Here is a 134,138-nt window from a genome sequence, read left to right as displayed (position 1 = left end):
TCATATTATACCAATTTTACAGTCTATGCACTGGCTACCTATTAAGTTCTGTGTCAGTTACAAATTATCATTACTTACCTAATGTATAAGACCCTAAATGGTTTAGCTCCTGCGTACCTAACTAGACTTCTACCATGTTACAATCCATCACGCTCCCTAAGGTCACAAAACACTCGACTTTTGGTAGTTCCTAAGATAGCAAAGTCCACTAAAGGAGGTAGGGCTTTTTCACATTTGGCTCCCAAACTCTGGAATAGCCTTCCTGATAATGTTCGGGGTTCAGACACAGTCTATCTGTTTAAATCTAGATTAAAAACGCATCTCTTTCGCTAAGCATGAATAATGTATCTTAAATTGTGAGTGTAGTAGCATCTGATCAAATGCGCATTTTTATTCATTAGATTGGGTTAAAGTAATTAATTTTACTTTGTTGGATCAGCAGCTATGCTAATAATGTCTCTATTTGTTTCTATGTTTTGCCTGTCTCTATTTGTTTCTATGTTTTGTTATGCAACTACGATTTACACAAGCTCCAGTCTGCATCCAGAACACCTGAGAAGAGATGATGCTGACCCCTCAGAGGACCCCAGATGATGCTTACCCTGAATAAACAAACAGAACTAACAAATATTGCTACAAGTGTGACTGCATCATATAATAATTATAAATTATTAATAATATTAATAATGTTCATCATCTGGCTGACTACGTCTTGACCACAACATTATTTTGCGTAGACTAGAACACTTTGTTGGCATTAATGGAAGTGCATTAGCATGGTTTAAATCATATATATACGACCGCCATCAATTCGTAGCAGTGAATGAAGAGGTATCATATTGATCACAAGTACAGTATGGAGTACCTCAAGGCTCAGTACTAGGACCATTACTCTTCACGCTTTACATGTTACCCTTGGGAGATATCATCAGGAAACATGGTGTTAGCTTTCACTGTTATGCTGATGATACTCAGCTCTATATTTCTTTGCGGCCCGCCAAAACACACCAATTTGAAAAACTAATGTAATGCATAGTCGATATAAAAAACTGGACGACACTTAATTTTCTACTGCTGAAAAAAAAACTAAAACAGAGGTGTTAATTATAGCCCCTAAAAAGTCTGCATGTAATAACCTAGAACACTGTCTAAGACTCGATGACTGCTCTGTCAATTCTTCGTCATCAGTAAGGAACCTAGGTGTGCTATTAGATAGCAATCTTTCATTAGAAAGCCACGTTTCTAGCATTTGTAAAACTGCATTTTTCCATCTCAAAAATATACCTAAATTACGGCCTATGCTCTCAATGTCAAATGCAGAAATGTTAATCCATGCATTTATGACCTCAAGGTTAGATTATTTTAATACTTTATTGGGTGGTTGTTCTGCATGCTTAGTAAAAAAACTACAGTTAGTCCAAAATGCAGCAGCAAGAGTTCTTACTAGAACCAGGAAGTAGGACCATATTAGCCCGGTCCTGTCAACACTGCACTTGCTACCTATCAAACATCGTATTGATTTTAAAATATTGCTTATTACTTATAAAGCCCTGAATGGTTTAGCACCTCAGTATTTGAATGAGCTCTTGTTACATTATAATTCTCCACGTCTGCTGCGTTCTCAAAACTCAAAACAATTTGAAAATACCTAAAATATCCAAATCAACTCCAGGCAGCAGATCCTTTTCCTATTTGGTGCCTAAACTCTGGAATAACCTACCTAACATTGTTCGGGAGGCAGACACACTCTTACAGTTTAAATCTAGATTAAAGACCCATCTCTTTAACCTGGCTTACACATAACACACTAATGTGCTTCTAATATCCAAATCCGTTAAAGGATTTTTAGGCTGCATTAATTAGGTAAACCGGAACCAGGAACACTTCCCATAACCCCTGATGTACTTGCTACATAATTAGAAGAATGGCATTACGCTAATATTAGTCTGTTTCTCTATTATTCTGAGGTCACCATAGCCACCAGATCCAGCCACCTGTATCCAAGTCAGAGGGTAATTGTAGTCACCTGGATCCAGTATGTATCCAGATCAGATGGTAGATCAGCACCTAGAAAGGACCTATACAGCACTGAACGACAGTGGAGACCAGCACAAATAGAGCCCCAGATACAGATCCCCTTTAAAGACCTTGTCTAAGACGACCACCAGGACAAGACCACAGTTCAATTCATTTCAATTCAAGTTTATTTGTATAGCGCTTTTTAACATACAAATCGTTACACAGCAACTTTGCAGAAAATTATGTTTCTACAATATTTAGTAATAGCTTATAAGTGGTGAATGTCAGTTTGTGCACGTATGACAGGATTTTTAGAAAAATTAATACAAGACGTATTCAGCCAGACGATGAACATTATTAATATTATTAATAATTTATAATTATTATATGATGCAGTCACACTTGTAGCAATATGTGTTAGTTCTGTTTGTTGATTCAGGGTTAGCATCATCTGGGGTCATCTGAGGGGTCAGCATCATCTCTTCTCAGGTGTTCTGGATCCAGACTGGAGCTTGTGTAAATAGAGATCATTAGCATAGCTGCTGATCCAATAAAGTAAAATTAATTAGATTAACCCAAGCTAAAGAATAATTAATGCACATTTGATCAGATGCAACTACACTCACAATTTAAGATACATGATTTGAATGCTTTGCGAAAGAGATGCGTTTTTTAAACAGAGAGATTGTGTCTGAACCCCGAACATTATCAGGAAGGCTATTTCAGAGTTTGGGAGCCAAATGTGAAAAAGCTTTACCTCCTTTAGTGGACTTTGCTATCCTAGGAACTACCAAAAGTCCAGTGTTTTGTGACCTTAGGGAGCGTGATCGATTGTAAAGTGGTAGAAGGCTAGTTAGGTATGCAGGAGCTAAACCATTTAGGACCTTATAGGTAAGTAATGATAATTTGTAACTGATATGGAACTTATTAGGTAACCAGTGCAGAGACTGTAAAATTGGGGTAATATGATCACATTTTCTTGACCTGGTTAGGACTCTAGCTGCTACATTTTGGACTAATTGTAGCTTGTTTATTGAAGAAGCAGGACAGCCACCTAGAAGTGCATTAAAATACTCCAGTCTAGAGGTCATAAATGCATGAACTAGATTCTGAGTAGTGTTTTTTGGTCCAATAATTAATATCTCTGTCTTATCCGAATTTAATTGGAGAAAATTATTTGTCATCCAATCTTTTACATTTTTAACACACTCTGTTAGCTTAGATAATTGAGAAGTTTCATCTGGTCTCGTTGAGATACATAGCTGAGTATCATCAGCATAACAGTGGAAGATAATTCTGTATTTTCTAATAATATTACCAAGGGGCAACATGTATATTGAAAACAGAAGGAAACCTAGGACCAAGGCTATTGCAGCCTTGATCTGATGCAAGAAGCAGGTCATTTGTAATTTTAACAAGTGCAGTTTCTGTGCTATGTTGGGGCCTGAAACCTGACTGAAATTCTTCATACAGATAATTTTTGTGCAGGAAGGTGCTTAATTGAGCAGACACTTTTTCAAAAATTTTAGACATAAATGGAAGATTTGAAACAGGCCTATAATTTGCTAGTTCACTAGGATCTAGTTTTGGTTTCTTAATAAGAGGCTTAAGAACCGCCAGCTTGAATGGTTTTGGGACGTGACCTAAAGATAACGACGAGTTAATGATATTGAGAAGCGGTTCTTCGGCTACAGGTAACAACTCTTTCAGTAATTTAGTGGGTACAGGATCTAATAAACATGTTGTTGGTTTAGATACATAGATAAGTTTATTTAGCTCTTCCTGTCCTATATTTGTAAAGCACTGCAGTTTATCTTTGGGTGCGATGGATGAAACTGAAGTGTTATATGCTGTAGAATCTACATTTGCTATTGTATTTCTAATGTCAAGCAGGGTACATCAAAACTATTATCTGTGATCATTTCATTTACAATAACTGCTTTGGGTGTGAGTGATCTAATATTTATGAGCACAAACTTTAAAGATTGTTTTTGTTCATTTACTTTACATGTTTTTGGTTTAATCAAGATAAGATTTTTAAATTAAATTTATATTTTGACCTCACTATTCGGGGAACAGACACAGTCTTAATAGATTTTACAGTGCAAGTACTTTTATCATTTAAGCGGGTGGAACAAAAGTCATCATAATAGTTATTTGAGAATTGTCTTTCTAGTCACATGTGTCGTGAAGAGAGAGGACTCAAATGCAGAGGATAAGTGAGTTTATTTGGTATAACCGTGATTCCAAAAATAATCCAATGTGTGATGACACACACATGAACAAAAACCAAGTGTAACAACTCCAGAGCTGTCCGTACAGTAACCTGCGGACACAGGCTGTGGAGACCACCACTGGTGCAATGCCCAACGGGACATGGAAAAAATAGACAGAGGATCTCGGGCACGCGGCTAACAAAAAAACGCCTCGTCTAGACGTCCAGAGCAACACAGTGGAAAACAGGTAAGGAAACAGACATGCAGTAAAGTCACAAAGACAACACAAAATCTACTGACAACAAGAGACAGACACAGCAGGGAATATAAGGGAAAATCGGAACAAGCGACATGTGAGGGCAATCAGCTTGTGATCTGCACACACCAGCGCCGATGTACCAGTGCTGATTGCCCAGGTCATGAGCTGCAGACAATGACAGAACACAGACAACAGGGAAGCAGATGAAGCACCCTGAACCATGACAGTACCACCTCCCCCTCAGGGACTCCTCCTGGCGTCCCCGGAGGACTCACCATGATGCCGATGGAATTGGTCAATGAGAGCGCGATCCAGAATGTCACGAGCCAGAATCCAGCATCTCTCCCCTGGACCATAGCCCTCCCAGGCTACCAGGTATTGATAACCTCTACCCCTCCATCTCACATCAAGGAGCCACCATACCGTATAAGCAGGAGACCCCTCAATGAGCCTAGGAGGCTGAAGGACAGTGGTCTGGGGCTGAAGGGGGAAGCGAATGATGGGCTTTATCTTGGAGACATGAAACACCGGGCGGATATTCTTAAACTGGAGGGTTAAACTGAGTTGAACCGACACCGGACTGAGCACTTTAGAGATGGCAAACGGTCCAATAAATTTGGGTCCCAGTTTACCTGAGGGGAGTCTGAGAGGAATGACCATGGAGGACAACCAGACCTTCTGACTGCACATGTAAAGTGGTGACTTAGCACAGTGATGGTCCGCTGACACCTTGTTCCTGTCACCAGTTCAAGTGAGAGCCTCTCTGGCAATCCTCTACATACGGAGGCATCTCTGAATAAACGAGTGCGCAGATGGAACAGCGGCATCAGATTCTTGGGAGGGGAATAAGGGTGGCTGTTAGCCTAAACAGCACTGGAAGGGAGACAAACCCGTAGATGAGACCAGGAGGGAGTTATGAGCATACTCCACCATAGTTAATCTGGAACTTAACTTTCTGCGGACGCCACACAACGCAAGACTCTCTCCAGATCCTGGTTAGCACACTCAGCCTGACCGTTTGTCTGCGGGTGATACCCAGAGGAAAGACTCGCAGTCGCCCCCAGCTATCGACAGAACTCTGCCCAAAACTTAGACACAAATTGGGGACCCCTGTCAGAAACCACGTTCACCGGGAGGCCATGAATACTGAAAACTTGATCCAGAACAATAGTCGCTGTCTCCCTCGCTAAGGGAAATTTGGGGAGGGGAATAAAATGTGCGGCCTTCGAGAACCTGTCCACCACAGTAAGGACTACCGTGTTGCCGCTAGACAGAGGTAGGCCTGTGACGAAGTCCATAGCTATGTGTGACCAGGGTCTCGAAGGGACAGGCAGCCGCTGGAGTAACCCTGCTGGGGGTCGATTGGAGCCCTTCCCCACAGCACAAACAGGACATGCCGACACGAACTGACAAACGTCACACACCATGGAAGGCCACCAGAAGCGTTACTTGATTAAACTACTACGAGTCGCTCCTGGGTGGCAAGTTAGTACGGACGAGTGACCCCACTGTAGGATGTTAGGTGTACGTAGGTGACCATTGCTACTACCCGATCGGGGGGCAGAATAGTCCGGTGAAGGATGGATTTTGGTTCAGCCTCAAAGATCCGCGAAAGTGCGTCAGGCTTACAATTCTTGGACCCCGGACGGTAGGAGATGTTAAAATTTAACCAACTGAAGAATAGTGCCCAGCGAGCCTGTTGGGAATTCAGACGTTTAGCGGTGCAAGTATATTCTAAGTTCTTACGATCGGTCCAAACTAAAAAAGGGACCTCCGCGCCCTCTAACCAGTGATGCCACTCCTCCATCGCTAACTTAACAGCCAGTAACTCCCTATTTCCGATGTCGTAATTCCATTCCGAGGGGGTTAAACGATGAGAAAAAAATGCTCAGGGATGTACTCTGTCACCCGAAGGTGACCTCTGAGACAAAACTGCCCCTGCTCCCACCTCTGACGCATCCACCTCCACAACGAACTGACAAGACGGATCGGGAGTTACAAGAATGGGAGCCGAAATAAAGTGACTTTTTAAATTAGAGAATGCAGCCTGAGCCTACGATGACCAACAGAAATGTCTACGAGTGGAGGTGAGATCTGTCAGAGGAGAGGCGACCTGGCTAAAATTCCGAATGAACCGCCTGTAAAAATTGGCAAACCCCAGAAATTGCTGGACAGCTCTACGACTATCTTGGGTGGGCCAATCAGCAACTGCTTTTACCTTGGCAGGGTCCATTTGGATTCCTTCGGGTGAAAGAATAAATCCCAGGTACGAAACTGACCATGCGTGAAACTCGCACTTCTCCACCTAGGCGAATAAACGATTCTCAAGCAGCCACTGGAGTACTCACCTGACGTGTTGGACATGGTCGCGCTCGTTCTGGGAGAAGATCAGGATGTCATCAAGATAAAAAAATACAAACCGGTTTGACCATATCTCTAAGCACGTCATTGACGAGTGCCTGGAAGACTGCCGGGGAGTTAGAAAGTACAAAGGGCATGACCAAAACAGAATTAAGAGTCCAGTCAATGTGTGGGTTATGCTTGGCTAACCATGTGTGTCCTAACACTAATGGAGCGGAGGGAGAATGAATGAGTTGAAAACGAATCTCATCAGCATGGTTTCTCGAGAGGGTGAGAGTGATAAACCTGGTGGAGTGTGTAATACTAGTGAGATGGGTGCCGCACAGAGTCCTGGCTGAAATGGGCTCGGCCAGGGGAACAGATGGAACACCTAATCGGGCAGCCAGCTCATTGTCCATAAATAACCCTCTGCTCCAGAATCAATTAAAGCGGACACCTGATGAATAGTCTTATTAAATTATAATGAAGCCTGGAGGATGGAACGACCACCAATGTATTAGTGAAGCTCACCATACACCCCTCCTTGGACGAAAAACGCCGCCCCTTCACTGGACACGATGCCCACATGCCCTGCCCCCCCACAGTAAAGACACAGACTGTGAGTGAAATGATGGCGCCTCTCTGTGATCTTCAGCAGGGCTCTCCAGATCTGCATGGGCTCCTCCTTAGGCATGACGAGATGCTGAGAAGCAGCATCACCCGCCGCTCCAGCGACCAGGTCGGAGAAGAGCTCACGAGAGACCATGCCCCTCCGATGCCGGGACCGGAGAGCAACCCAGATGGCGAGGTTGACTAAGCCGTCGAGGCTGGGAGGCAGTTCGAGAGAATATATATCATCCTTGATGTAGACAGCCAACCCGTGGAGAAAGTGAACCCACTGCGCTTTAGCATTCCAACCGCATGTTGCGGCGAGAGTGCGCAACTGAGAGTGCGTAACTCCATGGAGTAATCCGACACCAACCGACCTCCCTGTTGCAGCAAATATAACGCCCGCGCCACCTCTGTCCCAAGTGCGTAGCGATCGAACACCTTGCGGAGCTCCTCCAAAAACTACTTAAATGAGCTGCAACACTGATGTTCATTGTCCCACATGGCTGTTCCCCATTCTCTCGCTTGTCCGACTAAAAGCGTGATGGTGGATGCCCCCTTAGATCACTCCGTGGGAAAACAGGAGGGCTGGAGTGAAAAAATCAGTGAACATTGTGACAGATATGAACGGCATGAGTTGGGCTCACCAGAGTAAGGAGCATGTGGATTGAGACGAGGTTCTGCATGACGGGAAGCCACAGCCTCTGGTTCAGATAGAGGTTGTACAACAGGAGTTGCGGGAGGAATAATCTGAAGCAGATCAAGCCGTTCAGTGAGCTGGGTCAGTTGCAGTGACAGCTCCGAAAACACGAGACTTGAAGCAGTGATCTCCTCCTGCTGTCTACCCAGCAGCGTGCCTTGCTGTCTGAAGATTCGGAGGACATCGATCTCCTCCGCTGAGTTCATAATGGTCAGTAGATTCTGTCAGGGCGTTAAGAGAGAGGACTCAAACGCAGAGGATAAGTGAAACAGTTTATTTGGTATAACTGTTGATGATTCCAGCGCAGCTCTCCGCTCTCTCAGCTGGGCCTGCCTCACCGCCAGGTTGCGAATCTGCTTCTCCATGGCCTTGAGCTCCACCGAATGCAGCTCGAACGTGTCCTCATCTGAAATCAAAGGTGGACATTCATCCGCCATTAAAGCAAGTAACAGTGAGTACAGCAGTGGTAATGTGTGTGAATAGAGTATTAGCAATGTAAGCAATGTTTAGCAACAACCACGCTCACTGATGCTAATGGGCTATAAGCTAATAGCGGACCCAGGAGATCTAAATAAAACTAGTGATAAAGAGGCGCTCTGATTGTTTTTTGTTGTAGAATACAATAGATGATATATTCACACATTATATAAACGGAAATGATGGTGTATAAAATAGATTTTTAAGATAAAAATAGGCGATAAAAAATATATAGTCACGGAGCTCAAACACAGTAGAGACGCCAACAATCACAGGAAAAATTATTCTTCTGCACTGCACTCATTCATCTGACTTTGCTGCAGCCTGGAATTGAATTGCTGGTTTCATCTGGTCAGAAGAGAACTGGCCCCCCAACTGAGCCTGGTTTCTCCCAAGGTTTTTTCTCCATTCTGTCACAGATGGAGTTTTGGTTCCTTGCCGATGTCGCCTCTGGCTTGCTTAGTTGAGGTCACTTCATTTACAGCGATATCGTTGACTTGATTGCAAATGATCGCACAGGACACTATTTAAACTGAACTGAGATGATGACATCACTGAATGATGAACTGCCTTTAACTGTCATTTTGCATTATTGACACACTGTTTTCTTAATTAACGTTGTTCAGTTGCTTTGACGCAATGCATTTTGTTTAAAGGGCTTTATAAATAAAGGTGACTTCACTTGACCTGACATTGTTAAAAAGGCCCAATAAAGGTTGTACTTTCTTCGGCAGCTGAGGAAGTTTAACCTGCCACAGGAGCTGCTGAAACAGTTCTACTCAGCCATCATTGAGTCTGTCCTGTGCACTTCACTAACTGTCTGGTTTGGTTCAGCTACAAAATCAGAGATGAGGAGACTACAGAGAATAGTTTGGACTGTTAAAAGGATTATTGGTGCTCCCCAGCCCACTCTTAAAGAACTGTATACATTGTGTGAGGAAAAGGGCTCCGAAAATCACTCTGGATCCCTTACATCCAAGTTATCCCCTTTTTGAACTTTTGCCATTTGGCCGGTGCTTCAGAGTCACAAATACCAGGACAGCCAGGTACAAGAACAGTTCCTTCCCTCAGGCAATCTACTTCATGAACAGTTAAATGTTCCCCACTTATGCAATAAAAATGTGCAATATCCTTACATTTATTTGTTAGCATCCTCCATTTATCCTATAGCACAACTGCCCATACAATTTATTTATTTTTCGATTTATTTTGCAATATTTTTCTCAAAGGTTGCTTTCTCCTGCTTTAGCCTTTTGAGAAATAGCTCTTGTACATCCCTGTGTATGTTTGTTTTAAAACATTTGCAAAGGTTTTCTCTCCATTCTTTGACTTTACCTGCCCCCATTGAACCCAAGAATCCTCAGTACAGCCTGTCCCTGGAAATTCAACTTCATCAAGGCAGCACTTCGGACATACATGATCCATGCATGCTTTGTTTTATGGTTCACACACAACCATATTTATTAACTCTAATAAGAGGTTGTGTTCAACAGCACTATCTTGGCAAATTTGTTAACCAGCAGCATAACATTCTCATGTTCCACACATGCACATGTATCTCTATCCATGGTCTTTGGCTCTGTGATAAAAAGCATCCTATGGATAACTGTCTTTAAGACATGGAGAGATGCTGTTCCACAAATGAAAAATGTTTTAGGACACATGGGTCTAACATCAAGAACAATGCAGCAATGGCAGACATATAAAAGTTAGTTTAGTGTATACATTTATGACAGAGCCTTTGAAGGTTAAGTGCAGAGCTGTATATGAATTTACATAATCACTTGAGAGGACAAGTACCACTAAAACATCAACAACGTCTGCCTGGTTCAACAAAGAAACTCCATAGAGGAGAAAAGAGGCGTCAATAAAGTAGTAGGATCTAATTTGTAGCAACATTTGTGTGTGCTTAAATATTTGTGTTGTATTTTAGATAAATGGATGACATAAACACATCTGTACTTTAATTAGTTTCATCATACTGTCTTCAGTCTCCATTGTCACACAATCTTTCAGAAATCATTCTAATATGTTGATTTGCTGCTCTGTTATCACTGTTGAAAAAAGCTGTGCCATGATATACTACTATTCAAATGTTTGGTGTATGTGTGTGTTTAATAGAATTTGAATTAAAATGATAAAATGTGTAAGTAAAATCATTTAGAATGTTACTAAAGGTTATTTCTTTTTCTATTCATCAAATAATCCAAATAATAAAAAAAACACCAGTACAATCTACCACAGTAATATTTCTACAAAATATTAGGCACCAAAACTATTTTAGCATTGATAATAATAAGAACCATCATTAAAAACACTAATAATAATTGAGAAGCAAATTATATTTAAAACTGTAATGAATAATTAAAATTAAAAAAAGGTTAATAAAATGTTAATTACATTTTAGGAAATTATAAATAAAATGTTAAAAAGTTATATAATGTTTAAAAACAATAAAACATGAAATAAGTTAAATAATATTCAACACAAGTACATATGGTAAACTCTATTTATGGTAAACTTCTATTTATTACATATGGTAAACTCTAAACAACTTTAGACACTATGAACAATATGCATTAAAATATATACTTTTTTTCTTTTTCTGCATTTCCTTTTAAACCTCACTTCTTTTGTAACAGTTTCAGTCTGTGGGCTTTACACCCTGCCTCTTTACTGGCTGTGTCCCATTGCACTCGTTTTGAACTGCGAAGTGAATGCCGCTGCAGTTTTCCTGTATGGTCTCTAGGGCATGGATTCAGGATTAGCACCTTTGCCTTTGGTCTGAGAGTGGGTTGCCCAACATAATTCTGCCTCTGCTTTGCCTGACCTGCTGTGCTCTCTGGTAGATTGTACTGGTGTTGCTCCGCTGGTTGTTCTGGCTGAGTCCGTAGACGCTTGGCAACCAGGGAAGTCTCAGGGACTTCAGGGAGGGTCTGAGGCAGTTGGATGCCCTGAAGCAGCACATATCTTTTCACCAAACCATCTGTAGTCATTTCCAGTCCTGCTCCTTCCTGGACTGTCAGCACACTTTTTGGATTGCTTGTCACTTAAAGTGCGGTTATGAGTATATCAGATGACCACTTCCCACCTCACTTATTTAAGGCCACCAGTCAAGGACCTTTCCTTCAGGAACACTTCTGAAAGGAAGGCTGCTTCAAGATTTTAGTCACTCAATCAAACTAGCTTTCGGATGTGCATGACAGATACTCCAATTTGAAATGAGCCAAAATACCAGCATGTATGATCCTGTGTTTCTGGTTTTGCATACTCTTTCAGCCTTCCAGTTCATCGAACAGTACATTGAACATAGGAAACAGTTCCAACTCAGACTGAAAATGAGCCAGTGATTTTTATGTTGAAACAAGTACTTGAATAAAAGGACAAAATGAACTATTTTATGATTTCTCATTGCTTATGTAAAAGTTGAGCTGATGAAGACATTTATTTACTTTGTATGATTTAAACATTCACATTTCACATAATTATTTGGCGCGTTAAGTTATTGTGTGGTAGCATAAATGAACTAGAGAACGGAACCAGTTCATTAAAACAAATGCAGAAAATAATCTTATTCCCCACTGCCTAAGACTATGGTTTAAGTAATAATGCTGTAAATAATGTTCGGTTTCTTGCATAGACTGATTGTTTTGCTTCATCACTCCTCAATTTATCATCAAGAGCCACAGTTATATATTTTTTGTTCCTTGATTTCCTTTTTTATCCTCAAAAAAAAATGCAACCACTACTTGCTTTAACCTGTTAGCCAGAACCTCCCATTAAGGGACTCAAAGCTGAAAGTGGCTTACCTAACTTTAAATTGTAACAGTTTCTTACTTCAGTGTTACACACATCATTTTGATGTCTTTGGAAAGACCCTTTTTATGAACCAGATTTGATAATGCTCAAAAATATTCGATTCAATTCAATTAAATTCAAGTTTATTTGTATAGCGCTTTTTACAATACAAATCGTTACAAAGCAACTTTACAGAAAATTATTTTTCTACAATATTTAGTAGTAGCTTATAAGTGGTGACTGTCAGTTTGTGCATGTTTGACAGGATTTTTAGAAAAATTAATACAAGACGTAGTCAGCCAGATGATGAACATTATTAATATTATTCATTAATAATTATTATATAATGCAGTCACACTTGTAGCAATATTTGTTAGTTCTGTTTGTTGATTCAGGGTTAGCATCATCTGAGGTCCTCTGATGGTCAGCATCATCTCTTCTCAGGTGTGCTGGGTCCAGACTGGAGCTTGTGTAAATCCTAGTTACCACGGGATGTAAATCTCATCGCAAAACATAGAAACAAAATAGAGACATCATTAGCATAGCTGCTGATCCAACAAAGTAAAATTTGTTTAACCCAAGCTAATGAATAATAATGCACATTTGATCAGATGCAACTACACTCACAATTTGAGAAATACATTTATTTGAATGCTTGGCGAAAGAGATGCGTTTTTAATCAGAGAGAGTGTGTCTTAACCCCCGAACATTATCAGGAAGGCTATTCCAGAGTTTGGGAGCCAAATGTGAGAAAGCCCTACCTCCTTTAGTGGACTTTGCTATCCTAAGAACTACCAAAAGTCCAGCGTTTTGTGACCTTAGGGAGCGTGATGGATTGTAACGTGGTAGAAGGCTAGTTAGGTACGCAGAAGCTAAACCATTTAGGGCTTTATAGGTAGTTTATTTAAGTTTATTTAGTTCTTCCTGTCCTATGGTTGTAAAGCACTGCAGTTTATCTTTGGGTGCGATGGATGAAACTGAAGTGTTAGACGCCATAGAATCTACATTCACTATTGTATTCCTAATGTTATCTATTTTATCAGTGAAGAAATTCATAAAGTCATTACTAATAAACGCTGGTGGCTAAATAAAAACCTTGGATTGTTTTGGTTATTTTCTATGAGTTTGTGTATATGCTCTGCCCTAGCAGTTTTTAGAGCCTGTCTATAGCTGGACATACTGTTTTTACATGCGATTCTAAAAACGTCCAAGTTAGTTTTTCTCCATTTGCGTTCAAGACTACGAGTTACTTTCCTGAGAGAGTGAGTATATGTTATACCATGGTACAGTATGTTTTTCTCTAACTTTTTTCAATTTGATCGGGGCAACAGCTTCTAATGTATTAGAGAAAATAGTGCCCATGTTGTCAGTAATTTCGTCTAATTCATGTGTATTTTTGGGTACAAATAGCAGTTGAGATAGATCAGGCAGGTTATTTGCGAATCTTTCTTTGGTGACTGGAACAAAAGTTCTGCCCAGACGATAACGCTGAGACAAATAGTTAATATCAGTGATATGCAACATGCACGATACAAGGAAATGGTCTGTAATATCATCACTTTGAGGTACAATATCTATAGCAGTAAGATCGAATCCATGAGATATAATTAAATCTAGTGTATGATTAAAACGATGAATGGGCCCAACATTTTGCTTGACTCCAAAAAAGTTTATTAGGTCAGTAAACTCAAGTCCTAATGCATCATTTGTATTATCAACGTGAATATTAAAATCTCCCATGATTAGTGCCTTGTCAACTGTAACTAGAAGGTCTGAGAGGAAATCTGCAAATTCTTTTAGGAATTCTGTATACGGCCCTGGTGGTCTATACACAGTAGCCAAAGCAAGAGATACATTAGAATTCTTTTGCATGTCTGACAGAGTAACATTTAGCAGAAGTATTTCAAAAGAGTTAAACCTGTATCCTGTTTTCTGGGTAACATTGAGAATATCACTATATATTGTTGCAACACTTCCGCCACTGACGGGGCTCATGCTTATAACAGTAGTTTGGTGGAGTAGACTCATTTAGACCAACATAATCATTTGGTTTTAGCCAGATTTCAGTTATTGCTTCGTTGGACTAAACGTGCTCCATGAGATGTTGTTCAGTGGACCCCTTCCCTTTCTAACAAACCGGGATTTACAGCTGTGGATGTGTTTGTGACTCATTATTACGACGAATCTGGTATGTACTGCTTAAAAAAATCTAGCAAATACAGTCTTTATAAGCTTTCCATTGAAAAATAGCAATCTGTTGTCGATGCTTTAGGCTTAGATCTTTATAATGATATATAGTTTGTCAAGATTAAATTTGTCCCATTTCATTTAATCTATTCGTAAACATTGACACGTGCGAGTTGAAGGGTGTTAAGAACGTTAGGCGTCGGGGTGAAGGCTAACAGGTTAAACGAAAAAAAAAAAGGACCACAGTAGATCTTGAGTTTAAAATCTTCTGTTCTGTTCTACTAATGAAAACAGTCACCTACATCTTGGATGGGCCAAGAGTAAGTACATTACAAGCTAATTTTAATTTAGGGTGAACTATTCCTTTAATGTATTCTTCCCTGTTGAATTAGAAACACAGAACAAAGGTGTGTCCTCTCAAACTGTGTTCAATAATGGCTGTTCATATTCAATCTCCAAACTTTTCAGTGTTTTCTATCTTGACAAAAAAGACTGACTAATGTAAGTATGAATCCAAAGAACTCGGATTCACTTGGAGAACCAACCGATTCTCTCCACCAAGAGCTTGCATGACACACAGTCATACTTGTTTATCTTGGACGAACTCACAGAGACTGTAACATCCTATATTAGTTTTTGTGAGGATATATTCATTCCTACCAGAACTTAGTTAACATTCAGCAATGATAAGCCATGGTTTACAGCCAAATTCAGACATCTTCGTCAGGACAAAGAGGCTTTCTAGAGAAATGAACAATCAGGCCAGGAACACACTGATTAAAGAGGTTAGAGTGGCTAAAAGGAACTAAGCTAAAAAGTTGGAAGATCAGTTCCCTTTCAAGGGAGTATCGAACCACGTCCTCTAGGGGGCGCTATGGGGAACACCTCATCGTGACCTGTGTGTGAAGCATACATTGAAAAAACACCAACAAATTGGCCGGCGACAGCCTCTGAAGTCACTACCGACGTGACTATGAACAGGCACTGGTAGAACACGTCATTCTCTTCTTCGTCTCTACTGAGTGTCCTGTTTAAAGCGTGCAGTTCTCTGAAAGAACTGGTAAGAGTGATCTTTCTCTGTCTATCATGGCAACTACTAGCAAGCGTTTAGACAATGTGTGCACCCGTGTCTGCGTTATTTGACACCTGATGACACACACAATCTTTGCGTCATTTGTTTGGGTGAAGAGCATACACGCAATGTCTTTGAGGAGGCAATCTGCGTGCATTGTGAGCGTTTTTTCAATGAAAATGCTCCGCTCTCATTCATCTCTTTTTCAGAGAAAAAAAAGGCTGGTGGTTATGTGTCTGCTAATAAACTGAGTTTCCTTTGCAGTGCTCAGTTACAGTGTTTACTAAACACTCATCAGTACAGCCATCCAACTTCATGTTCTGCTATTTGGTAACTTAGATCACTGGTTTCTGCGGGAGCCTCCTTGATCATCAGGCCTGGCACAGCACTGTATAGAATTTCATGGATGTCTGTCCAAGTCACCCTGAGGGGTCTCCTGGCTGCTTAGTTGTGCTGTTGCATCCGCTCTCTTCTTCAGGCAGCCGGTATGCGGAACCCCACCAACATCGACAAGCTGGTGGAGGCCATCAAGCTGGCGGAGGCCACCCAACACCTGGAGGTTGGGGAGTGAGCGCTGCCTTTTCCCCGAAGGGTGGTCCAGGAGCCTTGGCCTTAGTGCGATCCCTCACCCGGAGCAGAGTCTCGCGGGCTCTGGTCCAGGTGCGGAGACACCTCTGGACATACGCATGAGCGGAGGGGACCGTGACTTCAGATTCCAGACTGGGAAAAACTGGTGGCTGGTACCCTAAATTTGGATATAAATTGTGATCCCCTGTCAGAAACCACATCTACCAGGAGGCCATGAAGCCGAAAGACATGATCTAGGACAGTGACCGCTGTCTCCTTGGCTGTCAGTAATTTGGAATGAAATGTGCCGCCTTCGAGAACTGGTCCACTATGGTCAAAACGACCATCATGCCATTAGAGGGCGGGAGGGCAGTAACACAATCTAGTGCGATGTGGGACCAGGGTCTCGAAGGGAGAGACAGCGGTGGAAGGAGCCCATCAGGAGGTCGATTAGATGACTTACCACTGGCGCACACTGAGCAAGCCAAAACAAAATCGTGGACGTCACGAGCCATAAGTGGCCAGCAGAATCGTTGTTTAACTAACCCATTAGTACGACTTATCCCTGAATGACAAGCAATGTTAGAGCAGTGACCCCACTGAATGACTTCGGACCTTAACTCCTCCGGCACAAATAAATGATTCGGTGGACAACCGGGCGGAGGCGTTACCCCTTCTAAGGCCGTCTTGACCTTCGACTCGACCTCCCATACGAGTGCTGAGACCACTGCTCTCTCAGGTAAAATACACTCGGGAGTCACAGGGCGGGCAGAGGGATCAAAAAGATGTGATAAAGAATCGGGTTCGACATTTTTGGAACCCGGCGGTACGATAGAGTAAAATCTAAGCGATCGAAAAAAGGGCCCACCAAGCCTGCCTGGAATTGAGTCTTTTGGCAGTTCTAATGTACTCTAAATTCTTATGATTGTTCCAAACAATGAAAGGTACCCCTGAGCCTTCCAACCAGTGATGCCACTCCTCTAAAGCTAATTTGACGGCCAACAATTCTCTGTTACCAACGTCATAATTGCGTTCAGCAGGAGATAAACGATGGGAGAAAAACGCGCAAGGATGTACCTTATTGTCCGAGGCAGCACGTTGGGACAACACTGTTCCTACCCCTACCTCTGATGCGTTGACCCCCACCACGAACTGCCGTGTGGGGTCAGGGGCACAAGGATGGGAGCCTTAACGAAGTGGCTTTTGAGGTTAGTGAACACAGTCTCAGCTGCGTCCAACAACCTGAACGGAGTACTGGGAGAGGTCAAGGCCATCAGAGGTGAGGCTAGTTGGCTGAAATTGCGAATAAAACCCCGATAGAAATTGGCGAACCCCAGAAACCGCTGTAGGGCCTTACGGGAATCTGGAGATGGCCAATCTATCACAGCCTTAACCTTATCAGGGTCCATACGTATTCCATCGGACGAGGAGATATACCCTAGGAAGGGAACAGACTGTGCATGGAATACACATTTGTCCACCTTGACAAAAAGCCCATTCTCAAGTAATCTCTGGAGCACTCGTCTGGCATGTTGAACGTGTTCCTGGAGAGATGAAGAAAAAATCAGTATGTCATCCAGGTTAACATATATAAACTGATCTACCATATCTCTCAACACTTCATTAACGAGTGCTTGGAAAACCCCTGGCAAGTTGTGAATACAGATGCTCCCTGTAACCTCCCAAAAGCTGAAGACATAACATAACTGGCAATGGATAGGGGTTCTTTATCGTAATGTTGTTCAGCTCTCTGTAGTCAATACAAGGTTGCAGAGAGCCATCCTTCTTACCCACAAAAAAGAATCCCGCCCCCGCTGGAGAAGAGGAAGGGTGGATAAACCTAGATACCAAGGAATCAGAAATGTATTTCTCCATGGCCTCCCTCTCTGGAATAGAAAGAGAGTAAAGTTTGCCTTTAGGCAGAGACTTACCTGGCACTAAATCTATAGCACAGTAGTAGGGACGATGCAGAGGAAGAGAAGCAGCACGGGACTAACTGAACACCTCCTTTAGGTCCAGATACTCTGCGGGCACATTTGATAATACCATGTTTCCTTCTGAAAGACAGAGACAGGGACAACAGGACAAGCAGAAACCAGACAAGACTCATGACAGCTTTCACTCCACAATGTGACAGTGTTGGAACCCCAATCCACTTGTGGATTATATTTAATTAACCAGGGGTGACCTAAGACAATGGGAGCTACGGGGGAGTCCATGAGAAAAAAGGATATGGTTTCGCAATGATTGCCTGATGTGAGCAGAGTGATGGGTTCAGTATAGTGGGTGACGTTGAGGCAGTTCCTGGCGGTGACATAAATGGGAAGAGACACAGGCAGGACAGGAATGTTCAGGTGACATGCAAAGAGTGAGTCGATGAAATTACCTTCGGCTCCAGAGTCCAGAAGGGCGTGACAGTCGAGAGTGTGATTCTCCCAACGCAGTTTCACCGGAAGGAGAGTCGATGATGTAGTTGAGGACTTCCCAGCGGAGATCCCACCCGATAGTAGCCTCATTTTTACTCCCGAGCTGGCTCTTTTACCGGGCAGGAATAGATGGAATGTCCTGAGCCTCCGCAGTATAAACATAGTTCTTGGGACCTCTGCCGCTCTCTCTCCCTCCGGGACAGCCGAGCTCTACCCACCTGCATGGGTGTGGTTTTCCCACACCGCCGTCCCCGACAGGGCGGCTTTGCCAGATAGTAGAGTCAAGATGAACGCAACCTTCGACTCCTCGATGGCAAAGGTGCGGGGCTGTAAGGCAAAGTGCATGGAACACTTATTAAGGAAAGTCTTGCAGAAGGTTGGCTCACCGGAATAATTCTCTGGTGCCGGAAGTCACGGCTCTGGCCGGAAGTGATCCTGGAGGGTCTCCTGGGGGACGGGCGGCACAGGCGGTGCGATGGGCACAGTGGGAGAGGTGAGCTGGTGGATCTGCTGGGTGAGCTCGGACACCTGTGCCACCAGCGCTTGGATAGCGCGTCCGGTGTTTGCGATGCACTCCTGCTGCTGATCCATATGATTGACGCTGTGGTGGATAAAGTCAGACAAGGAGGTAGTGCTCGCTGCTTCCATGGTGGTGAGAGCGTTCTGTGATGACTGGGTGAAGGAGAAGATGGAAACAAGTGCGAGTATGAACAAGGTTTAATGAAGACAAAAACAAAACAAACTAGAACACAAACAACGCTGGGAAGACGATAATCCAAGATGGTGGAAGGTGGTGAGTTATCCAGATGGTGGTGGTGAGTTGGCAGCAGGAGAGGATGGCACAGGAACTGCGGGGAATCGAGCCGAAGGTAAGTGGTGATGCTTGTGATGGTTGCGATGAGTGGATGAGGTTCCAGGGGAAGACACAGACATCCAGATGCATAACAACACTAAAGCAAAGCACAGTTACCGAAATGACTCGTTAAAAAATGGAGATTCATTCATAAATGAAACAACGCTGAGTTTGAATGGAAATGTGCAGCAGCTCAGTTGTGATTTTTTTTTTTACTATTTTAGTTGACAAAATAGAACAAAATCAGGCAATAATATTATAGTCAGACAATATAAGACAAGTAACTTAAAGGCATAGTTCACCCAAAAATTATGTCATTAATAACTAATAACCTCATGTCGTTCCAATCCTGTGAGACCTCTGTTTATCTTCAGAACACAGTTTAAGATATTTTAGATTAAGTCCGAGAGCTCTAAGTCCTTCCATTGAAACTGTGCGTATGGTATACTGTCCATGTCCATAAAGGTAAGAAAAACATCATCAAAGTAGTTTGTGTGACATCATAGGGTCAGTTAGAATATTTTGAAGCATCGAAAATACTTAAAATGACTTAAGCTGTTAACTTTTTGTAATGTGGCTGAAACTACCTCTGAGTTAAAACAAACCAATATCCCAGAGTAATTCATTTACTCAAACAGTGCACTGACTGAACTGCTGTGAAGAGAGAACTGAAGATGAACACAGAGCTGAGCCAGATAACGAACTAAAGATTGATTCATTCTCGAGACTGCTGAATAAAATCGTAGTTTTTGCTATTTTTGGACCAAAATGTATTTTCGATGATTCAGAAAATTCAAACTGACCTTCTGATGTCACATGGACAACTTTGAAGATGTTTTTATTACCTTTATGGACATGGACAGTATACCGTACACACATTTTCAATGGAGGGACAGAAAGCTCTCGGACTAAATCTAAAATATCTTAAACTGTGTTCCGAAAATGAACTGAGGTCTTATGGGTTTGGAACGACATAAGGGTGAGTCATTAATGACATAATTTTATTATTTGGGTGAACTAACCCTTTAAAACATGGATGTCAAATAACTTTTTAAAACTAAATGCAGACAAAACTGAAATATTTTTGGTTGGCCGTAAATCACAGAGCTCTTCCCAGCATTATTTCTTCATAGATATTTATGGTCCAGATTAGCTCCTCAACAACTGTGCAGAATTTGGGGGTGTTTTTGACTATTTGTTATGCTTTGATTCACATATTGGTTAGACTGTTAAATCATACTTTTACCAATTGCAGAATATTATTCGTATACATCCCTCACTTAATTTAGGAGATATTTAAACTATTATACATGCTTTTATAACCTCCAGAATGGATTGCATTGCCTCCAAATGGTATAAAACTCTGCTGCTTGAGCCCTTACGTTTAACAAAAAAATCTGCACACAATACTCTCATCCTTCACCAACTTTACTGGCATCTTGTGGCCAAATGTATTCAGTTCAAACTCTTAGTTTTTGTTAATAAGGCCTGTCAAGACCGATTACTGACCCTGCATGCCCACAGAAATTGTTTCATGGCTGCAGTCAGTCTGTGAAATTACCTTCTTGATGCAACATGGGTGTGAGTATCGCCTCTTTCCAGAGCATACAAACTGGTACATCTGCAGTGGGCCACAAAAAAATTCAGGTGGACACTGAATTAGTAGGCTACAGTGCTTTACACAGATGAGTTCTGCATGAACCTCCCAAACAGGCGTTGCCCTGGGGAGAGACATTTGTCACAAAATGTTGTACAGCATGAACATTTTGGCAGATCATTGCTCATGGTTTGGGGAGGTCGGTGCGGTGCACTCTGGTGTTCCTCAGGGATCAATTTTGGGCCCTTTATTTTTTAGTATTTACATTTTTCCACTTGGCCAACTTTTCAGAACACTTGGTCCAGTCCAATTTTCTCTGTCTAAACAGTCAGTTATGCTTATTGGTTCACCTCACCAGTTGCACAAAACGGAGCCTGTAACCTTAAGTGTGGATGGCTCTTCTTTACAGTTTCAAACTAAACAACAAAAAAAAATCTGGGGGTGATATTGGACACCAACTTACCATTTGTTCGGCATGTTTGTAATACAGTCAAAGCATCTTTTTTCATCTCAGAAACATAGGTAAATTACATCCCATATTGACTTTTTCTGTGGATTAAATGTTAATCAACACTTTTTTCTTCTTTTGCATTTTGATTATTGTAATTGACAGAAGTTACAAAAGCTACCCTAAGTAAATAACAGTTGGTACAAAATTCAGCTGCAAGAATTCTGATTAAGACCAGTGCAAGGGAGCACATCACACTTATCTTGGAAAAATTGCTCTGGCTTCCTGTTAGTTTTCATTTTGATTTTAAAATTCTCATGCTCACTTATAAGACCTTGAATAATTTGGCATCTCAATATTTGTCAGAGCTTTCAACACCCAACACCCTACATCCCTACATGTGTTCATACACTCTTCTGAAGCTGGTCTTTTAACGGTTCATACAACTCTGCTAAAAACTATGGGTGATCAGGCTTCTTCATTGGCTCCCAAATTGTGGAATTCCTTGCCCTCTGAGATTAGGAATGCACAATCCCTTAGTGTTTTTAAATAATCCCTTGAAGTTTACTTTTTAGGTTAGCTTTTATGTGATTCATTTGTCTTTTATTATAAAGGTTTGTAGTCTTTTGTTAGATTTTTTTACTTCCTGTACTTTTCACTTATTGTATTTAAACTTCATATTTTTATATGTATGTAAAGCACTTTAAGATGCGACTTTTAAAGGGGTCATAAGATGTTGCTAAAAATAGCTTTATTTGGTGTATTTGGTGTCATGAAGTGTGGTTATGTGGTTTAAAGTTATAAAAAACATTATTTTTCACATAAAGTACATCATTGTTGCTCCTCTATGCCCCGCGTTTCTGAAACACATCAATTTCAACAAAGCTTATCTTTTATAAAGAATATCTCTTTGGATTTGAGACTTTAGCTTTTGCAACTTTACAGATCTTCTTTATGCACCAAGATCTTGTAACACTCCAAAGAGAAAGGCAAGATTTGAAATTTCATCATATGACCCCTAATTATTATTATCTCGATGGGTGGACAGAGTTTGTCATCATCAAAAATGGCAGCCTGACAGGCCAGATTTGTTCTAATGGATGACAACGCACACCCACAACGAGCAAGACAGAATTATTGGAGGAGGAGGGCATCTCAAGGATGGAGTTGCCAGCTCAGTCACCCAACAGAAGTACTGAAAAACCAATCGTTTTTGGTGCACTTTTGTATTCACGAATGTGTGATAAGCCAATAACATTACAATAACATGTGATCAATAACATTGATTAATAGCAGACTTACATGTTATATATTAATTTTGAACAATACCCTTGTCTTAGATGAAGAAGAGATGGCCACAATACTAATATTTAAAATCCATCAGGGAAAGGGATCATTTGTTGCTTTAGTATTTGTAGAACATAAAGATGACCAAATAAATTTGGTTTATTTAACAGCTGTGGTGAAGGTTATGGCATATATCTTGGACTACCCTTCCATCTGGCATTCCTCCATTCCATACAGTAGCCTAATCAGCTTCATTTTCAGAAGGTGCGATGGTGAGAACGTGTGTGTAATCAATGCATCCAACCACACTGGAAATCCTAAAGGAAATTCTAATTATAAGGTTACAAAGAGGTCCCAAAAAGATGTTATCAAGTGAACGCCATTTAAAAATGGTAACTTTCAAATAAATATGCATGTGTATATGACAAAATAAATTTAATTAAATTAAATCCTCTCCTGACGTAAATGTAACGCACTGCAAATTAATGCCGCCTCCTCATCTTATGGATCCCTTATAAAAAATAACAAATAAAAAAAAGACATGCCATTTATGTCACATTTACCGTGTCTGCATGATGAAAATGAAAGTTGTCCAGTGAGAAAAATAATATTGTTTCTATTTTCATTAAGATGATTTTTCTTACCCCCCTTGCAATTAATTTTACTTGTTTACCCCAGGAAACAAGACTAAATATCGTATATATTTTTTCTTGTATTGAAAATATTTGAAATAGGGCAAATATATCAGCAATAAAAGTATTTTTTTGCAGCGTGAATGAATGAATTAGGTATTTAAACATTGCTTACGCTTTAAAAGGGGGAAGAGACCGAGAAAACTCTGGGTTTACCGAAGACCACTTGCTATATACATAACTGTATTGTACTAATCTATATTATGCGCTCTCTGTCACGCCCACTGATCACAAGTGCGCTGATTATGAACTGACCCTGGAACAGCACCTGCCCCGGAGCAGGTCATCTTCAGAGAGCAAGCAGCTATTACATATCATTTTAAAACCGAAAGCTGAGGTTATCCTGCTTTTTGGAATAGCCCCCGGACGTGTTTGTGTGTGTGTGTGAGAGAGAGAGAGAGAGAGAGAGAGACTGACTGACGAGAGACGGGCAGATATCGACAGCACTGGCTGCCCAAAGACCTTTTCAGCACATCTTTGGACAACATATATTTAACTAAATTAATAATAATAAAAAAAATAATCTATGCAAATCTTTATGCATTTTAAGATTGTAGCGACAGCGCCTGATTATGACTTTTATTTTGGTTTGGTCGCATGACGTCACATAAATTCGCCCCGCTCCTGATTCTGTTGTGATTCTGGCATAAGAAAGGTTTGTGCTTTACAACGTATGTGGTTTTGGGAATTTAAGTCGTTTAATTGGGTACAATTGTTCAATTAACGTTATAGTTTTTAATTATTTATGTAGTTTTAAATAATTATTAAATACAACGTTGAGACATTTATATACCACTTAGGGACGTTCTTTTTGGGAATCAACACACGAGTCTTTGTGCGTCTAATTTCTCTCCGTGACTAACGTTATGTATATCGTGAATCAACACGAATTTAGTCACTTAAAAATAATGACGGGAGAAATTCTCATTAATTGAACAAAATGTTTCGTAAAATGATTCAAAGTTTCGCAGCGCTCGAAAGACTGCACGTTGGCGACACCAGATGGTCAAAGCGTTGCAAATGCAAAGAAAAAACAAAACGTGTGTAACTATTATAACTTTTTCAAACCAACTGCAAATGGTTTCAGAAAAGCCTGATCTACTAAATATAATCACAAATGCCAAATATACACAAGTAAACATCAAGTGCCTGTGCATACGTTGTATTATTTTATTATTTTGTAACTTATTAATTTTGATCTAAAGACAGGTAACCTCCCTGAGAAACAACTGAGATCAACTTGACATACTATTATAAAGATGGCGTTTATTAAAGAGGAGGTAGAAGACATGAAGATCGAGGAAGCAGTCCAAGTGAAACATGAAGATACAGAAGAACAAACAGGTTGGTTAAAAAAAATTATCAAAGTCATTTGATCCTATTATAAATGAAGAGCTCAAATTCTTTGCATCACATTGGTGGCTTGTAAACGTGTCTTTTTCTTAGGGCGGTGCGGTCAGGAGATTTATTTCAGAAAGTAGGATTAACTCACTGTCATATAAACTGCAAACTCTTGGTTAATTAACCTTAATCTTTCAGATTTCATTTTTGAAAACCATAACCAGATGTAAATTCAGTCAACACAGAGTTATTCGTGGTGAAAACACAAAAACATTCTCAACAGAGAATTCAAGAAACATTTATAAATGTATGAGCAAATTTGCACATAAAATTCACCTTGCCGAATACTGTTTTCCTGATTCACAAATGCACGGTAAACCTCAGATTTGATAGTTAAATGCATGTTAATAAATTCAAACAGTTTGTAAATAGGGTGCACATACATGCTTATTCACATTAGCATAATTACAACTATCTGTATTATGTGTACAGGAATGTTCTGGCATCCTTGGATTCCCTTCTCAGTTTTGACTGTGGTATATTGCATGGATCAGGGGTGTCAAACTCTGTTCCTGGAGGGCCACAAGTAATCTTCAAGTCCTTGATTAGATCTTTCAGGTGTGTTTATTTAGAAGTGGAGCAAAACTTTGAAGGAGTATGGCCATTCAAACCATAATCTTTCAGTTGACTGCTGGAGCACATAAGTAGTGCTCGCATTGCTCCAGCATCAGCTGTTTCAGCTAGGGATGCATGATTACTATTATGCCATTTCCTATATTGCCTTTCTTGCAATGTGCAATGTAGCTGTATGTGAATGTAAACGAGCAGCAAAGTTGTGAAGTCGAAAGTGCATGATAAATAAAGTTGTCTTCCAAAATAAAGAATCAACACTTTACAGCCTAAACGAGTCATTAGTAATTCCAATCCCACTTCCATGACAGCTGCATGTCGAGGGGTAACACATTTGCATAATTCCTGCCTATGTTCTACTTTAGCCAGCAGCTAACAATTTGACCGCGCCCACAAACAACTGCTTCTAGTCTTGGGTGAAATTATAATTTTACAAATCATCATATTGCCGGCCCATGAGATCCACGATATTATAGTGTGTGCGTGTGTATGTTGGCGGGTGGGTGGGTTGGTGCAAGAGATAGACTTTTTCATAACTATTGTGGTGTTTTAAACCACATGAGCCTGAAAGAGAGAGAGAGCCTATGAAAGCACCAATAATTGAAATAACATACTTATATACATAAATAAGGGCCTTTCGCACTGCTTTAGTTCCAGAACTAAATGTAAAGTACTAAAGTACTGGGAAGTCGCAAAAACCATTTCCCAGTACCATTTAAAGGGTTGCATTCACACAGACAGTGTGTACTAGGGTGTGATGTAAGCTGGTCGACACCGATGTAATTTGTGCAAGGCGTTCAATGTTAACAAAGAACAATAACGTTAACAACAGGAGGATGGAGGACGCTGTGATCGGAGCTGTGTTTTTGTTGTGTCAGCATTTTAAATTATGACAGGTGAGGGCGTTTTCGAATGCAACTGGCCAATCAGTGTCCACTTACTTCACGAGTACAAGTTGTGCTGTTTAGACTCTGCTCTGGAGTAGGAGCTAATGGGCTAGGTGCACAAGATGGCGCCGGTGAGCTTCAGCGACGCGAGTGTGTGCATACTTATTTCCGGTCCTACGACGCTCGCATTTACTATAAGGGAAACTTACATACGAAACTCTCCTAGATGGATATAATTAATGTTTTTCAAATTTAACAGCGAATAGTTGTATATCAAAGACACAAGAAAACCTCCTCCCTACATTTTTGCGTCCCTCTGTGTGGAAATTCATCAAGCTACAATGCAGAGATTGCTTTATTATTCTGTTGATTATGCGGATCAGCTTCAGCGTCAGGTTAATCAGTCCACATGAGATTTCTTCATTCAAACACAAACCACTCAAACATGCATACTTTACATTTTCGGAGAGCTGATTTTGTTCAATTGTTTGTTTTATTATAATCAAACTGTAAAGACAGAGAAAATCATTCACTTCTCTTAACTAGGGATTGGTTCCAAGAACCAGTATTTTTTTGGACTGGTAGGTAATTGGGCCAATAAAAGACTACCGATAAGCTTCAGGACAAACGATATTGTAATCGATACTTTATCGTTGTTTTGTTGTCTGTGACCCTGTGGCTCAGTGGTAGAGCATTGTGTTAGCAGCGCTAAAGGTTGAAGGCTCGATTCCCAGGGATTACGTTAAGTAAAAAATGTAAGCCTGAATGCACTATAAGTCGCTTTGGATAAAAGCATCTGCTAAATGCATAAATGTAAATATTATCTCTGTATATTTCAATGTTAATGACGAATTAGAAGCTTCTTATAATTTTCCTGTTTGCTTGACCTGCTTGTGATATCTATGTGCATGTGCAGTGTGTGTTTGCATGCGATCAGTAATGGTGGCAAGAACGAAACAAAATTAAGTTACAAAACTAAGCAACACCAGTGTCCGTTGCAATATATGCAGTTGTGTAATAGTGAACAAAGGAGGCACCACTAGTTATACAATGAAACATTTACTAACAAAACACAAAAATCTACCTGAAGCAATACGCTGTATTTAATGTCTCCGGCTCCAACTTTAACTCGCGAGACACATTTCACATGAATTGTTGATTCAGCGATAGTTGCACTTATGACACACTGCATCCACTCACGATGCCCCCGAGGCGGCGGTGTCCGCTCCGAAAGCTCCAGAGTCGAGTCAGGTTCCGGTTGACCCTCTAGAGTCGAGTTAGGTTCCAGTTGACCCTCCAGAGTCGAGTCAGGTTCCAGTTGACCCTCCAGAGTCGAGTCAGGTTCCAGTGAACTCTCCAAAGTCGAGTCAGGTTCCAGTGAATTCTCCAGAGTCGAGTCAGGTGTTTGTGGATCCTTCAGAGTCAGGGCTAGTCAGTGATGACCTTCCAGAGTCAGGGCTAGTTACCGCTGACAAGTCAAGTCAAGTCACCGGTGATCTTCATGAACAAAGGCAAGTCACCAAGAAACTTCATTAGCAGTGTTGGGTCAGCACTGATCTTCTGGAGTCCAGTATGTACACCATGGGATTGCCAGATTGTCGTCCTCCCATTGGTCTGACCACACGGTTGTGGTGGTCTTCTGCTCCGCCCTGGGGAGCGTTCGCCCTGACCACACGGTTGTGGTGGTCTTCTGCTCCGCCCTGGGGAGCGTTCGCCCTGACCACACGGTTGTGGTGGTCTTCTGCTCCGTCCTGGAGGGCTTCCGCCTTGACCACACGATTGTGGTGGTCTTCTGCTTCGCCCTGGGGACCAGGCCAAAAAAAATATTTAGTCACTCACATGAATGTTTTAGTACTACCTAAATGTCCAGACGGGGTGGTCATGAGAAAGTCTAAGCACAGCCTTTCGATAACCAGCAGGTAATACAATCTGATACTCTGGACTTAATCCAGCCTCTTTTGCATAAAGAGACAGCCACTCATGCTTTAAGACGCCTTGGTCCCAGAAAAACCATACCCCATCGGCACTACCTCCTTTCCTTTTATTCTCCATGGCCTCAACACAGCGCGTTAGAGAAGGGTCAGACTTTTGGGCTCTACAAAGTTGTTTTCGCCCCATCGTCAAAGAAGATTCTTTCTCCAGAATCTCATTATCTGTATTACCCACACTGGAAAAAACAGATAACCTTAACTTAGGAGGGAGAATCTCAAGAAGCAAGAAAGGTGACATACAAATCAATCGCATCCTCATTTTTGCGTGCCTGTGCACGAGTGATAGCACATGCTGAAAATATTGAAGGGAATGGACTGCCAAGCTCTTCATCACAAACCAGAGTCTTCGCTACAATTGGGTGAGGAAAAACTTTAGCACCAGACAGGTAATTTCCCAAGATTAAACTTACGCCCTCTACAGGGAATCTGGAACGTACCCCCATTTTTACAGGAACTGAAACCAGATTAGAGATAAAAAACAGTATGAAGAGGAATTTTATCACAATTCAATTTGATTCCATGAACTAATGCGCAAGTTCCAGTGTACGTCACTTCTGAAATAGTAATGCAGTTTTAACGATTGGGCTGACCCCGCATCCCTCAAAATAGAGATTGAATTCATAGTACCATCCAGAGAAACTGACACTTTCCGTTTAAAAACAAAGGGTGTAAATGCAGAACTGTCTGCATTTCTATTCTTCCAGGCTTTACAATCAACAATAAGATGATTTGGGTCTAAGCAATAAAAGCAAACTCTCTTGTTCTCAACACTCTTGCTATTTTCCTTACCCTCTACTGCAGAGCGCACCATAGGTTTCGTTGAGCAAGTGTATGTCAAAGGTTTCTGCACACCTGAAAACATTGAAGTACTATGATTCGGGCTAACAGCAGAAGAAAATAGTCTTATGTGTCAAAATATATTTATCCACCAACACTGCAGCTTCTGAAAGGGACTTTACCTTTTGCTTATTTAGGTAAATAACTAAATTTTCTGAAAAACAATTTTTTAAATCCTCCATCAGAATCAGTTCTTGAAATTGCTCAAAAAGTAGTTGTTTTCTAAGCAGTGCACCACTTTTCTAACAGAGCTCTCTTATCGCGTGCAAACTGCAAAAACTTTTGTTTAGCCAATTTAGTATAGTTACGAAACTTTTGCCTGTACACTTCAGGCACAAGTTCATAAACTCACAAAACGGCAGCGTTCACCAAATCATAATTAAGAGACTCCTCGATGGGCAAAGCAGAACATACTTCTTGAGCTTTACCAACTAAACTGGATTGTAACATTAACCCCCACATATCTTTCGGCCAATTAAGTTTAGCAGCAATACGCTTATGTGATGAAATAAGCATCGGCTTTTCTCGAAAAGGAGGAACACGCTTAATGTACTTACTGGGATCAAACAAATTAACAGCAGCAGACTGAATAGGTGAAGGCATGTTTGCATGTACTGGAATCACGACAGGTGGAATAGCTACCTGTTTAACCACCTGCTTAGGTGCAGAACTTAATACAGAAACCTTCAATATTTTTTCAATCTATATTAGATATAGATTTTTTTTACATTCATCAAACTGCTGTATAGTGGGTTTTGAAATCAATTATCCAACATCTAACTCCATTATTAATGTTCGTTACTGCTTTACACTTTAAATCAGCAAGACAAAAATAGGAGTAAATTTTACTCCCCAAGATGACAGAAAATGGTAACACTTAGACTTGTTCGTTACTCACAAAAATTAACGAGCGGTTTCTTCCACTTGTACTCAAAACAATTAAGAAAGAGAAATTCATTCGTAGTGTGGATTGTTGTGTTATAATCAGCAGTTTGAACTCCCATTCTAATGGCACTCATTTACTGCAGAGGATCCATTGGTGAGTAAGTGATGTAATGGTCAATTTATCCAAAAAGTATCTCCTCTTTCATGTACTTAGTCGATGTAGGAGCTAGCAAACATGCTGGTTTTTATAGCTTAAATCAGTGGTTCCCAACCTTTTTCAACTCGCAGCCCACACAACTAAACACATATGTTTGCGTGGCCCACTGTAAAAAAATTTATTAACCCCACTATTGTTGGGTTAATAACTTAGTACTCAGAAGCTAGATAGAAAATAACTCTGTCTGGCACCGCTTGACACAACTGCAGTTGTTCTGTAGCATATGTAGCAAAAATATCTAAGATAAATTGGCAGTTTATTCTTAAACCAATCAGCGAGCTCAAATAGTGGAAGCTATTGTTATTTAATTATATATATGAAATGATGTTATTATGTTATGACTTAGACATGTTTGCATATTTGAACAATATTATTTATTTTAATAGTAATTGGTGGCCCACCAGCAAAACCATTGTGACCCGCTAGGGGGCCTCGGCCCACAGGTTGAAAACCATTGGTTTAAATGTTTTGCTGTTTTACTGTGCCATTAAACTGAACTTAACTTGTATTTTTCATTTTTGATCTAGGCCTGTTAGTGCTGAAAGAGGAGGGTCAAGAACTGAATGAAATAGAAGAGAAAGATGAGAAGCATCTTGATTGTATGATTGGAGGAAAATCCCCACATACTAAAGATACTTCCTCAAGAGAAAGAGCTCAACAGAAGGCAACTAGGAGTTATTTCACCTGCGTTCAGTGTGGTAAGAGTTTCAATCAACATGGAAACCTTGAAGTACACATGAGAATTCACAATGAAGAGAGCTCTTTCACCTGCCAACAGTGTGAAAAGAGTTTTACTGAGAAAGGAAATCTCAAAAGCCATATGAGAATTCACTCTGGAAAGAGAGAGAAGCCTTTCACATGTGGACTGTGTGGAAAAAGCTTCATACGAGAACTAAACCTTAGATATCACATGAACAATCACACAGGAGAGAAGCCGTTCACATGTGATCAGTGTGAAAAGAGTTTCACACGTAAAATAGGTCTTAATAGCCACATGAGAATTCATTCAAGAAAAAAATGTTTTAAATGTAACCAGTGTGGAATGAGTTTCCCAGACATGGATCATCTTAAAAGGCATGTAATAATTCACTCTGGAGAGAGGCCTTTCACATGCAAGCAGTGTGGAAAGGGTTTCAAATTCAATAGAAACCTTAAGACACACATGAGAATTCACACCGGAGAGAAGCCTTTCATGTGCCATTACTGTGGAAAGTGTTTCGGTCATAATGTAAGCCTTAAGACTCACTTAAGACTTCACACGGGAGAGAAGCCTTACACATGCTCTTTGTGCAGTAAGAGTTTCACATACAAATCAACCCTCAATGCCCACATGAGAACTCACACTGGAGAGTGCCCTTTCACATGCAAACTGTGTGGAAAGAGCTTCTCACAAAAAGGAAATCTACAGACTCACATGAGAATTCATACTGGGGAGAAGCCGTTCTTGTGTGGTCAGTGTGGAAAGAATTTCAGATGTAAAGTAACGCTTATTTACCATATGAGGATTCATTCAAGAGAGAACAGTTTTAAATGTCAGCAGTGTGGAACAAAGTTTACAGACAGTAAACACCTTAAAGATCATGTAATAACTCACATCGGAGAGAAGATTTTCATTTGCCATCACTGTGGGAAGTGTTTCAAACTTAAAGGAAACCTGAAGACTCACATGAGACTTCACACGGGAGAAAAGCCATTCACATGCAAACAGTGTGGAAAGAGTTTCAGACATAATGTAAGCCTCCAGACTCACACAAGACTTCACACTGGAGAAAAGCCATTCTCATGTTTTGAGTGTGAGGACAGTTTCACATACCAAAGAGATCTGAAGCGCCATTTACAAACTCATTCTGTAGAGAAACTGCAGTCTGACAAGAAGTTCACAAAAAAGAGCCATTTAAAATATCCCCTGCCCATTCACCCTGGAAGAAGGCGACTTAATTGTGATCAGTGTAATAAAACATTTCTTTTGCCATCTCTCTTAAAGATACACCTGAAAAGTCATGCAGATTTAAGACCCTATTTGTGTTTCTTGTGTGGAAAGAGTTTTAAATGGCTCAGAAATTTTAAATGGCACCAGAAAATACGTGTCTGTATGAAATCAAGGCTCCGTTCACACTGCAGCTGAATGTAGCCAAAATCTGAATTTTCTGCTCAAAAATGATTCCTTTCCTGTCATTTCAAATATTGATCCGCTATGGTAGGCCACAAATTAAAAAGTTGAGTTATCTTAAAATAATAAGGTAATTTGCTGCAAAGCAATTTTGAGTTTACTTAACTTCTGTAATTAAAGTTTTGCCAAATCATTGTAGAAAGTTGATTGAAACTGCTAGGTTAAGTTAGGTATACCTTCCTCAGTAAGTACATCTAACTAGACATCCTGAGTTTGTTTAAAGTTAAAAAGGGGGTTAAGTGAACTTTAAGAAATGAGAAGGGAAAACTCCAGATCCCCATCTTCATCCCTTTTGTGTAAGTATCTTCTGGGTCTGTGTCCTGGAGCAAAAAAAACAAAACAACAAAGACAGAATCGAAATCCATTTTTTTAATTAATTTAATTATGCTGGACAACAAAGAGTTTTTTATATTGTTTGGTCATTTTACATCGTGTTCGCTTGGATATAACACTTTTTTTAATTTGTGCTGTCACTGAGAATGATTCAACTTGGATTATTCAATAAATAAATTTTTCACACGCTTTGTCTTATAGAACAGTCAGCAGATTACAGGGTGTCCGCGGGGTTTTAAAAAGTATTAAAAAGTGATAAATCAAAATGGTCAAATTTAAGGCCATTTAAAGTGTTAAATGTGGTCTCAGAGGTATTATTTTTTTCCAAATTAGGTATTATTTTTTCCAGACTATCAGGTGTCTTATTCTGATTGAAATTCTATCTGCGTTCGTGTTAGTTCGTTTATATGGGCTTTAGCATATCTGGGCACATAATCAAAGATCTTCCGTCTCCGTCTCATGCTGACGTCATATTCAGTGGTCGTTCGGCATCATCTCAGAACACTGCGCGCTCAACAGAAGTGGCTGGCTTACGTTTTATTTTAGACTTGCTTCAAGGCATATCTTCAATGACTGGACAACCATCGTCGTCTTCATGGACAAATGCAAGTTTTCTAATAGCTGGGTTAACGACCGGTAGTACCGAGGTCCCGTTCAAACCCGGTTCTTGACGCATACAACGCTATGATTTCCGCGAAGCAGAAAACGAGTACGGAATCTCAAAATCCAGTCATGTAAATGAAACTTACATTTTAATATGGACAGTCATGGAATTTGTGAAAGCATAAATTAATCAAATCAAATCTCCATATGGACCAGTATCTGTAAATGTTAAGCCGCAAAAGTTGTTTGAAATATGAATCCGTGTTCTGCGCGTCTCTGTGTGAATGATCGAATGGCAGAGACGTGCAGGTTTATTTACTACATAGACTGAAGCGCATGACGCTTGCATTAATTTCAGCATCTGTTGTCTTCTCCTGTCAAAATAATCGAGTTAATTTAGAATTATTCATATTCATTTTCGAAAAAGCAGAAGACATACCGGTTTCTCCGGTAGTGGGCGGAGCTAATGGGCAAATAGAAATTTCAAAATGACAAATATGCATTCATTAGGCCTAAAAGAAAATTTTTACATAAGGGCATTGTGCTAGAAATATTACTATTATTTAGTAAAACGTATGTGATACTGCTACCACTGTTGCAAAAAAATAAAAAACTTTATTTAAAAAAAAAAAAAAATCTCAATATTTCTCCCATGTTTTAATTTTAATAGCAAATCCCCTTTATTTACCAAACATAAAATGTGTTTAAATTTGATAAATTAAAAGACAAATTAAATTTGGGTGAAACTTGTTTACTGTTTTTCATAATTATATAACTTGTAGAAAAACTTTAAACACAATTCTAAATAAGTATAAAGAATGGCATTGGTTTTATTTTTAGTGCTAAAAAGTTATTTTTTTTTTATTAGCAAATTTTTGTGTTTTGCTTTGGTACCGAAATTGGTACCGAGAACCGTGGATTTTCACTGGTATCGGTACCGAATACTGAAATATTGGTACCGTGACAACACTAACAGGCAGGCTTATTGTTCGGTCTATCCATTTTCTCCATTGCACATTTTATGGTATTTGTTTTATTTTTATTTACTAAGTGAAATAAATGTGCAATATGCTGTCAACATCAGTCTCTAAATCTATTATTTTTTGTATGTTATATATGTCAAAATCTGTGTAAATAATAGAAAGGTCGCTGATTAACACTTGCAATTCAGTGTCGTGATGGTTTTAAAAAATATTCTGAAGGTAGTGAAAAAGGTATTAAAAAGTAGTAAATTTAACTTAAGGATTGCTGTATATACCCTGGATTAGTTTCGGACACCAGACAAAATTGTTTTCTCTTTACAGCATCTGGTTGTATGAGTGTATATGTGGATAACAGACTGATAACACGTTTACCAGGCATGACTTCAGGACATACTAGCCAACCTTGAGACCTCAGAATTAGGGAGATATTCAAAGGGGAGGGGGGTTTGTTCACACACACAAACAAACGTAAAGAAGAATATAATTCATTTATTTGTACATAATTTATACATACATATTATGTACAATAACAACACTCATCCCTTTTCATCTTCCGCTGGTCTTTACTAGGAAAAATATAAAAACACTTTGGTTATTTTTGAACGCGATGCTACTGGTCTAATCAGATTCAATGATCTGTGCTAAGCAGTGCTAAAAGTGCTATCGCCAGACCCGGAGATCAGCTGAATGAATTAAGAAAAAAACAGTAAAACTCAACTTTTTATCTCTGGAAGAGTTGGAGAATGAGTGTTCAAGGGCAACTAGTATGCTCATTCACTGGTTACTAATTTTACAATGTTTACATGATTTGACACAAAATGATTACTTTATTTGCTAAATTATTACTTGATCAAGTTGGTCTAGGAGGGTCTTCATTTCATCTCCATAGGCTCCACCACGTGATCGGTACAACATAATCATCTTTGACAAAAAGGTACTCTTCAGGTTGGTTTGTGTAATTCTGTAAAAATCAGCACAGACCTTAACACACACACACAGTGAACCATAAGAATTAAGACTACACAAGTTAATTAATCTTTAAATAAATAAATAATCTCAAATACATAAACTCACCTGATCTTCCAAAAACAATGCTGGCCATTGTTTTAGGACATCAGCCACAAGAGGTTCATCATCAACTATCTCCTTCCTTCTCAGAGAGAAAGTCAGATCCATTTTGGAGTCAACAACTGCCATGTTGAAATGTTTCTTCTTCATTTCCTCCTGTAGTGCATCTTTTTTCCTTTTGTAAGGAATAATCTGTCTGCCCTACTGGGTTGTCCGGGAGGAAGTTTATTTAACATCTTTTTGATATAAACATCTAGAGTCATTGTTCACTCTTTTTTTGGTTCACAGTGACTTCAGAGCAACCTGCGTTTCGTAGTTTCTGACGGTAATTTCCAACCTTATATTTGATGCTCATAGTCCAGCTGTGATAACCTGTTCCTGAGCCTGGGTCCTTTAGACATGGATACTTTTCAATCAGTGCAGCAGACACAGACTCCAACTCTTGATTGTTTGGGTAAGCTTTGAATGAAAAAATGGGAATCGGGAAAGGAGATGGCCACTGAGAATTTTCACGCTGTCTACAGACACAAAGGGGAAACTCTGGTTTGAGCTATCAGATGGAGAGGACATACTGGCAGTGTCTAAAGAGGAAATCGAGGTCTCTGCTTCTGAGTCTTCATGTACATTCTGGAGTATCTTGAGCACTGCTCTTTCTGGTGGAAGGTCTGTTATACTGGTCAAGTTACAGAGTTAATTTCCGAACTCAGGATCCTCAAACTGAATCAGAAAATCATCCTTGATTTCAAGCTTTTCTTGAAGAATTGTTTTCAATTGTTCAACTGAAGTGAGATTTTCCAAAATATTCAGCCTCCTAATATTATCAGTGGCCAATACGAAACGGAGCCGCATATTCTGTAAAACAAAGTACATTAAGTATATGGCAAAGCGTAATATGTGGTAACGTAAAAATACTTAAAACGGGGTAGTTCTTAAAAATATTTTTTTTTATAATTTGCTAAACCTAGGCAAGTCACATGAAGGGATAGTTCACCAAAAATGAAAATTATATCATTAATTACTCACCCTCATGACGTTTCAAAGCCCCTAAGACCTTTGTTCGCCTTCGGAACAAAAATTAAGATTTTTTTTTAATATATAAATCCGAGAGCTCTCTAACTCTGCATAGACAGCAAGGGTCCTAACATATATTCAAGGTCCATAAAGTTACCAAGAACACTGACAAAATAGTCCATGTGACATCAGCAGCTCAACTGTAATTTTATGAAGCTACAAGGATTATTTGTGTTTGCAAAAAAAAAAAAAAAAAACACTTTATTCAACAATTCATCTCACCCACTTCACCATAGTGACATTATGGAGAGTACCAACAAAAAGTGTTTTCATAGCTTCATAAAATTACGGTTGAACCAATGTACATGTTCTTAAAGTTTTTACCTTCTGCACAGACAAAGGTGGTGAAAAGAGACTTGGACCATTGAGAGAATGGGCCATCATAAGCTGATGCTTAGTTGCCAAGGTGAGTGGAATGTTTTTGAACATGTGGACAACACCTTTGAAATAGCTGTGCTTTGCCTCGAATCTGAATTATCCAATGTTTGACTAATGTCCCAAAACAGCGAATCGGGTGTGGATAATGCTCCACATAGTGGTGTTTCGGGCACAATTTCAGGTTTGGGAATGTGTCTTGGAGTATTTGTCTGTGTTCTACAATTTTTCATTCTAAAAAGTATAACATTGCTTCTGAGAACTTGACTGACATAACCAACTCCACTATCTCTCTCAAGTCCATCAAAATTTCCCAAGTGGGCTCACAATTGAGTACAAGATTACCAATCAATAATGGTAATAAGCATAGCAATGCCCAATTCTCATGCCCATTCCCACCTATGGTTTTTTGAGAACTGGACCGGGAAATTACTTGGGGCCTGTTTACTCTGTCTGAGTCCTTGTGAGGAAAGGACTTTATACTTTGTTCAGAGTATCAAGAGAAAAATATTTCTTTGTTATGAGTTATTTTAAGCACACTGATAACTCAGATGGAACAATTCCTTCGAAAGTGTCATGGAGGACATCTGGAGGGAACCCAGTTATTGAGTGAAAGAAAGAAAGGTGCTTACTGAGAACACATTATTTTTTTACACCCAGTCTGCTCTGAAGCTCATGGTGGTCTCTCAGTTCATTTGTAATGGAGTTGTGCTGTTCAACGGTTCGAAGCTGAAAACAACTAGCATATTGTGTCTGTATGTCATCTTTGCTGATTTGGCGAAATCTACACAGGTTTTCAGCCTGAAAGCTTTCTTGAAAGGCAGCAAGACTGTGTGCCCCAAGATTGTCAGCATATACACAATGCACCATTCCTCTGAGATGTGCATTCAGTGCTTCAATGAACACACCTTTCTGCTCAAGGTCTTTCATGTCTTTTAACAGTGGATCAACAAATGTGTCATAGCCAAACTGTTTTATATTACTGCTTTTTCCAAGCGTAGCAAGTTGTATTGAGGGAAGTGAGGAACGGAATTTGGCAGGCAAATTCAGAAGCACCCAATAAACTGCTGTGATTTTGTGAATCTTTTTTGAAGTCCCCAAGGGATTGCAAACCTCAAATTCATAAGTGAAGTGAAGTGACATTCAGCCAAGTATGGTGACCCATACTCAGAATTTGTGCTCTGCATTTAACCCATCCGAAATGCACACACACAGAGCAGTGAACACACACACGGAGCAGTGGGCAGCCATTTATGCTGCGGCGCCCGGGGAGCAGTTGGGGGTTCGATGCCTTGCTCAAGGGCACCTAAGTCATGGTATTGAAGGTGGAGAGAGAGCGGTTCATGCACTACCCCCCACCCACAATTCCGTCCGGCCCGAGACTAGAACTCACAACCCTTCAATTGGGAGTCCAACCCTCTAACCATTAGGCCACGACTTCCCCACCCATTTCTTCATCCGTGTACATTGACACTGAAATGCAATCATTTTGTACCCCTAAAAGTTGGGTTTCTTTGTAATACTGTCCACTACAAGTTGATGTGTACAGTCCTGGTAAATTCTCCTCAACAAAAATAGCTTTTTCAAAGACAAATAACTTTCAACACTGGGACATAGACAAAGCTATTTTGGTGTAGTCTATCAAATTGGTACTCCACAGGATCAACTACTTGAAAATGCTCTTTAAAATAAGCATTCCATCTATATTCTGTTGAAAGAGTACCCTTCTTTGCAGTGGCTGTAAAAACAGGATTTGTTTGGAGCACTTCTGATGATATTAAGTCAGCAAGCTCTTCTGCCAATGACTCATCAATGTGACTTTCATACTTTCTTAAAATGTCCCTGATTGATTGTTTTGCTGTATACCTAGACAACTAAACAATATCACACATCCAAGTTAATATCTCCTGAATTGCACTTTTTGAAACATGCAAAATTGTCTGCATGTAAAGGATCAATGATGCAAGTTTGTGCTCCAGACATCTATACTCTACAGCAGTGGTTTTCAACCTGTGGGCCACGGCCCCCTAGTGAGTCGCGGTCAGTGCTTTAAGTGGGCCGGTACGCACCGGTACTCAGTATCGCCACTTCCAAATATAGCTCTTGAGCGTACCGCCGCCCAGAACATTCTTTGAGCGTACCGGTACGCTCATTTGGACATCTGTTTTAATAAAGGTTTTACTATTTTGCCTGCGCTGCCGCTTTTCAGATCGCCCTTCATAATGTAAGCTCCACATCATCCCACCGAGAGAAGAGACTACATTCCCTTGAGTTTTACAAGTAGGTAATTAGCGCATGCGTCGCTTTTGCAGCTGTCTGTACTCAACGTGGCCATAAAGAATGTGTGAAATGTGCATAATCGGTTTGATAATAATTCAAGTACAGAGAGCACTTAATATGCGCTACTGGTTTCAGACTCTTAGTACTTAAATAACACAATCAAATGAAATCACAAGCTAATGAAATAATGCAGTAGCTCTTTCAGGTAGGGTGACCAGATATCCCGAAAAATTCGGGACAGTCCCGAAATCTAAACTGTTGTCCCGAATCCCGAATATGGCCCTAATTGTCAAAAGCAAAAGCAAAATCAAAATCTTAAGTAGTTATTGTCTGATAACATTAAAAACTGTCTGCGGAGGAATCGTCCTGCAACCAGCCCCCGCCGGCTGCTCATTGGCTGCAGCATCTTTTTTCTAAAAAAGTACCGTAGGCGGCTAGGTTAGAATTTAGATATTCATTTATCGAATTAATCTATATGCACAAAGACAATACGACATTTTTGTCCCCATTTTTTTAAAATCTTGATGAAGAGAGCGCAAGTTGCTGCAGCTGTGAGGAGGACAGTGATACACGCGTACAGGAGTGATTGACAGTTCACGGCACTGTGTACAAAAAATAAGTTTAAGCTCATTAACGTAGTGTTACAGAAACGTCTGATTTACAAACTGTTACAACAGTCATTGTTTTTTTCTTTTCTTCTTTTTACAATGACATTTGAGTTCATGATTTTAATGTCGTTGTTTCTTGTGGCAGACTAAAGAGTAATGACAGACGGTTGGTCTTTGAATAAAAATGTGTTTAGTTAAGGTTTGAAATTCATTATCTTTTATTATAGACTATGAAGTCTAATATCATAAGCCCCCATCCCGTGACCCAAGACCGCAGACACCCCTTACCAAACTCATGCCAATCTCATCTGGTCACCCTATTCTAAGGGTATTTTTTCAAAATCCTTTTGCACATTTTATTTATGTTCAGTAGCTCTTTCTAGCTCAAGCAAATCCACAAACTAATAAAAAGGATTTTTTTTTTTTTTTTATAAGGTCGTCTGTTGACTGCTGTATATAAAACCCCTTCAATATAGTTGTTGTTACCTCAGGGGATGAGGGGAGTCATCAAAAAAAAAAAAAAAAGAAAAAAAATATATATATATAGGATATAGAGTACCGGCACCTCTTTTGGGTCACTTAAAGCACTGGTCGCGGTGGTGTTGCAGGTGGGCCACCAATTACTATTAAAATAAATAATAATGTTAATATATGTAAAAATATCTAAGTTATAAAATAATAACATTTCATTTAATAAAAAAAAAAAAAAAGAAATATTAAACTGTAAGGAATAAACCACCAATTTATATTTTTGCTGAATATGCTACAGAACATCAAATTCAAACATGCATAAATGGCTTTCAATATGTTCCCTCCTGACTGCTTGCTCCAGTGTAATTTCCTCTTAATTTCCAGTCCATTCTAGGGCTGTGTGATTTAATAGAAATCGTCATAAAATCATGATTTGAGCATACGCGATTTCTAAATGGCTTTATAGCTCAAATATCCTCAGCCCTGGCCTCTGGCAGTATGCTATCCGATCCAATCAGAATGCAACGCACCTAGCGCGAAAACAGAATAAACTGGGCATATACCTAACTCCAGATTCACACACTGTCTGTGATGCGCCTTTTTTCCAAGCCCATGTTAAAGGATCCAGAGTAGGCCTGGGATAAATGATTATTTTTTAAACAATTAATCTAGCGATTATTTTTTCAATGCATCGATTAATCTAACGATTAATTTTTAAATAATTTAATTAATTCGCTTTCGATTATCTCCCCATTAATTGACTACTAACAATTTATACATGTTGATTTACATATCTGAATGAAAAAAACATGAATTCCTTAACATTGCAATAAATGTTTATTGCTCTTAAAATTACAAAATAAAAGACTGACTAAGAATGCATTACTTTGCACTTATATTGGCTATCTGCAATGGTTTCATCTTCACTTCCTTCCCCTAAACTGTTTGCATCTTTGGATGCTAACAGTGCTACTGATACTTTCTGCTCCACTCTTACATCTTGTTTAGACACTGTTTGCCCCTTATCTTCCAGGCCAGCCCGTAACACCCCTTCTGCCCCTTGGTTATCTGATGTTCTACGCGAACACCGTTCTAAGCTTAGAGCTTCTGAAAGGGTGTGGCGCAAGTCCAAAAATACTACTGATCTTATTGTGTATCAGTCACTTCTATCTTCTTTCTCTGCTAATGTCTCCTCTGCTAAAAGGACATACTACCATAACAAAATTAACAATTCATCTAACTCTTGCATGCTTTTTAAAACATTTTCCTCACTTCTTTGTCCTCCTCCTCCTCCTCCTGCTTCATTTCTAATAGCTGTCGACTTTGCAACATTTTTCATTGATAAAATTAAACACATTAGTGCACAATTTTCCACACCACAATCAGTCAAGCTCATATCACCAGCAAACTTACACTCATTTACATCCTTATCTTCACTCTCTGAGGCAGAAGTGTCAAAACTCATCCTTTCTAATCACCCTACAACTTCCCCGCTTGATCCAATTCCATCTCATCTCCTTCAAGCCATTTCTCCTGAAGTTGTACCTGCACTCACTCACATCATCAACACTTCCCTCCACACTGGTGTTTTTCCCTCATCATTTAGACAGGCATGTATAACTCCACTACTTAAGAAACCCAACCTCAATCTCTTTTAGAGAACTACAGACCAGTTTCCCTTCTTCCTTTTATTGCAAAAACACTTGAACGAGCTGTGTTCAAACAAGTCTCTACATTTCTCACACAAAACAATCTCCTTGACAGCAACCAATCTGGCTCCAGAAATGGACATTCAACTGAGACGGTCTTGCTCTCAGTTGTTGAAGCTCTAAGACTGGCAAGAGCAGAATCCAAATCTTCAGTACTTATCCTGCTTGATCTGTCCGCTGCTTTTGACACGGTTTACCACCAGATCCTCCTATCAACGCTACTGGCAAAAGGCATCTCAGGAACAACACTTCAATGGTTTGAGTCTTACCTATCAGATAGGTCCTTCAAAGTATCTTGGAGAGGTGAGGTGTCCAAGTCTCAACATCTAACTACTGGGGTGCCTCAGGGCTCAGTTCTTGGACCACTTCTCTTCTCGGTCTACATGGCATCATTAGGTTCTGTCATTCAGAAACATGGCTTTTCATACCACTGCTATGCTGATGACACTCAACTCTACCTCTCATTCAATCCTGATGATCCGACGGTAGCTATTCGCATCTCAGCTTGTCTAACTGACATTTCTTCCTGGATGATGGACCATCACCTTCAACTCAACCTTGCCAAGACAGAACTGCTTGTGATTCCAGCAAACCCATCGTTCCATCACAATTTCACCATCAAGTTAGGCACATCAACCATAACTCCTTCAAAAACAGCTAGAAGCCTTGGAGTTATGATTGATGATCAGCTGACTTTCTCAGACCACATTGCTAAAACTGTCCGATCCTGCAGATTTGCTTTATTCAACATCAAGAAGATCAAGCCCTTTCTTTCGGAACATGCTGCACAACTCCTTGTTCAAGCTCTTGTTCTGTCCAGGCTGGACTATTGCGATGCCCTCTTGGCAGGTCTTCCAGCCAATTCTATCAAACCTTTACAATTAATTCAGAACGCAGCATCAAGATTAATTTTTAATGAGCCAAAAAGAATACACGTCACACCTCTGTTTATCAATTTGCACTGGCTTCCAATAGCTGCTCGCATAAAATTCAAGGCATTGATGTTTGCCTACAAAACTACCACTGGCTCTGCACCCATTTACCTAAATTCGTTACTTCAGACTTATGTGCCCTCTAGAAGCTTGCGTTCTGCAAGTGAACGTCGCTTGATTGTGCCATCCCAAAGAAGCACAAAGTCACTTTTACGGACTTTTAAATTAAATGTTCCCCAACTCAATCCGAGCAGCTGAGTCCTTAGCCATCTTCAAGAATCGGCTTAAAACACATCTCTTTCATCTTTATTTAACCCTCTAACTTTAACACTCACTATTCTAATTCTATTCTTTAAAAAAATCTAACTACCTTTCTAATCTTTTTGTATTCTATTTTCTTTTCATTTATTATGCAGTTGTATATGTATGTGTGTGTGTGTATGTGTAAAGACCTCTAATTAGCTTGCTCTATTCTTTTATTTTTTTATTCTATCTGTTTTCTTTTTATTTATTATATTAGTTAAAATCCCATGCTACGTGTACTGTGTTAACCTAACTGAGACTTGTTATAGCACCTATATATCATTGCTCTTTTTTTTTTTTTTTTTTGATTGCTTCCACTGTCTTCATCTGTAAGTCGTTTTGGATAAAAGCGTCTGCTAAATGAATAAATGTAAATGTAATGTAAATGTATGGAGATAGCATTCAATAAAACCTTGAAGCCTTGAAAAGACATAGCTTACTGAAACAAGCTTACTGAACACATAGGGCCTAGCTTACTGAAAAAAGGTCTTCTTTACAACTTGATGTCTAGCATTCAATAAAAAAGGTCACCCAAAATACTTGTTTAGAGCAATTGAAATAATACAGTAACCAATGTAAACTTGAGGGCTTTAAGCTAATACAGAGAGTACTTTTCCAAAAATAATTAAAAAATAAATAAAAATGAACAGCAGCCTGTCATGGAGAGAAAAAAAAAATCTCCACATGAAACTTTGGCGTTCCACCCTTTTTCTATCGTGTCTAATGATTTTGGTTAATATGCACGAGGGAGAGAGAGAGAGAGAGAGAGAGCGAGAGCAAGACAGCGCTCGTGTAGTTTGAAGACTGTGACTGCGCGTGAAACTTTGGTGTTTCGCCCTTTTTCAATCGTGTCTAATGATTTTGGTTAATATGCATGAGGGGGAGAGAGAGAGAGAGAGAGAGAGAGCGAGCAAGACAGCGCTCATGTAGTTTGAAGACTGTGAGTGCGCGAGCGCACGTGAAACTTTGGTGTTTCGCCCTTTTTCAATCGTGTCTAATGATTTTGGTTAATATGCATGAGGGGGAGAGAGAGAGAGAGAGAGAGAGAGAGAGCGAGCAAGACAGCGCTCATGTAGTTTGAAGACTGTGAGTGCGCGAGCGCACGTGAAACTTTGGTGTTTCGCCCTTTTTCTGTCGTGTTTAATGATTTTGATTAATATGCACAAGGGAGAGAGAGCAAGAAGCGCTCGTGTTGTTTGAAGACTGAGAGTGTGCGCGCGCAGCCGGGGCCCTCTTTCGTACGCGCTCTGATGCAGCAGTCATTCTATTTCACATCACTCAACGATCAAATAAGGCTTTGACAGCCACCAAAAAAAAAGATCAATGCAGAAAAACCCCTGGATTGGTTATATAACGTTGGACAGAATGTTGATCTGGCCATCGCGTATATTCAGCGCACATAAGGAAAACGTTTTGCAAACGTTTTTTGAGAAATAAAAACAGGTCGCCGAATCGATGCGCATATTTTGTGTCTACGTATATTTTTGCGTCGACGTCATCGATAACCTCGATGCGTTGTCCCAGCCCTAATCCAGAGCATTTACACTGCACGCGGTAAAAGGCTAGAGATAAAAATGTGCGAAAATAATATCTAGCATATGATCATAGAGAGAGTTGTGAGTGCACAGTTTAAGTGAGAGGAGACACGTTTTAAGTGCACACACTCTCTCCGGACGAGAGCAGCATGTATTTGAGAAAGCACGTCTGATTTTGTGACAGAGCAAAGGAAATATGCATGGGAGCGGAGAGATTCACTTATTTTAATGTGCTTTCGTGTATATTAATGTGCTCTCGCTGCTGCTTCTGCACCGCGTATACATACTATATACGCACTGCAAACGGGGGTAGGCCTACGTGTGAACCTGTATACTGTGTAACAAATCTATTTCAACACCTGAGGCACCGCTATAATTAATGGGCTCTAGGAACAATGCATGGCAAAAACGAAAAAAAGGGGGATTTATTTATATTTTGTTTGCCATAAGTCTACGAATTGTTACACCTTTACTATAGTGAATATTTTGACTTATGTCTGTTCTAGAGACGTCAAAACTTTTTGATAAAGCTCTAATTGGTTTTCTTTTGGAAAGTTTCAACATAATACTGAATGTATTTGACTAAAGCATATCCGTTTGTGTCGAAATTGTGATTAAAATCGAAATCGCAAAATGTAGGAAAAAGGAATTGCGATAGGTTTTATTTTTATTTATTTTTTGTCCATATCGCACAGCCCTAGTTCATTCAATAAATCGTCGCTGTCGGGCGGAACCTCCTATGTCCAAATTTTGTAAATTTCATATTTTTCACAAATCCATGCTATTGGTCAGTCCCCACGTGGATATGTTAATTTTACAAATTATTTACCAATCTAAAGTCTTAAAAATAGCTGGAGAGCAAATCACGTAACTCCATTGGACACTTCAACTGTCTGAGAAGTCTCGTAACTCCACCTCTTCTTCATACCGCGGGAGCTTCGCACCACAATCAAGACCGAGAGTCACAACGAATCCTCGTCGAGCAGCACGTCCTCTGAGGTAAATGTCCTCAAAACAATGGTTATTCATGATTAAGTTATATGAATTATATATTAAAGTTTATTTATAGTATGTATAACAGTTTTATCTAGAAGTAATGGTAGTGCTAAGGTGTCATGTATTGTGCTAGGATGCTAGATTTTTCTTTCTGCTGGGTCTAGCATTGGACGGTAGCTATCTTGTTGACTAAAATCTTCCATGGTTTTGTTTCTGACGAGGATAACTAATTTACTGCACAAAAACAGCATGCCATAGACTTAGTCTATTGGTTTTTGTCGTCATATTTAGTAAGATTGCCAAAGGACTTTCACAGCTTTTATAACCATTTACTTCACTAGCTTAATAAAAAATGCAGTATAAACACAGTCAATATGATGGCAATGTTATCTGTGTTACACTGTGATATCAGTTATTGATGTATTTCAAATATCTACTTAATACTCGGCTTATTATGCATGTGCAATGAAGTTTTAAAATGTATCTAATATAATACTTGAATTAAATTGGATGTTTTGGATACCACCATTAAATTATTGTTTTTATTATTATTTTACTGACTTTAAGTTAAACTGTTAGGCCTACTTATAGACTATTCCTCTCTTGGCACTGTGCATGTAAAACATCACAAGTAGCAAGGTTTTTATTTATGGGAGAAAAAAGGCTGTCTACGGGTGCCAAGTATGCATCTTTGGGTTCAATAACGAGTGAAACTAGTTAGGTTAGATACATGCTTCGGTGCAGAAGGAAGCCTGTGAGCCTCGAAGGTAAGTTTACAAGCAAGTTAGACATCTTAATCAGCTCATCGTTTTTTTGTATTGCATCACTTATAGCTCTCAACCCTTTAAAATTGAGTTTAGGAAGATGTATGTAACCACAGTCGTTAGCTTTGGTTAATTATTGAAGCCTTTTCTCTAGTGAAAGGGTTCAATGCGATCGCCAATATTGCATGCAGATTAATTTCCGCCTATTAGCCTAGTCAGTTTATCGTTTTATTTTGGTATTGCATCACTCATAGCTCTAACATTTAAAATCGAGTTTAGGAAGATGTATGTAACCACAATCAGTTGCTTTGATTAGCTCATAAGCCTTGTCTCTTGTCAAAAGGCTCAAAGTGACCACAGACTTTGATGAACATTGCTGGCAGCAGCGACGTCTGTGTCCGTATCATACTTATCAATGAGAGCATAAACTCGTATGTCCATTCTCCCAAGTCATAAAACTCGTATCTCCAATAAAACATGATTTTGGGGAAATGTTGGTACACAACAGTATATGATAGCAATATAAGGTATAATTTCAACTTTAACAAAACAATGTTGAATAACTCAAAAAATATGCAGTTTTTTTCATTTCCTGAAAAATAATGATTTTGGAGGTATGAGGATTCCGGAACGGATTCAAAAAGACCTGGTTACATCGAATGATTTGTTCGCGAACCAGATATCACAAACTGCTTTGTTTTGAACTCTCTCTCACAACAGACACTGAAGAGAAGACAATGCTGAATAAAGTCGAAAGTTTTTGCTATTTTTGGACCAAAAAGTATTTTTGATACTTCAAAAAAATTCTAACTGACCCTCTGATGTCACATGGACTACTTTGTTTTTCTTACCTTTCTGGACATGGACAGTATACCGTACACACAGCTTCAATAGAGGGACTGAGAGCTCTCGGACTAAATCTAAAATATCTTAAACTGTGTTTCGAAGATGAACGGAGGTCTTATGGAATCCATTCGAGTTTAAGTAGTGGTTCAGTGGACTAAACACAATAATCTTGCCTATGAAAGGAAGATTTGATATTGGTTTATAATTGCTCAACATGGTGCTATCAAGACTGCTCTTTTTCAGAAGGGTTTTAATGACTCCAGTTTTCAGGAAGTTTGGAAAACTCCCGGAAAGAAGTGAGGCGTTCACCACTTCTAAGAGATCTGATTCTAAACAGTTCAGCACACTTTTAAAAAAATATGTGGGAAGTGTGTCAAGGTAGGTTGCAGGTTGATTTTAACTGGGTCATATTCAATTAAATTCAATTAAATTTTTCCTTTTTCTTTTGAGTGTTATATAGTGCTATAAAGAAGCAAAGACATGCCCCCACATCTCCACGTCACTATGTGGGAAGATTTGCATAACGCCTCCCAAATGATCATGATAAGAAAGATGGCTTAACTTTTTTTCTCTCTGTTGCCCCCGCTGCCATGTTGTGGAGTTGCTGTGTGTTTTATTGTTAAACTACTAGTTTGGCCTTACAAAAGAGGACACGACTAGAAATCAGTGGTTAAGTTGTATTTCAACATTGTTAAGAGAACAGTCCAACCCAAATATTCAGATGTGTGCTGCGCATTTTATGTAGGATGAAGACTGTTTCCTCTTGCAATGCATCTGTGGCACAACGGCTGTTTCTTTAAAGCTTGGCAGTTCAAACTTAAGTTATTCAGTTTATAAACGTGCCTTACACACCTCTCTTTTTCAGACTGATGAGCCTTGTAAAAATCGACGCGTTTCAGAAGGTGGGGAATAGATGAGAAACAATAATGTGCCTTATATGGAAAATAATGTTTTTTTTAACCTTAACCCCTTTCCGGTCAAAGATTGCGATGGCCCCATATTATTGTTGTTTTACTTTCACAGCACGTTAAACATTAAAGACTCTAGCTTTGATATTTGATATTTATCCACCAAGCATTCATATTCAGTAACGTCAGTAGCGGTTTATTTGTGTTCACATAGATTTATTGAACATTGTCAATAAAGGATTATAGTCCAAAGATGCATTTACTCAAATTACAATGTCGTGGAAAAGTTCATTTATTTCAGTAATTCAATTCAAACTGTGAAACTCGTGTATTAAATAAATTCAATGCACACAGACAGAAATAGTTTAAGTCTTTGTTTCTTTTAATTTGTGATGATTTTGGCTCACATATAACAAAAACCCACCAATATCTCAACGAATTAGAACACTTCATGTAAGACCAATTTTTACACTAAAACATTTTTAGTGAATTATTGGCCTTCTGGAAAGTATGTTAATTTAATGTACATGTACTGAATACTTGGTAGGGGCTCCTTTTGCTTTAATTACTGCCTCAATTCGGCGTGGCATTGAGGTGATCTGTTTGTGGCACTGCTGAGGTGGTATGGAAGCCCAGGTTTCTTTGACAGTGGCCTTCAGCTCATCTGCATTTTTTTGGTCTCGTTTCTCATTATCATAGATTCTCTATGGGGTTCAGGTCTGGTGAGTTTGCTGGCCAGTCAAGCACACCAACACAACACATGGTCATTTAACCAACTTTTGGTGCTTTTAGCAGTGTGGGCAGGTGCAAAATCCTGTTGGAAAATGAAATCAGCATCTTCAAAAAGCTGGTCAGCAGAAGGTAAACGGGTGCAGTGACTTTGGTTTTCAAAAAACACAATGGACCAACACCAACAGATGACATTGCACCCCAATTCATCACAGACTGTGGAAACTTTACTCTGGACTTAAAGTAACTTGGGCTATGAGCTTCTCCACCCTTCCTCCAGACTCTAGGACCTTGGTTTCAAAATGAAATACAAAACTACTTTCAACTGAAAAGAGGACTTTGTACCACTGGGCAACAGTTCAGTTCTTTTTCTCCTTAGCTCAGGTAAGACACCTCTGATGTGATCTGCATTTCAGGAGTGGCTTAACAAGAGGAATACGACAACTGTAGCCAAATTCCTAGACTAGTCTGTAGGCCTTGGCCCCAGCCTCAGTCCATTCCTTGTGAAGTTCACTCAAATTCTTGAATTGATTTTGCTTGACAATCCTCGTAAAGCTGCGGTTCTCTTGGTTGGTTGTGCATCTTTGTCTTCCACACTTTTTCCTTCCACTCAACTTTCTGATAACATGCTCGGATACAGCACTCTGTGAACAGCCAACTTCTTTGACAATGAATGTTTGTGGCTTTCCCTCCTTGTGAAGGGTGTCAATGACTGTCTTCTGGGCTGTCAGATCAGCAGTCTTGCCCATAATTGTGTAGCTTCCTGAACCAAACTGAGAGACCAGTTTGAAGACTCAGGAAACCTTTGCAGGTGTTTTGAGTCGATTAGCTGATTGGCATGTCATCATATTATAATTTGTTGAGATAGTGAATTTGTGTTTTTTTGTTAAATGTGAGCCAAAATCATCACAATTAAAATAACTAAAGATTTAAACTACTTCAGTCCGTGTTCATTGAATTGTTTTGTTTTACAATTTGAGTTGAATTACTGAAATTAATTAACTTTTCAATGACATTCTAATTTATTAAGAATGTTCATTGTTACATCCCACAACAGAACATTTTCTGTCACTTCTTGTCTACATCTGCTCTGGCAGTGAAACAATGGCAGACTGTATACAGCTCACGCTAAGTTAAAACAGCCATGTCAGTTAACTGTTTTGGGAGGGCATTGGTCTGTGTGACGTCAGACGGACAAGAACCTAAGAAAAACTTGATCTGAGAAACGGGTAATGAATTTAGTAGATTAAAAAAATTGAAAAAACACTTTTTTATCATTATAGGGTGACACACACACTGTCAACACACATTTATGTTTAAACAGCATGTAAAAGTGCATGTTGCATCCGATGACCCAAGACTCAAGGAGCACTTTCATAGAATAAATCTTCCTTTATTTGTAGTGTTTGATATTTAGAGAAAACCTTAATTTAATAAAAGTCTTTAGCAGTAAAAACAATTTGACTCAAAATCATTTGGTCAACATCATTGCACACAGGTTTACATAATGTGCTCAGTTCAGTACAGGAACTCAGGTGTGTATGAGTATCACAGTAAAAGATTACCTGATTGTGTCGTAAAGTACAAAACAACAATAATTTCTTTATTGTTGAAAAATATACGTCAAATCATATTTGAAGACCCGCAGTTCAGATGCTTTCTCTTGATTTCAAAACTCCATGAAAATATGAATAAATTAAAATCAAACATATTTCAAATGTTTATTCAGCAACAACACAAGATCTGCCCGTGAAAGACTTGAAAAGACTCTTTATAGGATATAATTTACAGCCTGCATTTGACTAATGCAGTCAAGTTTTGAAGAGTGTTGATCAGTCACAGCGACGGAAGAAATGGAAGTGGTAGTCAGTAAATAAAACTCCTGCAAAGTTCAGATCTGTCTTACAATCTGCCAAACCCTGTGTGAAAAGAACACATATATACTGTCAGCATATGGCCAAAAGATTTAAGCCATGCTGCTAGTAACACCATCATTGCCATAGACACATTTAATTTGGGAGTACCATTGACAGAAGTACAGTCTGCCCAATATTTCATATTGTTAAAGTAATATATATCTTTGATTTGTTCCACTAAAGATACATTCTTTTTTGTTTCATTGGCTAAATGTCTTGCACTCAAGATCACTACAACACACTGGGCTTCATTAATTTTTTAATTAATTAAATCATTTAGTAAGCTGTTCTGTCACAAGTTTGTTTGCCCATATAGCTAGGTAATCTTTAATATATTGAGGGTAAACTTATTTGGCTTGCTGTACAAAGTGGAGGGGCTCAGGTAAGCGGCTTCAACTCGAGCTCTGATAAACCCAAAGTGTCTATTAGTGTTTGGACGATAACTATAAAAAGCAAGATACTTAAATTAATGGAGATGAAAGGATGATGATGGTGTGAGTGAATAATGTTTGTGTTTTCCAGCAGCTAACTGAAAGATTTGATGGTTTCACTCCTCCTAAATTGCATTAATTAATTTCGTATCATACCTAAATTAATCAGTTAACAATTTGTAATGTGAAAATAAATTGCACTGATAAAAATGTATGAATAATTCCATTTGATTATGCATTCTATTAGCAGGTAGTTGGGACAGCCATAGGGTCTACTATCTATACACTTTAAATGAAATAATCTTTGTTCCTATGTCAAATTAATCTCTTCTGTATTCATACAATATACAGCATCTAGAGAAGGGAGTCCAAAGATCCCACAATATTAATGTACATGTAATTCATGGAGAAGGACTATGCTAAAAGTAAATGCCTGGGCACACACAAAGAGTTTTTTTTATGATTTATTTGTGAATCCAGGGGAAGAGTTTTAATAAAATCTAAATTGTACGCTTAAATTACTCTGAATTAACTAATATAAAAATTTAATGAATGAGGCACACTGAACGAACTGTACTTATGTCTCCTCACAACCTCATTTTCATTCATGTGGTATGTTTTTCTTTATTAGTAAAGTCTTAATTTAAAGACAGTTTACATTCACAGATTAACACACAAACACATAAAGATACTCACAGCAACAGAAGAGCGGAAATGGTAAGAGGCGCGATAGTGATTTGCCACTGCCAGTCTCCATTTATGTATGTAGCCCTGTTGAAAAGGAAAAGACTTAGAACAAATGCATGATATCAAAAACCGGTAACACTTTAGAATACTCTTTCATCGTTAATGAAGAACTACACAGGAACAAATCACAAATGCACTATTTACATTGTAGTAATTACTATTACCTAACAAGAAACTCTGATTAATGATTTAGTAAGTAAAAGCGCCAAACTGAAACTGGTACTTCGCCATTAGCTAATCAATATTTTTTTCATATATCCTGGAGAACTAGGACAAACTACTGCATACAGGTTGATAATTAATTCTAAAATGAAGATCATGGTAACCCACAAGTAATGACTCAAATATTACCAAATCTTTCTAAAGGAACTACTAATTAATTGGATCAGTATTCTAAAGTGGAAATCATCACAACTCCCTAATATTGACTGATGTCATTGTAAGCTTTTGATACATATTTAAGGTTTTGGATAGTAATGAAGTGTAACTACATCCTTCTGAAGAAACTACTTATTACTTGGATCAGTATTCTGAAGTGAAGATCACAGTAACCTGTTAGTAACTATTCAAGTATTACCAAATGTAGCAAAATAAATTACTAACCAGAATCTTACAAAAATATGTGCAAACTGTAATGAAGCAGAGATCAGTTAGTTCATCACTTTCAGTGCTGACAGCGAGATCGCTCGCTTGCTTTAGTGAAAGTATAACGTGCCTAACGTTTTCGACTCGTACATTACACATCACGCCCTGATGTCAAATGTCGTTACGGGATCTTCACGGGTTGTGTGTGAAAGCATGCACATATCCCGGGTCATCACTGGCAGTGTGAAAGTGCAAAATCTAGCGACCCAGGAACAATTGCCGGAACACTTTACCCGTGTATTTGCCGGAATGGCAGTGTGAAATGGGCTTTGCTAATTCATTATTTAGAATTTCTTGTTAGATACTAGTAGTTACTAGAGTGCTAATATAGTGCTATTCATGTGTTCTTGTGTAGTTGTTCAGTAATGATGGAACAGTATTCTAATGTTTCCCAAAAAACATTTTACTAAAAATGAAATTTTACCTAGACCATCTACACACTGCAGATAAATTTGTCTGTCAGATCACCTTTTAATGCTTAATCCTGTGTTATACACATACAGATAAGTAATTTTACAGGAGTGACAACTGCATTCTACAACCAAATTAACTCTCAAAAATAATGTACATGAATTCTATTCAGTGTGTCTGTAACTGAACAGATAGTTGATAATGACGTATTGGTTTCCAGGTTGTCACTCCTGAAACTTTACAGTGTGTACCGTATTTTCCGCACTATAAGGCGCACCAGATTATAAGGTGCACCTTCAATGAATGGCCTATTTTAGAACTGTTTTCTTATATAGGGTGCACAGGATTATTAAGCGCATAGAATAGAAGATACTGCAGTCAAATTTGACTGGGTTTGCGTTATGCATCCACTAGATGGAGCTGTGCTAAAGGGAATGTCAACATTTTGACAGAGGCCTTGATCCATATATAAGGCCCTCCGGATTATAAGGCGCACTGTCGTTTTTTGAGAAAATTAAAGACTTTTAAGTGTGCCTTATAGTGTGGAAAATACAGTATATGGCCTTAATACATTACCTTTTTAGCCTACCTTGTTAATCACATTCTTTGAATTATCCATAAATGTAATTATTAATCCTAAAATGAATATCATATAAAATTTAATTTTGAATAGTTTACAATGAATAAATATTATGCAATAAATGCATGTTGCTTTGAGTGTGTAAGTGCTTAAGTACCTGTGTGTTGAGAGCTGTGTTTGACTCTGGGCCATTGTAGTCAAGCACTGAAGAGCACTGCTCACTCTCATCATGTGAGCAAAGGTGAATCACCAACAACTCTGTTGTTCTGCCCAGGTGTAAGAAAAACACTCATTTGTATCAATGATGATGTGAACCACATATGCAGACATTATTTTTCCTTAATTTTATAAAAAAAAATATACAGTACTTTCTGTCTAAATTTCTAGCTAATATTAGACTTATCATAAAAAGGAAAAATTGAAAATTTACATTTATGCATTTAGCAGACGCTTTTATCCAAAAAATTATCTTTTACCAGTATGTGTTCCCTGGGAATTGAACCAACAAACTTTTGCGCTGCTAACACAATGCTCTACCACTGAACCAAAGGAACAGATATTTACTATATCAGCGTAACAACTACCTTAATTGATTTGAGCCTTGATTTTAATTGGGAAAATGTTATTGGAAGTGTAATACATTTTTTTTATTTTGACTCATGTCTTATTCGTTTACATGGAGAAGGCAGGGTTTATGAGCTGTACTGTAGCCAGCCACCAGGTGGCGATCAAAGAGCCTGCAGCTTCATTTTTCACAATGTGTGAGGCATAACCGGGTGAATTATGACAGAATTTTCTTTAGGTTGAACTCTTCCTATTAAAGTGATTGTTTAAAACTCTAAAATATTCTGTGCTGTGGCTTTGTTCCATTACTTAAACTCAAAAAGCATAAAATTAAACTTATGAAACTTGGAGTGCAGTATAATTAAGACTGTGTGCAGTATCAATGATCTTAAACTCACGTCATTTGGAGGGTTATAGGCATGTTGGGTGGGATGTGTTTACTGAGGGGAATGAGGTAGGAGTAGTTTCCTTTCCTATAAAACACATATAGAGCAATAAGAAAAATGCAAATGTATTATAATTGAAAATTTTTGATGAATGTGCTGTAAGTCAAGAAATCCCCAAGTGCTATAAATGGAGATGGAGACATTATGTCGATGACAACATAAGGGGTCTTATTTGGGAACCCGAGTCCTCTCTGATTAAGAGAAAATGCCAATGAAATTTGGTTAGTTGAAATTTGCTACGCAAAGGTCGTAACCTTCCACCGCCCCAGCACAAATTCGCTGACCTTGGTAATGGTAGGGACCAAAATTGAGTATATATCGCTGCTGGTGATAGCCAAGCCACTGTTTCTTTCAATACAGAACTTTGTTAACAGAAGGGATTTCAACCTTCAATGAAAGATTACCTCAGGTCTTTCCTATTTGTTACAGCTTGGCAGTAAAAATGGGGAAGCAAGCCTTCCAGAGAAGGGCACTACAGAGGCCACATCCTACCCATAGGGAGGTTTCATGTGGAGACACCAATCTAGACTAACGCAGGCCTGAGGAATGTGACTCTGAGGCAGGTCCTACCAGAGAGTAGGGATGGAACGACTGCCAGCAGAGCCTGACAGAATGGTTTGTCAAAGGAAAGACAGGTTCACAGAGAGGGATTCCTTACCATGAAAGAATACACATATGGGATAGCCCAAAGGGAACCAAGCCCTATGAACACCTAGCCCAGTATAAGGGCTGACTGGAGACCTGGCCCAGTCTGACTGCCCAGGCTACTGGAGGATACTCCACCAGGGTTCGCCACCCAGGGAAATGTACTGGAGGAGAAAATTGGTGGAATGACGTAGCAAGCCGATACAACGGCCAGCTCTACCCGCCACATACCTGTTACCCAACACATGAGAAAAAAATGGCTCAATGTGGAGATTGTAAACTCTCGCAAATGTGTTCAGTGTCACTGTCACTCAGCCAGTGCCTCGGGATTGGTTTGCCAAGGCAAAGGCATGCATGATCCCATGCGTAAACCTCTGCTTGGAGACAGCCATGCCTTTCTGCTGACCTCCATTAGCAGACACCGAGCTGCTCAGAGTTTCTGAAGCTCTGGGTATGGTCCATGTATATGTGCAGCGCTCTTATGGAACACAGCAATACCAAGGCTGGATCTGCCTCATCAAGGGCAGTGCTTGCAAGTTTACCACCTGATCGCCAAAATGCATGGTGGGAACCTTGGGCACAAATCCAGGCCAGGGTAGGTGGAGGCTGACCTGAACACAAGGCACTCTTCACAATGCTTGGGACCTTGACTCTCTTGATGGAAATAAGCAAGGGTCAGGAGCACTGTCTTAACAGACAGAAATTAAGCTCAACTGAGTCTAGCGGCTCAAAGGGATCCCACCAGGGGTGGCCTAGGAGGATTTTACCTTCCGGAACCTGACGATGAGACCATGCTTTCCCAGGGACCGGCCGTCCACTGCATCGTAATGTGCTGTGATAGCAGCCACATACACTCTCAAGGAGGAGAGCGACAGCCTATTCTTCAACTGTTCCTGCAGGAAAGAAAGCACTACTCCAATTGTGCATCTTCGGGGGGTCTTCTCGGTGAACAGACTCCACTTCAAGGCAAAAGCTCTCATCTTAGAGAGAGCTCTGACCTGAGTGATAGTGTCTTTTACCAATGTTGGGAGATCACTTAGGTCTGCCACATCCCATGATCAGAACACGGGTGCTAAAGGTGCTGAGATTCTGAGAAAGGTTCTTCCTCAGAGGAATACACCAGGAAGGGGCTGTCATGAGGAGCATGAGTACCAAAAACCCAGTCCAGGTTGGCCAATACGGCATAACGAGCAAGATCTGTTCCTCTTTCTTACTGCTCTTGAACAGTGTCTGTGTAAGAAGGTTCCCTGCGGAAAACGCATACTTGCATAAAGCCCAAGTCCAGCTGTATGCCAGTGCATCCATGCAGAGGAGGACCTCGGTCAGGAAGTAATAGCTGGCAGTGGAGGACTCATGGGAGGCATACAGGTCTACTTGAGCTCCCTGAATGGACTCCAGATCATCTCGGGATGGAGTCGCAATTCTCCAGGGCACTTGATCTGTCATGACTTGCTCCACATGTGACTCCAGAGGAGGAAATAGTGGGCAAGTTGTGACATGTTCGTAGACAACCTTGCCAGTTGATGAATCAAACGTTTGCAGTGTTGTCCATGTGGACCAATACATGCTTGCTAACCAGCAGCGTCTGGAACTATCGCTAGGCAAGAAGCACTGTCAGCATCTTGAGGCATTTGATGTGCCAAAGCAGTCAAGGCCCTGTCCAGAACCTGAGGCTGCCTGCCCATTGCATGTAGCCATACTCACCAACTCTAACTCCATACTGAGAAAAGAGATTCTCGGCCTGGTGGAGAGCTTGCCCTTTTCCCAGTTGACCCAAAACCGCAACTGTTAGAGGTGCCAGAGCACCAAGTCCCTGTGATCACACAACTGTACTTGCAAGCAGGCCAGGCTCGAGATAGTTGTGGATAGTGATGCCCACTTCCCATAATGGGGAAAGGGCACCCTCTGTAACTTTCACAAAGACATGAGGGGGGACAGGGAAATCCCGAAGGGAAAGACCCTGACAGCCATGCTTGACCCTCAAACACAAACCATAGGAACGGCCTGTTTCGCAGAAGAACTGAGACATAAAAGTTAACATTCTTCAGGTTGAACACTGCAAACCAGTGTTGGGGATGGAGGCTTCTGATGATGTGCTTCTGCATTAACATCTTGAACGGAACCTTCTGAAGAGCCCAATTCAAGACATGCAGATCCAGGACTGGCCAAAGGCCACCGTCTTTGTTGGGTGTGATGAAGTAAGAGCTGTGTCCTTTGCCAATAGGACAGCAATCTCCTCGCACAGGACAGGGGTGTCTCGGACTGCCACCAAAGTCTTGAACCTGGGGCTTAGGCAAGTCAGACTGTCCAAATGAGCCAGTGGGAGAGGTTGGGCAGCACGGGCCACGATCCCAAACTCCATGCGAGTGGTACCAAAGGGAGAATCGATATACCCATAGTAATGAAGCGTTGGGAAGTCATGCTAGATGGTCCAGAAAGCTCTGAATTCTGGCCCATTATGGCAGGACTCCTTGTGTCCCTGGAGGGACCGGCCAGAGATGCGTCGGAAGGCATGCATCCCCGAACCACAATCTCTTGTCAGCTTACAGGGTTTGGATAGATGACGATTCCTCCAAGTGGTAGAATTTTACAAGCACAGGATCCCCACAACCGCACTCTCCACCTGGCAAATGTCAATCTACCCCTTAGCCACCCCACCATCGAGGGTAGTGAGGATGGAGGAGGCAGACAAGTGGCTTCCTACTGAAAAGGGGCCATCAATGACTTTATCAGGTCCTCATGCACCTCTGGGAAAAAAGGAACCAGGGAAGGGCGTGATCGTGAGCCACAGCTCATGCCGAGGATCCAATCATGCCGCCGCGATGGCTCAGGACTGGGAGGTGTGCACACCTCTATCCTGATGTTCATGGCGGCCCAGGAAGGCATGGGTGTCAACTCTGGGTCTGATTTGTCGGTGGTGACAACAACTGAGTCGGGCAGCCCCGGTAAATCTTCATCCTCGGAGGCCGATGCTGCTATTGACATCTGATCCTCTCTCGACTTGCTAAATGAAATGCTGGGCACTCCTTCAGACAGCACAGCAGAATCACCGGAGAGCTGCACAGAACAGCTGATTCGAGAGGAATGAGAGGTCATTGGGGAATGGCCCAGTGAAGAGGCTCTCACTGTAGCCTTCAGATCGCACAGAACACTAGCCGATAGTTCACTGCTTGTGGCTCTGCAAGCTGGAAGCCCAGGCACCGAGACAACGATTGTTGCTGTCGACAGAGGATAGGAGATGACCGCAATCAAGAGGACACGGATGGAACAGCGAGCCATCCATAATCAAAAAATGCTCTTTTAGATAGCGCACCCAGGGGAATCGCTCAATCCAGCAGCAGAGAGAACTCAATGGAATCTCAAACTGTGTTCATTCACTCAGCTCTGAAGCAAAAATCTGATGAGTGGATTCACCTGTCGTCTAATTATACCCGTATGCACAGGGAGTAGCTCAGCATGCAAAATTCACTAGCGAAATTTATATTGGTGTTTTCTCTTAATCAGAGAGGATATGGGCTCCCAAGTTAGACCCCTAATGTCATCATCAATATAACTTAAAGTGACTGACAGATACTGACTGACATACTGAGAGTAAAAAAGGAGCTTCCTTTTGAATGTTTGTGTACACTGAAGATGTTAATCTGATACCTACCCACAATTCTCCCGCTGACAGTACTGCTTATCTATAACTTGTTGATTCTGCGTTACAAGGACGGACTGTATTGTTGTGTTTTTCCCTGTAAAGAAAACAAGAACAAAGACTTTAGAGTGTGAATCACTATTTTGGTCACAGCTACTGTACGTTTGTTCTGTTATTAGGAATAAGGAATGTTTCAACATAATGAATTTATCGTAAGGAGACTGCCACAAATATTCACAAACGAATATATGTGCACCAAAACTAATTTTTTTTTTTTTTTTTTTTTTTTAGGTAAATGAAAGTGGTAAGTAAATGAAAACTAGCTTCTAGTTTGCTAACCTGACTTGGCATTAACTATTTAAGATCTGTCAACTTACAGTCAGTAGAATTTTTAAATTTGTCCGGTAGATTTTCTAACCATTTCTCTGTTAGGGAATAAATGAAAATGAAATGAAGACAGCAACAAATATATTTTAAAAAAGTATATTTGAAGGCAGAAGACTGCAACCGTGTCTCTGACCTTTCTGTGTTTTTCTCAGATTGGTGATTGCATGTGACAGAGCATCAAAGGGGACAGCTGTGTCTGTCAGCTGGGTGTTATCATTATAAATTAAACTTGAAGGACAACAGTAGACCTCATCTGAATAAAACACATTGGAGACATCAATGTCTGGAGGCCAGGGACGAGGAGAGGTGGTGGAGAACACTGCAAATAGTAAAAATGCAATTCACCATATAAAATAACAATGAATAGATTATACAGACTAACCAACTAACATGCAGTTCCTCTAAATGTCTACATACAGTACCTGTAGTCAGTGCTGCTGTTGTGGAATAAGTTGGCATAACGTTGGAGTTGTTGAAACTGTACATGCCAAGAAACCAAAGTTAAATCTTACTCCAAATAACAGTCCATTAAGTAGCAGTAACAGTTATGTAACAAGCATGGCAAGTGATGTGATTTAATCTGAATCTGAGTCAGTGTACACCCAGTACATTGGTCTGTATTGATACTGATCACTAAAGATGACATTGTACCTGTTATTGAAGTCCATGTCTTCTTGTAATGTCAACATATAAAGTGCAGTGATAGAAATGACACTGCAAAACAACAGAGGAAATATGTCACAAATATCATTTCGGTCATGTTTATTGAAATATCAAGATCCAGTAGAATTACAAGTGGTCTTAAACTTCCCTCAGTAGCTTCAATCTAAGAAATATTCCATGTTAAATACAGTTGTCTTTGTTATATTATCTGTAAAAGTTTTGTCTGTAAATCAACCATTTAAAATCATTGCATTTCTAGATTTACACTTTTTTGTTCAGTAATTTTTTTGGGGGGTTTTGGATATCTCTTTTTATCACTCCAGAAAATACTGTCAAAATATCACCATATTTTTAGGAATAAAATATTACATAAAATAGGCAAATTATCACCTTCACATTGAAAATGTAAAAATGTGTAAAGTTTTTCACATACTTTCACAACTTATTTACGATATTATTTATTTTTTAAAGTTGTTTACATTTTGAGACTATATAAAAAAAAGAAGAAAGAAGAAAGCTCAATATTTCAAAACTGCTTAAAATTTAGATAGAACTTTATCAATCATGTCATGTGGACTCCGTATTAAAGATACTTCAGTAGCACTCTCCTACACTGTAAAATAATAATAATAATAATAATAATAATAATAATATATGTCACATGTTAGTGTTATGTTCTGTTGATACTAATCATGTGGTTTTCTTTTTTATTATTATTATTATTTTACATGAAGGTTTGATCATAATAATTTAAGAAATACCTATAAATTAACAGTTTTTTCAGCTTATTAAATTATATTTTCTTTCATTGTAACTGTATAAAAATACATTAATTTGATTTTTTACTGTGTGTTCTCTATTCATTACTAACCCATTTAGAAGGTTCCACATTTTTTGGTTTGCTTCAATCTGATACTGTATATATATAGAATATTTAAGATAAAGTGTACTTAAGAAGAACTTCTCACCAAAGAGCCATGGTTGTTACTAGCATGATAATACTAGCTTGGAATACTCTGTGTTGAAGACAGTTGTGAAATCCTCCACAGAAGTTGTTCTGAAAGAGAAATATGAATTAGCAATATTTGTCACATTTATTGTACAAATTTATAAATAAAGGGACTTCCACATACTGTGCTTGACTGCGGTGGTGTTGGCGGTGGAAGTTTTGAATGGAGCGTGTTGTTTTTGTTGATTTTCCTGTGAAACAAAGATTTCAGTAAAACAAATGATTTCAGGTGATTGCATGCAAGCACATACATCACACTCACAGAAAAGAGAGTTTGTATTTCCATTCAGCAATTATGGAATTCAAAATAAATGAATATAAATGTATAAAACATGTTTCTAGGGAGTTTTAAATGTATTGAATTAGGGAACCAAGTTCTGAATTCCCTGTGTATTCATTTCATCACTGCCATCAAGACTAGCAGGAACTCAGACAGTTTTTTACAAGCTTTCTTATGACTTTAAATATCCTGTAAGGGTTATAACTACCAGACGTTTATTACTGATAGTTAAGATATTTACTTACTTTGGTTATGATAAGCATTACAGTTGTGTTTCCCAACTCTGAAGTTTTATAATCGTTAACGAAAAATTATACTAAATGATAACATTTTCATTAAATCAAATAAGAATAAAAAAATTGCCACTAGGAAAAACGGACAGTAAAATAGATGCTACAAAAATACAATAATTTTTTTTTTTATGAAATAAAAAGATTTTAATTTAGGTTTTTGATACATGTTATATTATAACATGTAAAGCCTGCCTGCATTAAACATGAAAATGGCACCAGACAACAACACTAGACTGTGCAGAAAATTTACTGAAAAAACTCAATAAACAATCAATAAACAATAATTCTAAAATATCTAACTTTGAAACTACAAACTCCAAAAAATTTAACTTAACTGAACTATGATTGGATAAGAGTGAAAAAAAAATATTGTAAATAAAAATTGTTGTGTAATTTTGCCTATTTTATTGCTTTTGTTTATTTATATGACTATATAGTTTTTATTCATTTTCATTACAGTTCTAGGGCCCTATCATACACCCGCCACAATGCGATGCAAGGCACAGTACAAGTATGTTTGCTAGTTTCAGTACAGTGCCATTCGCATTTTCCCATCCAGCACCATGTCATTTATTTAGCAAATGCATTCACACCCATTTGTGTGCCCATGGTCTAAAAAAGAGGTGTGTTCAGGCACATTGCTGGTGCATTGCTATTTTGAGTAGCTGAAAATAGACTGTGCCATAGACCAACTCAAACCTGGTCTAACGTCTGGCACAATGTTTTTTTTGTTTGTTGTTATTTAAAAAGTGTGTTAGTATAAGCGGGTCTAAACGCGCGTACACGCTGCTTATTAAACACAGGAATGCACAGCAAAAAATGTGTAAGCTAATTACATATTAAAATGCCTACATGTCATAATGGATAGTGATTGCATGTATCAGAATTAGGCTATATTTGCTCGCACATGAACAGCTCGGTTTCATCTTGGAGATGCGTTCTGTCTTTGTGCTTGCCAATTCCGCAATGTAATTAGCAAATCCATCATGGCAGAAGCGCAATTGGCTATTAAAGGGAATGGAATATGAGACTCTGATTGGTTTATTTTGCACGTTACGTCCCAAAAATACCCATTACTCGTTAAGAGAATAGGGATAACCCGTTTAGACTATGCGCCTGGGCGGGCCAATCATTTTTCCGTCGTTTAAATAGCAAAAGTGGATTTGGACATGCCCTGAGTGCACCCGTGCCTTGCGCTTTATACTTTGCATTTAGATCGTTAAAATAGGGCCACTAGTTATTTTAGTTCATCAAATTAAAATGAGAAATTTCCTTTTCTACTGTTGTATATAAACCAATGTCTATTTTAGGTAACTTAGTTAATGTTCAGTGCTGTATTCTAGGTAACGATGCATGGATTGAGAGAGGAATGCAGTGAGGAAAGTTAAGAAAATCGATCCAGACCCTTTAGCAGAAGGGCTGCTGTTGGACCGCATGCTACCCAGCCTCTTCAGCTTGGCCAAGCGAGTGTTCCAGACCTCAAGCTCCTGAATACGAGTCTCAAGGTTATCTGTGAGTTTACACAGCTGCTTCACAGCACCTACATTCTCCATAAAAATCTGCTCCTTTAGGAAATAATGACCAAAATTACTTTCACACACCATCCTCAAATGTCTAAAAAATGTCACTGCAATTAATAATAAATATGACAGGCTTACTTTATCCACCATGAGAAAATTATCGATCTTCTCCCCATTTACGCAAGTTATATCGCCCATCTCCCTTACAGCCGAAGGCAGGAGTTCTTTGACTTCCTGTGCTATGATTCCTAATCGAAGAGACACCTGATCTGTAAGAACCTGTTTTCAGATTGTTAGCAGTGAATATCCTAATTTAGGCTGTACCTGTTTCATGATGCTGATCAATTCCCATCTTTGAGGCAAACTCTGGTTTGTAATCATATTCCACAATTCTCATCTGAGCGATCCTCTTGAGCTGCTCTGTTGAGTCCACCTACCACATCACAGACACATTTCAGTGGTTTTCCCTCATTGGATCTATCAAGGCTGATGTTAATACCAGATGTAAATAGAATCACTTTCACGAGGCCATCCGTTTGAGATAGCCATTAACAATGCTACCTAACCTTTTTTAAATGCCATTTTGTTTAGTTTGACTTTATATTGACCTAGCAGACAGACACTCACTTCCTGGATGTTTTGTTTGGCCCTTCTGTCTGAGGGATGCATGACGTTGCCCATTATCTTGGCATTCCCACAAACCACCAAAGCCTCGTCAGGGCTCTCAGTGTTAATGCCAATCCTCCCGTGACACACCACAGAGTCTGGGTTCTGTCCTCTTTGCCAGAGCATGTCACTGTCATTCTCAAACTGACCAGGATTGGAGGCCTTTAGATGGAGAGATGATAAAACTTTGAGAACCACTTTCACACAAAACATATTGTTAAGGTCACAGGAAAGCTTCCATTAGTGAAGCAGCAGTCCTTGAGGAAAATAGACGAGTTCATGGGAGAATATGTTGGTTATATTCCAAAAGCGTACCCTGACGATGATTCTTTCAGAAACATTAGCAACCAGCAGAAAACGCTCCTCTTTTACAGTAGCATACAGACCAACCACCATCTTAAAGTACCTATGAAACATAAGCAACAACATACAGCTAGTTATTATAATTGCCGTTGACCATATTTGTATATGCACTGATCAATGTGATTCATATAGATTATTTTATTATGTCTTTATTAACTTTTTAAGCATTAATGTTTTTCTCTGATATCATTAAAAATATCAAATTAGAACCAATCACACTGTTCTGAGATGCTGAAAACACTGGATCATGACCTATTTTGGATCCAAAAAAAGCCATTTTCACCAAAAGGAGAAAAATTTGCGTCCCTAAAGTTCAGGTTCAAGAAATCTTTTTGAGAGGTCTGTTAAGAGCATTTTTCTCCTTATACAGATAACCGTCTAACTGAACCAAACACCTGGCCAAAGATCATTAAATATCAAGCAATGTCCTGCATATAAAAACAAATGTGTCAAACTGAATAAGATTTTACACTATAGTTCTACTTTATTTAGTCCAGATTTGCCTGGATTTATGAATTTGAGAGGAAAAGTATATTGTTCCAGCATATTTGTTATGAATATTGGTAGTAAGAATTAAATTTGGAGGTACTACATCTGCCATGTTTTCATTGTCACATGACGTACCCTCTCGAAGCTTCATGGGAGAGTAATGTATCATCCAGGTACTTCTACATACGTGTTAGGGTTGGGTTCATACATTTTGTGAATACTATGAATTCAGACATACTAGCATACTGTTTTTTGTTTACTATACAGAATGGAAGAAGGCAAATTAGGATATAGTATGTCTATCTGTTGGACCTGCTTTCAGAGATTGTTTGTAACTAACCTCTGATCAGGATTGGGTTTGCCCTTTTTTCTCATGTTATTTGCTGTGGTTTCACTGAAGTGTAACCGTCCTAATGTCACCTTTGTGATTTTGTCTCCTGGCAGATTTACTCTGAAAGAGATGTTAAACCAAAAATTAGCATAAATGACACATTATAAAAATGTTTTTCTACATGCTTAAGTATCCTGACACTTACCTGACTGGTAAGAAAGGCTTCTTGCTGCGGTCTGACTGAGACTGCTCTATAGTGATGAAATGGTTCTGTGCTTCAAGCTACAAAATGGATTCAAGTGTCAAACAAACCATCTACATTCAGAACATAAATGTTTCTGTAAGGTTTTCAGCCATTATCACTACCTTGACCCCAAACACATTCACGTGGAAGCTGTCTATGGGCATGAGACCTCCTGACGTTCTGACAAATCTAGGATCTCCAACCATCCCTATGTGAACGGTCACCTGGAAGTGGTTCTTTTTCTGACACACAAAGGCTTCATCAGCTGTGGAGTAACTGAAACCCTTATCAGTGTCCACATGGTAGCCTGGAGATGGTCTACTCAAAAGAAAAAAGACACACAAGCTTCATGGGTATGATTGCTAAATGACATCTTGGTAAATGGAAGTAGAAGATGTCTTCTACATTAATTATGGGCCCTTGAATTCCTTCTTAACTTAGAGTAACAGTGATACAATGTACACATGAGATATAAAAGTCAAATTGTATACACTTTCAAAAAAAGAAAAGAAAAATACAATATTATTTCCATGTGTTTGGACATGTATCATGGTAATTCTATGGTGTTCTTTGGTCTACAAGTACCAGAGTTTGTCAACTAATATCATTATAATAGCATGGTTCTAGACCATCATCTCAGATTAGAAATTCTTGGTAGTTACTCACAGGCTTTCAGATCTGCTGTTGTGGAGTGAGCACCACTGATTGGGCTGATACCGGTCCCATGTGAGGAGTTGGTGCACACTGCCCACTGAACTTCCACCAGCTGCGTCACTGTCATAACACTGTGCTTCATATGATCCACTTTCTGGACCTGTAGACAACAAAAGCAGTACGGAAGGAGGTGCAAAATAAAATATAGAGTCTGGAATATACTGCACAGTCCGAGTTTACAGATTTAAATGGGTTGTGTATGATGAGCACAGAATCCAATTCTTTCGCTTTATGTAGTATGAGTCCATCCAGTCCAAGGAGATCAAACAACTGATGTTTTGAGACAATTTTATAACACATTTTCTTTTTTTTTTTTCATGTGTCTCCTAGTGAAGAGGTACATGGTTTTTTGTGAGATTGTTGTAGTGCTTATAATGACTTGTATCCATGGTATTTTATGATCCTCAGCTGTTCAGTGTAGTAGTTTTTCTCTGTTAACAAAGTCGTAAAGCAAGTTCATGATGCCTAGTATTTTAAAAATGTTATCGTGAATGAAGAACGTTATCTTTGGAATGTCTTCTCACACTGTTATTGCTGGTTTGTCTTTATCTTTTTTTCTATTATCACAACTATTTCCTGCTTTCTATAACACTGATCTGTATAGTGTCATTTTTTTATTGATAAATGGAATTTAATCTATGTACACTTTAAAAAAAAAAGTCAGCTGTGGTTGCCAGAATTTTGTGGTTAGATGTCTTGCTCAAGGACACCTCGACACTTGGTCAGGTGGAGCCGGGGATCTTCCGGTTTGTAGACAACCTACATGAACCACTCAGCCACTGCCACCCTAATATACACGCACTATGCCAGAATATGTGCCACCTTCTAGATAAAAGAGCCAGTGGCCAATTATTAAAGTCATTGCATCATTGTGCAGTCTACGTTAAAAGCTATGGTTGCCAAAGAAATAGTCCTTATCCTCATAAACAAACTTGGGACTGCACATGTGCATTGGCTGATCCAAGCTGACATATAAACTTTTTACATTATTTGAGCATAAGAAACAACATAAAAAAAAGTTGCCAAGAGACATTGCAACCACCAGGCATTTTGTAAAATAGACATTTTGGTCCCTTTTGGTATGCCATCATCATCCTTTTATTTTGCCATATGTCTGATCTTTCATGTGTTTTTATTGTGTTGTTAGTTCTGCCCTCTGTGACCTAGTTTTCTCACTGACAAGTTTATTTGTTTTCACAGAGCATGGAGCATTCGTCAGAGCCCACCATAGAAGGATAGCCAGAGCTCACCAAGAGCGATGAACCATCGCAAACTAGAGTGACAGAGCGGATCATCATTCTGGAGTCAGAGCCTCAAGACAATCAAGGGAATGAATTGGGACCCCACCCATCTCCAGCTATGCCTAGGCAAGAGGATCCCATCTCCGCCTCCAGCCTCCGAGGCCTGGACTACACCTCAGTCCTTCGACTCATCGGCTCTGCCTTGGCTCCTAGCTCCCTCGTCTCTCCAGCTATACCTTTGGCAGTTTTTCACCCTCCATTGCTATGGGATTCCACTCCTCCAGCTTTGCCTTGTCCCTCCATAACTCTGGCTCTGTCAGGCTCCTCCTTCCCTCTGGCTCCACCTTGGTCCTCTGTCGCTGTGGCTCTGCAGCAGTCTTCCGGATCCATGCCTCATTGTTGATTAGTTCATTTGTTTCCATCTGTGTTCTATTAATTATCCCATTAGTTCCTTTGTTTGGGATCATACATAAGTTCTCAGTTTCCTTAACTGTTTGTTGGTTCTTGTCTGTTTACAGTGGGGAAAATGTTTATTTGATCCCCTGATGATTTTGTAAGTTTGCCCACTTACAAAGAACTTAAGGTCTGTAATTTAATGGTAGTTTTTTTTTTTTTACTTATAGAGACAGAATATCAATCAACTATACTACGCTGCAATGGACTATAATCCTGCAGTGCAATTGCCCGCAATGTCCCACCGCTCAAGAAGGCACATGTACATGCCTGTTTAAAGTTTGCAAAAGAACATCTAAATGATTCAGAAAAGACTTAGGAGACGGTGATGTGGTCAGATGAGACCAAAATTGAGCTTTTTGGCATTAACTCGACTCACCGTGTTTGGAGGGAGAGAAATGCTGACTATGACCCCAAGAACACTACCCCTACAGTCAAGGAAGTCGGTGGAAACATTATGATTTGGGGCTGTTTTTCTGCTAAGGGTACAGGATGACTTCACTACATTCAGGGGCAAATGGATGGGGCCATGTATTGTAAAATCTTGGATGAGAACCTCCTTCCCTTAGCCAGAACACTGAGGATGGGTCATGATGGGTCTTCCAGCATGACAATGACCCAAAACATCCCGCCAAAGTATCAAAGGAGTGGCTCAAGAAGAAGCACATTAAGGTCATGGAGTGGCCTAGCCAGTCTCCAGACCTCAATCCTTTAGAACATCTCTGGATGTAGCTGAAACTTTACTTCACTCTGGTGACCAACTGCAAAAAACTTCTTAGCTCTGTGCTTGCCAACAAGGGTTTCTGCACCAAGTACTAAGTCATGTTTTGCTTGGGGATCAAATACTTATTTCACTCACTGAAAGCATATAAATGTTTAACCTTAATATAATGTTTTTTTCTGGATTTTTTTGGTTGGTATTCTGTCTCTATACGTTAAAATAAATCTACCATAAAAATTACAGACCTTCATTTCTTTGTAAATGGATAAAGTTATAAAATCAGTAGAGGATCAAATAAATATTTTCCTCACCGTACGTTGCATTGGATTTTCTTTTGGATGTATACTTTTGAATATTAAAGCCTGTGTCCCTTCATCTTCTTCTTGCATTTTGTCTCTTGCCAAGCAACCTGTGACATTATGTTTCTAGTGGTGGCAGTGAGTAGGGCTGCAACAACGTATTGATAAAACTGCCAAAACATGACAATACTTTATATTATGTGCTTCAAACATACTTGTAAGCACATAGTTTTAATAGTTTTACATGCCTGTTAGAAGTTCTGGCAGATGTGTGTGCTGTTGGAGACATTTTGCTCAGCACAAAACTTTAAAATTTTATTTCTATTCTGTTTGTTTGAGTTGCTTATTTCACTAATTACAACATGGATGGATAAAAATAAAAATAAAAGGTAGAGATAGTGAATTTAACAATTGAAACACATGATCCAGGAAAACTTTTTAAGCAGATTTGGGTATGGGCACCTGAGCTTAAAAGTTGTGAGGAGCCCAGGTGTGCACCAAAAGTACTATATGAAAGTACCGTCAGGTGCATTTTAGAGCATTTTGATCCGACCAAAATGCAAGATATAATGCAACAAAGCAACATTTCTAGATGGGAAGATAGAACATGGTCACCTCAGATAGGATGAAAACATTCTGACATTCAGACTTACAGTATGATGGTTTAGTCCAAACTGGGTCAGCACACCTGTTCTGTTCTGTGTGTCCCTCAAAAGAGTTTGACCTTCTTCTTTTCTTATTTTCGTGTAAGATATTTCTGTTAAAGAAATACAGACTGTAAAGATACTGAATGAACTGCAAAAAGAAGCAGAACAGCACATGCAACACACATGCTTACCCTACATGTTGATCATGTTTTGGGGGCATGTAAGGGTACATTGTCTCTGAGCACATTGCATGGGGCAAACATGAAGAGGCCGCAGCTGCATTAGCTGGGATATGTCCTGCCGGAAGACCCATCGGTGGGCCCTGAGTATATAGTGGGACACCATGGATGGGTGCATTATGGGACGTGGTTGCCTGTGTGTAACTCTCGACTGTGTTGAGACTGCACTGAGGGAGCGAAGCAGGTGAAATGGGTTTAATGTGGTTTCCAATGGGTCTGCCAACATCATGTTTCCTGTCTTTAAAGGGACAAGATAGAGGGAAGGAGTCTTCTGATAGGCTATACACATCCTTGTTGCTTTGTCCCGTTGACCATCTTGAACCTGGTGAAAGGACAGATTGTATAATGACTACAAGCAACAATAAAAGAACTTTGAGGTTGGGATTTCGGACCTGAGAAGACTTCACCTGGTATTTGTGGTGGAGAACTACGCTCTGATCCTGAATCTGGTGGTGACTCGGGTAACATGCTAAGAAATCAGAAAAACATGCTAAAACATGCTTTTTCTGTGGCAACCTCTCATTTAAAGGAGGTTAAGTGGACTTTTCTTGAAGTTATTTTACTTGGAATATTTGAAAGAACTCACAAAGTGGGATCTGTCTCATTGCTCAAATACTGCTCCAGGATACTGGTGTCTACCACTGCACTCTCTAACACACCACTCACATCCTGTCCTGATGGAATAAAAAGTATGTTAATTACTGTCTCTTGTTTAAATTTCTCCTCATGTGATGAATCTTGTGAAGGAGTTTTGATGAAACGAGGCTTTAAGCCACTTTATTTTACTCATTGGTTCTCTTGCTTCAGACTAGGAGTTTGATCTCTGTTTTTTTATTTTTCATTTTTTATATTCAACCAAATTTAAAGTTACCAAATTTGCAACATCAAGTGACATAAATATGCGGTCACATTTACTGTACTTGGCAAGATTTCGCTTGAGGGTGAAAATGTTCCTCGTGCAGATTTCACTTATTTTCAAGTTCAGTTCAGTTGCGAGTTCAGTAGAAATCGCGATCGTATTCCCCTCGATAAAAGTCATGTTTCATCCCTCCATCGTCGGGCCCTTAGAATCGTCCTAACCTACCAACCCTCAGCCCAGATGGACCTTAAAACATATCTCAGACAAAAGCCACTCCAGAGAATGAGGATAATGAACTTGAGGTGCCTCAGCAAAACAAAACCAGCTGAATGTACAGTCACCAGCATACATAATAAAATCAAAACACTGTGCAATAATAAAATACAAATCTAAAATTCTAGAATTACTGAAGTGATATACTAGATAGAAAAAACAATGAGACAATGAACATATGTACAGTATGAATGTATGGCCTTGATCTGTTTGCTCTTCTGACTGCTTTTATAGATCTGTGGCCTTGAACTATTTATGGTAAACTGTACCTTCATACTGTATAGATTACAGCCACCTACATTAGATGTGCTTTGACCATGTAAAACACAACCTCCATACAGTCGTTACATTTGCAGTTCTTTATCTATGTTGTACGTATAGCATAATCATTTCATAATAACAAATTCCTGGGTAGTAACCAGATTTCAATGTGATGTTATTTCCAAATAAATAATAGCTGATAGTGACATACATGAAGCATGAAAAGAAGTTTGAAAATACATCTGATCCCATGATGACAATGCTCCTGGCCAGTAAAAGCAGTTGTTTAACTAAGAACACTGTAAGGTTAGTTGAGTGAGTGTTGTTTAGGTTTCTTACCATTAAAAAACTGCTGCAGTGCCTCATTTTCTCCAAGAACATCCATTGGATCAGCTGCAGATTTTCTGAATTTCGTTTAATGGCAGTTATGTCAAACCCTCTACAGTAAAAGCACTGTGTGAACAAAATGGGACAGGCTCCGTCTTTGACATGGAGAGATAGTATGAAGTGACCCAAATTCTAATCAATTTACCTTTCCCCACTTAGAAAGATTGGCAGTTTGTTGGTGTCAAGCACACAACCTTCCTTTTAATGCGCTCCTAATGTAATATGTTTAACACAATTTCATGATCTCAAACACAGTATATTCAGGTTAAACTGATTCACCTAACAATATTATAATATTAATATATCCAATGCTATTGTTATACTAATTTGGTTGCACTTCCTTTAACACATTTGTAATGCTTCTAAACCTGAACATTTCAAGTCAACGAAGAACAAAACTGAAAATGTATGCCCTCCTAACACAAGGCCAAATTGATCATGGCGTAGAATGGCGGCAGCCATTTTAGCTGATCTGACTGTTCGCAAACTTCACATACACATCAAATGTTATATTATCATCTTAATATAATGTAGATTAGACTATGTTCAAATCAGTCTACTAAAATCCTTACTACAACATGCTGTTATAATAAACTAAAGTTGTACAATGCTTATAGTTATATCAATATAGTTAAACTGCCCATCCCCTTGAATTGATCACAATAGCAACAAATCTAGATTTTGTTTATACAGAAACAAGCAAAAAAAGGTTCTACCTTTCGTCCCCAAATGTAGACTTCGGTTCTGTGCGATTCGACCCATTAAAGTTAACAGCTCAAGTGTAATCCATCACTAACTCCACATACACCATAAATAGATGTGCTCTTACATTAAAATAATAAGTAATGTATACAGAAATGGAAAAAAAAATAGGTTCTTATTCTATGAAAATGGCAGTCGTCGTGCAGTCTCGCATGTACTTTGTTCACTGACCCTAGAGGCAAAATCCACCCACTGCCGAGCAAACACCTGTAGGAGGCCATAAAGGAAGCTTTGCTTTATGAGGTCATCACACACAGACATGCTACAAGAGCTGAAGGGATTGATGGGTGTGTTTCTGTGCAAATAGATCATTGATATCCTGGACACCTGTGCATTTTGACGGGAACAAATAACGAAGCAAAAAATTTACTTCAACAGCATTGATTAATGTTAAAATTAGATCACAAATTAAATATAGTGGTTGCACCAAATTAAGACAGAACCCACATATTCATGTAGTTTAGCCGTATAGTTTTCATAGTGGTTGTTATGATGTTTCATAACCAGAAGGCATTTCATTGTAGTTTATTATGCATTTAGTTGTTTGGTAAATGAAAAAACAGGAGTAGGATTAACTAGAATTCAAAAAGAAAAATGGGTAGCACTTTATTTTACAGTCCTGTTCCTCATTTACATACTATGTACTTATTATAGTAATTTCAATAACTAGGTAATAACTAGGTACTAACCCTAAACCTAACCCTACCCCATGTAGTTACCTTGTGTTATCAGAACTTTCTTAGATAAATACACTGTAAGTACACTATAAGTACATGTTAGTACACGTACTGTAAAATAAAGTGCAACCGAAAAATGAAACGAAATTGATGATTTAATTTAATACTTTTTTCTTTCCTTTTTTTTTTGTATGTTTAAAAGTATTTTTGACATTTACAGACATTTGAGATCTGTACTTACTTGTAATATCCACTTGGGCACATTAAAAGTATGGCTGCTGAGTGAACTAAATTAGGCTTTCGGCTACACTTTATTTTAAGGTGTCCTTGTTGTTACAGTGTAATTAAACATTTAAGTACTGAGTAATATTAATTAACTACATGTACTTACTATATGGTTAGGGTTAGGATTATGGTTTGTTTTAGGGTTACTTGTACATAATTAATTGTTATTATAATAGTAAGTACATGTAACGTGTATCAATTAAGCAATGTCACACAAGAGCTTTTTCTTACACCTTTTAATATATATTACAATACATCTTAATCATTATTAGAGGGCCAGCACGAAAGGTGTGTATGTAAATATTTTAATCGTTATTCATCTTCTCTTGAGTCTATTGCATTACCTGCACAGAAATTATGAAAAATGGCTAATTTTGCTTATACCTTCTCATTGGTTTGGACAAAAATTACAAGACTGAGTGTATCATACGAATTAAAAATTGTCCATGTCAGCCATTTTGTGCATGAGCTATTTTACATGTTGACAAAAAAAATCCTATATTTAATGAACACATCACATAATTGTAAAACTCAATATGTTCTAAAGGTGTTCAAAAAGTTTTGGGGCAGCGCCACCTTGACAAAAATTCTGATAAAAAAAAAATGACTTGATAGATCTGAATAGAGACTTGATAGATTCCTTTGATCATGCCGATAACATTGATACTAATAATGCTATAAACCGCAAAACTACGGGCCTGGCATTTTGATTTTCTAAGATTGATTGACATCTTTGCACATTAATTAAGTTTAGAATGTGGAATTCTATTTAAATTTTATGTTTTTACTACAGCTGCCAAGATTAACTAATCATGAAAAGTGTTGATTATAGCATGATATCTTGATCTAATCCCATTGTATAAAAAGTTGCAGTGCTGAACAATGCACTCTTTGCTCGCTTTATGTATATAATATAACCACAATTTAAAAAAAATGATTTCCATGCTACTAACAAGAACAGTGTGAAGTTTTTTCAGAATACAGAATGAGGTTTTATAAAATGTATTTAAATTTAAATGATGATGTTCCTGCCAGCAACATTTAAGGCCCGTTCACACCAAGACTGATAACTATAAAATTCACTTATTCACTTATTAACCCAAACCAACAAATAGCCATGTTCTATGTATTATAAGCACTTTTTGTCACCTGCATCTTTAAATGCTTGAGAAGTTGGGTAAATTGAGATTGCCTTTCAGTATTTTTATCATTTTTGCTGAAATTAAATAAATAAATACATTTAAATGAAACAGATCCATATGGATTTGTTTTACAAGGCTTTTAAATCCTTTTTTGGATATACGTTTTGGTTACTTATACTTTCAAAGCTGGTCAAGTCAAGGTTTCATTAAAACTATCTTCATTTGTTTTTCAAAGTTTTACTAAAGTAATATGGGTTTGGAATGACATGAGGGTGAAAAGTATTATATAGAAATTATTTTCAGTTTTGGGTAAACTAACCCTTTAAACGGTCCTTTTTTCCAGCAAATGAACAATAAAAACACTAACAGATTGATTATCACATTTTTATAGTTACAGTTATTATTATATTAATCGTCCTTGGTGAGAATGGTCCTCTCCAGCAGAGAAAGTCTTCATGTATCACATGCTGTGGCTCTGAGAGGTCACCGCTTCATGAGGACAAACACTAACAATAATTCTCTTCTGGAGGTGCACAACTTTATTCAGGCTTCCAAAAAGGCACTAAAATCAAAACGAGGAAGGCTAGATGAGACTCATAAGCAAATACACACAGTGGTCCAAGAGGATACAGAGAACATTCCAGATATAGAAACACAACAGCACAACAGCACACAGCTAGCTACAGCACTGAACATATCCATCTACCAACCAAGAGAGGTTGAGACGCATTTATTTGAGTGTGATTCATCCTTCATTGTACAGATTCTTCAGAGAGAACACAACCTCCAGCTACAGTTCATGCTTAAGTGTCATCTTCTCCCTCTGTTTCAATAAAGATAATGAGGTGTGGTGGTCCCTGGGAAGCCACTCTGACAGAACTGGTAAACTTCATTGGGTTAAGATGACGGCATTCCCATGACAGTGATGGCTCTATTCACAGTTCATCTTTGTAGTACCCCAGCTTGGCGTTGGACATCTCCTTCCGTAGCTGCATGACCTCCCAGAACATCTGCTCTGCTTGGTAAAACACAGCGCCATGATGTGTGAGTAGGGAAACTTTCATTAGAACACACATTAACAAATCCTGTGTTTTGTTTACAGTGGTGAACAGTACTTTTTAAAATTATTATTAGTTTGTTAATTACGGTAATTTTTGGAATTGTATTTTTATTTTGGGAAACTTTTACTTTCACTACATTTTCCAAAAGTATTATATTGTATTTTTATGGTCAACTACATGTTTTGTTTTTTCAAACTGAAAAAAAAACACCCTCTTCCAGAGTGATAGCAAAGTCTGATTCATAAATGAACTGATTGTTTTCAATGAACCTGTTGAATCAGTTCACAGATCACAATGAATGATTCACTTTTTAGCAGGAGCAGAAAGAAGTATTCGAATTTTAAATAACAAATTTATCAGTAAAAACCTTACATAAATATATAAGTTATTAATAAGCTATTATTAATAATCTCAGTTACGTATGTAACCCTCATTCCTTGAAGATGTCACTTTGCATGCAATGATTGCATCCAGCTGCCGTTGATCAAAGCATGAGCATAAATAGCCAGCTGGTGCAACACATACCAAGTTTTCACTGAGGAGCACAGTTGCTCAGCAGTGATACAGCAGCTGTGGAGACGGGACGTGACATCTCCGTTCTCTTCTTCAGGCAATGAGGGTTACATACTTAACCGAGACGTTCCTTTCAGTTGGTCATTCTCGACCGCACGTCGGTGACCGACAAATTGGGATCTCTACCAAAGCGCCATGGATGCTGCCCCTTCATGTGTCCTGTGCGAGCCTCCAGACATGAAGTTTCCAGAGGTCAGTAAATCCTTTCTCAGAGGACTCTGCCAGGGAGGGGCTGTCCCGAGGAGCATTAGTACGGTGAACCAGGTGTGAGTGGGCCAATTCGGTGCCACAAGGAGTACCTACTCCTCTTCTTCCCTAACGTTACCAAGCATCTGTGTGAGAAGGCTCACTGGAGAAAAAGGTGGGGGGGAAGTTTCGATGGGAATGCAGCTGCCATATACCCCAGGAGCCTCTGAAACTGTTTGAATTCAACTGGGGCTGAATTCAAGCAGTTCAGCACCGACCGCATATGTTCCTCTATGAGGCGTGCTGTCTTTGTGACCGAATCTAACTCCATGCTGAGAAAAGAGTTCCTCTGCGTTGGGGAGAGTTTGCTTTCGGCCGCGTTGCCGAAGAGGCCAGTCTGGGACACAGGGGCACTGAGGAACCGAATTTTGACGGCATCCCTCATTTCGGCCAGACACAGCTAGAAATGGCGCTCCTGGACCACAAGTGTAGACATCGCATAACCCAGAGAGCTCGGAGCGCGAGGTCAGTAGCGGTTTGGAGCGCTTTCAAAACATCTGGATTAGATGTCGTCTCCATCCAACTCATTTGCATTTAGGCATGTCAATATTCAATAATTTCCATGATTGATCGTCGTTTCAATTAACGATCAATTAATAACCTTAATGCTGCAAAATGCGTTTGTAGCGGTATTATTATTTTGTGCAAAAGCCACTTGGAAAAAAAGTTTTCTCCCCCGAATTAAAGGGGTTTTAGTTAATAAAATTAATAAAATGCTAGTGGCAGGACTGTAAAATGAATAGATGTGATTATGATCATTTGATAAAATGAAGAGAGCGTCTCATTCGTTTGAGATCATTTTGATTTGTTGACTGTTTCCCGTCAAGGAGACTGCTGAATGCGCCTCTTTAAATGGTTTCGTGGTGCTCGTTGTTGAATTTTAAAATGCAATTGCAATGTTTTCAAATGAGACTATAGTATTAAAAATAAAATTATCCCAAACATAACTGTGGCGCTTGTGGCTGTGCTGCGCAGTCAGTGAACCGCTTTTTTCACATCAAACATTTTATGAAAGTATTATTACCAGTACTTTATTGTTTGATCCTATTCTGCTAAATATTAGATTTTTTTGCGTTCCTCTAGGCCTATTTGTTTTTAAAAATCCGGCATTTACAGTGCATTAGATCGTGAAAGTGCATGAGTGCTTGCATACGAGGACGAGCGAGCGCGGGTTTGACTAGATGTATTTGGAGATTATTGCTCACGTCTCATTCTGCACATATCCAAATGTTTCCATATTCACAATGTATCTTACTGTTGAACTAAAAAAAAGTTTATTTTTTATTTTTTATGTAAACTAGACGCCTCTTCACATGAGCAAAAACGTCCTTGGCATAACAGCAGAGTGGACCGGTATACTACGGTCTATTTAAACTGACCAGTGTAACCTTTTATGTGTTTGCAGCACTACTATTATTATAATTTTATATATATATATATATATATATATATATTTATTTATTTATTTATTTTTTTTCAGTTGATTTTTATTTATAAAATTGTATTTAAATGTATACTTAAGTTTACATTTATGTTCCAACAAACTTGAAAAATTCTGCTTGATATTTTTAAATGTATACTTAAGTTTACATTTATGTTCCAACAAACTTGAAAAATTCTGCTTGATAAATGCTCTAAAACTTTTATGTAAATTATTGACACACACATTGTGGAGGCAGCATCTCAACAACCCGTATTAGCAGCTCTGGTCAGACCAGGCAAATAACTACAGGCCCGTAGGGGAGCAATGGGTTTCCCCGCCAGAAGGAGGCGGTCTTATGACAAAACGGCATCGCTTTCGACTGCTCCACCCGGGGGGAACGCCACATACCCCCCTAGCTGCACCCCTTGGTGAGGGAGGAGCAATCAGCATGTTAGTTTCCTGCAGGAATATGTGCTGTCCATGATCTGGTGAGCTCCTCATGCACCTCCGGGATGAAAGGCACCTGAGACACCAATCATCCAGCTTCGAGAGAAACTGGCTCTTTCAGGGAAATGCTCTTTTACGTCTTGAGACACACAAGGCTATTGGCCGCTTGACAGGAGGTAGTGCAACCTGAAGTGTTCAACCCACTCGACACAGGAACAACCATCGCTCAATCGCTGTCGGCCAACACAAAAAGCTACCTAGAGCGCGCTGAACTCATCATCACACATAAAGATATTTGCAAGAGCTTGGCTCCAAAGCGAAAAGCTGGAATGTGTTGCACAGACTGCCTTTTTATGTTCATCGGCTTGTCAATTGGCTTGTTTATTTTACGCTCGAAGTAGATAGGTCTCTCAAATCAAGATCCTAATTCGTTGGTCACTGATGTGGTGTCGAGTGACCAACTGAAAGGGAACATATTCAGTTGAATACACAATGACTTCATGCTGTAACAACAAATTACTTACTGTAATTGAAATTTAAATAAAGTTATATAATGTTTTGAATGATGTGACTATATAAGAGATTAATTATTAGCTTACCATCTTGTTGTTTGACTAGTCCTTGGAGAATGTAACGAACGTAGGTGAAGAAGTTGCAGACAGACGTGATCTGTTTTAAGCATAGAAGAAAAGTGACATTTATACAGACCTCCATATACTACTAATGAGAATGATGATAATATGCAAAGCATAAAAACCAAATACTAAAATGCTGATGGGGTGAATCTAAAGACACATATTTAAAAGATCTAAAGATAAAATTAAAGGTGCTGTATGTAGGATTGACACAGAGTGGTTGAATTAGGTATTGCAGTCCAAATTAAAAATAATGGAGAGGGTTTTTTTCACCTGGTCCCTCCTACTCAGACTTGACGCACACACACCTTTTGTTTGCTAGCTTCTAGGGCTGGGCGATATATTATTATATATTTATATATACACATTAATTCCGGCCAGGAATGCACATTTTCAAAAGAGAATAACTGACTCTAGCAATGTTTTTCAGATAAACAAATATTTTAAATTAACATGTATCTGCAAACATATTATGGAATTTTTGTGCTTTTTTTTAGCACCTTTAAGCAATATAATCATACCTTTATTGTGGTATAACAGGCTTTTCAGCTTTTTTAAAGTTAAAATTACATATTGAATAATTTTGATACTGTGAAATATCTTGAGATTTACTCTGACAACACTTGAAGGGTTTGACTAATTATTGTCAAATTAACTTATAAATTTAGGTAATTAGTTTCTCTGACATTTCTTGTAGGCAGCTTTGTCTCTCAGTTACGAAGTTATGGGCAGACAAAGTAATGTAGATTTTGTAATGTTGCAGATTTTGCTATGTATTTGTATATAAAATGCCCTTGTTGATTAAACTTCTAAAATGAAATAGTTTTTCACAAATTTAATTACATTTATGAACCGCTTGTCCAGTATAGGCTTGTGGTGAAATAAAATTTAAGGCACTCTGCGGCCATCTTTGAAATGCCTCTCGGGCATGCAAGTGCAACTCCTATCTCTTTGAATGGGGAAACATCAAATTCTCCAAAACTGACAAACAACAGTGTCATGAATGACGTTTCTTTTGCTCAAATAGCGTTATAAAAAGCTTATTTTTCAGGCTAGATCACCATGTCTCAGATTGCTGACTGTTTCTATCGCAACTAGGACATCTAACATCTGACTTTAACAATTAGCGATTGGCTCTCTCAATTAGAAGGCGGGGCTTCCTGTGATTGAGTAAGCGTTGCATTTTTCTCCATTCAAAACTATACGAGTGACACGTCTTGGGAATTCTATAGTCTTTGACACACCTCCATCATGTTCAGGCCCAAGTCATTATTATGGTCTCATTAATCAGTTTTTTCCACTGGTCTTAAATCCGAATCAGATCATTTTCCTATAATTTCATGAGTTTTTAATTTAGTCACCTTATCAAAGATACCAATTTTGCTCTTTTTATCCACTTGCTTGATTTGGTAGGATGGTCTGATGTTTGAAGCATCAGCACATTGCCAAATGTTTCCTGACATTAATGGTAAGGTGGCTATATGCACCGTTCATACGGGTCATTTTAATATTGCCTAAAGTATCCAGGTTTTGGCTGTTTGCACATTGCAGGTTGAGCGTTGTGTAACATTCATGAGAGCTATAGAGAGCAGAGCAGATGGCTCCTTATGCTTATGAATTGCTCCCGCACCTACTTTTGTATCTTTATTGATTGGTGCGCAGTGCCGCTTCAAGTCAACCGAACACAAATTTGCATTGCTTTGATCGTTCCCTATAGATCTCACCTTCTCATATGCAGCCCCACGATTGGTCGATTATGTCCAATACCTGCATGTTATTGGTCAGACTTCTTTGGTTGTTTGTCCCATATGAACGATGCATATGGCTACCCTAAGTAATGGTAAACTTTTAATATATTCGCATTAAACATTCAACATTAATACTACAACCGCCGAAACACATAAATATGCTTTCTTTTGAATATGCAAAAAAACAAAATTTAAATGACGATCTGCCCAAGCATCCATTTTTTACTAAAAACCAAGTGGATGGTTTTCAAATAATTTCAGAGGAGAAGATGTGAAATCTATAACAAGGAAATAATGCAATACTCACCCGATAACGGCAAAACGGAGATACATAATAATAGTTGCTGGAGTCGCCAAACTTGATTCTGTGCTTGCAGGTTTTGGTTTGACCACATAGGGCACATTTCCTGCACAGTGTGAAAGAGATTGAATGCTTTTAGAAATATATTATACTTTAAACCTGATGGACATCGGAGGAGTGATTTAGGACTGTAAACTAACACTTGGGTGAATAACGAAAATATATATGAGGCACAGAGATATGAACTCCCTGAAACAAACACAGGGAAATCAAGACAAGGATTGGGAGGCAGGGTGGCACGGGTCAGATCAGGGGGACTTAAGGGTCTGATCACGATTCACTTACACGAGAGTCTGTGCCATCCTGCTGCCACAGGAAGCCCATCGGAACGAGAACAAAATCAACAAAAGGACACAAATACAGAAGGAAAGAATGACGAAAGAAAGTCATGCTGACAGGCTGTTCAGTACACGTGATCCACACAACACTTTTAAGCACAATGAAATAAAAATAAACAGCGGTATTAGAGAAACAGAGATTCATGAAAGTACTTTCTTTACAAATAATTGGCCTTGATACAGACTTTGTGTCAATGATACTCACTTGGGTCCTCCACACTCAACAGCAGACGCTTTGACGACTGGCAAAGGCTGGAATCCCACCGGCTCCACACTCAGTGTGTTCTGTTCCACCGCCTCCAGGATCGCAGACCCAAGCTGTGGATCACACAAACTACACATAAGCCATGCACAAAAAAAGTGTCCTAAAATGCCCTCTCTCTTTCATGTAGCACTTGGAAGCCAGATTAAATTTTGTCTGAATGAGTCATTTAAATTAACTGATTTAATAATTAATCATTACGCACAAGTTAACCCTTACCCCACCCAAAGGTTTTGATCAGAAGTCCAAAAAAAACTCTTAAAAAAACTGTTCTGTTACATGTGTGTACAGTTTTGTTGTATTTAACTGAAAAAAAAAACATGCTTTTTGTACTATAGATTTTTTGGTTCTATTCAAAAATATATGACACACAAAAGACTATAAGACTTTAGTTTTTTATCATACTACAATAATGTCTTTAAAAAATGACTGTGCTGTAAAATCTACATACATTCAAGACCATTAGCATAATTAAAAAAAAAATTATAATCAAGCCTAAAATACACCAGAAGACTTGTTTTGAAATGTTTATGCTTTATCACTGCTCATTTAAAAAGATGAGAGAGATAACACATGCACTCTTATGATCATCTACAGCATATTACAATATAAAGAAACCATAAAGTAAATGTTATAATTCATTAACAGCAGATCGTAAGCAATCGCTTGGCATAAATGAACGGTATTCACTGATAGCAAAATGCTCTTAAACAATGAACCAGGACACAACAACAGTCCCATATTTTTACTTTCAACGTGCAGCACTGATGTTTATTAAAATCACACTTTAGTGAAGTTTAATAATCACATTAAGTCATATTGCAATTCCTGTCTTCTCTATCCCCAAATTTTAGAACGCTTACAATTATAAATTAATTTTAAGACGTCAAGAACACTGACTGAAAAAATTAAAACCATGTGGTAAAAGTAGGAAATTTTCCCTCAATTTCCCTGTAAACGATAAAATAACCATAGCAGATCTATACAGGTGGAGCTGGGGAAGGTGGAGGGTTTCAGAGAAACTCTGAATGTGGAACCTCAAGTGAATGCTAGCCAGCCATATAAATGCAAGGCAGCAAGCTCATTGGCTGCATATGCAGCATTAACCAATCAAGTTGTGCCAAGTTGTTTAGTTTTCTGAATATCATCAGTTACATTAACAACCTGTCAGCCTGTGCCATCTATAGTTTCATGACTGAACTTTACATTAATCAACTTTTCCATTAGTCACATGCAGTGTAGTGCACTACTTATTTAACGTATTTTCCGCACTATAAGGCACACTTAAAAGCCTTTAATTTTCCCAAAAAACGACACTGCGCCTTATAATCCGGAGTGCCTTAAATATGGATCAAGGCGCTCTGTTAAAATGTCGACATTCCCTTTAGCAGAGCTCAATCTAGTGGATGCATTACACAAACCCAGTCAAACGTTTGACTGCAGTATCTTCTATTCCAGTGGTTCTCAACCTTTTTTTCCACTGGGCCGCATTATGGTCCAAGTGCAAGTCTCGCGGGCCGCACGCATATAATTTACATATTACGTCACCAATACAAACCAACCTGATTTATAATATTATAGCCCAAATATTATGATATCGAATCGATTAGATTAATTGAAAAAAAATATATAATTCTACTCCCCATAAATAAAACACCTGATGCTGTCGGGAGCTGAACAATTTGGGAAATTCAGCTCAATGTAGTAACAGCACAATGAAGTTGCAATTGTAAAGCCTGTGTTATACTTTCCGCATGAGCAATCCAGACGCGGACGTGACCAGTGCGCACGCGGACTTCTTCTATTTATACTTCCGAAAGCGTACGCTGATGGTCCGCTCTGCAACAAACATGCGAACAAACAATTTCCCAGAATTATTGCACATCGCTGTCTTTATATTCTTTATTGAGAGATTGCACCGTTTGATTGGCAATTGTGCTTTTGAAGCCTACTGACCATGCGCACCTGTCCATGCGGTCGTCTGCTCAGAGCCTCGGCACACACTCTCCGATGGCGATGTTTACGTCACGCCTACCTAGCGGTCCATAGCAGACTCGCGGATGCGGAAAGTTTAACAGAGGCTTTAAGACGCAGACTATAAGACGCGCACGGGAGCATGACCTGACACGCGCCATAGGCTACATTTGTGAACACACAATTTCTGCTATGTCGATCCAAATATGGAAAGCACTTTCAAATTTAATAATACGAGGTTCTCTCCAGAGATGTTTTGCCACATTACTTCAATTAAGGATGATTGCTGCGTTGTATATGGTGTTTCTATTTGCTTGAACTTCTTTAAGTGAGTTGCAGGGCAAACCGAAAATCCTCCTTCACTACATACTGCGACTATTCTTTTTTTGTATGTGTTCATTTGCTGGCATTCTAATAATCCGGTGCGCCTTAAAGTGCGGAAAATACTGTAATTAGAAAGCATTACTTTGGTTAATTACTTAACATTATGAACAGAATTTAGCTTTGTAACCTAGTTTCATACAGTTGACATTCATGTTTTTAGCAATTCATGAGTAGATTCAACCAGCAGAGAGCAGCTGGAGATCTGAGTTATTAGCTCAGATTCTCAACGATTAGCTGAGCTGTCACACTTGTATCATGCTCAATGAAGCAAATCATTTACAGAAACTAATGTCTATAAAATAAAGTAGAAGGAGGTGCTTCTAAGTTCTACCGAGGGATGACAGCAGAAGCATACCTCACTCTTAGAAAACGTCAGACATGGGTAGATGTCTTCTCTGTAAATGCGCTCGAGGAAGGAGCAGCTTCTCTCTAGGGTTGGCTCCTCTTTCCACACTTTGAACTCGTTGAAGAGCAGTGAATCCACCTAAGAAACAAACACATATTGTCAAAAATGCACACACACAATTTAATATCCCTAATTATAACACATATTTTAAAGTCCACAATGCTGGATGAAAGGAAATTGGTCAGGAAACTTTTATAAATGATCATAAACTGGGTGGCTTCAGTCAAAGTTCACTTTCATTATATGGAAAACAAAGCTCAGTATGTAATCTTTTAAAATCTTCTTTTGTGTTATACAGAAAAAAGTCGAACAGGGGTGTGTTTCCCCCAAGCATTGTAAGCCAACGATGATAGCAAGTTCTGTCATTACAGTTGGGGCTGCACAATTAATCAAATTTCTAATCGTGATTACAAGTATGGATGCCACAATTACATAATCGTCCAAAGTCCACTTATGTTATTCTGCATGATGTAGAATGCAATGGTTTGTTTTAAATATCTCTGTTTGTGTTCTACTGAAGAAACAAATTGTCACGTTCGGCGTTACAGGAACGAGGCGAGAGAACCAAGTGCAGGTATGTTTCTTTAATAAGGGTAATCCAAACGGGTAAACAAGCCAAGCAGGGTCAAAACCAGAATATCCAAAACAAAACACAAACAGGACAGGAACACAGGGCAAGGCAAGGCAAGAGTTGACGGACATGTAACGCTCAGACATCAAACAAGGACTCCGTAACAAAGACAGAAACAACCCGGGTATTTAAAGACAGGTGCAAACGATGTAAGACACTGTGACACAAATCACCTACATCTTAGATGCCCTGGGGGTAAGTACATTTTTGGGTGAACTATCCCTTTAAGATATTTTTTTTCTCTTTCTACATGTAACAGTTTTTCCATTGTTTTAGATTTTTTGACCCTTCGTTCTTAAATATATTTTGTCCAAGTTCTGAATTATATACTATATCTAAAATTCTGGAGAAAGCTGTCTATTTTAATCAGATTTCAGATCTGTCCACCTCAAAATATCTAATGACCTTTTGCTCTCTGTCAATAAAGGGAACTGTGTAGTTCTCCATTTTCTTACCAGGATTTGACACTATAGATTATATAATTATTTTAGAACATTTAATTCATTAGGTAGGGATTTGAGGCAATGTCATTATACTGTTTTCTTCCTATTTAAAGGACAAAAAAAATTCTGTGGAACTGTGAAATGACTCATCTTCTTCTTCTAGTGTTTGTGGGGTACCTCAAGGCTCCATTCTACGTCCCATCCTGTTTTCCTATATATGTTACCACTAGGTCCTATTTGTTTTTAAATGTGCTGTTTGGACAATATATTCAGTTATGTATGCTAGGGAGAATCGGCTACATATGAACTCTTTAGATAAAATACATTTGCTTGTGATTAATAAGACATCAATGGCTGACACAAAACAAAACCATGGATATAAGGGAAATTTCTGTGGGTGTGAGAGTGATTCTACACAAATATATGTTCACCACTAGATACAAACCTCTTTACACTCACGTACAATGGGTTGCGTCACTGCAACCTCCTGCTGGCTGCCCAACATGGCACTGCTCGTGCTCTTGTTTCGAGTGTGGCCTTTCTTAAAAGGGGCTTTGGGTCCGGGGGGCATTTCTTTGCAGGGGGATGTGGGAGAGGTTGACAGGACCAGAGTCTTCAATGCAGCTACTTCGGCCTGAAGAACATCAATCTGAGTCCAAAAGGAAAGACCGGTGAGATTTCAGGGGTTTAAAATCAGGTTTTTACAAAACATAACATTCTCAAAAAAATATATACAAATAATAATAATAATAATAATGGGTAATACCGCCACATGTACCACCGCTTTAACTGCAAGTCAGTCGCGTGTTAAAATCAATTGCGAAACTACTGCCAGGTGGCGCCAAGGGACGGATTGTGAACTGAATGTAATTGTAAAATGTTGGTCTGTTAATGGAGATGAAATGAGGAAGTAAAACAACAATAACATTTTAATATAACATCCTTAAAAACCATTAGAAAATTTACAGTGAGTTAATTTCAAAACGTGGGATAGTCCTAGGCTCATTTCGGTCCATTCTTGGTTTAAAAAAAAAAACATTTTTCTTGGTTTAAAAAAAAAAAGTCTCCATTTGCAGAGTGAAATGAGAACGGTCCAACATTTAGAAATAATTCTTATTAACTCTGTTATTATTCTTGATTTTTGTAACTGCTAACAGTTTGCATTTTCGAATTATGCCTTGTGTGTGACCAAAAATTTTGTATTTTCTGTTTCAGCTGTTTGATCGCGCTGGTGCCTCACGCACACATATTCGTTGGAAACAGTGCAGCCGTTCACCATGCCATGTGGTGCGAGCAGCGGTCCACTTTGGCATATTTTTGTTCATTATGATTTTTTTGAGTCGAATACTAAAACACGCGTGGACTACATAGCCTATTTTCAAATGGGCAACATCACGAATATGGAAACATTTGGATTTCTCCAGAATGAAAGAGACCAACCTTTCTTAATCAGTGTACAGACAGATATGTATTTCCCAAGAAGTTATATGTCAAAATAAAGGACAGGTGATGAATAACAAAGTAGTGCGTGACAAAAATGCTTTCTGTTTTATTGAAGGAATTTTCAAATATAAATTAAAATATGGGCCTAATATGTGAGAATATTGACATTTTGCATATAAATCCATACCTTTTCACTGTGTCTTTAGTAAATCATTAGTGATTTACTAACTGACATTAGTGTTTTTCTTTTTTTGTGTCAAAAGATGGTTTGTTCTAGTGCAAGTTGTTGGTAAATCTGGCCTATAAGATGTTATAAATAACCTCAGTTTAAGTTCAGTCTTCTGTTTTGCTGACACTTACAGACATTAATGGTTTAGTTTGTGGTTGATTAGATTTTTCTTCTCTGAACTTCACTGTATTCTCTCGTTTAGCTAGTTTATTTGTTATCATGTACAAAGTACTCTCTCATGTCAGCATAACTCACCTTTCCCAGTGCCTCCTTCAGTTGTTTTTCAGCAGTGGCTTGCTTCAGGTTTGCTTCGTGCACCATCTTATGAGCCTCCTGTTGACAACGTCACAGATCAGATCCACATTAAAAACAGACTCGTCTGCGAATAACCCACACCAAGAGACACCTCTACCACACCAGACCAGACTGGAGGAGCCTGGCAGAGCTGCCAGGTAGTATAGTAGGATGAGGACACTCAAGGACTTGAAATAAAAATAAAAGATGAGTGAAAAATGTAATAAAAAATGACATGAAAAAAATGTAATAAAATATGAGGATAGTATGAAATGCATAACAGAGAAGGAGAAATTAAACTTCAGAGCAAGTCACCCAAACACTCAGCACATCTGGTTTCATATTATGTGAAGATCAACAGAATGTATGTCATATTGTACATTGACCCTGTCCAAATGATTAGAGAAGCTTCAGTTGAAGTATTTGGAAGTGGACACTTGCCAGTTTGTTACGCACATAAAGTAAAATAAACATAACACCTTATTTCCAAGATGTGTAAAATGCAATAGAAATCTGTGAAGAATCTTTAAACTTTATTTAGCTTTATTAACCATCTTTACTGTATTCTGTAAATATAAACACATTGTGATATCGATGGATGCAACACACTCAAAAAAGTTGGGACAGAGGCAATGTAAAAGTGAAAAGTTGGTAATAATTCATGGTGCCGTTATTGGGTAAAACTACCAATGTCAGTCTTTGTCACAAAGTGGTAATCCACGACCCATCTTTGCTTGTAAATCTTTTCAAAAATAACATTTCTCAATGAAAGATTGCAAATAATTTAGCCACCCATCGTTTCTATGCAGATATGCTGTCAGGTTCTCTGGTGTGAAAGAAATTGGAAATGTGTGCTGTGGTCAGGAAAGTCCACATTTCTGCTCGTTTTTGAGAGGAACAGACATCGAGCTCTCCACACCAAAGACACAGGGACCATCTAGAGTTTTTTTAGCGACAGGTGCAAAACCCAAAATCTGTCACTGTATGAAAGTAGATCAGTGGCTAAGGCAAGCCTGACTTTCATATGTGTGAAGTTACTATTGAGGCCAAGGCATATATTGTACATGGATTGTACAAAGACATATGCTGCCAGACACATGTACATTTTTTCGGCATTTATTAACATGTCCCAACTTTTCTGGAAATGGGCTGCAGGGATGACATATTTTGGAAGGTGAATAATCCTTAAACACTGTAGCATTTTAGCACTTCCAGTACCATCGTCCTTAAGTCAAGTGTTTTTTTTCTTCTTTATTTTTATTATTTTATTTTATTTTATTTTTGTTCATATGCCTGAAATAAGGTCAGTGGTTAACACAAGCCCAGTCTATTTTCACATTTGTGACCCTGGAATATAAAACCAGTCATAAGTAGTATGGGTTTATTTGTAGCAATAGCCCACAATACTTTGTTTGGTTCAAAATTATCACATTTTCTTTAATACCAAAAATCTTTAGGGCATAAAGTTCATGTTTCATGAAATATTTTGTAACTTTCCTACTGTAATTATATCAAAACTTACTTTTAGATGAGTAATATGAATTGCTAAGAACTTAATTTGGACAACTTTAAAGTGCGATTTTCTCAATATCTGGAATCTTTTTTGCACCCTCAGAGTCCAGATTTTCAAATAGTTCTATCTTGGCCGAATATACTCATATCTGAAAAAACCATACATAATTTCCAAAAATGTACCCTTATGATTGGTTTTGTGGTCCAGGGTGACATTTTATTCTACAAAATAAAATACTTCAGGAATACCACAGGTTTTTTATTTATTTAAATAAAGTTTTTAGGTTTTATCTGTTTTGCTACGGCGTTTATCAACAGTTTGTTCAGTTGAACTTCAGTTTTATTATCAAAACAGCTAAAGCGATGTGAAGTGGATTAACATATGCTTTACCTTAGCTTTCATGGCACCCTAAAACCAAATCATGCAGTAAATCATTGCGAAATAGTTTCAGCTAGATAACTATCTGAATATCAATTTCTGGGAATGTTACAAAAGTTTGTTAAAAGGTCAGAATAGATGGGAGGTTTTGATGTGAACTGATTTACAACCCTGATAGCACACACACATCACCGGGGCATATTCAATGGGTGTGATTTTATGGACTATCATTTATGGGGCACCTGCTATACTATATATGTTTATGAATGTTCCTTTGTCTGTTTGCACTTTTATAAAACAAATTTGATATGTTCAATTCATTGTGAATATCAGATTTGTCCAAAAATATAAATAAATACACACAGTTTTAATAAATATACACTAACAATCAAAATTTGTGGCAATTTTGAAAGAAATTTATAATTTAATAAAAGTATATACTATAAAAGATTTCCATTTCAAATAAATACTGTTTTTAATACAGCCGTTTTCAATATTGATAATAATAATAATATGAAATGCTTCTTGAGCAGAAAATTAGCACATTAAGGGCCAGTTTTACTAACAACTTGTGTCAGCGCAAACGGTCTTTTGGCGTTGAAATTGTACAGGTCAGGTTTTACTAAAAACATGCAGTGACGAATCAGGGCTGAAAGGTTATTTTTACTTTCCTTTCCCTTTCAGACACAAAAGTTATAGGAGGAGAGTATTCAAACGAATCACGCAACGCGTTTTACTAAGGTTTGTGCTCGTCAAATTACTATTATTTTTGCCATTATTTAACACCCCAAAAAAGCATGTCTTAAACTACTTTGCGCTTGAAATGGCTGCATTTGTTGTTGCTAAGAGGAGGCACTTCAGTGAACAGGTAGCGTGTGATAGAACAGAAAGGTTTTTTTCCACAAATATTAATATTTAAAATAACAGAAGACTATAATTAATTAATTAATTAATGATTATTATTAACACATTATCCTAACATATCGTTTGCCAAGACATGTTATGTTTAATTTGCTTCAGGAAATAAAAGTTGACATGGAACCCTCAACTAGGAGTCAAGCAATACCAGGTCTATCAAAACTTCTAGCAAACCTTCATTTTTGGCCTTCGGTTCTTTTCAATGTGCTGTAGCTTCTTTGTTTCTATATTTTCTATTTGCGAATACGCAAATTGACGCTGCACTTTGTATATTGCATTAGTTGATATGTAAATGAGATGTTGCGTCTGTGTTCTTTAATTTGCGCATTGTTAGTAAATCACCTGCAGAAATTTCCACGCACATCTGCACGGTTTTGGAATTGCACTTTCGCGCTAATTTGCCTTGTTTAGTAAAACTGGCCCAATAATTATTTACATTACATATAGACGATGCTTTTTTCCAAAGCGACTTACAGTGCAGTCAGGCTACACATTTTTATTTTACCAGTATGTGTGGACCCTGGGAATCGAGCCCACATCCTTTTGTGCTGCTATTGCAATGCACTACCCCTGAGCCACAGGAAGGCTATTTCTAAAGGCTTTTGTGACACTGCAGAACGGAGTAATGACTGCTGAAAATTCAGCTTTGCCATCACATAGATTACATTCTATAATATATTTAAATATTTATTTTTTTTAAATTGCAATAGTATTTCACAATATTACTGTTCTACTGTAATCTTGATTAAATAAATGCAGCCCTGAGAAGACTTTCAAAAATCTCAAACTTTTAAATGGTAGTATATATAGAGGTTAAAATTTTTTTTAATTGCCATGTATTGTTAACATGGTGCTTGTAAATCAAAAAAAAGAAAGAAATATGATTCTTCTGTGTTCACAGTGACAAGTTTTAATTATCACATATATAAATATACCCACCATACAAATAATATAATTTCTATATTCACACTGTTACACTTTTAAGGCGAGCGTTTAAGTGTGGAGAGAGTGCCATTTTAGTTTTAGCTCTGGTTTAGTTCTGTACTGAATTATTTGTCTATTTGAGTTGACCCATCACAGTGCTGAGTGTTTAGAATAACTCCAGACGATCAAGTGCTTCCAGACACACACAGATCTGCTCTGTCATTTGGCAGAAGAAACCAAACAAACCTCAAAAAGGCTAGCAGTGAGTTCCTCCAGCTCCTGCCCCAGCTGGTCTCTCACTTTAGAAAGCCTCTCACACTCCTCGTCTTTTAACTTAAGCTCCTTCAGACACATGCAATGACATGAACAGAACATACAAATGAAAAACAGAACAGAAAAACAGGGAATGTATTTAGCGCATGACTTAAAAGGGTGGATGATATAACACTACAGTATTGTCTTAACAAAAAACTAAAAAGTACCGTAACACTTTAGAATGATGGTCCATTAGTTAATGTTAGTTAATTTATTAATTAACATGAACAATACATTTATTATTGTATTAATTAATCTTTGTTAATGTAAGTTAATGAAAATACAGGTATTCATTGTTAGTTAATGATTATGCACAGTGCATTAACTAATGTTAACAAGCACAACTTTTGATTTGAATAATGCATTAGGAAATTATGAAATTAACATCAATTAAGATTAATAAGAGCTATAGTTGCTTAGTTCATGTTAACTAAAGTAGTTAACTAAATTAACTAATGAAACATTATTCTAAAGTGTTACCAAAAGTACTATTGGAAAAACAATAAATGTATGGTTTCTTTTGGGCAACATTTTAATGACAACAGCAGATGCAAACAGCAAAATTTATTTATTCTGCAATAATGCAAAACACAGAAGATTTAAAGTAGGTTTAACTTATAAAAGAAAAAAACAACAAAAAAACGAATTAAAAAGCAAAAACTGTTCAACACATTCATAATAAGATAACCATAATAAGAACCATTATTAATAATTAAGAACCAATAATAATCGAAAAACCAAATCAACATATTGGAATGATTTCTGAAGGGTCAATTGACACTGAATACTAGATTAATTATTCTTAAATTGCCATTACAGGAATAAATTATATTTTAAAAATAGAATTGGAACATTAAAATAGAAAACATATATAGAAAATATTTTACTGATAGCATTAGATTAGGCTAATAATTAATGATTAATGCAATATCAAACACTTTAAAATTCAGTTACACTCAGACAGCTATTTAAAACTCATTGCAAATCCATGACATGTATACTCATTGTGTATGGAATTACATTTGGCTCAATAAAAATGAACGTAACTTTATAAAACCGAATGTAACTTTTTCAGAAACTATCAAAAATATGCCATTACAAAAGAAGAAAAACAAAATGAAAATGAAAATATATATATCTAAATAAACTCAGTCGCACAAATTTAACTGGCTCTTCAATTATGTTTCATTCTTTGTTAATGTTTTCAAAGATTAGTTTTCGCTAATCGTGGATTCTGAATGCATTGCCACAGATTTCACTTACGATTACGAGGATATTCGAAGAGCCTGTTAAATTTGTGCAACTGAGTAAATGTTTTTCATTTTCATTGTGTTTTTCTTCTTTTGTAATTGCATATTTTTGAAAGTTTCTGAAAAAGTTACATTCAGTTTATATAGTTTCGTTCATTTTCATTTTTAATTTAGGAGACAAAACTAAATGTTTAATCACTGTATTTTCAGATGAAATGACATACTTCTCTCTGGTGATGTGTAGCAGACTTCTATCATTTAGTTTGCACATATCCACACTTTTCTTATAATCAACTGTAGGCTCTAATTTAGATGTACCTGCATCCAATCAATAACCAATTAACAAAATCAAGTCTCCCATTTTTATGTTTGATTATCAGCTTCGATTAAATATAAATCGCATCATGTGAGAAAAGATCTGTTGCTATCTCAGTTATGTTGCAACTTTAAAATGTCAAGGAAACAATTAGTCTGACAGAAATCTTTCCAGTCCAGTTTTACAAACTTTAACTGATAAACTTTACTCTTTGCACTTATAAACTAATAAACTTCATCCATTGGACAATGCGCATACTTTTAAAAAAGACAGAGATTACATGTATTTAATAATGCAAAACCGACTAAAGCATGCTTAAAAAAAGAAAAACCTTAACAGACTAATGTGTAACAAACATTTTTTGTGCCAACAATAAATCTGAATTTCCACCCTGGTCGAAAATCTAGAACTGTGACTGAGTGGAACAAAAAAACTGCACCAATGCACCAATTCACAATTTTTGGTTTATATTTAGGAAACGGTTGTTGTCCGGCATTTGATGAACACATTTCTCTCTTCGCAAAACGGCTCTTTTGTGGATGTGCTGAGCTGCTTTGTTTAGATCATGTCACAATATTTCATAAATACTGATCATGTCTACTTTTGACTATCAGCATGAAACCTGGTCTACTCTGCTGCTTATTTTGGCCCAGAAACATCCACTTGGATAAGAAAATAATGACATAACCAGACAAACCTTTGTTTGACATGCCATTTAGGGGCAGGACTGTCTTATTGACGATAACATAATATAAAATTGAAATAAAAAAGTTATTATGTAGTTTACTGTTAGCATGCACGTGCATTCGCTGAACGTAATCAGTGTTGTTTGCGTTCAGTAGAAAAAGCACGCATGCAGAACATAAACAATGCTTATGTTCTTGGGTACTCTCCAAAAAGGTGGAAGACGGTAACTCGGGGAGAAGAATTACTGAAAAAATTAAGTTATTATTGTTTTCTTTGCACACAAAAAGTATTCTCGTAGCTTCGTAAAATTATGGTTGAACCCCTGATGTCACATGGACTGTTTTACCGATGTCATTGTTACGTTTCTGTGCACTGATCGTGGTAATATTCCTTGCTGTCTATGGAGGGTCAAAAATATCTCAATTTGTGTTCCAAAGATGAACAAAGTTCTTATGGGTTATGGGTCGAAAAGGAGAATTCACCAGTTTTAACCCAGCACTAGATATCTGTTCTGTCCTAATCAGAAGTGTGTGATAAAAGGTCTATTTTCAGAGTCTGGAAATTTGTTTGTGATGTTTGTAATTTCTCATTCGTTTAATGGATTTGCTAAATGAATAAATGGTAGATTTTAGATCTGTGAATGTTGTTGGGTTAGTGTCTCACCCGTTGTGCTTTGGTGAGCTCCTCCTTTAGCTTTTCGTTGCCTTTCTCTCTGACCTCCATAAATGATGGACTTCTGAGACGGGACAGACTGTCTGTGCTGAGGCACAGAACATCTTCTGCATCAGCTGATGGGACATTGCCATCCACTGCATCCACTGCAGGATCATTTCCACTGTGGAGGAGAAACATCAATTTGATTTAAGAACTTTCTATAAAAAGAGCTTTTATTGAAACTAAGGTGAGGGATATTTTATGGATAACTTTCAAAGAAAGTAAGAATTGTCCATTTTGAATTCAATAGGACTTAAACTACATCAGACCATCACAGATAAAAAGTTATTTGAATATATTATAAAACGTAATCTATTATTGTGACACAAAGCTGAATTTTCAGCATTACTCCAATCTTTAGTGTGACATGATCTTTCTGAAGATATACTAATAAAAAAAAATATATTTGCTGCTCACTTATATTGGTGCTCAGTTATTAAGAATGTTTTTTATTACGATCAATGTTAAAAAAAAACAGTTTCAGCTGCTTAATATTTTGTGGATTTGTTTTTTCAGGATTAGCTGCTGAGTAAAACGTTCAAAAGCTTATCTGCTGAATAAAAACATTAATTTCTGGTTGGAAATGATTTTGAGTCATTCACTTGATCACTTGTCATTTTTAACCCTGTATAACATGCAACGTCAACTGGTCCATACAAACTCCGCTGTTCTGCGCTCTAGCCAGAGAACACTCCCTTTGCTGGAACACGCGTCGGTTCTATTTCTAGCATGCACGCGTTTTCCGCGTGGCTCGAGCGCGCCTGAGACTCGAGTCTCAGTGTGCAAACTCCAACCTGTTAAATAGGAGCCGAAATAAAAAACGGACACGCCACGCAGCTGAGACGCTCACACAGCCAGTGTGTCACCGGCCTTATTTAAGGGAGAATGAGAACCGTTTCGCGGGGGATCCCAGGTGTGCAAAAAAAAATAAATAAAAATAATAATATTCGAATGTCAAATTTTCAAATTGAATACCAACCCACCGAACGAATATTCGGGTCCGTTCCATATTTATTTATTTTTAAATCTAACGAGAAAAAGAGCTAATGAGGCACACAGGTACAGCATTTCTAACAGTAGGCACTATGAATACGTACTTATTATCAGTCCATTCTTCATTAAAACTACGGTTCTCTGAATCAACTTTTCGCTTAAGGCTCTTTGAGAGTGCCATTTTTTCATTTAAATATATTGAGAAGGCCTTTCTTAGTGTTCTCTACAAACTACGACCTGCATGTGACAGTGATGGACAGCTTGACAGCCTCACAAATATGAATCCTAAAATATCGCTATCGCCCCCTGGTGGTTCGCTGCAGTACAGGTAATATGTAAATAAATAACATAAATTTGGAATTAGAAATAGTAGTATATCAAATAATAACATATTAGGATACAATTCGAATTGTATTTTATATTACGAGTATCTGGCCCTTACAGTGTCTGCAGAGAAAAATTCTGGCCCTTTGACAAATATAGTTGATGACCCCTGCTGTATGACATAACTTTCTACTCTGCAGCATAAAAGCAGATATTTTTAACGATACTGGATACACATTTCTTAAAATATCTTCTTTTATGTTCTATAAAGGAAGAAAAAAGTAAGAGCTTTGGAGTGACATGAGGTGTATTATACACACACACGCAATCTCCCTAGAACACAATTTTGATGAAAGAGACCCCTGACTGAGTGGAAAACCATGGAAAATGTTTTATTTAGGCTTGTTTTTAATATGGATTTTGTTTCCCAGACCTGGCAACCTGAACCTGAAGTGTTCACCTGCTGTTTGTGGAGTCTTACCCGCCATTAAGGAAGTCCTCTGTGCCCAGTTGACGGGGGGTCGAGTACACGGGCTGGGTGGGCAGCTGGTCAGCTCTGAAAGCATTGGGTGCATTCTGGCTAGAAGTCAAAGAGTGTGTGCGGTACAGTGAGCTGGGGGGAGCGTTGTGCTTTGGTGGGCTCGGGTCTACAATGCCATGAAGATCTGGGGTGGTGGGTGACGCCAGGTTCACCTCATGGAAACCTTCGAGTGGTTCACTGGCCATAGCCACAAATATCTTCAGACAGTGATCTGTGCAAACATCAGGAGAATAGGTAGTACAATTACAAGAGTAAATAAAAGCAAAATCCAGTGACTATGACCAAAACCATCTCATTAGGACACACACAATTACATATTTTGAAAAAAGATTTGTCAATGCTAATAGCTAACTTGCCCTGAATGATTATGTCAGTTTAATATAATACTAAAAATTTGTACAATAAGGCTTGTTTTTATTTGTTAACATTAGTGCTGAGTGACCAAGATCTTTTTCAGTTTGTCACAGTAACGATATAGATCAAAATATATAAAATAAAGTCCTTATGATATTAAATTATATTATACCATAAGATGGCACCAAAGGAATTTATCATAATTTCCGCGACTGTAAAAATATAACATAGGACGTAATATTACACAGCTCGGTCCATTGATCCATGCGGCGTGAGCTCTGAAACATTGTGGTGTTTGTTCTGCTTTCAGTGCATTTGACTTCCATTATATACGACTGAACACTGGTTCTCTCACTCTAAGTCAGTTACGTTGCTTCTGACGCTGTTTATAGCTATAGATTTGCAATGCAGAGAGACGTATATGCGATGCCCTTTCTTCTAATAAAAATAAAAATATTTAATCTTGTGAAAAGGGCCATAATAGGTGCCCTTTAACTAATATTTACAAAGGTTAAAAATGCAGTAAAATATATTGCTCCATGATAGGTCATGTTAGATAATGTATTAACTAATGTTTAACAAATGTGACCTTATAGTAAAGTGTTATCTACATAATTGTGTTTAATATCGCTGGACAAAGCACTGCACAGAATGACCCCAGAATATTATTATATATTAAAGGAACACTCCATTATTTTTGAAAATAGGCTCATTTTCCAACTCAAATAAAGTTTAAACAGTTGTGTTTTAACATTTTTGAATCCATTCAGCTGATTTCCGGGGCTGGCGGTAGCGCTTTTAGCTTAGCTTAACTTAGCATAGATAATTGAATCTGATTAGACTGTTAACATCTCGCTCAAAAATGTATTTTCCTATTTAAAACTTGACTCTTATGTAGTTATATTGTGTACTAATGTACTGGCTGCTATGGCTAGCAACTATACTCTCATTCCGGTGTAATAATCAAGGAACTTTGCTGCTGTATCATGGGCGAAGCAGGGTCAACGATATTCATTAGTACATGATGTAACTACAGAAGAGAAGTTTTAAATAGGAAAAATATCAAACTCTTTGGTAATTTTGGAGTGAGATGCTAACGGTCTAATCAGATTCAATGATCTATGCTAAGCTAAGCTGAAAGTGCTAATCCCAGACCTGGAGATTGGCTGAATAGATTCAAATACAGTAAAAAACGGTAAAACACAACTGTTTAAATCCAGGGGAGTTGAAAATTAACCTATTTTCAAAATAGTGGAGTGTTCCTTCAGATCATAACCTGTGGAAACATTATTATAACAGGAGAGAAATGTGAACATACCATTGTGATGAAGTGATGTGTAAAGCTTTAGAACACAAGTCAGCAGGAAGAGCAGAACAAAATTTCTCCTCATAAACCGCGTCTGGTTCCTGATTTGTCTTCACCTACAGACAAAACAAGGATAAAAACGTGACATGATGTAAAGTGACATACAGCCAAGTATGGTGAATTCCGAGTATTCCCATATTTCCCATTGAGGGTGGAGGGAGTGCTGTACATTTACTCCTCCCACCACAGATAAATAAAAAGTGAGTAAAGCCCAAGAAATAATGGCAGAATTATGAGCAAAATAAAAGAAATCAGAGGATAAATTGCAACGACCACTCACATTTAAATGGATGGTTCACCCAAAAATGTAAATTCTATCACCAATTAGGTTACTTATCTTCATGTCGTTTTTAAACCAATAAGACTTCAAAACCCAAATAAACGATTTTTTTATATAAAAAAAAAAATCTGTCCCTATATTGATAGTTTGTTTAACCAAAAGTTTGTGAAAGGGCCTTTTAAGCTGTGTCAGAAGAAATTTTAACACTCATTTAGAAGCAGAGATTCCATTTACCACATTTGATGAGCTCCACGTATGTGTACTAATAAATGTTCATAAAGTATGTGAGTAACTAAATTTATTCTAATCATCATACAAGGGGATTATGTCTCAGAAGACTTGGATTAAACAGCTAAATTCATATGGATTTCTTTTACAATGCCTTTTTGAAGTGTCCAATTTTTGGAGGAATGGACTTTCAACAGAAGGACAGAAATTTCATGTCATGTATTTAAATTTAAAATACCTTCATTTGTGTTTCAAAGATGCGTGAAAGTCTTTCTGGTTTGGAATGACATGAAGAGGAGTAAATGATTATAGTAATTACACAACCACGGAACAGAAGGAAGTATAGGAATGCAGTGACAAAATTATGTGATACTAATGAAAACGCTTTTATGAGCTTGTTCTATATCTATAGTCCAGCTCTACTGATTCTAGACATTCATCATTCATCTTCTTCCGATGATGCATTTAAATACTATTGTGTAATGTGGGGATAGATATTTCTTGATGCTTCTCCATGTAAGGTCAATAAAATTATAATGTTGTAAGTTCCTGAAAAACATTAATTCAGTTCAGTGTGTCAAAATGTTTCATTAATCATGTATGCCATAAATGAATAAACTCAGTATTTAGAGAACACTATGTGCATAAGCATATATCTAGGCATTAGCGTTCAAACTCTGGGAGTGTGTTGTACTCATGAACACTAATAAACTGAACCGATATCTGATAGGTTGGATCTGTTCACTCATCAAATATTGAGTCCTGCTGCTGCTGGAAGTAGTCCAGCTTATCTACACAAGCTCTTACTTTCACCAGTGGAAAATCACTAGTTATCTGTAGCACAAGTGTTAACGACCTCTCGAATGGATCATGCGTTGCTCCACGGACAATGACAGCCTTCATCACAGGCTTTTGTAAGACACAGAGGTGGACATGCGTAGTGCGTACCTTTGATCCTTAATCAAATTCATTGACTCATTACGTGAAAAGATTCTTTTTACGAATTTAAAACGCTTCACACCAATCAAAAATGCCATTCCATTATTTTGGAAAAATTCGTAAAAATTAGAGCTCGACCGATATGGGTTTTTGGGGGCCGATAAAGATATTAGGGAGTAAAAATAGAGAGATGACATGATATATCAGCCTATATTCTTTAGTGTAGGCTATATTATAATACAGTATAGTCAAAAGTTTGGACACACTTCCCATTCGTACTTTTTTTTTTACAATTTTAAATCTATTTTTCCCCCTACTTAAAATCAATATTCAGATGACAAAGAAATTGTTCAAAACAAGATTTAACTTTATTTTGTTTTGATTGTACCTTCTATGATTTTGATGGTTAAAGTGCAATCAGAAACAACAAGCCAAAAAGACAAGATGGCAGGCCCTGCCATTGTAAACAGTGAAAACATTACATAACATAAAATCTAACAACATTGTTATCTTAAATGTTATATCGTAAAATGTTTGTAAGTCTGTCAGAGGTCTTCACTATAGTTTTTTCTTCATGGGAGCCACACTGATTGGGGAAGTCAATCAGAGAGCCACTTTTACCGCAAAGTATCAAAAGTTACATCTAGTGTGATTTTATTAATGGGTTATGTTATAGCCCTGCTTGTTTTTTTTTATGTTTTTATGAAATATCTGTGTTGACTGCAGTATCACATCATCATATTGTTTACTGCCATGTGAGCCACAAAAGTAAAGCTTGGCGAGCTGCGAAATGATAACACTGCTGCAGGTTGCTTTTTGGTAGATGTGCTTGTGCTGCCGCGGTCGTCTTCATTTCGTAGGGTGTAACATCTCTCTCACTTGGCAGCATGTCTCTGTCAGACGCTCAGGGGAGGGCTGAGCCCACTCGGAAATACGAGAGCCCCAAGTGGAGCATCGGCAGATGTTAAAAACTAAACCGATTTTCATTCAAACAAATCGATGTAAATTACACATTCGAGTTAATCGTACTTGTACCGTATAGAATACAGAATTTATACAAAAACACATTTTTTTGCAATGATAACTCATAACTTATAATGATGTGAGAAATATAGGCCTGTGTAGTGGAGGCAGGGTATTTAATAATTTAACAATAAACTTTATTATTCAAAATGAGTCTGACATCAGTGCACTTAACAGTAGACTTATCTTCACTACAAATAACTTAACACAAATAGAACAAAATATATACAACTTAAATTAAGAAATTAAACAAGGTAACTGTGTGGGGCAAGCAAGCTACTGCCAAACCAGGCAGGTTTACAGGAAGCATAGCTTTTCCTATATATATATTTCGAAAAATCTCAGAATCGATGTTGAATCATTTCTCAATTCGCGATGCATCGATTTATTTTCCCAGCCCTAGTATGTACGGACCTGTTTTTTATTTATTCATCAAAACTAATATAAATTCCATGAAATTCCACATTATACAGTTAATTCCATTTTTATGACTGGATTCCACAATTCGGGCCATGACTTCTAGCATCGCGGAAATCATTGGGCCCCACTAATTTATCAAACTTAAGAAAATATTAAATTGAACCTAGGAGCTTCTTACAAACTTCAAAGAATTTAGCATAAAAAAAATCTCTTAACTTCTTTCTTAAGATTATCATGAATCTGGCCCATGATGAACTAACAAAGTTATCAGATAAATGTTAGTTAGTAGCCTCCATCCATTGATTTTCCCCATATCTTCTGGTACATGTACAAATAAATCTAACAGTGTCTGTTTATGTATTGTCACAGGGTGGCTTTAGATCATCTTGAGAAACCAATGTCGGATGAACACACTCACCTACATCTGACTGCACAATATGAGTTTATGCCTCCAGAAGATGGACACAGACAGTATTTGTAATACTGAGATTAAATTAATGCTGTAGTCTGTGGACATTTCTGTGAGTCTGAGTGTGTGCAGCTCAACACATGTTGTGGAGCTCAATGTTGGTTACTGTGTTAATGTGGCTTGTGTGTCTGTTAAAGAAAAAATAACATGGATCACAGAGACCGCAGGATTCTTTTCACAGCAGACAAGAAAAATACATAGAAACTGCACAGACCCAACTTAATTGCATGTAAATCACCCTAAATGTCCAAGCAAACACACAGGAATATGCTAGCAACCACCAACACTCTAGCAACCTCATGGTAACACGCAGCAATGTCCCGTCAACCAGGGAAGTGCCAGTATATTAAAAACAGACTAGTCAGTGGGTTCATGAAAGCACTGTATAATTATTCTCGATCCTGGATCTGACTCGAGACTCTTTGGATAAAACCAAAACCTCTGGACCATCTGTGTCAAAGCAAAAAAGCAAAAAATAAATACATTTTTAAATATGTTAATATAAAAATTACAAAAGTTTTCTTTAAATAATGTGAATTAAACTACGGATGCACAATATTATCGGACCAATATCAGAATCGGCCGATAATGGCTTTAAATGTAAATATCGGCATCAGCCTGATATGAAAAATGATGCCGATATGTCTTGCTGATAAGAGGAATACATTAACTCAAATATGCACATTCACACAGACAACGTTTTTGCACTTAAAACATTAGATAAAGCACAAAGTGTGCATGTGTGTGTGTTTGTGGGGGGTGTCTTTTAATTTGACAGTTGAAATGCTGTGAAATGATGCACTACATTCACATTGGTCAAACTGTCGGTCATTGTCGCGTTGGGGCGGGTTAAGAAATTGGCATTTTATTGCGGGACGGGTCACTAAAAACTAAATTTTTACAAATACATTTATGTTGCATGTAATTTAGTGGTGGAAATTTTGATTCTTTACAGAGATTCGTTGATTTTCAGGTCGTTCACCAAAATGATTCATTCACTGATTCGTTCAGTGACCATTTCTTCATATTACACAAATACGCCAGCAGTTGGCGAAAAAGAGTGTCTTATGTGTTATGTCTTAAGTCAACCAACAAATTTACTTGTGGCAAAAACTGATTTGGCTTTATTAAAGTGTGTGCATGATCGCATTAAATAGTCTAAATAAATTGTTCAGACTATCAAAGCACAAGGTTTTATTCGGGGATTAAACGTGGAGTTACGTTCTGTATTCCAAATATGAAAACAAGCGTATGTGCACCAATAACTGCGCTTTGTATCTGCTGATTGCTGATCGAGATTTACATGCATGGGCGACTGACCCTGACCCTAGATACTCTCATTCATTTCATTCACGAACGAGATGTATCAGTTCATTCAACTCTTTCACCTAGAATATCGTATTCGTTCACTACATTCAACAAATCACATGGTCCATCACATCTTGAGCTTTGACAGGATGAAACAGTTCACAGAGCTGTTCACGAGCTGCGCATGCGCTTCTAATAGCGCAGCACTTGCGCGCTGCTGTGGGAGGAACTTCATTGAACGAGAAATGAGTCTTTTACTGTCTATGGTCATTGAATTATGTAAACGAGAATGATTCGTTCACCTAAAAGATTTGTTCACGAACGAACCATCATAGTGTAATTACCTATATCCTATATGAAATATCTGGAATAGATATTTTCATATTTTATTAGGTTCTTTGATAAGGTTACGATACGAAGGTATAAGTAGGAACGTAACTTCCGTGTGTCCCGATGCGCGGGGTGGGTCGGAGCGGGTCAAGAAATTTAGGCAGGCCAAATAATTTCATAAAAGCGGGACCCGCGGGTTGGAAAAGAACCCGACCCGCGCATCACTAGTGCAAATTTAGCAGTCTACCAGTTTAAGCTCAGCACACTATAAAGATAAAATATTTAAACGTATATAAACTGGTTACCTGTTAGCTAATGGTTAGTTGACAATCACAAACCCTTACTATACTGATCACTATTTATTTTTATTTATTTATTTGACAGACAAGGTCTAGTGCAACTTTTCAATGCAGCATTAGTCTATCAGCATTTGAGTTCTCTAGGAACTGAACCCATGACCACAGTGTTTTCGAGCACCATGCTTAACTAGTTGGGCTACAAGAACCACCCAAAACACCTAAGCATCACGGCAGACAGCTTGACACAAAATTGATACAATTATTAATGGATGGAGAAGCTGTGCTGTAATGGAAGACATGTGTTTTATTCTATGCTGACACATGCACATCCTCATTATTAGCCCAGCATTGAACATCTCCCAGGAACAGGCCTGAGGTTCTTCAGATCCATCTGAAAGCCTCCCGCAATAACAGCACTTAGGATCTGCTGTGTTCTCACGTGTATTCTTAAACTGGACAGTTAACACCTTTGAGCTATACTGGTTTCGTCTTCTTTGGGAGATGTGGTATACGACACACTTACAACACTACAGTAGATTATTGCAAGTGCACGGTCACCAGGACATGGATCAGGTATCGGCCTGACCTGAAGGCATTCAACCCCCACATGCGGTTTACTACACAGGGCATTGACAGGATGAGAGGCTGGACAAATTCCCTCAGCAGCTCCTCATAGCTGATACTGTTAGTACACTATAGTATGCTGCATGCATACTGTCATAAGGTTATATTAAGCTTTCAGAAGAAGGTGGACCAGAAGTGCTGGATGCAGAACCAACACCATATTGTGTTAAAAATACATCTGCTATCTTTGCATGTGTGTGTTTGCTTGTAGAGGTGGATGAAGGTCTTAAAAATAAGCTGTCATATTATTATATGCCTTCAACAGCCCTGAATAGCAAGACATTGTAATAAAAGCACTGCATGTCAAAGATATAAACTCCTTATGAATAATGCATCAAAGCCTCATTAACATAATGACATAATACGTTTGATATGGGATTTGATGCAGTAAATAAAAGCAACAATCGTTGTTAAAAGCGCAAGATGGCTGTCTAATAATGTATGTAACGTTACACTCACATGTCCTGAAGGGATTGTGTGTCTGTCATGTATCCCGCTCCTCCGTCAAGGAAATACACGAATATTAATACATCAACGCTTGCACGATCACACAGCTCGCGCTTCTCCTCTCACGACGCATGTTTCTCTCGTAATAAATTAGTTTTCGGTTAACGACAGTAACCAGGGCAAGACAAAGACACAACAGAGCCACCGGCTGCCACCATCCCACTTCATGATCGCGCTGTTGGAAATACGATTCCTACTATTGCGACGGTTTGGCTCATTAATATTAATTAGATCGGGTGCCAGGCACGTTATCTAATTAATATTGATAAGATAGTACCTTTGTTTATTCGTCAGCTGTACAGGGCCCGCCTACCAAAGCATTCCTTTCAGCCAATCAGAAAGGCCTAATGATTGACCACGACGTTACCTAATTAATATTTCAGGAGCGGGTTTATCCTCTCGTTCACCGTAGTACGGCTGGTCCTGTCAGATTAGGCGGAGGCTCATCAGACCGGCTCACGCAAGCGCTGTTAAATCGCTTCCGTGACAAAAAAATGAAGACTCTAAGGTAATAATAAACATAAAACAAAAGTTACTTAAATTATGCTAAAATAAGTATAATGTCGACGGTGTGGCTGTTTGTTTGGGATTATCATTTGAACAGCAGCGCCGCGCATAGGACCATTTAAAATCTAAATCGGTGATTAAAAGGGTCATATGATGCTGCCAAAAAGAACATTATTTGGTGTAATGACATTTTTATGCGGTTTAAGTTTCAAAAAACACATTTCCACGTACTGTTATGCAGCCGAGAAGTGGTCAAGTGTTTAAGAGAAATCCTATATTCGACCAAGACCCCCGAAACACACTGGGACATAACAGCCATAAAATAAACATAGACAGACATCAACAAGAATCACTTTATTAACATGCAATTAATAATAAAAAAAGAAAAAAAGAAATCACATCACAAGTCTACAACAGTAACAAATACGAAACCAGTTCAATACAATAAAACAAATATAAACAGTAAGGTGGCATGTAGAGACCCTCAAATTCTTACTCCACACTCAATACCCATGACACACACAAGAAGGTTAAACACAGCACTCCATGTGGACACACAGTACAGGGTACTATGGTCAACCCCTCCCACCTAAAACCGCCCACAAAACAAAACCCAGATGAGTTCCAGACAAAACTCTTTAAACTATGACAAAACAGAGCAGAGCAGAATGCAGTCATTAACTTGATGTTTATTAGGCTTCAATTAAAATTAATTGGAAACCGCTGAACCTGAAATTAAACCTGCCGGATATTGAACAGAAAAACAGTTATTCATAAAAAAATAAGTTACAAACATACAAACAAATTTTCATGGACTAACCTGAAAACTGGCACTAGTATGCGTGACAGACTGAAGGATAACCCAGCTGCTAACACTCATTCAAAGAGCCACATATCTAAAAGGGGCAGTACCAAGGATGATGCATCCCAAGCAGCCAAACATGCCCCTCTTTTATATTCACAACACAGGTACTATTAGGCTCATGAAACTTACCCAACTGACCTACACAATGAAGTACAAACACTGATTGGTTCATGCCAGCCAATCACACCGGGTACAAACCTCACTCTGCTACATGGACATTATTGTTTCTCCTCTATGCCCCGCCTTTCTGAAACACATTGTTTTTTACAAAGCTCATCGGTCTGAAAAGCGAGGTTCCTGGTCCCTGCAGTGGAAGCACAACGGCTGCATCCGAAAACTTAGGCAGGTGGCTTGCTGCCTTGCTGTCTAATCAGGCGATGACTTTGCAGGCAACGTTTTTGCACAAAGGCACCACATGTAACGGATTTTGGAGTAAGGATTTAATGATCTACAGCAAAATATAGAGAGCTTTGGTGATAACTAAGTGGATATTTCATTACTACAATATTAATTTTTCGCTAGAAATGACATAAAAAGTGGAAAACGTTGTTCAGAAACATACATTTACACACAAACTGACCACCGACCGCAACTTTGAGACGCCATCTTTATTTTTTGGCTTAACTGTCACAGAATGGAATGCACAGGATTGTGGGATATCAAAGGCAGCGAAGGATACATCTATGCTGCCTTCAAAAACAGCCAGATGAAGGCATCTCAGGAGACAGGAAATGAAGCTGACATTGATTTCGGACGTGCCTTGATGCCTTCCTACCTTGGAATGCGACCTCCAAAAGGCAGCATTTTTCAGTTTTCGGATGCAGCCAACGAGTACCAGCCCAAAGTCCCTTGTTCCTGGGTAAAGTTCCTGTGGTGGAAAGTGGCTTAGCTTGATTTGCGACTTTAGTCTTTGCAACTTTACAGATCTTCTATATGCACCTAGAGCTTGTAACACTCCAAAGTCGCATATGAAATTGCATAATATGACCCCTTAAACAAAAAAAGTGTAGTGGAAAAAAACTAGATAACAGAGAAATATTAAATGGCATGTTATCCCTCAAGTAGTTTTACAAACCTGTCAAGAACCTGGCAGGGAAACTCTTGTATAGACACAGGTTTAGTAACTACATGCCACAGATAGTGTTTGGATACATCATGGTCCTCAAAACTAATTTCAACACCATCCCAGGCAATTAAATTGCCATAGACAAGAATTAATTAACAATAAAACATGCAAACGCAACATGACACTCACACACACATTGATTGTCTGTATGAGAAATTATTACATACATTTAGGCTATTCTGAAATGTAATTTTAGTGACAAAAACACTGTTGTAAAAGTTGTAGTTTCGATGTAATGAGGAGAAAATCTCACTGTTACTGTTTTATCATGCAGCTTATAATATTATGGGCACAGTCTCTAGAATCTATTCTGCTATATCACACAGTTTCACTGATGATCCATAATAAACCCAAAACCCCGGATAGAGCGGCTGAGCGAATGTGGTCTGGACTGAGTGTATGAGGGTCATTGTGTCAGAAATGTTGTAGAAGGACAGAGTTCCTGCGCTGTGATCCACATACACTCCTATTCTGTGGTTGGACACTACAGGGAGAACAGTCTTTATGTTATTGTGCCAGAACAAGCATCTGGAGGGAGAGCAGAACAAACTCCAAGACTGATCATTACCTCCAAACACACACTCAGTACCCTCTCCCTTCCTGCTGATGCTCTTATATGAGACTGATAGACACACACACATCCCACTCCACTCAGTCTCCCAGTAACAGCGTCCGCACACACTCCCTCTACACAACACCTGACACACATCAAATCTGTCTGGATGATCGGGATACGGCTGCTCTGTGTCAGTAACTGTGATCACTCTATTTTTCTCAGACAGACAGAAGAATTTGTTTACTGTTTTGGTATCCAGAGTGAGCTGATGGGAATCTAATGGAGAGAAAACACATAAGAATCTGTTTTTTTACTCCCTCTTTTCATATATTTGAACTGTTAATGACATCTGTTTAATATTTCACCAGACCATCTTTTAAATTATCAGCTGAACTCTTCAATCATGTTTTCATTCACACTCTAAAGGAAGTACATGAATAGACTCAGAGATGATTTCTGCATGTTTTTTTAGTGACTTACACTGAAGGAAGTCATTCCTGGTCCAGGGAATCATGTTGGTGGATGTGACTATAGCATTCAAAAGACATGGACAGTGTCACTGTCATGTCAAGAGAAATCTATTAAAAGGTTAGTTCACCCCAAAAAATTCTGTCATTAATTACCCACCCTTGTGTCGTTCCAAACCAGTAAGACCTTTGTTCATCTTTGGATCAAAAATGTAAATATTTTTGATGGAATCTGAGAGCTCTCTGACCCTCCATAGATAACAACGGAACTGTAATGATCCCAGACTAAGAAATGTAGCAAGGACATTGGTAAAATAGGCCAAAAAGAACAATTTATTTAACAGTTCTTTTCCCCTAAAATGTTTGACTAGAGTGAGTAATTAATTTCATAATTTTTGTTTTGGGGTGAACTAAGACATTTCTAATATATGTTCAGATGAATCTCAAAATCTGTACCTCTTTCAGAGATCTTTTTGAGTTCCTCATTGAAGACATCCTCCAGTTTGTCCCTCAATTGACAGATGGATTTTCTCACGCCATCAAAGGAAAAGAGAGAACTGAAGGGAATCATGGGTATGTCTGTAGATTCAAGAGGTGCTGAGAGAGACCGGAAACTCTAGAAAACAGATATCACAATCCATCAGCTCCATACTTTAACCAATAACTTGCATTACTATCAGATTTGGGTGACTCCTGTTGACTTTGCTTATTTTAGTAATTCACCTTAGTCCAGCACTTTCTTCTAATTTTAGTTATGTGACTATAGAGCCACAAATTTTTGCATTCGCTACACACTATATGCAAAGGAAATAGCTTGGATGATATAACATAAACGTCCATGGATGATATAACATAAACGTCCATGTAACAGGCCAAGCACATCAGTGGTTGGCCTGAACAACGGAGAAACAAGGAGGGCGGGGAAAACTCAGATCAACCAGGCAGACGCGGTGAGCTGTCAAACCATCCAAACACACACACACAAACACACTCACAACCCCAAAAGGCAGGCGATTAGCCCCGAGACCCAACAGAAATGTGTTTGCAAAACGAAACAAAATCTAAAACTAACAAAACCATTAATGAAACTATCTAAAACTAAAGTGAAATTTAAAACAAAGTTGAAAACGATATTAAAATAAAAACTCATTTAAAAATGCAAAACTATTATAACCTTGTGACAAACGTAAGGTTAACTGCAAAGTAGTTGGCTAGAACTCCAGCTTGTCACTATTGAAAGAGACAAAAATGTACATGAATAGTAATTATACAGAATAAGGCGGTCTGTCAAAATAAAACCATTAAAATATCAAGTAAATAAGTATTGTCATACTTGGTGCCGCAGTGACACTCTTGTCCCAAATATTATTTCTATACCACGATACTCAATAATTTGTCCCACAGTGAGTAATTTTACTACACAAAATTTGAGGGTTCCCCCACTTGCCAAATCCCACTTTAACCACTGACAACAAGTATAGTATAGTTACCATTATTTATAACTATTCATTAGTTAATGGCACTGTCTAACCCAATTTCATGAAAGTGCGTATAAACAGAACACCAAATAAAAAACTTGTGGTATTGATAAGCAAAAATGGACTTTTGTTGACTTTGGGGTAGATAGATTGTACGTGAAATCTGCGTATCCTATGCACGCTAACAAATTTTGTATCATATGCTCGTGAAAACCGTGTATTATATGCATGCCAAACACATGCATATCCTATATGTCCATGTGTTCCAAAGTCCATTTTTGCATATCAGTATCATGAGTTTTCATTTTATTTGTCGTATTACTTACAAGCATTTTCATGAAACTGGGCTCCACTGTCCTGAAACCCTACAAGAACTTTAGAATGTTCAATGTCAGGTTTTGTCTGGTTTCAGTACACCAAATCATTGCTAATATACAACCTCACTTCTTGCCATAGCTCAAATTCATCAGCGAGTTACAGACCAACTGTTTTATTCCAGTAAGCTGCTCATTTTGCATGAATTGTTTCAGTTTGGGTCTTCTGTCATAGCAGGAAGTTCTTCTAGATCTTGGTTACCTGCAAGAAATGAATGTGATTCTGTGTCTGTGAAAGCTGTTCCAGCTCTGTGTCTCTCCTCTTAAGATCAGCAATCTCCTGCTCCAGTTTCTCCAATCGTCCTTCAGCTTGACTCACTGCAGCCTTTTCCTGATCTCTGATCTGCTGCGTGACCTCAGAGCGAATTTTCTCAATAGAGCGTATGAGCTGAGTAAAGATCCACTCACTGTCCTCCACTGCTGTCTTTGCAGAGCGCTGTTAGTAATCACATCATAATAACACAGTAGGCTTCAGTGGAACTGAAAGAGCTCCACCACTAGAAGAGTGTCCAAATCGAGACCTCTTAAATTTCTTTTTTCTTAACACTTACCTTATAAAACTCCACATCCTCTCTCAGTTGCTTAAGATCTTTCTTTCTCTGCTGGATTCTTTGATGGAAGGTTCTTTGCATGTACTTTAACTGTTTCTGGAGGACAAATAAATTACAGTAAATGTTAAAAATACTATAATGAAAACAACTGATATTATTCAAGTATTAATGCTAAGCCAAAATGATTTTTTTTCTGAAATTCGATTATAAATTAACATAAAATTTAAACACTCTCAAATGACACACAAAACCACATTAAAGCCCGATCCCAATTCAATTTTATACCCCTTGAAAATATTCTCCTAAGGATAGGGACACCACTACTATGCCGTCACATGTCATTATACGTCGTCTAGCTCCTACAATACATACATATACTGGTGTGCTGGTGTGCATTAGAGCCTTTAATTATTGTTCTGTATTAATGCGCTGCCTACTGACACACACTCAAGCATATTGGAAATCGCGTAGCTCACACATCCAGGAGAAAAACTTGTCAACGCTGCCCCACAACTTTTATTAAATAAGTTTAAATACTGAATCGCTACATTATATTTCAGTGTTTGAGAAAAGGGTTTAGTGATTTCTAAATATTGGGGGGACTAGCCCTGCTCAATGTCTGTGGTGGTTATCGCCCTGATCAGTCATGAAAATATGTTGTGGTAGCCTACTATCTGTCTATAATGTGGTGACGTTAGCAAATATTAGCAATTTTTTTCTAACATTTCTTTGAGTAACATGACCGGTAATATGAACTCACAATTGAATGTAACAAAAAAAAAATGATTACTTTTGTTAAAATCTTTATTAATGCCCAAAATGCTTACATTTATGTGTCTTTTTGTTCACTCAGGCAGCCATGTTGCCGAGATAAATCATACCCCTTCGTTTGAAGTGTGGTCCCGAAAAATTTTCATTTGAAGGGCTGTCTGGCCCTTCCCCTACCCCTCCAACCAAAAAAGAATCGAGACACCACTACCCTTTAACGTGAACGCGCGAAACGGAGGGGTAGGGGTAAGGGGACAGGCTAAGGGGTAGAATTGGGATTGGGCCTAAGTGCTCTTTTGCAGATTATCATATAGCTCTCTCAGCATCAACCATATCCTAACATACAAACTGCAGGATGATGAGTCTCCACAAGCAAAGTTGGACACCCCTACAGTATTTGATTTAGACTTTAGCGGATCAAGGATTTGATTTGAGAGTGACTTAAATTTTCCATTGCTTCAGAAGACTTGGATTAAACAATTAGGAGTTACCTGTCCTTTTTGGAGCTCAAAATCTTTGGACTCTATTGATTTTCAAACTAGATGTGAAAAAAAATACATAAAAAGTTGTGACCAAAAAAAAAAAAAAATTTGATATGAGATAGGAACAACATTAGGGTGAGTCAATGCATTGAATGGGGATATATATATATATATATATATATATATATATATATATATATATATATATTAGGGGAACTATCCCTATTTTTACAAGGATCCTCATTGTGAAAAGCGAGGTGTGCACTGATTGGCCAGCTATCCAGTGCGTTCTGATTGGTCCAATGTATCAAGCGTCTGAGGGAAATGTAACTCCCCTCAATGTATACTGTCATGGCGTGTCCCAGTCAGAACCAGGCTTGACAGGACAAAAACAATTATTAAACCCATTATAAACGAGGCAGTCGTTGCATTCAGTGGGAACATAATTACTGGTTATAATGACTTATGTTGTCTTTTTACACATTTCGTCACGCCTCATAAACATGACTCTTTTGGAAGGCCAACACACAGCCTCTCCACAAAATGGCATCGACAGAACCAGAGAGAATAAAAGGTACACCTTCTTTCTTTGCATGAACATTTGGGCAGTGTTTTGCAAATCTTCCCACATAATGATTGACTTAGAGATGTGGGGATGTGTTAGAACAAGCTGTTCCGGGGGGCTCTTTGGATTTGAGACTTTAGTCTTAGTAACTTTACAGATCTTTATGCACCAAGAGCTTGTAAGACTCCAAAGAGAAAGGAAAACTTGAAGTTCATACCTGTTTCTCTGTCCTCTGTGATGCAGCTGATTCAATGTTGTGGTTTTTATGCTCATATTTTGTACATAGTACACAAATGCATTGTTGGTCAGTGATACAGTACATGTCCAGCTGTTTATCATGCTCACAGCAGATCATCTCCTGCAGTCGTCCAGTGGCATCTGTCAAATTGTGTTTCTTTTCTTTAAAGAAACTCTCATGTTGCTCAAGATGAGTTTGACAATAAGAGTTTAGACACACCAGACAGGACTTGACGGCTTTGTATTTTCTTCCAGTACAGACATCACACTGCACATCTTCAGCTCCAGCGTAACAATCAAAAGGAAGTTTAGTCTTCTTCAGTTTCTCCACCACTTCAGCTAGGATGGTGTTTTTACCTAAAACAGGTCTTGGACTGAAGGTCTGTCTGCACTGAGGACAGCTGTAGACTCTCATCTGGTCCTCCTGATCCCAGCAGTCTGTAATACAGCTCTTACAATAACTGTGTCCACAGGGAATGGCAACTGGATCTTTCAGGAGTTCCAAACACACTGGACAGATAAACTCATTTTGATCCACTGAAATTCTGGCTTCTGCCATGTTACTGAATATATACAGAGTGAAACAAACAAACATACAACAGCTCAATACACTTATGATTCCTTCATTTAACTAATTTCCTGTTTCCTAGTCCTGTGTTTCTATGACATGTAAAACTGGTTTGCCTGCAAGTCTGTAAAAAGTCCACAAGATGTCAGTCTCAGACATACCCTCACAAGATAAGAGTTACACAGAAGTAAGACTGCAGTATTACTTCACCCCAATTACTACTTATACAGGTGCTGGTATTATAATTAGAATATCAACAAAAAGTTGATTTCACTAATTCCATTCAAAAAGTGAAACTTGTATATTATATTCATTCATTAGACACAATTTGATGATTATAACTGACAACTAAGGAAAATCCCAAATTCAGTATCTCAGAAAATGTTAATATTGTGAAAAGGTTCAATATTGAAGACACCTGGTGCCACACTCTATTCAGCTAATTAACTCAAAACACCTGCAAAATCCTTTAAATGGTCTCTCAGTCCAGTTCTGTAGGCTACACAATCATGGGGAAGACTGACTTGACAGTTGTCCATTGATACCACTATGCAAATGCAAGACATGGCAGATCCTTTTCCTATTTGGCGCCTAAACTCTGGAATAACCTACCTAACATTCCTTGCGAGGCAGACACACTCTTGCAGTTTAAATCTAGATTAAAGACTCATCTCTTTAACCTGGCTTACACATTACATACTAATATGCTTTTAATATCCAAATCCGTTAAATTATTTAAATTATTTATTTTCCCATAACAACCTATGTACTTTCTACATCATTAGAAGAATGGCATCTACGCTAATATTTGTCTGTTTCTCTCTTATTTTGAGGTCACCGTAGCCACCAGATCCAGTCTGTATCCAGATCAGAGGGTCACTGCAGTCGCCCGGATCCAGTACGTATCCAGACATGATGGTGGATCAGCACCTAGAAAGGACCTCTACTGCCCTGAAAGACAGCGGAGACCAGGACAACTAGAGCCCCAGATACAGATCCCCTGTAAAGACCTTGTCTCAGAGGACCACCAGGACAAGACCACAGGAAACAGATGAGTCCTCTGCACTGACTTTGCTGCAGCCTGGAATTGAACTACTGGTTTCGTCTGGTCAGAGGAGAACTGACCCCCCAACTGAGCCTGGTTTCTCCCAAGGTTTTTTTCTCCATTCTGTCACCGATGGAGTTTCGGTTCCTTGCCGCTGTCGCCTCTGGCTTGCTTAGTTGGGGTCACTTCATCTACAGCGATATCATTGACTTGATTGCAAATAAATGCACAGACACTATTTAAACTGAACAGAGATGACATCACTGAATTCAACGATGAACTGCCTTTAACTGTCATTTTGCATTATTGACACACTGTTTTCCAAATGAATGTTGTTCAGTTGCTTTGACAGAATGTATTTTGTTTAAAGCACTATATAAATAAAGGTGATTGATTGACTGATGTTGCCCATTAGAAGCTTAACTCTTATTAAATAGGCTTTGTAGTTCACGCGTGTTTCAGCATCAGTGGAAAAAAGTCATAAGGGCCAAAATATGCCAAAGTGGGCCACAGCTCATGCCGAATAGCACGGTGAACAACTGCACTGTTTCCAATGAATATGTGCGCGTGAGGCACCAGTGCGATTTAGAAATACGAAGTATTTCTAATATCATTCTCATTTCCCTCTGCATATGGAACCTGAAGTTTTTTTTTTTAACCAAGAATTAACCGAAATGAAAACATTTACCTTTTAATCCTTGTATATATATACGTCACATACAACCAAGTATGGTGACCCATACTCGGAATTCGTGCTCTGCCTTAAACCCATACAAAGTGCACACACACAGCAGTGAACACACACACACCGTGAACACACACTCGAAGCAGTGGGCAGCCATTTATGCTGCGGCGCCCGGGGAGCAGTTAGGGGTTCGGTCGTGGTATTGAAGGTGGAGAGAGTGCTGTACATTCACTTACCCCACCTACAATTCCTGCCAGCCCAAGACTCAAACTCACAACCCTTGGATTGCAAGTCCAACACTCTAACCGTTCGGTCAAAAACAGGGCAAAAGGGAATGCCATGGGTGGGGGAAAAGAAAAAATTAGAAAATAGGAAGGCGAAAGGGAAGAATTAGGAAAAAATAAAAGGGAAAGTGAAAAAATTAAGGAAAAATGGGACAGTTAGTTGGAAAAATTAAATAAATTTTTCTATTAGACCAGTTTTTCACCTTTTCACATATTTTAACTTACAAATTATAGAAAAGTCAACATTTATACATATTTTACCTCATCACAAAAAAACACCATATATTCCTTTTTGTAAAATTGAAAGAATAAAACATTCAAAACATACTTACACAAGTACAGTTTATTCCAAAAGCTCAAATATGACATGCATTCATAATAATCAGAAGTCAGAAAGAGCTTCATTGATAATTATGCTTGCACATACAAGGAATTTGTTTTAGTGTCACAAGCTTCCAGTGCACAGCTACAGCAACAATACACAGAAAATACAAATAAGATGAGAATAAGGGACTGATACAAGGGGGAAAGCAAGAGAAGGAAAGAAAAATAAATAAATATGCATCAAACTTCATGAACACTCACAAAGGATTAAAGTAAAGTGTTTGATAGATTTTTGACTATACAATTTCTAATAAAATAATAATAATAATCTGACAAACACACCACACACTCTTGCCGGGGCTTGCACCTGGAATCTTCCACCCAAAGGATGGATGTGTTACTATTACACCACAAGAGTTGTGTGTTTCTTTTTTACAAACACTGCAAATTAAACCCTGGAAACAGCAACTAAAAACACAATTATCACAGCACAACACACAGCACAGCAAAAACAAGTAAAAATGGAACCATATGCAACTATATAAAAACCTAACTATATACATTACTATATACACAAATGAACAAACCTCCCTGTACATTTTCCCTCCACGGTGCAACAGAGAGGCCTGACACTGGACAATACCACCACCCCTTCAGCTGAGTGTGGCCAGTTGTCTTATTTCTTGCCACCCCATACTGCTTGCAGATTTAAGTGATATATATATATTTTGCTAGTAATTTCCATGGTGGTTCACTCGCTCCTCATCCTCTTGGGCGGCTTTCTTCCTTCTCCATGTGTGCTGCCTGGGTTGAGTAGAGGAACTAGTTTGTGGTGGCAGGTTGCCAGGCTGCTGGAATTGGGGAGGGGGCTGGGACTGGGTAGACTGAGGCAGTGGTAGACCTGGTGGGTAGCTGGAAAAGGGTGGGTAGGACCCAGGGGGGAATGTTGGTGGGTATATTGGAAATGCAGAGTAAGATCCAGGAGGAGGGGTGGGCAGTGTGCACCTTTTGGAGACACGAATTAAGTACCCTGCAGCAGCACGTCTCTGTCTGCACGTTTCTGTCTTCTTAGTAGCCTGCAAGAGAAACATTCTGAAGTTATCAATTAAAGTGAATTAAAGCCCATTGTCTTTCTGTAGCATAGTTTTTAAAAGAAGCATGTACAGGAAGGTTTGATAAGTACAATCTTGATATACTACTGTGATGGTATTAAAGTATTGCAAAGAGAAGGCTCACCACGAGGAGACAGTAGTGGTGTTTATTGGGACCAGAACCAGGTTAGTCTGTCCTAAAACCTCTCTGCTGTCCTCCATCAGCTGTTTTAAGTGGCTGATTACCACCACAATAGATTGTGGCATTGGCAGAGTTTTTCCATGTGTGTCCTTGGGCCTGTTCCATGCTTGCTGAAACTCTTTCAACTCATTCACAGACCCTGTGGACTTCAGGGTCCTGAGCTGCCTGCCCATGAGTCATGAACAATCTATGGAAAAGGATGACATAATCTGAATTGTAAACTAAAAACTATAAACTAGTGAAGTTCCAAATTGTCAAATTACCTCTCTGCTGCTTGCTGTCCTGGAGCAGAGCCACTCTGCTTCCTGGATGTTTTCCAAGGTCCTGCCAAAGCCGCCTTCTTAAACCTCTGGCTATATTTTGATGGTACCTTGTCCATGGCATGCAGAGCCATGTACAGCTGGATTATGTTGGCCACCTCTTGATGACAAGGCAGTGATCGTTCGGTTTAGGCCAACCAGGTAGGCTGCCAGGGCATCAACTGCCTCCCAGCCCAAGACACCTCTGGAATCACACTGTGTACTGTGAAAATTGAGAAAACCAACCACAGTCCAATAAATATATACGGTGTTGGTTGTAATTATTTTGCATTGTACATGCATATATTTTAGCTTTACACATGGTTGACAAAAGGTGTTTTGCACTGCACCAGATGCAATAGACCAACAGACTTCCTCATCAGGGGATTTGGGTTCAGTGTCATCCACCTGACTGGTCATCTGGGCCTCCACGACAGCTACTGGAGGGTCAGAGTCATCAGCCCTAAGGGTCAGCTGCATGGCACACAGTTGTGTCAATTTCACTATCCTCTTTGGGCTCCTCTGGGGGGACTTCAGGCATGTCATTGTGGTGTGCAATCAACTGGTCACCTCTATTGGAGTGGGCCAACAAGTACTCCACTGCAATGCGCTCCCCTGCAATAATTTTAACACATTGTTAATGGGGAGAGAATACACACACACACAAACAAACAAACACACAGAGGAGAGAGAGAGGGGAATACTCAGCATTTCCCTGTGAGATATCGTACCAGTGGGTTTTCCTGGAGGGGTAAATTCTGGCATCAAAGTCTGACCAAGGACACATTGGCTCATGTTATTTAAATGAGAAATTGTTTCTTTTGCCCAGCTCATGTTCCACCTCGAAGCCCCCTCTAACATGTACGTTTGTGTGTGCATGGCATTGCATCTCCATATTAAGAATGAAAATGCACAGATTCAGTCAGCAATTATTTTTAAACTGAGGACATACAAATTGAATGACACAGTTATAGAACAGTAACACATAATAATGAGAGTAGTAAATTCCATGAAAACAAGCCAAATCCAGGTAGCACCCAGGGTTCTACTTCTGTGTGTGATGGGTATTGAAGAGAGAGGACTCAAATGCGAGGGCAAAATGACAGTCTTTAATTAAACAAATGAAAGCCACAGGTAAATCCAACCAAGGAGTACAAAAGATGAGAACCAAGTGAGACCCGAAGGCTGGGTATAAAAAACACAGGTAACCTCTGTGGCTGGAACGACCAGCAGGCTGGCGAGGCAGAGGCTTGACCGGGCTCAGGGGAGAACCGGGGATCGGGCTCGCAGAGTGGGGAGGCCGCGGCATTGGACAGCATGTAAGGTTCTGTGGGGTGCAAGGGGTGAGCACAGAGACGTACGGGCAGTGATAGCAGTAAACTAACCTAACCCCGACTATACAGGACAGGACAGGACAAAACCAATTTCTAGTGCAGACGCCAAAGGCAACAGCTTCATTCAAAAGTAACAATCTGACAAAGAGACACGAGAACGAGAGGGTAGAAGTAGCCCAAATAACAAGGCAGGATGAGAACCAGGTGGAGGGGAAATTATCTTAATGAGAAGGGAAGACAGCTGTGACACAGAAGCGAAGAGCGAGGGAGACAGGAGGGGAGAAACCAGCAGGGGGAGACAGAGAGAGAAAAAGAGAGAGATAGAGACAGGATCATGACAAGACCATGACAGTACCCTCTCCTCAAAGAGCGCCTCCCGGCGCTCCAGTGGGGAAATGCTGGCGAGACCGGAGGAAATCATCAATGAGCGAGGGGTCCAGGATATCCTTAGGGGAGACCCAACTCCTCTCTTCAGGACCATACCCCTCCCAATCGACTAAATATTGGTGTCCACGACCCCGACGCCGCCTATCTATGATCCTGCGGACGGTGTAGACCGGGGAGTCTTCGATACGAACTGCAGAGAAAGATGTGGGGGGGGGGAGCGGGAGACCGGTTTAATGCAGGAGACGTGAAACACCGGGTGAACACGACGAAGGTTCTGCGGCAACCGGAGTTTGACGGCGACAGGGTTAACGATCTTGATAATGCGGAACGGTCCGATGAAGCGGGGGGCCAGTTTACGGGAGTCAGACTGGAGGGGTAAATTAGATGTAGAAAGCCAAACCTTCTGACCCGCGACATAGCGAGGACTCTTGACACGCGATCTATTAGCAGCCACGCACATGCGTCTCTTAGAACGACATAGTGCAGATCTCACCCTCTTCCAGGTTCGCTTACAGCGACTGATAAAGGTCTGAACGGACGGGCAGTAAGAATCGGTCTCTTGGGATGAAAATAAGGGCGGTTGATAGGGTGGGCAACATTGAAAGGGAGAGATACCAGAGGCCGAGGAAGGAAGGGAATTATGAGCATACTCAGCCCAGGAAAGCTGTTCGGCCCAAGACGAGGGATTGCGAAAGGCTAGACTGCGGAGCATGCGGGCAACAATCTGATTGGCTCGCTCGGCCTGGCCATTAGTCTGTGGGTGAAAACCCGAGGAAAGGCTAGCAGTGGCACCTATGAGACGGCAAAATTCTCTCCAGAACTGCGAGGCGAATTGCGGGCCCCTATCGGACACGACATCGGTGGGCAACCCATGAAACTTAAACACATTATCAATCATAATCTGGGCTGTTTCCTTAGCAGAGGGCAGTTTGGTAAGGGGAATGAAGTGCGCCGATTTAGAAAAGCGGTCGACTACCGTCAGGATGACAGTCTTACCGGCCGAGGGCGGAAGACCGGTGATCAAAGACCAGCAGGTGGGGAATTGCCCGCCTTGGTCTGGGCACACACAGAGCAGGCGGCGATAAAACGGCGCGCATCACGTTCTAAAGAGGGCCACCAGAAACGCTGGCGGATAAATGCGATAGTACCTCGAACACCGGGATGAACCGCTAGTCTAGAGGAATGGGCCCATTGAAGAACTGCTAATCGTGTGGGAACTGGGACAAAGAGGCTGCCCCTAGGACAGTTACGGGGAGTAGCGACGTGAGAGAGTGCGTGCTTAACCTGTTTCTCGATTCCCCAGACCGTAGCCCCCACCACCCGACCGGGAGGAATAATCTCCTCTCGGGGGGTGCGGCCGATCGAGGGATCGAAAAGTCGAGACAACGCGTCCGGCTTACCGTTCTTAGAGCCCGGACGGTATGAAATGACAAAATCAAAACGCGTAAAGAAAAGGGCTCAACGAGCCTGACGCGAGTTCAATCTCTTGGCGGAGCGAATGTATTCTAAATTGCGATGATCAGTCAAAACAATAAAAGGGACAGAGGAACCCTCTAACCACTGCCGCCACTCACCCAATGCCAAGCGGATGGCGAGGAGCTCACGATTCCCGACATCGTAATTACGTTCAGCGGGGGAGAGGCGGTGGGAGAAGTACGCGCAAGGGTGTATCTTATTATCCGACGCTGACCGCTGGGAAAGAACGGCTCCCACCCCTACCTTGGAGGCGTCGACCTCAACGATAAACTGTCTTGAGCTATCTGGAGTGAGGAGGATGGGCGCGGACGTAAAAAGGGTCTTTAGGCGGTCAAACGCCTCCTGCGCAGAACCGGACCAACCGAAAGGAGACTTAACCGAAGTGAGGGCGGTGAGTGGCGCGGCCACCTGGCTGAAGTTGCGTATAAAGCGGCGATAGAAATTAGCAAAACCGAGAAAGCGCTGTAGCGAGACACGAGAATCAGGGACGGGCCAATCGAGCACGGCCTGGACCTTGGTAGGGTCCATACTGATCCCCTCTGCTGAGATAACGGAGCCTAGAAGCGTTATAGACGAAGCATGAAAGGAGCACTTCTCGGCCTTAACAAAGAGTCGATTCTCAAGCAAACGTTGGAGAACGCGGCGAACGTGCTGCACGTGAATCTGGAGAGAGGGCGAAAAAATCTAAATGTCATCGAGATAGACAAAAACGAATAAATTGAGCATATCCCGAAGGACGTCATTGATCAGAGCTTGAAAGACAGCGGGGGCGTTGACCAATCCGAAGGGAAGGACTCTATACTCGAAGTGGCCGAGGGGTGTGTTAAAGGCGGTCTTCCACTCGTCCCCCTCCCGAATGCGTACGAGATGGTAAGCGTTACATAGGTCGAGCTTGGTAAAGACTTTTTCCCCCTGCAGGATATCAAAGGCTGAGGACATCAGCGGCAGTGGGTAACGATTCTTAACAGTGATGTCGTTCAGCCCCGATAATCTATGCATGGGCGCAAAGAGCCGTCTTTCTTCTTAACAAAAAAGAGGAAGGAACGATTGTGCCGGCGCTGAGGGAATCAGATAAATAATTCTCTAAAGCCTCCCGTTCGGGAGCGAAAAGAGAGTAGAGCCTACCCCGAGGGGGCGTGGTCCCCGGGCGGAGATCAATAGCGCAGTCATACAGGCGATGGGGCGGAAGAGACATGGCTCGAGAACGACTGAAAACCCCCCGCAAATCGTGATACTCCTCCGGTACCCCAGTCAGATCTCCCGTCTCCTCCTGCAACACAGAAACAGAAGACACAGGGGGAACAGCCGAGGCTAAACACTTAACATGACATGACAACTTCCAAGACAAAACAGACCCCCTAGCCCAGTCAATGTATGGATTGTGAAGTTCTAACCAAGGGTGCCCCAGTACTAAAGGAGTAAAAGGAGACTGAAAAATAAAAAAGGAAATTGTCTCTTTATGGTTGCCAGAAATGGTTAGAGTTAATGGGAAAGTCTGTTTCTGTACCCTAGGTAGGGCGCTGCCATCAAGGGCAAATAAAAGGGTGGAGTCTCTTAGCGGTGTGAGCGGAATACCTTGTTGGAGCGCCCACTTCTCATCCACAAAGTTTCCCTCGGCCCCAGAATCGATCAAGGCCGCACAGGAGGCTGATGACCCCGCCCACTGGAGATGCGCTGGAAGTGTCGTGCAGGAAGTGGAAGGGATAGTCTTAGTGGTAGCGCTCGCCAGTAACCCTCCTCCTACTGGCGAGCGTTGGCTTTTACCGGACATGAAGACACAAAGTGAGAGGCACTAGCACAGTACATACAGAGGCGGTTAGAGATCCTCCTCTGACGCTCCTTAGATGAGATACGCAGGCCACCCAGCTGCATGGGTTCCGGTTCTGAGTGGGAGGGGCTGACACGAGGCGGCGAGAAGAGACTCTCCTCCAGGCGATGAGCACGGCGGCGTTGATCAAACCGTCTCTCCACACAGATGGCCAGGTCGATAAGGTCGTCGAGCCGGGCGGGGATCTCACGGACAAGGACCTCATCCCGCACCTCTGGAGACAAGCCCTCCAGGAAGCGAGCAGTCAGAGCGGGTTGGTTCCACCCGCAGGTGGTAGTGAGGGTCCGGAACTCAATGGAGAAATCCGGCACGGATCGTCTCCCCTGCCGAAGTGTGGAAAGCCAACGGGAAGCCTCCTCTCAGTAGGCGGAGCGGTCGAAGACCCGGATCATCTCCTCCTTAAAACGCTCAAAGCTTGAGATGCACTCTGCCTCAGTCTCCCAGTTGGCCGTTCCCCACTCACGAGCCCGCCCGTGGAGGAGTGAAAGAACGAAAGCAACCTTGGCCCTCTCCTTAGCATATGTGACGGGCTGGAGCGAGAAAACCACCTTGCACTGGGTAAGGAAAGCGCGGCACTGTGTTGGCTCACCCGAATAGGCCGGAGGATTATTTATCCGAGGCTCCGTCTTAACAGGAGGACAATGAGATGCGGAAGGCTGGAGACGGAGGTTGTGGACCTGGCTGGACAGCTCGGACATCTGGGCGGCCAAGGACCCGACGGCGTGTCGGTTAGCGGAGATGTCCTCCTCATGCTTCCCGAGGAGGACGCCCTGGTGCTCAACGGCGGTCTTGAACGGGCTGCCACTCGCTGAGTCCATCATAATGGTCAGATTGTTCTGTGATGGGTATTGAAGAGAGAGGACTCAAATGCGAGGGCAAAATGACAGTCTTTAATTAAACAAAGGAAAGCCACAGGTAAATCCAACCAAGGAGTACAAAAGATGAGAACCAAGGGAGACCCGAAGGCTGGGTATAAATAACACAGGTAACCTCTGTGGCTGGAACGACCAGCAGGCTGGCGAGGCGGAGGCTTGACCGGGCTCAGGGGAGAACCGGGGATCGGGGCTCGCAGAGCGGGGAGGCTGCGGCGTTGGACAGCAGGTAAGGTTCTGTGGGGTGCAAGGGGTGAGCACAGAGACGTACGGGCAGTGATAGCAGTAAACTAACCTAACCCCGACTATACAGGACAGGACAGGACAGGACAAGACCAATTTCTAGTGCAGACGCCAAAGGCAACAGCTTCATTCAGAAGTAACAATCTGACAAAGAGACACGAGAACGAGAGAGTAGAAGTAGCCCAAATAACAAGGCAGGATGAGAACCAGGTGGAGGGGAAATTATCTTAATGAGAAGTGAAGACAGCTGTGACACAGAAGCGAAGAGCGAGGGAGACAGGAGGGGAGAAACCAGCAGGGGGAGACAGAGAGAGAAAAAGAGAGAGATAGAGACAGGATCATGACAAGACCATGACACTGTGTTGACGCAATAGCTATCTTTTCAACTTAAAAATCTACAGAACATAAAGCAATTTAACATTCAGAATTTATCAGAAATGAAGGCGCACTGGTGGCGATGAAAACTCTCCAGTGAGGATGACCCCCTAGCACACCTAAGCACGTTTAGGACTTTGCCAACCTTCTGGAGTGTCCCTGTCTTTGTATACAACTCTACATGTGGAGGGTCCTGGATGCACTCGAGGTGTTTTTGTTGCATCTCAGGTGAAACCCTGAAGTGTCAGTTAGCTCCCACACTGATTCTAGCAGCCCTGAAATCATGGCCCGGATCTCCTCAGCACTGCGCGTCTGCCGCCTACAGTGCTTAGCGAGTTCACTTGGGCTGATGCTGGCCATGAGCTGTGCCTCAGTGGGAGCCTGTCCACCATGGCTGCTCTTCCACTCCCCTCTCTTGGCTGCCTGAAGTTCTTTCACATCCTCCTGATCCCACTCAAAAATACAGGAGGAAAGTTTTGAACAAAAGGTAACATAAATAGGGTTGTGCTCTGTAGTAAGGCCACAGTTGAATCTTCTCATAAAATGGAAGATATCTAGCCTTACAATAGACTTCTATGGCCGCAAACGTTTTAAAACTGCAGATGCACCTGTGGAGAAAAAAATATATATTTTCAATCATAATTATTTATTACATTTTCATTAATCAGGCTGTAATGATAATACTTATTACCGTCTCCCTGTCTGGTTGGTCTTGTGCCCTTGTCTAGTCCTTGTAGTTCTATGTTCTTGTTTTGCTCCTTGCTTTAATAATTTGTTCTTGCTTTTTGCTTTTATTTGTAATATTTATTTAGCTTTTCTAGTCTTGATTCTTGGTCTTGTTTGATTATTCTCCAAGTTGGTTAAATTAGTAATACATTTTTTTACTTAACCTTTTATCAGTTTATTGGTTTATATATTTTCTTGAGTTTAATTTTTGTGTTTTTGTGGAGCTTTGTCATGTCTAGTCTTGTGTTAGAGTTCCTGACCTGTCCCTGTGTGTCCTGCCCTGGTTCTACCCGCCTGGCACTTGGTCTGCATCAGAGTCGGCGGCCAACAAGTGTCTGAGCTCTGCTCTATGGTTCCTTGTATGGTCTTCTCCATCAGCCTGCTCTTGCTGCCCCCTCTGTTGCCAAAGTATTCTGCCAGTTGTTTTCCGAAGCTGTCCCAGTGGCTACTGTGTTCCTGTTGTAGTATATATTGTGCACTTCACTACCCTCTTGTACGAGTCTGTTGTCAATATACCCTTTCTGACGAGTGGGGTGGGGCGGGGCCGAGGGCCGTGGGAACGGGCGAGTCCGGTGGAGTGATTGGAGATGAGCAACACCCGCTCGACCCACCGGTCTCGAGTCCCATGGAGGAGATGGAAGGATATAAAACTGGAGCGACGACAGTAAAGGACGAGAGAGGACAAGGCCTTGGCTTTTAGTTGTGTTTGCTTTTTATTTGTGTGCAACAGTCGTCCGCGAGGGGCTGTTGCGCTGTTTTGTGTTTATTTTTGATTATTAAAGTTTCATTTTGATTGTCCGCCAGTTCCCGCCTCCTTCTTCCCGATGATTATGGAGTTTATATTACTACACCCTTATTACCTCACACTGCAATTGGGTCCTCCCTCCTAGATCCCTGACACAATAGGGAAAGGGAACCTTTTTTAAAACACTATTAACTTTTATAGAATAACCTGACTGACTGCAGCAATCTCGGTCAACATAGATGACCTCAGCCTCTGGTTCTCCAGCATTCTGGTAGCATCTGACGATGCCCTGGCACAGCTCCTCCAGTCTTGCGCCTTCAGCTGTTGTCAGAACAGTGTTCAGAACCTAACCAAACTCATTGCCAATGTTGGTCATCCATGCAGCCGTGTCCCCAATACCACCAGCCAGCTTTTTGCTGATCTGAAAAATAAACAGAAGAAAAAATAAACATTCTGACAGACTTAATTATACATTTTCTTTGTTATGGTGCATTACAATATGTATCACCCCCTTCATCTCATCCAAATGGCTGAGGATGTCGTGGTATTACAAGGAGAGGGTGACTTATGAGGACATAACCCATTTCCCCATTTTTCAAAATGCTTATAAATCATACAGAATGAGTTTTTTTGAGAAAGTAAAAATGCACAAAGTTTCCTGTGAGGGTTAGATTTAGGGGTAGGGTTGGTGAAGGGCGATATAATATACAGTTTCTACAGTATAAAAACCATTATGCCTATGGGATGTCCCCACTTTTCACAAAAACAAACGTGTGTGTGTGTGTGTGTGTGTATGTGTGTACTGTACTTCAATTCAATCAAATGTCATGAAGTCTTTGGCGGTAAGCTGATGGTGATTACTGATAGGCTGTCCCAATCAGTGTCACCTGCACAATTAAATCACATTTGTGAGGTAAACAACAAATTGAGGGTTTCCGAGAAATGTTATTTTATTTTATTTTTTTTGGAAGAAGTACTTACGATTATGGATAGAAATGTAGCGGAGTAAAGAGTACAATACTTGCCTCTCAAGAGTAAAGTCACAAGGACTCCCCAAATGTTATACTCGAGTAAAGTACAGATCCCTCAAAATTGTACTTAAGTACTGTACTCAAGTAAATGTACTCCATTACTGTCCAGCTCTATATATATATATATATATATATATATATATATATATATATATATATATATATATATATATAATTTTTTGATGCGTAGACCTTGGCCTAAGACTATCCCACGTTTTGAGATTAACTCACTGTAAATTTTCTAATGGTTTTTAAGGATGTTACAATGTTATATTATAATGGTATTGTTGTTTTACATCCTCCTTTCATCTCCGTTAACAAACCAGTTCCCAATCCGTCCCTTGGCACCACCTGGTGGTAGTTTTGCGTATAATTTTTACACACGACCGACTTGCAGGTACACGCAGTGGTATTACCCATTCTGGTTGTATACCTACTGTAGATCATTGATCACCAGTTCAGGGGGGTTCGTTTAGATTCAGGAATTCCAGAAGAAGATGCAGAGCTGAGAGCCTTAAAAACCACCCTAAGCCTTCAGCCTTGTCTTTCCATTCATCAAGATCCTTGTCTTTCCTTTCTCATCAACTCACTTCAGCAGAAACTGGAGCCCCAAAGTGCATCATGACTCTTTTACAAACAGGCGAGGCATTCAAGTATCAAATTTAGTCTTTTTAATTGATACATTAAGTATCATATGCACCTTTTACAAAAGTGTGTTTGAACTAAGAAACTGATGTTTCCTTCAGGCTGTAGATCTACTTAATAACAAATTGTACGATAGCTTTATGTGTTTTATTTCCCTTGTCTTCACTGCTTAAGCTTGAACCCTTTTTCCTATGCCCACTGTATGTTTGTGTGTGTGTGTGTGTGAGTGCGTGTATATGTTAGACTAGATTAAGTGTTTAGGTTGTTAATAAAGTCTTACTTGCATCAATTTTGAGGCTGTTCATTGTTTGCTCATAACTGAAGTCCCTAATCATGCAGATTTTAGCTACATGCTGTGAGTAGTATTGTACAGTAAGAAAGTTATTTTCCTTAACCAGGAAATCAGCGCACTTAGAATTGACAGACAGCTGACACTGAGAGGTCAAGTAAATACTTACATCAGATCTAAATATTTATAATTACTCATAACTAGTTATGACTGATTATACATATTTCCCTTTAGAGCTGATTCGCTACAGTAATGGTGGAGAATGCAGGCATGATAAAACAAAAGTTTATGATCTTAAAACACCGTCAGCCTAAAAGTATGTGCTTGATAGTACAGGTTAGAATAGGACGTGACCTGAGATACTTATTTGCATTCCTATTTGCTGGTGTTAGCACAGCCATTTTGCATAGGATAACCGGTAAATTATACTTAATTATAGGGAGGGAAAAAAACATGCTCACTACTCGCTAAACTGATGGACTGGAACTACCTTTATTTCCTTTTTTGGAAGAAAGATCACATGACAAGAGCAGTGTGAAGGCACACCCAATACAAACTTTAACATCCTCACTTGCTCTCATACTGTACAATACTGTATATCATTATAACAACATAACGTGAATACAGTCTTCTATTGGGCACTGTTTGTAAAGCGGCTCACGCTGAAAATAACAGCAACATTTTGTCACATTTAGCTTCAAACAATGTTTAAAAAACTGGTATGAATTTTTGACGGTCACTTTTTATCAAATTTACAACAATATTTGTCAACTTAGAGATATTTTAAATAGTTAAATCTAAATATTAAATGTTACACCTAAATGTTAAATATTAAATCTAAATGTTAAATCTAAATCTAAATGCTAAATCTAAATCTAAATGTTTAATCTAAATCTAAATGTAAATGTTAAATCTAAATATAAATGTTAAATCTAAATGTCAAATCTAAATCTAAATGTTAACTCTAAATCTAAATGATGAATCTAAATGTTTCGGGAAAAACTAAATATTTAACTAATATGCAAATTCAAAATGCAGACAACCGAAAGTGCCAAAATAAAAGCTTGAGGAGGTCAGTGTGTGTTAGCATCGAGTCAAATAAGAAATGAATAAAAACAATCTCATCCGAGGAAACTGACTCTTGGACATGGTTTATCGTGATAATAACTACCTAAAATATTAAACACGTTTGGAGAAACCAGCAAGAGCCTATATCCCCGCCCGCCCCTGACCAGGTACGGTAACTGTTAACGTTACTGTCGTTCAAAATGTCCAACGAATCGCATCGGCAGAGCCGTCCTGACGGCTATTCAAATTGTTTCAACAATGACAGCAATCGCCTCGGGACCACCACAGGCCACCTCGGTAAGTATGTTTTCCAAATCACATAGCATTGGATTCTTGTCAAGGCTAACTTAACTAAACTAGCTAACGGTAGCCAGTAGAGATTTGCTACTAGCACTAAATGCACTTTATGTGTAGCACATTTGTTTCTATAAAACATAAAACTCACACCGGTTAACGTAAGTGATGCAGTAGGATTAACTCATGAGAAAATGTTAGTTTAAGATTATGTGAAGATTTTCTGAGCTGCAAAGCATGATAAATTATATAGTTTAGCGTTACTGCTAACGGAGGCTACTTGTCACCCCTCAGGCCCACAAATGACAATGTAAATTGTTGTTAAAATGGAAATCTGCCTCTGTCCTCAGTCAGACATCTCTCCTTGGCTAAACTAAAGTTACCTGCTGGCCATTACTCACAAGACAAAACCGTTCTCTGCTTGGTTAGAGAGAGAGAAATGCTAATGGAGGACAGAGGCACTCACAATGATAAAAACATTTAATTTAATGTGAATAAGGTACCAGAGTCAGAGTACATACTGTAAAAAAGCATAAAATGTATCTCTCTTTGTTTCCTTTGCCAGTCTCAACCCTGCTTTGACTGCTAGGCATATAAGCATTAAACATATAGTTGCTAATATTTTGCTAATGTCTATTCAGGCTCCCACCACTTACAATTACACACCGGGGCCAGCCACACCCACCACCTCCACTGGGACATCATACCGCTCGGTATACTTGCATACTCATGTAACCTAGCTGGCTGTTTGTTGGTTTTTAATTTGTGAGGTGTAATGTTTCAGCATTAGTTCCAATCATGATGGTATATTTTATACAACACCAGTGTTTTGATTGAATAAATTGCTTATTGACAAAAAAAGGTTAATGAACCACCTGGTAATTTATCAATAGAGACCCCATGATGGGTTGATGATACTATTAGTTAACTGGTTTGCATCTACAGTTTGCATTCACAAGTAACAAAAAACGTATTGCTCTCTTGTAATGCACAAGTGTCTGTTTTCATTGATTTCAGGTTCCCTTTCCATCAGTTCATCAAAGGACTGCTACACAGTCACGTTTTGGGAGAAAAAAACAAAGCCTGCAAACACGATACAAGAGATGTTGTATGCTTGACTTTTTACGTCAGCATCAACATTCCGCATTCCAAGGGGACCCTCAAGAGCAAATTTAGCACGAGATGGCCTTATTGGGAAGATCTCCTTTACATCTGACTGGTCTGAAGCACAACTTAAAGAAGAAATGACCACCATTTTCAGAAGAACGTTTGCATTGTCTATGGGCCAGTCCTTCCCATTTGAGTATTTGAGTACAGTCAAGGGATGCAAAAGACTAATTGAACCAAACGTCTCAAGCAGTTTTCTGTGGGGTGGAAAAGAAGTTGCCTTGATTAGTTCAGCCTCTTGTCTCTATATAATGGCATTAATAAGCAAACCTGTACAGGTAAACAGTTTATATGACCGTACAGATTTTCATTTATGGGCAACATTCAATGTATTAGAAGTAAAAATATTTATGTTGCTTATTTTGTTTCGTTACATAAATAACATATCCTTATTTTAGGTTAACTCAGTGTTAAATACTTAACTACCTCTGGCTTTATTTTTTTATCCTGGAGGAACCTGAGGAACTCTCCGATAGTGACTTTAAAAGTCCTGTGGGCTTGAGAAGAAAAGGTGGGTTTGAGAATTTGAAATGTTGTTTCGCAACAGGTTGTAGGCAGAGTCAACAGTTCTTTTCCCACAGCAATGGGTTTATCATTCATTTATAAAAAATGTTATCTGTTCTAATTCTGTTCATCCCAAAATTCAGATTGGGGCAATTCATAAAAAATGTTAAGTACTTTGTTTCCAGTTACTGATATATATATATATTCCATTTTTTTGTCCATAACCTGTCATTTAGTTCATACAGTGTCACCTTCCACAAGTGAACGTGAGTTCATCAGTCAATGTAGTGAAAATGAGAGACTGCAAGAAAGTCCATCAATATTATATTTTCTATAGGCTGAATGGTTACTCGGTTCAAACCCCGGTCCAGCTCTGGTCCTTTCTGTGTGGAGTTTGCATTTTCTCCTGTATTTGTGTGGGTTTCCTTCACCATCAAAAACAGGCACATTTAGATTAATTATCCAGTCAGTGCCCTTGACCAAGGCACTGACTCAGAATCTGGAGTTGGTTCACGGCAGCTGTGCTATGGTTGCCCCTTCTCCTGGGATGGGTTAAAAGCAGAGGACAAGTTTCACTGTACTAAATTGTATGTGTGATTAAAAAAGTATTCCCTTGTCCTTGACAACTCAGTAATTACAGCTTTATTACCTGCAATAGTTGAATTCACTCTTTAGGATTGTAGCCCTGATTTTCCTCTTGCCGAGAGCAATCAACGAACTTTAACCAGTGTAATGTAATGTGTGATTTCAGTTTTCCGGCTTGTGCTCAATCTGAACAATTGTATAAAAAGTATATAATTTTTATTTCTCTTCCACTGAGGAAAAAATACATTGATATCTTGGATGGCATTGTGGTGAGTAAATTATTAGACATTTTCATTTTGAGGTGAACTAATCCTTTAAGACTTTGAAAGTCTTGTAGTGTAACCAAAGCTTAATAAAGGCCAAACTGACAGAATTTAAGCACCAGTTCTTTTATTTAATTTTTTTTGTCAGCCTCAAATGGATTTGGATTGGATGTCTTGGTTCATCTACATACAAGTCATTATAAGAGGTGTAGACTGAACTTTGTAGCACAATTCAGTCATTTGTACTGAAAGGAAGAGGCGACTCTCAAACCTAGCTCATCTCATTCAGTTTTGCTTCACCCTCAGTCCTTTAAGGCTGCCTATTAAATTTATTTTAAAAGAAAAATATTAAAAATTTAATTAGGGTTAAGTTGCACTTTAAATGAAATGAGATTAACATCATTACAAAAATGTTTCCCTTTTACCTCCTTTTCTGTATGCAGTGTTGTGTACAGTGCCTTCATCACAGAGGGAAAGTGAGGCCAGATGTCAGGAGACAGAGAGCAGCTAGAAGAGTGGGATGCACCTGCTGTTAATACTTTAAGAGTTACAAGTAATTTTTATTACGGTAATTTTCGTGTTTACACCAGTGTTAAAATCGCAAATAAAATCAAACAGTTATGTCATTGTGCACTCAAGGTAATAGTGAAGTAAATGCACAGATAATCAAAGGTCTGTTCATCTTTGTCATTGTCTTTTTTAATATAGGTCATCTGAAATGCTGAGCAAAGAAGAAATTGCAGGTCTTCTACACAACCTGTCCTCCAACCAATACGCTTGTATAGGTCCTTTGTCCAAATCCCTGAAATACGACCCATCAGAGTGTATACTACAATAGCGCCCCTATCGGCAAAAGGTCCTTTTCATATTAATGTTTTGTACTCTTTTATTTGCACTCTGGTTTGCGTTTCGTGTAGCTCAGTTGGTAGATTATTGTGTTATACCTTGATATGTAATCATGCTATCATGGGTTCCATCCCAGCGAACGGACGTGCACGAAAATGTATGCTCAATAAATCATAATTTAGCATGATTTCTGTGAGGGTTAGGTTTAGGGGTGGGGTTAGGTGTGGTCATTCGAACGAATAAGCAATCTAGTAAAATATGTAGTAAATAATGTAAAATCTGTGTAAAATGCTCACACATTGCATTTAAATAAAAGTGCGTTTTGAATGGTAATGACGTTATACGTCAATTCATGATGACAGATGCAACGCAATACTGTCATTATTTTTTACGCCCACTAGAGGGTGCTTAAGTTTAAAACATAAATATAGGTTGTAATAAATGATTGCACAAACGACCTATATGGTCGTTTTTTGTTGGAGGACAGGCTCCTTCTACAAACTCACAGTGAGAGTTATTACCTACCTGACCACAAATATTGGTTTGCAAATGCCAGAGAAAATGATACAGAATATGCTGCTTAACTTATTTAATCTTTCAGGCACACCAAATGGATGCACACCAAGACTGAACATGCTCCACTTGCAAAATGGAGTGTATCGAACCATTGGCAGGATGATATCTACAATAATAGTGCAGTGTAGTGTAGTGGACTACATTGTGTCTGGGGACATCCTTCAAGTTCACGTGCCACCTGATGACATAGGTGACCCTGATTTAAGGGAAAACCTCAATAAGGTAATGCACAATGTTCTGATCTGAAGACTATTGTAGTAAGCCTTTGCCTTTTTTCTGAATATTCCACAGCAGTAGTTAATTTTATTTTGGTAGAATATATTATCAGAATAATTTTGATTTCATACTACCAAATAAATAACTAAAAATTCAAACTTTTCTTGTCATAGGTAAGTAACTATTAAGATAATCGCACAGTCTACATACTAATTCTGTAAATGTTGTTGGTTAAATGCAGTAATTAGAGAAAATAACATTTGATCTGTAATATTTAGGTTCAACATGCAACCTTGCAGGATGATTTGGAGAAAGCAGTCAGCTGCTGTGACTCATGGCGATATCAAGTAGAAGGGCTTCCACTCGTAGTCACCATGGCCAACAGAGATGTGTTTGTGAAAAATGCAGTTCAATACCATACTGTTGTGCAACGGCAGAGCTGTCTTGATCAACTCATTGATGGCTTGTCTCACTATGGAGTAAGATTTACCTCACAGTTCTGTATCCTCTTTGATTATCTTCATGGGCTTTCATTTATGGTGTTGAATTTCCCTCCAGGTTTTATCACTCCTGAGAGAGAACCCCAGCTTGCGTGTGCTGCGTAACATACCAGGAGAGAACAAAGGTCAAGAAGCTGATATTTTGTAGCTGGTATTCTCAATCCAAGCTACTCCTTACTGGGGAGCAACAGAAGAGCTAAGGAGGAGTTGATAGTGGTCAAATTTAAGGAGTTTCTCCAATGTGTTGAAAGTAAGTACCGGTATGTATTTGTAATTAAGTATATTATACAACAAGGCAATCTAGGAAATTTACAGATTCATTTTATTCTTTATAACTCATGAAGCTGTGCCTGTCAAATGTTTATGTACCACAAACAAGAATACAGTTGTTATCTGATGCTTTACAGAATAAAATTGCTTTTTCACCAAAATACTTATACAGTCCATAACAATCCATTAGTCACTCAATTATTCATTGATTCAGGCTTTCTTAAACCTGAGTATTTTCCAGTCTCCAAGTCAACAATGGTTTCCCTTTGATTGTAGATAAAGAGCTGAGATACACTTATGGGGACAGGACAGGACGATGAGGAGGCATTCCTGAAGACTTTGAGCCCTGGTCACATCCTGGCATTTGCTACAGGTAGCAGCAAAGTCCCAGCCATTGGCTTTCATCCAGCTCCTAAATTAATGTTTATTCAATGTGGAAAAAAAAAAAAAAATCTTCCCATTGCGCACAATTGTGCAAATGAGCTCCACCTTTTTGTAAACGCAAAAACAATGGCTGATGATGATGAATTTAACTACTGCTTCCTAGTAGCACTAATGAATGGATCTTTATTCAGCACCATTTAAACAAACAGTTAAACAGTTAATTTGTGAAAGAACCCTTGCAGTGTAATACACCACTGTTTAGTGCAGGGCTCCACACGTTTGTTCATAGAGGACATAGTTTGTCCATGTTTATAAAGCAATGGTTTCAATTGCAGTACATAAAAAAGCTGAAAAATAAATACTTTAGATTGTGTTTTTCCATCTTGCTCCACACGCTTTGCCCTGTTTTCTTACAAAAAATGTTTACATCTGTGAGGATTATCTGAACCTTCTTAATACTGTAAGATGTTGTACTGTATGATTGGAAGGATATGGAAATCAGTCATCGCAGTAATAATAAATTAATAAATGTAGTTAATTTAACCCTGTGATGTGTTTTTTTTAACAATGATTGTATGAATTTAACTACAATAGTTTTTTTTTTTTTTTTTACATATACTGAATCAGTAGTGAAGGAATAAAATGTGTACATTTACTATAGTAAGGTACTTCTGTAGAAATTTGAACTACTTTTCACATTTAAATTTTGAATTCCCCTCCTCACCATTGAAAGGCTTGTATATTCAGATTTATTGCTGTTGAATATTTTGTGCTAAACTGAAGATTGTATGTTCATATGTTGAAAAAAATCCCACTCAATCACTTGACAAAACCTTTTGGATTAGCTGCAAAATGCAAAAATGTTTTTTTCTT

General features: G+C 39.1%; 4 protein-coding genes across 17 annotated transcripts; 1 reads left to right on the top strand and 3 right to left on the bottom strand.

The window, feature by feature from the left end:
* The first annotated feature begins 23,860 nt into the window (after nucleotides 1-23,860).
* LOC127955949 (gastrula zinc finger protein XlCGF57.1) lies at nucleotides 23,861-34,519 on the top strand. 5 transcript variants are annotated; one of them, XM_052553641.1, is made up of 3 exons: nucleotides 23,861-24,202; nucleotides 24,757-24,891; nucleotides 30,863-34,519. In XM_052553641.1, the coding sequence occupies exons 2-3, from the start codon at nucleotides 24,807-24,809 to the stop codon at nucleotides 32,458-32,460; spliced, it is 1,683 nt and encodes a 560-aa protein (XP_052409601.1). In that variant the 5' UTR covers nucleotides 23,861-24,202; nucleotides 24,757-24,806; the 3' UTR covers nucleotides 32,461-34,519. The 5 variants fall into 5 exon arrangements, with proteins under 5 accessions (XP_052409601.1, XP_052409598.1, XP_052409600.1 ...); XM_052553638.1 differs by having other exon boundaries at nucleotides 23,862-24,202; nucleotides 24,753-24,891; XM_052553640.1 differs by lacking the exon at nucleotides 23,861-24,202 and adding an exon at nucleotides 24,210-24,587.
* Nucleotides 34,520-50,388: 15,869 nt separating this feature from the next.
* LOC127955922 (myelin regulatory factor-like protein) lies at nucleotides 50,389-72,362 on the bottom strand. Of its 2 annotated transcripts, XM_052553571.1 has the most exons (26): nucleotides 72,100-72,362; nucleotides 71,336-71,449; nucleotides 70,190-70,277; nucleotides 70,011-70,072; nucleotides 69,556-69,925; nucleotides 69,371-69,474; nucleotides 65,956-66,103; nucleotides 65,412-65,607; nucleotides 65,251-65,327; nucleotides 65,055-65,165; nucleotides 64,178-64,268; nucleotides 63,824-64,024; nucleotides 63,521-63,629; nucleotides 63,335-63,444; nucleotides 63,081-63,241; nucleotides 61,228-61,294; nucleotides 61,063-61,151; nucleotides 60,083-60,145; nucleotides 59,854-59,909; nucleotides 59,565-59,750; nucleotides 59,422-59,469; nucleotides 59,057-59,141; nucleotides 54,712-54,786; nucleotides 53,907-54,015; nucleotides 52,063-52,137; nucleotides 50,389-50,938 (listed from the first exon to the last, which is right to left on the bottom strand). In XM_052553571.1, the coding sequence occupies exons 2-26, from the start codon at nucleotides 71,379-71,381 to the stop codon at nucleotides 50,852-50,854; spliced, it is 2,814 nt and encodes a 937-aa protein (XP_052409531.1). In that variant the 5' UTR covers nucleotides 71,382-71,449; nucleotides 72,100-72,362; the 3' UTR covers nucleotides 50,389-50,851. The 2 variants fall into 2 exon arrangements, with proteins under 2 accessions (XP_052409531.1, XP_052409533.1); XM_052553573.1 differs by lacking the exons at nucleotides 70,011-70,072; nucleotides 70,190-70,277.
* A 2,403-nt stretch (nucleotides 72,363-74,765) lies between these two features.
* LOC127955970 (rab-3A-interacting protein-like) lies at nucleotides 74,766-104,370 on the bottom strand. Of its 8 annotated transcripts, none has more exons than XM_052553687.1 (13): nucleotides 104,120-104,370; nucleotides 97,693-97,796; nucleotides 95,961-96,231; nucleotides 94,112-94,283; nucleotides 91,127-91,222; nucleotides 87,109-87,186; nucleotides 85,645-85,830; nucleotides 84,057-84,185; nucleotides 81,287-81,399; nucleotides 81,029-81,049; nucleotides 80,690-80,789; nucleotides 78,599-78,668; nucleotides 74,766-75,267 (listed from the first exon to the last, which is right to left on the bottom strand). In XM_052553687.1, the coding sequence occupies exons 2-13, from the start codon at nucleotides 97,763-97,765 to the stop codon at nucleotides 75,185-75,187; spliced, it is 1,392 nt and encodes a 463-aa protein (XP_052409647.1). In that variant the 5' UTR covers nucleotides 97,766-97,796; nucleotides 104,120-104,370; the 3' UTR covers nucleotides 74,766-75,184. The 8 variants fall into 8 exon arrangements, with proteins under 8 accessions (XP_052409647.1, XP_052409644.1, XP_052409646.1 ...); XM_052553684.1 differs by having other exon boundaries at nucleotides 85,627-85,830; nucleotides 104,120-104,369; XM_052553686.1 differs by having other exon boundaries at nucleotides 81,029-81,046; nucleotides 85,627-85,830; nucleotides 104,120-104,369.
* Nucleotides 104,371-105,059: 689 nt separating this feature from the next.
* Nucleotides 105,060-113,182, bottom strand: LOC127955950 (E3 ubiquitin/ISG15 ligase TRIM25-like). 2 transcript variants are annotated; one of them, XM_052553643.1, is made up of 6 exons: nucleotides 112,124-113,182; nucleotides 110,092-110,187; nucleotides 109,743-109,976; nucleotides 108,145-108,304; nucleotides 107,702-107,749; nucleotides 105,060-107,497 (listed from the first exon to the last, which is right to left on the bottom strand). In XM_052553643.1, the coding sequence occupies exons 1-6, from the start codon at nucleotides 112,736-112,738 to the stop codon at nucleotides 106,971-106,973; spliced, it is 1,680 nt and encodes a 559-aa protein (XP_052409603.1). In that variant the 5' UTR covers nucleotides 112,739-113,182; the 3' UTR covers nucleotides 105,060-106,970. The 2 variants fall into 2 exon arrangements, with proteins under 2 accessions (XP_052409603.1, XP_052409604.1); XM_052553644.1 differs by lacking the exon at nucleotides 109,743-109,976 and having other exon boundaries at nucleotides 112,124-113,181.
* Between the last annotated feature and the right edge of the window lie 20,956 nt (nucleotides 113,183-134,138).

This window comes from Carassius gibelio, chromosome B4 (genome assembly GCF_023724105.1).
Source record: "Carassius gibelio isolate Cgi1373 ecotype wild population from Czech Republic chromosome B4, carGib1.2-hapl.c, whole genome shotgun sequence".
NCBI classification, from domain to species: Eukaryota; Metazoa; Chordata; class Actinopteri; order Cypriniformes; family Cyprinidae; genus Carassius; species Carassius gibelio.
This window is presented reverse-complemented; position numbering and strand designations above follow the sequence as displayed.

Coding starts and splice junctions, on each gene's coding strand:
- LOC127955970 (XM_052553684.1), bottom strand. CDS start 97,765: ATGAGGAGAAATTTTGTTCTGCTCTTCCTGCTGACTTGTGTTCTAAAG. Junction 87,187..91,126: donor TCACTGCTAGCCTTTTTGAG/GTTTGTTTGGTT, acceptor CGTTGTCAACAG/GAGGCTCATAAGATGGTGCA. Junction 81,050..81,286: donor GTTGAGTGTGGAGGACCCAA/GTGAGTATCATT, acceptor TTCCTGTGGCAG/CAGGATGGCACAGACTCTCG.
- LOC127955949 (XM_052553641.1), top strand. CDS start 24,807: ATGGCGTTTATTAAAGAGGAGGTAGAAGACATGAAGATCGAGGAAGCA. Junction 24,892..30,862: donor AGATACAGAAGAACAAACAG/GTTGGTTAAAAA, acceptor TTTTTGATCTAG/GCCTGTTAGTGCTGAAAGAG.
- LOC127955922 (XM_052553571.1), bottom strand. CDS start 71,381: ATGGATGTTCTTGGAGAAAATGAGGCACTGCAGCAGTTTTTTAATG. Junction 64,269..65,054: donor AAACCCAATCCTGATCAGAG/GTTAGTTACAAA, acceptor TATGTTTCATAG/GTACTTTAAGATGGTGGTTG. Junction 59,142..59,421: donor ATTTAAAAATTCTACTGACT/GTAAGTTGACAG, acceptor TTTTCTTTACAG/GGAAAAACACAACAATACAG.
- LOC127955950 (XM_052553643.1), bottom strand. CDS start 112,738: ATGTTTGTTTGTTTCACTCTGTATATATTCAGTAACATGGCAGAAGCC. Junction 109,977..110,091: donor AGGATGTGGAGTTTTATAAG/GTAAGTGTTAAG, acceptor GATTACTAACAG/CGCTCTGCAAAGACAGCAGT. Junction 108,305..109,742: donor ATCACATTCATTTCTTGCAG/GTAACCAAGATC, acceptor TCTGTTTTCTAG/AGTTTCCGGTCTCTCTCAGC.